The 121,017-nt window shown below is 42.8% G+C and overlaps 4 protein-coding genes across 4 annotated transcripts; all 4 read right to left on the reverse strand.

The window, feature by feature from the left end:
• Window positions 1-28,849: 28,849 nt before the first annotated feature.
• Window positions 28,850-38,997, reverse strand: LOC133141849 (glutamine synthetase-like). Its single transcript, XM_061262638.1, has 7 exons — window positions 38,950-38,997; window positions 33,533-33,703; window positions 33,199-33,357; window positions 32,067-32,213; window positions 31,169-31,296; window positions 30,700-30,899; window positions 28,850-29,150 (listed from the first exon to the last, which is right to left on the reverse strand). Exons 2-7 carry the CDS (start codon window positions 33,699-33,701, stop codon window positions 28,850-28,852), a joined length of 1,104 nt encoding a protein of 367 aa, XP_061118622.1. The 5' UTR covers window positions 33,702-33,703; window positions 38,950-38,997.
• An 18,047-nt stretch (window positions 38,998-57,044) lies between these two features.
• LOC133141692 (glutamine synthetase-like) lies at window positions 57,045-65,575 on the reverse strand. The gene is made up of 7 exons (XM_061262315.1): window positions 64,536-65,575; window positions 63,427-63,597; window positions 63,111-63,272; window positions 62,433-62,579; window positions 61,605-61,732; window positions 60,890-61,089; window positions 57,045-57,339 (listed from the first exon to the last, which is right to left on the reverse strand). The coding sequence occupies exons 1-7, from the start codon at window positions 64,837-64,839 to the stop codon at window positions 57,045-57,047; spliced, it is 1,407 nt and encodes a 468-aa protein (XP_061118299.1). The 5' UTR covers window positions 64,840-65,575.
• Window positions 65,576-69,632: 4,057 nt separating this feature from the next.
• Window positions 69,633-78,296, reverse strand: LOC133141693 (glutamine synthetase-like). The gene is made up of 6 exons (XM_061262316.1): window positions 78,128-78,296; window positions 77,783-77,941; window positions 76,134-76,280; window positions 74,202-74,329; window positions 73,438-73,637; window positions 69,633-69,933 (listed from the first exon to the last, which is right to left on the reverse strand). Exons 1-6 carry the CDS (start codon window positions 78,294-78,296, stop codon window positions 69,633-69,635), a joined length of 1,104 nt encoding a protein of 367 aa, XP_061118300.1.
• A 22,054-nt stretch (window positions 78,297-100,350) lies between these two features.
• On the reverse strand, window positions 100,351-110,757 carry LOC133141557 (glutamine synthetase-like). Its single transcript, XM_061262126.1, has 6 exons — window positions 110,637-110,757; window positions 105,099-105,236; window positions 104,181-104,327; window positions 103,281-103,408; window positions 102,494-102,693; window positions 100,351-100,651 (listed from the first exon to the last, which is right to left on the reverse strand). Exons 1-6 carry the CDS (start codon window positions 110,755-110,757, stop codon window positions 100,351-100,353), a joined length of 1,035 nt encoding a protein of 344 aa, XP_061118110.1.
• Window positions 110,758-121,017: the final 10,260 nt, after the last annotated feature.

The following is a 121,017-nucleotide window of genomic DNA, read 5'->3' on the forward strand; positions in this document are numbered from 1 at the left end:
CAGAGATGTGTAGGAAGTAGGTAGGCCACACAAACAGCATCAAGGCGAGAACAGCAGAGTTTTAACGTGACTGTTGTTACATAGCAGGTTTTTACCGGGTCCATTACCTAGCCGGTCTTTCACAACCTTCACACAGGATTTACAGTCCTTTACACAACAGGATATCAACATGTCCCGTACTCCAACACTGGCCCTAAGCTATGGGAAGATACTGCATGAATCACAAAGGAGAACAAAGCAGTCTTCCAGTTAAGATATTCAGTGGTCATTGTGGCTAAAGTGAAAGACAAAGTGATGACAGAAATAGACAAAAGACATTAAGCCTCTAATTTGGCTGACGAGCAAGGTACACAAACAGTGATCAGGCAATACAGGACATGAAAGAGATACAGGGATTAGGGCTGCAATATTAGGCAATATTAGGCTACTGTGTAACTCTGTAAAACGTTGAACACGGTTTACATTCCATTAATGGCATCAGCGATCGAGAGTTTTTTAAGAAACAAAAGGCAACATCAGCAGCTGTTATAATTATCAATGTAAATATGGATATCCCTTTCCAAAAGCAGTCTTAAAAAATCTAGTTTTTTACTTAGGCTATGTGCCGTCTTTGCAGTGGAAATGGCAGAGGGTCAAAGTCATAACATGTGCAACATGTGTAATCTAACTAGTGCGCAATGAATGGGTCACATTCAAAATATAAATATAACTAATAAATGTTTATTCAACAAATTTGAATCTCAATGTTTCCATGTCCAAGTCCAACGTTTGCCATTACCCTAAAAAACACTGAGCCTAATGAACAAGTTGACAGTCAAACACAAATGCAGCTAATAATCTGTAATCGTAGTGCAGCCCCTCCATCGGATAATCTCGTTTTTTATTTTCAGCATGTAGCTACAGGCATAGATAAATTGTATATAATGAAAAACAATGTCATAGTAACTGGTGGGTTATATTATTTCAAGAAAATAAAGTAGCTATATTGAGTCAGTAAGAGTTAATAATAAAACGTGTCAATACATTTTGAAATGTTAAAATACAAATTGAATCGATAAAATAATCGAGAGATTAATTGATCACAAAATTATCGTTAGTTGCAGCCCTAGCAGGGACTACATGCTAGAGTTAGCTAAGGAGATCAAGAAGAGAGTTCCAGGTAACATGAAAGAACTAGAGTCTGTCAAATTCCTGTCACCCAGCCATGTTATGTGTGCAAATAAACTAGATGATATTCCCTTCTTCCTCCCTTAAAGGGAAATATAGGAATAGCAGAGAGAGAGAGAGAGAGAGAGAGAGAGAGAGAGAGAGAGAGAGAGAGAGAGAGAGAGAGAGAGAGAGAGAGAGAGAGAGAGAGAGAGAGACATTTGCTGTCTTAATCATTAGTTATTTAATGGCTAAAATATCATATTGTGACAATTGCATGTACTGGAAGACTACTCTTTACAATGCTCTATACAGTTGTGCTCAAGAAAACAGCAGTACAACATCAGTAACCTGATGAACCAGTTATTATTAGTAGTGATATTTTTGCATGGCAAATACACTACTACATCTACAAGTAAAGTAATAGAAAAACAACAGACTCAACTGTCATGACATGCACGCTGCTTGCTCATTCATTGAAAGGGGCGTGTTCAAAATAATAGCAGTGTGGAGTTTAACTAGAGAATTCATTAATTCTGTGAAGCCACAGTACACTGTGAAGACAGTTGGGTGTTGGGTTGATATATCAGGGATCATGGATGAGTTTGAATACATCAAATACTTGAAGATATTATGTTGCCGTATGCCGAAGAGGAAACGCCCCTGAAAAGGGAGTTTCAACAAGACAACGACCGCAAACACATGGGTAAGCAAGCAACATCTCGGTTCCAGACAAAAAGGATTGAGGTAATGGGGTGGCCAGCTCAATCCCCCGACCTCAACCCCATTGAAAACTTGTGGGGTGACATTAAAAATGCAGTTTCTGAAGCAAAACGCAAAAATTCGCAGGAACTGTGAACTGTAGTTTGGCAGAAGAAATACCTGTTTCAAGGTGCCAGAAGTTGGTTTACTCGATGCAACACAGATGTCCAGAAGTTATCAAAAACAATGGTTAAATATTAGTTCAGTAATTTAAAGTGAAGTTAAATCTTGAAAAATGTCTTCAGTTTATACAGTTTGAAGAGAGTTTGAAGAGAAAAATGTCGACACTGCCATTTTTGTGAACAGATTAATATTCGTATTCTTTGTATCCTGGAAAAGAATAACGCAGACTTGATACAATTTGCTTTGATTTGGAATTGAATGTTTAATGTTTCCACTACATTGGAAATATTGAACTAAAAGCTATTTAAAAATATTTGCACTTCATTAACTTTTTTTTAACGCACTGCTATTTATTTCAACACAATTGTACATTGCGATAACAGTATATTGTTTAGGAGCCACGTTAAGTTAAATTACATTTATGTTACGTTTTCTAGAAAAACGATCTCGCTTCACTCACCTTTGCTTTCAGATTGTCTGTGTCGTATGCCAAGAGTAACTGTGCACACACAGTTGCCAGGATTAACCAGTTTCTCCCGCAATCTTATTTACATAAAACCTTTTTTTTTTAGAGCACAGCCAATAATTTGCACTCCATCCTCCCTTTACCTGGGAGTTATGGGTGAATCAATAGTACTAATTATGTGGGAGGAAAAAATAAAAAAATAAAAAATAGGGCTGGATTTGGATTACATACAATGTACTGTCACATGACAATAAAGTACAGAACCCTCAAATTAAAGACTGTAATTTGAGGGTACATCCATATCAGGTACACCATGTAGGAATTACAGCACCTTTACGACCATATTAGGAGACCAAAAGTAATTGGACAAATAAACATACTATGAAATAAAGTTGTCAAATTTAGTACTTGGCTGTAAAGCCCTTGCATTCGATGACTGCCTGAAATAGACAAAAGACATTAAGCCTCTAATTCGGCTGACGAGCAAGGTACACAAAGTGATCAGGCAATACAGGACATGAAAGAGATGCAGGGACTAGGGCTGCAACGATAGTCGACCATGTAATTTCGTCGATTCGGATATTCATAACTTTAAAACACTTTAAAAGAAAGGATCCAGGAGCGGTGATGCTAGTTTATCTAGCTTGCTATTGTTATGTATATCGTATTCATGTAAATACAGCCATGATAATTGTTGGAATTGGACTGGACTGTTGGAATTGGCAGACGGTCAAAGTCATAACATGCGCAACATGTGTAATCTAACTAGTGCGCAATGAATGGGTCACATTCAAAATATAAATATAACTAATAAATGTTTATTCAACAAATTTGAGTCATTCATGCTTTACAATGGAAAAATATGGAGGACAGCAAAGTTGAAGACATTTGGATTGAAGTTGCAATGCACACAGATGCAGCAGATGACAGAGAATTTGAAGAACTGGGAAACTTTGCTGTCTTAATCATTAGTTATTTAATGGCTAAAATATCATATTGTAACAATTGCATGTACTGGAAGACTACTCTTTACATTGCTCTATACTGTTGTGCTCAAGAAAATAGCAGTACAACATCAGTAACCTGATGAACCAGTTATTATTAGTAGTGATATTTTTGCATGGCAAATACACTACTACATCTACAAGTAAAGTAGTATTAAAACAACAGACTCAACTGTCATGACATGCATGCTGCTTGTTCGGAGTAATTGACTCATTCAATGAAAGGGGCGTGTTCAAAATAATAGCAGTGTGGAGTTTAACTAGAGAATTCATTAATTCTGTGAAAACACATGGGTAAGTGTCAGGAGCCTGGTGGCTGGGCTGGATTTGCCAGAGTTGGGTGGGGCTTGGTGTGCACTTGGATCCATGCATGTGCTGGCTGTCGGGTTTTGGGGGCGTGATGCAGCTGTTTCCTGTTTGACTAATGAAGTCAGGTTTAAAAGAAGCAGGTAAGGGGCAGACGCGAGAGAGACGCCGGGGTTGAATGTTGGGTTCCGCGAACAGAATTTTAACTGGTCGATTATATTTCAGTTTGTTGTGTTTGGGTTTCTTTTTCTTTTTCTTTTTCTTATCCTTTTCCTGTTTTGGTTTCCTTTTTTTTGTTTAGGCTGTCTCCCGCATTGGAGGTGGTTAGCTGGCTGACAGCCCCGGGAAATTGTGGACGCTACACTGGCGATACTGTTCGCAAGTGGGACCAGCGCTGGGCGATTCCGGTTCACGATTCACTCCGATTCACTCCCCATTGGAGGAACAGCGAGGACGCTGAGGGTGGACAGTGCGGCAGTTCCAGCGTGTAGTGGACAGCAGAGTGGTTCGGGGCGCAGTCCAGCGGCCCAGAGACTTTAATGCGCAGCGGGAGACAACCAGTTGTTTAGGGGTTGGGTTTTCTTTTTTTGTGTTTTTTTGTTTTGGGATGTAGAGGCCCAGCACAGCGGTGGGGGCCAACTACATCCCTTCTTTAAAGATTATTTGTTGTGTTGTTGGTGTGTGTGGAAGTGAAAAGTGTGAGTGCTTGTGTGAGACCCCTCCCGTGTTGGTTGACTTCCCCCTTGAGTGGGGTTTCTTTCTTTTTGGGCTGGGTGGCAGGGGGGCCCTGGGTGGGGGACACTGGAGTGCTGTTTGGTCACTGGGGAGTTTAGCCGTGATTGCCTTTGTGTGTTGTGATCTCTGCCTGTGCCGGGCTCTCGGTACGGGAGGGGGGCTCTGGATGGGCGCGCCCGGCGGGAGGTGCTGCTGGTGCTGGCTGGGCGGCGGAACACGGCAGCCCTGGTGTGGGCCCTGTTGGAGGAGGTCTTCGGTCGCCCTGTCCCCCTAGCCGTGGCCCGCGCCCATTTTTTCCAGTGCCACCAGGGCTCGCAGGAGCTCCAGCGATAGGTGCGGCGCGGTCTGGGGGACCTTCTCAGAGGTGAGCCGGGAGGCCCGGGAACTGGAGCTGGAGCAGCAGGGGGGATGAGGGGGCAGCGTGTTTTGTCTCTTTGTCTTTGGCGCCGGTTGTGGACGTGGAGGTGCGGGCAGAGCTGCGGCAGGAGCTCCAGGACCAGATGGCAACCCTGGGGAAGACCCTGGTTGCAGAGATTCAGCAGCAGCTGTCACAGGCCCCGTTCCCCCAGACGGTGGGTGAGGCGGCGCCGCAGGGGCGGGGTCCTGTTGGGACCGGGCTTGGGCGGAAGGTCGGGCCGGTTCCAATGGGATGCTGATGGCCGACCACTCTGCGCGGAGTGTGGAGGGGCTGGTCATGTGCAGCGTGACTGCCCCCAGCGGGCGCCGTTAAACTCCCGACCCCATCCGCAGTAGGGCATGCGGGCAGGGTAAAACAGCAGGGAGATGGTGTTTGCCCGCTGTCCGCAGCAATGCTGGGAGTTTGCCCTGAGGTGGTGGTAGAAGCTGGAGGGGTGAAAGTGCCGTGCACCCTAGATACGGGCTCGCAGGTCACCCTGTTCAGTGAGGGTTTCTTTAGGCGGTGGTACGGCGATCTTCCAGTGCGGGACACCGCCAGCCTAGAGTGGCTAACCCTTCGGGTGGCCAACGGGCTGGATATCCCTTTCGTGGGCTATGCCCTCATGGATTTTGTGGTTGGGGGCATGAAGATCCCGGTGATCATTGTTCGAGATCCATGCTTGGGGTCGGATAATGCGATCCTAGGCATGAACGTGATTGCCCACTGTTGGGAGGAGGTGGTTAGGGGTGTGCAGCCCGGCTCTCTGACTTTTTCTGCCTCTCACCAGGGTCGGGCACGCCGGGCGTGGGATCGAACCTTCGCTGTCTGTCGCTGGGTGCGGTCCTGGCCGGCGGTCCCACTGGAGGGTGTGGTCCGTCTGACCCGGGGGGCGGATACGGAGGTCCCGGTATGCACCGAGGTGGTGCAGTGGCTACCCGTGGAGGGGTGGGAAAAGGTGGATGGGGAGGTGTGTATGTTGGAGGGGGTGGTGGACGGAGGTGAGTGGCAGGTGGGCCGGGCTGTGGTCTGTGTGCAGCGGGGGAAGGTCCCCTTCCGCGTGGTTAACGTGCACCCCTACCCTCTTTCCCTACCCTGGTGGTGCCCCCTAGCCACGGTGTCCCGCATCGCCCCCTCGCAGGTACAGGGTGAGCGTGACCTGGTGCTGCGGACCCCCCATCCGGGGGAGGTGGAGGTGGACGTGCGGACCGTGCAGGCGTCCCTAGGGGTGGGGAGCCCTCTGCCTTCTCCTGAGTTGGAGGGTCTCACCCCAGAGCAACAACAGCAGGCTCGGGGCCTGCTGGAGCGGTGGGCGGGGGTGTTCGCGGCACATGAGGAGGACTTTGCCCGGACCGAGGTAGTATACCATCAGATACCGACCGGGAATGCTCCCCCTTGTCGTGAGCGATATCGCCCTCTGCCCCCAGGTCTGTACCCGGAGCTGCGGTCCTTGGTGCAGGGGAGCGGGGTGATCGTAGAGAGCTCTAGTCCCTGGGCCGCACCGGTGGTCCTGGTCCGGAAGAAGGATGGGGCCTAGCGGTTCTGCGTGGATTACCGCCGTCTGAATGCGGTTACACACAAAGATGCCTACCCGCTCCCCAGGATCGAGGAATCACTCATGGGTATGAAGCGGGCAGAGTGGTTCTCGACCCTGGATTTGGCGAGCGGGTATTGGCAGGTGGCGGTAGACCCGCGGGACCACGAGAAGGCCGCCTTTGCCACGCCCCTCGGGCTCTTCCAGTTTGAGCGGATGCCGTTCGGCCTGTGCAATGGTCCTGCCACGTTCCAGAGGTTGATGCAGAGGTGTCTGGGGGACCTGGTAAATGATTCCATTCTGATATATCTGGATGATATTGTGGTCTTTTCCCCAGACTTTAAAGATCATCTGCATCACCTGGAGGCAGTGTTCGAGCGGCTGGGCCGGTACGGGCTGAAGCTCCAGCCCCAGAAGTGCCACTTCTTCCGGAGAGAGGTGCGGTACCTGGGGCATGTGGTGAGCTTGAGGGGGGTGGCTACGGACCCGGACAAGATGGTTGCGGTCCGGGACTGGCTGGCTCCCGATGGTGCGGCAGGTAAGGTCGTTTCTCGGCTTTGCCGGCTACTATCAGCGGTTCATCCCCACTTTTTCCAAGATCGCGGCTCCCCTGCACCGGTTGCTGGAGGGGACTGCGGCCCGGGGTAAGAGCATGCGGTGGTTGGAGTGGGGCGGGGAGTGTCAGCGTGCCTTTGAGGAGTTGAAGGCGGCCCTGCTCTCCATGCCCGTGCTCGCATTTGCAGACTTTAGCCTCCCCTTTCGTCTCTTTACAGATGTGAGTGGGGAGGGGCTGGGGGCTGTCCTGTCTCAGGTGCAGGATGGGCGTGAGAGGGTGATCGCGTATGCTAGCCGGAGCCTGCACCTCGCGGAGAGAAATGACCAAAACTACAGTGCCTTCAAGCTGGAGCTGCTGGCCCTGAAGTGGGCCGTGACCGAAAAGTTTTGTTTGGGGTTCTTTTTTTTGTTTAGGCTGTCTCCCGCATTGGAGGTGGTTAGCTGGCTGACAGCCCCGGGAAATTGTGGACGCAACACGGGCGATACTGTTCACAAGTGGGACCAGCGCTGGGCGATTCCGGTGGAGCAGGGCGGTGTGGAGCCGGACTGGTGCCGTGGCAAAGACCGCGCGACTTGGTGGAGGAAAGCTGCAGTGGGACTACACTCACCCTGACGAGGGCGGAGGAAACTGCGAGTCTTCCATGCGACGGAAAAGCAACGGGTGGACCTGGACTGGGGCCAGCACAAGCTCACTCCTCATTGGAGGAACAGCGAGGACACTGAGGGCGGACAGTGCGGCAGTTACAGCGTGTAGTGGACAGCAGAGTGGTTCGGGTCGCAGTCCAGCGCCCCAGAGACTTTAATGCGCAGCGGGAGACAACCGATTGTTTATGGGTTGGGTTTTCTTTTTTTGTGTTTTTTTTGTTTTGGGATGTAGAGACTCAGCACAGCGGTGGGGGCCAACTACATCCCTTCTTTAAAGATTATTTGTTGTGTTGTTGGTGTGTGTGGAAGTGAAAGGTGTGAGTGCGTGTGTGACACCCCACCCGTGTTGGTTGACTTCCCCTTTGAGTGAGGTTTCTTTCCCCCCCTCCTGGGTGTGGGCTGGGTGGCAGGGGGGCCCTGGGTGGGGGACACTGGAGTGCTGTTTGGTCACTGGGGAGTTTAGCTGTGATTGTTAGCTTTTGGATGTGATGCTCTGACTTATGGTAGAACCTATGCACTTGTAAGTCGCTTTGGATTAAAAGCGTCTGCCAAATGACTAAAATGTAAATGTAAATGTAATGATTGCCTTTGTGTGTTGTGTGACGGGTTTACGCTCTACCTGTGCCGGACTCTGGATACGGGGGGGGGGGGGGAAGTGTTGGTGTAGGAGTAGTGGGGAAGTCGAAGGGGGGTGAGGTTGGTGCGAGTTGTGGCGTGCTCTGTGTTTTTTGAATAAATAAAATAAAGCTTTTTGCCCTTTACCTGCTTCGTCCTGAGCTCCTTGTGGTGGGTGGGTTCTGCATAAGAACAATAGGAACCCGTGGAGGGGGTGGGAGTCAGCTGGTGCTTTTCCCGCTCCCGACATAAGCAAGCAACATCTCGGTTCCAGACAAAAAGGATTGAGGTAATGGGGTGGCCAGCTCAATCCCCCAACCTCAACCCAATTGAAAACTTGTGGGGTGACATTAGAAATGCAGTTTCTGAAGCAAAACGCAAAAATTCACAGGAACTGTGGAATGTAGTTGGGCAGAAATACCTGTTGCCAGAACTTGGTTTACTCGATGCAACACAGATGTCCAGAAGTTATCAAAAACAATGGTTAAATATTAGTTCAGTAATTTAAAGTGAAGTTAAATCTTGACAAATGTCTTCAGTTTATACAGTTTGAAGAGAGTTTGAAGAGAAAAATGTCGACTGCCATTTTTGTGAACAATATTCGTATTCTTTGCATCCTGGAAAAGAATAACGCAGACTTGATACAATTTGCTTTGATTTGGAATTGAATGTTTAATGTTTCCACTACATTGGAAATATTGAACTAAAAGCTATTAAAAAATATTTGCACTTCATTAACTTTTTTTTTTGAACACACTGCTATTTATTTAAACACAATTGTACATTGCGATCACAGTATATTGTTAAGGAGCCACGTTAATTTAAATGACATTAATATTACGTTTTCTAGAAAAACGATCTTGCTTCACTCACCTGTGCTTTCAGATTGTCTGTGGCGTATGCCAAGAGTAACTGTGCACACACAGTTGCCAGGATTAACCAGTTTCTCCCGCAATCTTATTTACATAAAACTGTTTTTTTTTAGAGCACAGCCAATAATTGACACTCCATCCTCCCTTTACCTGGGAGTTATGGGTGAACCAATAGTACTAATTATGTGGGAAAAAAAATAGGGCTGGATTTGGATTACATACTGTAATGTACTGTGACATGACAATAAAGTAGAGAACCCTCAAATTAAAGACTGTAATTTGAGGGTACATCCATATCAGGTACACCATGTAGGAATTACAGCACCTTTACTGCCATATTAGGAGACCAAAAGCCCTTGCATTCAACGACTGACTGAAATAGACAAAAGACATTAAGCCTCTAATTTGGCTGATGAGCGAGGTACACAAACAGTGATCAGGCAATACAGGACATGAAAGAGATGCAGGGACTAGGGCTGCAACGATAGTCGACCATGTAATTTTGTCGATTCGGATATTCATAACTTTAAAACACTTTAAAACGCTTTAAAAGAAAGGATCCAGGAGCGGTGATGCTAGTTTATCTAGCTTGCTATTGTTATGTATATCGTATTCATGTAAATACAGCCATGATAATTGTTGGAATTGGACTGGACTGTTGGAATTTTTATAACACCAACGTTACACTACTGTTACAAAGCCCTATTTCTACTGCCGAGTTCTGACAGCTCCAGCCACTTAACGTTATGCACACCGGTAAGCAATATTAGGCTACTGTGTAACTCTGTAAAACTTTGACCACGGTTTACATTCCATTAATGGCATCAGCGATCGAGAGTTTTGTAAGAAACAAAAGGCAACATCAGCAGCTGTTATAATTATCAATGTAAATATGGATATCCCTTTCCAAAAGCAGTCTTAAAAAATCGAGTCAAAATGAACCAGTTGTAAGGTTAGTTTAATAATGTGTCTGATTTTACTTAGGCTATGTGCCGTCTTTGCAGTGGAAATGGCAGACGGTCAAAGTCATAACATGCACAACATGTGTAATCTAACTAGTGCGCAATGAATGGGTCACATTCAAAATATGAATATAACTAATAAATGTTTATTCAACAAATTTGAATCTCAATGTTTCCATATCCAAGTCCAACGTTTGCCATTACCCTTGTTGGAGCCAATTTGAGTATTGCTATATGTTGAGTGTGTTATGTGAATGTTGTCATTACTCCACCTGCACACTAGGGGCATAAGCAGCAGGTAATCATGGTGTGCACTGATAAAAGGGGTTCACAGGTGTAGGTAATCAGGGACTTAGTAATTAGGAAGCACACAGTTTTTTAACCGTGGGTGCAAGAGACTGTCGTGTTGGTAATGTGGTAGTGTTTGATCTATATGTAAATAAATGGCAAAACGTGGACACATGGCAGACCTCATTTTTGTAACACGCGTTGGAAATGCCGACAAGAAAACAAAGTTCCCTCTGGTGGCTATTTTTTGTTGTTAGGTAGCCACCATATTTTGTTGAAAAACTTTGCTTCAGCCAGATGGATCCCTTTGATGTGCAACATGGAAGGACAACACTGTTCCACCCGGAATCCGGTATGGAATGCCTGATGAAAGCAAGCGTCTGAGAATAACTGGTAGGACTATTTTGGAATTGTTACAAGCTGTGTGGAAGAGATTGGCCTTCTAACAAAGAGGATACAGGTGAATCCTACTACAATTCTAAATAAATCCTGTCAGCGCTGCTAATTCATTATCAAAATGAGTAAAGTGGAAACTAATGCAAATGTCAATCAAGGTGAAAAAGAGGACCATGCTAAAAGACAGGTTAAACTCACTTTTAAAGCATTGGAAGCAAAAATATTGTCTCATCAAATGGAAAGGACTTCTAGGATAAAGAAACTATACAAACTAACAAAGGAAGTTGAGGAACTGATGCTTTCAAACCAAAATGTTTCTGAGGTGCAGACAAAATATCAAACGTTTTTGAAACTGTCTGTGGAAGCAACAGAGTTGCATGAATTACTCAAACCATTGATACCTGAGGAAGAAATGTCTACACAAAATGAATGGTTTGAAATCCAAATGCAAAGCAACAAAGAAATAACACAAAAAATGGAAAAGTGGTTACATATCAGAGAGCAATGCAAAAAGAATGATGATGTCAATGACAATGCTGTGACAAATGAAATTGTGGAAAATGATGATATTCAGCCGGGTGACAGTGTTTCTAATATGGGAGGAAAAACATGCACATCAGTTGGCCGTACCAGCCATAGGTCTACAAGATCATCAACTTTCTCTGCATGCCGTTAAGCAGAGACTGAAAGGGCAGCTCTCCTTGTTAAAGAAGCTGCTCTCAAAGAACAACATGAGCTGGAGCTTCAGGAGGAGCAAATCAGACGAAAAAAGGAATTGCTTGCATTGCAAAGTCAAATTGCTGCCCACACAGCAAAGGTCACTGTGTACAGAGGTTCTGATGTGAGTTCCAGAGCTCATTCAGATGGAATGAATTCATATTTTGAATATTCAAAATGGCAACACAAATCCTCTCTCAAACCCTCTGCTCAGGAATTTGTTCCACAAAGATCAACCCATCAACTCAATCATCCACCAATAGGAGGCAGCAAACCTGCTATGCCAATGTGGTCACTGCTCAAGGATTCAAACTATCAATTCAATCCTCCACCAGTAGGGGGCAGCAAACCTACAATGTCAATGGGGGCACGGCCCAAAGGAACTAGTTCACAAGAAGTTGAATCAAAAGCTCATGTTCTGAATCACAAAGCAAGTATGCCTCAAGGATTTCAGCAAACATATCAAACCACACATCTAACACAGGATCCCACTCAGCATGCTGCTTTAGCACAAACCAATAAGGACCAAGACAATCTTCTTACCATCATGGAAAGGCAAAATGACATAACAGCTCTACTAGTGCAACAGCAGTCCTCACTATCACTACCCCCAAGGGATATACCAACTTTTTATGGAGACCCTCTTGAGTACAACACATTCATCAGAGCATTTGAGCATGGAGTGGAGGGAAAAGCTGCTAGCAATGTAGACTGTTTGTACTTTTTGGAGCAGTACACCAAAGGACAACCCAGGGAGTCAACACATACCACCTGATAGAGGATATCAAAGAGCAAGGACACTTCTACAAGAACGCTTTGGAAATGAGCAAAGAATAGCCACTGCATACATGGAGAAAGCTCTAGGATGGGCATCTGTGAAAGCAGAGGATGTCAAGGCCTTACAAGCATTTTCCTTGTTTCTACGCATCTGCTGTAATGCGATGGAGGACATTAGTTATATGTCAGAGATGAACATGTCATCCAACATGCGTGCGATAATACTGAAGTTACCCTACAAAATGAGGGAAAAATGGAGAAACACTGCTTATGAGCTACAGCAGGGGTTTTCAACTGGTTTTGTCCCAGGGACCACCATTATAACCAAGAAGCAACTCGGGGACCACTGCTTTGGCGGATATTTGTTTTATTTTGCACCAAGCTTAAAATTAAGGAGGATAGACCTATACAGGCTTTTTATTTGCATCAGTGTATGTCTATTTATTTGCACCTTGTGCTAAAAAGAAAATCAGTCAAGTAGTAATGAATGGAAATAATATGTGGATAGCCAAGAGGGCTTATAATATTACAAAGTTCACTCTCACTCTGTGGGACAAGGGTTGAGATTATAGTTTTCTCACTCATCAGTGGGATTTCTGGGCATGGTGAGTTGCACACAGTCTGTCTATTCGTGGCGTTATGGTGGATAGGCACAGTCTCATGTCACTTTCAGGCTTCAATCTTGACCTGTACTTGTTCTTCAGGTAGGCCAGTGTGGAAAATCCACTCTCACAAAGATAAGTAGTTGCAAAAGGTAACAGAGAGTTAACTGCTTTTGCTGCAAGTGCTGGATATTCTGCCTGACAACCCACCCAGAACTTCACAAGGGGCTGTGTTTCATACATGTTCCTCTTGACAGAGTCCGTGGATAGTTCGATCAGTTGATCCTCTTCTATGGCAGATAAGCTTGACCCTACTGCTGCATTATCACTGAATGGGAGCAGGATCCATTTGCTATTACAGCGCCACTGATCAGATTCATCAAAGTACTTGTGGAATTGGAGCACAAGCTTCCTCAAGTGGCCACTAATAATGTCCTTAATATCAGTACTGTCAGAATATTCCTCAATTGATGGAAACATAGCCAAGTTACCCTCTTCTACTCTTTCTATCCATCGCTTCACCTTTTTAGTAAATGCCTCCATTTTTTCATACATCTGTAAGACGTTTGCATTTCTGCCTTGCATGGAGCTGTTCAACTTGTTTAGCTCTGCAAAAATATCAGTGAGATATGCCAACTTAGTAAGCCACTCAGTGTCACAAAAGTTATCAGCCAGTTCGTTGTGTTTGTGCTCTCTTAAAAAGTCATGGATTTCACTGCGCAGTTCAAACACGCGCTCCAGCACGGAACTGCGCGACAGCCACCGCACCTCTGAATGATAGAGGAGAGAGTCATGCTCGCTTCCCGAGCCCTCACAAAGTGATGAAAACAGACGTGTATTTAATGCCTTTCGTTTGATTAGGTTTACTGTCTTTACAACTGAATCAAACACATTGCTGAGTTCAATACTTAGTTCTTTGGAGGCCAGGGACTCACGGTGTATCATGCAATGTGTCCAAATTATCCCAGGCGCTGCTTTCCTTATGTGCGCAAGCAATCCAGTCTGGTAGCCACTCATTGCTCGGGCTCCATCACTGCATAATGCCACACACTTCTGCCAGGAGATATCGTTGTCTTTAAAAAAGTTGTCAATGACTGTAAATATTTCTGCGCCTGTTGTTCGCCCTGGCAGTGGTTTACAAAAAAGGAACTCCTCGCACATAGTGCCACTGTCCTCAAACCGCACAAACGCCTGGAGTTGCGCATAATTGGTAATATCGGTAGTCTCATCAATTTGAATTGAGAATCCTTGAGCTGCTTGAAGTTTCTCTATAAGCTGCGTTTTAACGTCACCGGCCATTTCCACAATCCGACGTCCGATAGTGTTATCTGACAAGGGGATGGTTTTTAATTTGTTTGCACAGTCTTCACTTCCCATGGTTGTACACATATCCACAGCTGCTGGCAAAATAAGTTGTTCAGCGATTGTATGGGGTTTTTTACATTGTGCAACTCTAAGTGCCACTTGGTATGAAGCTTTAAGGGCGTTTTCACTGCTTTTTGCACTCTTTTTCATAAGTGTCTGCTGTCCCTTAAAAATACGCAGCATTTCTTGAAAATACTCGATAGGCTTGCCTTTCAGTGAACTATGGTGGGTCTCCAGATGCCACGTTAGTTTTGAGGGCTTCATTGCTTCATTTGACAGGTGTGCCGAGCATATGAAACATACTGGAATCTCATCTCCTGCTTTGTTGGTGGTGAAAGTGAATCCAAGTTTAATATACTTTTCTGCATCATATTTTCTTTTTGCCGGCCTCTCCCTCTTACGTTTCCTTGAGTCTTTCTCTTGGGGGGCTGGTTCCTCAGTCTCCTCTGTGTCAGATGTTCCAGCGGAGGCTGCAGTCTCAGCCTGCTCTGCAGGTTTTTTTCTGACAACGAATCGGTCCATGATAACAGCTGGCTAACTCTGCTATCCATGTTAGCAACAATACGCTTGCTAGCTAGCTATAACCTTAAAACTCACATCAAAGATGGAAACTGAACTGAAATTAAATTAAACTGGCCAAATTGCAAAAAGAAAAATCTAACGTGCAAAGTCACTTGATGCGTTACGTTAGTTAGGCAGGGCTCTGGTGAAGTCATGCAAAGATTTTTCCGTTTGCTTTTTTTTTTTTTTTTTAGCTTCTGGTCTGTGGTCCTGTGCAGCCAAGATCAGTCAGTGGTGTCAGTGGTCATATGAGGAAAATCCTTGGGAATCTCTATCAACTACATTTGACATAATTTGGATGGGTAAATTATTCAGAAAAAAATTAGCTGTCATTGGAAAATACATTTTATTTTTTATTATTTTCCATTCACAATTTCACGGACCACCTGCAATACCACCACAGACCACCAGAGGGCCGCGGACCACCGGTTGACAATCCCTGAGCTACAGGAAAGGCGCAATCATCAAGCAGGTTTCAGTGATATTGTCAATTTCATTGAGAGACAAGTGTTTATTGCTTCTAATCCACTCTTTGGAAATATTCAAGACACATCTACTGCACCACCAAAATACAAGGATGGAAATAAAGTTTCATCACATGTTCGCATTAAAGAAAAAGGAAGCAGTTTTGCTACCTCTGTGGCAGCTGTTAATTCTAGACCCACAGCTCAAATGCAAAATGAGAAGCCAATACCTGATAAACCAACAAAGGTGTCATGTCTGCTGTGTGGAGAGGGTCACAGATTGGAGTTGTGCCCCAAAATGGAGAAGTTGCATCGGGAGAAAATTGACTTTCTAAAGGAGAAAGGCATTTGTTTCGGGTGTTTATCTGTTGGACATATTAGCAAAGACTGTTATAGGCGTCTGTCTTGCAAGTTGCGTAACCTGAAACATCCTACCATCCTCCATATTCATTCAAAGGAGAAAGAAGCCAAAGCAGCAGACACACAGCAAGACGTATCAGAGAATAGTCTAACAGTTTCTCTTAAGACCTGTGGCCATATAGGGGCCGGAGCTCAGGATTGTGTCTTGCCAATTGTGCCTGTACAGATTAAGGCTAAGAAAGGCAGCAAAATGCTACAGACCTATGCATTCTTAGATCCTGGCAGCTCAGCCACTTTTTGCTCCGAGCGACTAATGAGAGAGCTAAAGGTGAAAGGAAGAAGCATCAATATCCTCTTGAGAATAATGAATCAAGAAAAGTTTGTCAATAGTCATGTCATCTCAGGACTGGAGGTAGCTGCATTTGACAGTAACACCTACTTTGAACTGCCTGTTGTGTACACACAGTGTAAGATGCCTGTGACTCATGATAACATTCCACAACAGGAAGAATTAAGTGCTTGGCCACACTTAAATTCTGTGGAAATTCCTGTCATTGACGCTAATGTGGAGCTGTTAATTGGAACTAACGCTTCAAAAGTAATGGCACCATGGGAAGTGGTAAACAGCAATGGTACAGGACCGTATGCTGTCAGAACCCTACTAGGGTGGGTTGTCAGTGGACCACTGAGAGGAGGTAATGAGATTGGGAGTAGCTGCCCCACTATCACAGCCAACCGAATATCCATTGCTAACATAGAGGAATTGCTGGTGAAGCAATACAATCAAGACTTCAGTGAGAAAGCAACAGAGGAGAAAGCAGAAATGTCAAGAGAAGATCTCCAGTTCATGAAAATTGCTAACGGTTCAGCTGAACTCAACAATGGACATTACTGCTTGAGATTACCTTTCAGAGAGGACAATGTTACCATGCCCAATAACCGCCATGTTGCTGAGCAAAGAGTCCTCTGCCTGAAAAGAAAATTGGAGAAAAATGCCACACTTAAAGAGGAATACACCAATTTCCTTGGTGATGTCATCGATAAAGGCTATGCAGAGACGGTGCCATAAAGTCAACTGGAAGGAAAAGAAGGAAAGGTCTGGTACATCCCACATCATGGCGTGCACCATCCTAAAAAAGGAATATTGAGAGTGGTATTTGACTGCGGTGCAAGCTTCAAGGGAATGTCACTCAACAGCTACTCCAAGGACCTGACTTGATGAATTCCTTGCTAGGAGTTCTCACAAGGTTCCGTCAAGAACCCATAGCAGTGATGGCCGACATACAAGCTATGTATCATCAAGTCAAAGTGGCAAAACAGGATGTAGACTTTTTGCGCTTCCTGTGGTGGCCAAACGGTGACCTGACACAACGTCTCACTGAATACAGAATGACTGTTCATCTGTTTGGTGCAATATCATCACCCAGCTGTGCCAGTTTTGCCCTAAGAAAAACGGCTGAGGACAACAGAGAAAAGTTCCCAGCACATGTGACTGACACCATCAAGCACAATTTCTATGTGGACGATTGCTTGAAGTCCTTGCCTTCAGAGGCAGAAGCCATGGCCTTGGTGAAAGACCTGACATCTGTATGCCAGTTGGGAGGATTTCAGTTCATGAAATGGATCAGCAACAGCAGGTCAGTGTTGGCATCTGTTGATATGGAAAAAAGAGCCAAGGAAGTGAAAGAGTTGGATTTCGACAGACACAGTCTTCCAATCGAGCGAATACTGGGACTACAGTGGTGTGCAGAAACCGACACCTTCAAATTCAAGATAGCAGTCCAGGAAAAACCACTGACAAGACGGGGTATTTTGTCTGTGGTAAGCTCTGTGTACGACCCCATTGGATTTTTAGCACCCTTCACCTTACCTGTCAAGTTGATGCTGCAAAAACTCTGTAGGCTGAGCTACGGTTGGGATGAGTACATTCCCCGAAATTACCAGCTGCAGTGGGTGGGGTGGCTAGAAGATCTAAAGAGGCTCAGCACATTCAACGTGCCAAGATGCATCAAGCCCAAAGACTTTGGACAGCTCACAAGTGCCCGACTACACCACTTTTCTGATGCTAGCGAGGCTGGGTACGGCACAGGTTCATACTTGAGGCTGCAGAATGACAAGGAGAAGGTTCATCTTGCTTTCATTCTAGGAAAGGCACGAGTTGCTCCATTAAAGCATGTGACTATTCCAAGGATGGAACTAACAGCTGCTGTGCTTGCAGTGCGAGTTGACAGGATGCTGAAAGCAGAATTGCAACTAGAGCTTTCTGGACTGACAGCACAACCGTGTTAAAGTACATCAGAAACAAAACAAAGCGCTTTCACACCTTTGTAGCCAATAGGATCTCCACTATAAGAGAAGCCACTGCCATCTCCCAATGGAGATACGTTGACACAAAGCAGAACCCTGCTGATGTGGCCTCTCGCGGGGTGAAAGTTGAATCCCTTCTCAATTGCAGCAGATGGATCTATGGCCCAGATTTTCTTTTCAAGAATGAAACAGAATGACCTCTTAACATCTTGTACTCTGCTTCAATCAGCAGTGATGACCCAGAGGTCAAAAGAGAGGCTACAGTGAACACTGTCGTCCTCAAAGATGGACCAGATGCAACAACTGTTGTCATTACCAAGGATGCACTGAATGCAACAAACCAGCTGATAACCCATTTTTCTTCATGGAAAAGGCTAAAGACCTCAGTTGCTTGGTTTCTCCAAGTGAGAAAGACGTTGCAGTGGTTGAGTAAGAAGAGGAAAGAAATACAAGCTTCTGCATCCAGCAGTGGACTTGACTTAACTCAACAAAAGAATAGAGTGGCAAAGGAGATGCAAAGGTTCAGAGCCACACTGGGTGGTCAACCCTTGACTCCTGAAGACATCGATGCTGCCAAAAGTGCCATTATTCAGTACAGTCAAGTGGAAAGGTTCAGTGATGAAATAACTACTTTGAAAAAAGGAACATCTGGAGTAAAGAAAAGCAGTCACATTTATAGACTCGACCCAGTGCTTGAAAATGGGCTTTTGAGAGTGGGAGGAAGGCTTAGCAAAGCAGCAATGCCTGATGTCATGAAATACCCAGTCATTCTTGCTAAAGACCAGCACATCTCCACCCTCATTTTACGCCACATTCATGAGCAAATGGGACATTGTGGAAGAAATCACCTGCTTTCCAGACTTCGTTGACAGTATTGGATCACCAGCGCAAATGCTGCTGCCCGAAAGATCTGCTCTTCCTGTGTTGTTTGCAGACGTTATAGGGGAAAGCTGGGTGAACAAAAGTTGGCAGATTTGCCTAAAGAAAGACTACAACCTGACCTCCCACCATTCACAAATGTGGGCGTCGACTACTTTGGCCCTTTTGAAGTGAAGAGAGGCCGCAGCCTCATCAAACGCTATGGAGTTATCTTCACTTGCATGGCCAGTAGAGCAGTGCATCTGGAAATGGCATACTCACTAGACACCAGCTCCTGCATCAATGCACTGTGCAGATTCATTTCCAGAAGAGGTCAAGTATCACACTTCAGATCAGACAATGGAACCAACTTTGTTGGTGCAGAACGTGTGTTGAGAGAAGCTCTGTCTGATCTGAACCACAGGAAAATTCAAAAATCTTTGCTTCAATCTGGAGTGAAATGGAGCTTCAACACTCCCGCTGCATCACATCATGGCGGAGTTTGGGAAAGAGTAATTTGCATGGTCAGACAGGTGCTGAACTCTGTATTTCATCAGCAAACTGTTGATGATGAAGGATTGCAAACTCTCCTATGCGAGGTGGAGGCCATATTGAATGACCGTCCCATAACAAAGCTCTCAGATGATCCTAATGATCTAGAGCCCCTGACTCCAAATCACATCCTCTTGTTGAAAGGCAAACCTGCTCTGCCACCTGGGATTTTTGAAAAACTGACTTATACACCAAACGTCGATGGAGGCAAGTTCAATTCCTCTCAGATCTCTTTTGGCACAGATGGATGCGAGAGTACTTACCACTGTTACAGGAACGGCAACAGTGGTCAAGGCACAAGAAAAACTTTGTCACAGGAGACGTTGTAGTTGTAGCGGACTCTACTGCCCCTCGTGGATCCTGGTTGTTAGGGATGGTACTGCAGACCTTTCCTGACACACAAGGACATGTGCGGTCTGTTAAAATCCAGACCAAGTGCAACATATTGGAGCGACCAATTACAAAGATCTGTCTTCTGCAAGAAGCTGAATAGACACTGATAGAGACTTACAGGAAGCGTTCCTCTGACCTCAGATGGACTCGTATTGACACATGAATGAACATGGCTGACTTGGGGCATGCACTTGCTCTGTGGGTTTTTCATTGGCTCCATTGTTGTGTATAATTGTTAATTGAATTGATGTAAATCTGCAGTAACAATTAGGGGCCGGTGTGTTGGAGCAGTGTAATAGTAATAGCAATAGTAATAGCAGTGTGGAGTTTAACTAGAGAATTCATTAATTCTGTGAAAAAACAGGTGTCATTAATTGTCCTTTAGGGAAGCAAATGTTTCACACAATGTTATAAAATATATTTCCTTCTGAATTGCGAAGTAAAATGGGCCATTCCAAAGATTGTTCAGAGGTACAATGTCAGTTGAAAACAATGTCAGTTAAAAACTTGATTGGAGAGGGGAAAACATAGGAAGTGTGTTGTGTTCTGAATACTCGCCAGTAGGTGGCGAGAACACAATATGCATAGTAAATATTTAATGTGCAGAAGAAAAGTGAGAGTGGGAGAAGCTAGGCGTTGATGTGGTTGGTCCGTTTGAAACTGCTACTCCGGACTGCCGTTTTGCCCTCACACTGACTGACTACCACACCAAGTGGCCTGAGGTTGCTTTCACGCCTTCTGCTACCTCAGCCAACATCATTACTTTTCTGGTTTCAGTGTTCAGCAGATTAGGTAATCCGAGAACCATTGTATCAGACAATGGGCCTCAATTCCTGTTTTAAGAGTTTGCCGCATTCTTGAAAGAGCGTGACATTAAGCACATACGTACAGCAGTTTACCACCCCGCAGCAAACGGAGCAGTTGAACGCTTTCACCGTGTCCTGAGAGCATCCTTACAGTCCGCTATCCTATAACAGAAGCCCTGGAAAGCTACAGTTACAGACTCCTTACAGGTGTACCGTGCCACTCCACATGCGACCACTGGACTCTCTCCATTTGAGTTACTGCATGGCAGAAAAATGCGCACACGCCTCCATGTCCCAGTAGGTGGCGAGAACGCAATATGCATAGTAAATATGTAATGCGCAGAAGAAGAGTGAGAGTGGGAGAAGAGATTAAATGAAGAATGAATTACCCGTGTCTGTTTATTCATTAGTTAATGTATCTACAGTAGCCTAACTTTAGTTCAGTCTTTACACATGCAAACATAACAAAGTGAAACAAATTCTAGGTTGCTCAGCTAAAATAAAATGCTTTAAAATGGTAACAAAACACCGAAACAAGCAGAAGAAAAAGAGCAACTACTGTTAAAACGGATCGTAGAATAGTCAGAATGGCAAAGATTCAGCCATTCATCAGTTCCAGAAAGATCAAAGATGATGTACAATTACCTCTAAGTGCTGTTACAGTCAGAAGACGTTTGATCAAAGCTAAGCTATCAGCAAGAAGCCCCCGTTAAGCACCATTGTTGAAAAAAGGGCATGTGCAGAAACGGTTAAAAATTTCCCAAGGAAAACATTGATTGGCCCAAAGAGAAATGGCGTAACGTTCTGTGGACTGATGAGAGTAAAATTGTTCTTTTCAGGTCTAGTGGTCGTCGACAGTATGTTAGATGACCGCCAGGTACCGAATTCAAGCCACAGTACACTGTGAAGACAGTTGGGTGTTGGGTTGATATATCAGGGATCATAGATGAGTTTGAATACATCAAAATACTTGAAGATGCCGATTGATTTGGAATTGAATGTTTAATGTTTCCACTACATTGGAAATATTGAACTAAAAGCTATTAAAAAATATTTGCACTTTATTAGACGCACTGCTATTTATTTAAACACAATTGTACATTGCGATAACAGTATATTGTTAAGGAGCCACGTTAATTTAAATTACATTAATTTTACGTTTTCTAGAAAAACAATCTCGCTTCACTCACCTGTGCTTTCAGATTGTCTGTGGCGTATGCCAAGAGTAACACACAGTTGGCAGGCTTAACCAGTTTCTCCCGCAATCTTATTTACATAAAACTGTTTTTTTTGGAATGCAGCCAATAATTTACACTCCACCCTCCCTTTACCTGGGAGTTATGGGTGAATCAATAGTTCTAATTATGTGGGAGAAAAATAAATAAATAAATAAAAAAAATAGGGCTGGATTTGGGTTACATACAATGTACTGTCACATGACAATAAAGTACAGAACCCTCAAATTAAAGACTGTAATTTGAGGGTACATCCATATCAGGTACACCATGTAGAAATTACAGCACCTTTATTGCCAAATTAGGAGACCAAAAGTAATTGGACAAATAAACATAATATGAAATAAAGTTGTAAAATTTAGTACTTGGTTGTAAAGCCCTTGCATTCGATGACTGCCTGGAGTCTACAACCCATAGCCATCACCACACACTGGCTAGTTTCCCCGGTGAATCTCGCTCAGGCCTGTACTGCAGGTCTAACCTGCACATTACTTTCTTGACAGTTGAATGAATTCTTTGTTTATTCATTCCAGTAGTCTTCTGTGGTTGACCAGGTCTATTGCTTTTTCTGAGCTTACCTGGGCATTATTGCATCTTAAAAATGTTGCAAACAGTTTCCTCAGTCAATAACAAAATAGGGGCCGGTTAATCCTGGACTAAATACAGCTTTGAATGGATAATCTCCAATTAAATTTAGTCTAGGACTAGGTTTAATATGCATCTGCGACTAATTATAACTTTATTTTTAAACAAAGTTACAAAGTTGAAATTTTAATCACATTGCAGTTGTAGGATCCACATTTCCCACAATCCCACAGGACAATTCTGCGACGTCCACCCCGCATGACGTCTAGCTCGTTTCAGCCAGTCCCGTAAAGGCGGGAGCAATAAACTTTCCCTGTATAAGAGCAAGGTATGTTCTCAGGAAAGCTCTCCTTCCCATTTCTTCTTCGATGCACGGCCTTTGGTCATTCTCTTCAGCTCATTTGCTCCGATACTCGGACAGAGGCTGAATTCTGCACAGTGTACTGCCAGGCCTACGGACACACCTAGTTACCTTACGGTAACTTAGTGGCCTATAGCGAGTGGAAACTGGTGTACGTGGAACGCTACATTTACTTTAATCCTTATGATCTTGGGACTACATCTACATTATGCAATAGGAGCACCTCAAATCCAAAGGAATGCCACTGCACTATTGCATAGTAAAGTTAGAAATCATTTCAAAATCACATGCAACTACAAGACATGGCAAACTCGGTTTCAACGGTAGCTTTTAATGTTAACGTCTATTAGAAACATACAAAATACAGTTGAAATACAGTGAAAATACAGTTCATATTCGTATGACACTGGAACACCAAACAATGTCCATGCAACTAGTACATAACATTACCTAACCAGACATTCAAAATCACTTGCTGTCCTGCTTGCATGTCAACCTTAAAGATCATCATGAAAGGTTTTTAAAATAGTGCAGCCCTTGATCAGGCTCCACATCAAAATCCTATTTCAGGGCAGTTTTAGTGAAAACGCAGCTGCTTGTGTGAAGTACGTTGGCAATGAAAATGTATGGGGCTGAAGAAGTTTGTTTTATCGTTACTGTACCTTTACACTCGTCGTTCTCGAGCTTGCATAGCTTTTCAAGATCAACTATTTCAAAGGCAAGCCAAAATCGCTACAACTTGGCAGTCAACAAAATAAGAAAATGTGCGCTTCTGTCATGCTGATTAAACGGTGATACGAACATTAGCTATACTGAGTCTGAAAGGCAAGTTATATTAATGCAACAGTGAACAGCGGTGGGATCAGCTCCGGTGCTGGTGAACTGACTTACCTTTCCTTTCAAGTCCGAATCGCTGAGTCCCCATCTCTGTGGCAAACACAAAAAGCAAGCTGATTGCATATCATAGCATTGTATAGGACTATACTGTAAAACTGAAGATTAATTTCCAGACATATGCCATTCAGTGTCACTAGTCTCATATAGTATGTTAGCACATGCTCCAATATAGAGTGACTTACAGTGAGGAGAAACAGAAGTACATACACACGTTTTAAAATGAGCAATAGTGCCAGACCTGTCCAATAACATTCCCAGACTAGCAAGTAACGACGCAACATCACTACTGCACGAGTGCAAGTTAACGGGGTCATCCCTATGTTCCCAGAGCCCTATGTTCCCACATTTCTAAGATTTTTTTTTGGTCTGTGTGCACGTCTTGAGGCGTGTAGCGTGGGAAGGGGAAAGTTGTGTCTGTGTGTGCGTCTGGAAGCAGGATTACGCAAAACTACTGCTCCGATTTGCACCAAATTTGGTGGAGGTGTCAGGCCAAATTTGTACCGGGTGGCTGTTCAGCCCCGCCAATCGCTGTGATTGGCTGAGACGCGCACGTTACATCTGTTGCCAGGCAGATCATTCGCGCTGATGCAGTTACCAGTTGGAACTGGTACATTACAATGTACATTTATTAGCAATGTTAACTTTACACAGCTGTTCAGCATTCAAAACATTGCGATCGTAGAACATAGAGCTGTGGGAACATAGGGCTGTGGGAACATAGAGCTGTGGGAACATAGACACGCTCCCAAGTTAACTATGCTAAGCAGGAATCAAAGAACAAATTCTAATAACATACAGACTACAAACAGAACAAGCCCAAATAAGATGCATATAAAACATAGTGGGAGCAATACTTATTTGATCCCTTGCTGATTTTGTAGGTTTGCCCACTTACAAAGAATGGAACTGTGTAGAATTTTAATCATAGGTACAGTTTAACATTGAGAGACAGAATATCACAAAATAATCCACAATAACAACATCATATAAATTTAATACATTTTATATCATATTTTCACATGAAATAAGTATTTGATCCATAGAACTATAGGACTTAATACTTGGTGGAGAAACCTTTGTTGGTGTAAGAGGTGAGAAATTGCCTGAGTCCGAGGTGGGATTTGAACCCCAGCTTCTCACTTGTCCAAATATTTTGTTGAACGAACGCGTTACCAGTCAGCTAAAGACGAAATCGCCTCTAGCTAAGGGCAACAACGTTCTTTTGAATTTTAAGGGTTACGTCATCGGGGAGTGTTGTCGCGATAACCTGCTACCAGCCTTCGCTTTCACTGCACCATCCGTGCTTACTAGCGAACTAGCCGAGCCATTGGCAAGCACAGAGGTCAAACGTTTGTTGTAGTTTTTCACCAGGTTTGCACAGATCTTGGGAGGGATTTCGGTCCACTCCTCTTTGCAGATCCTCTCCAAATCCTTAAGGTTCCGAGGCTGTAGCTTGGCAACTCGAAGCTTCAGCTCCCTCCACAGATTTTCGATTTGATTTAGGTCTGGAGACTGGCTAGGCCATTCCAGGACCTTAATATGCTTCTTTTTGAGCCACTCCTTTGTTGCCTTGGCCGTATGTTTTGGGTCATTGTCATGTTGGAAGACCTATCCACGACCCATTTTCAGTGCTCTCACTGAGGGAAGGAGGTTGTCGCCTAAAATTTCCTGGCACATGGCCCCACTCATCCTCCCCTCGATACGGTGAAGTTGTCCTGTCCCCTTAGCTGAGAAACACCCCCAAAGCATAAGGTTTCCACCTCCATGCTTCACAGTGGGGATGGTGTTCTTGGGGTTGTACTCAGCATTTCTCTTCCTCCAAACACGGCGAGTCGAGTTGATGCCAAATAGCTCTATTTTGGTCTCATCTGACCACATCACCTTCTCCCAAGCCGCCTCTGGATCATCCAGGTGTTCTTTGGCAAACTTCAAACAGGCTTGTACATGTGCCTTCTTCAGCAGAGGAACCTTGCGCTTGCAGCAGGATTTTAATCCTTCACGGTGTAGTGTGTTACTGATGGTTCTCTTCATGACTGTGGTCCCAACTAGGGATGTGTACTGAGAGCCGGTATTTTTTGGTACCGGTTCCTAATTTGTCGGTACCAGAGTACCGCTAAAGATTCTGGACAAACAATACTGTTTTCGGTATTTTTTAAGAGTCTACCTAACCGTCGCGTAATTATGACACTGCCGCCGTCGACAGGTTATGACGCAGCGCCCCGTTGTTTTTTCTCGTAGTCAATATGTCGGTCGTAAGAGCTAAGCGCTCCAAGGTATGGGCTCACTTCATCAAACTCAATGAATCCTCGGGTCAATGCAATATATGCAAGAAAGTAGTTGCGTCAAAGGGGGGTAACACCAGCAACATCATGAAACACTTGCAGTCTACCCATAGCATAAAGCTGAAGGAGTGTGGCGTGTTAAACAACGCATCTAAAGTTAGCAACCAAGCAGACGCTAACAACACCGTGCCCTCCTCTGTGCAGGCAGACTCCGACAGTGCTTCTTCATCAAGTCACAGTGAGTGTATGAATCATTAAAGGGGAAGTGAAATACTAGATTAAGTTAATAATTTACAAGATTGATTCCTAATATATACATCCTTAAAGGTTTAAGACTGCCAGTAAAGCTGGATTAAAAATAATAAGTAATTAAATTACCCTTTTTTAAAACATGCGCAGCACGATTTTATCCGAGTGTATAGCGTGACGTCACTGTAATTTTAAGTTAAGCTTCTGTTCTGTTGAAGCATTATCACATTGACAGTTACCTTTAAGGCTGTATGGAGCTGCCTGCTCGTTTTTTTGACATACCTTGCACTGCACATGTTGACTTGCTAAGGGCTTAAAAGGCAGGTGCTGTAAGTTGTTTAATGATGTTGCTGGTGTTACCCCCCTTGTGGTAATAAAAAACGATTGAATCTTTTACCATCTTGTAATGTCTTTATTATACACTAAATTACACGCCGTGGTATCGATAAGAGTATCGATAAATACCGGCACCGATAAGGAGTATTGGTATACGGTATTGGTATCGGTATCGATAAAATCCAAACGATACACATCCCTAGTCCCAACTGCCTTCAGGTCATTAACAAGCTCCTCCTGTGTAGTACTGGGCTGATCCCTGACCTTTCTCATGATCATTGATATCCCACGAGGCGAGATCTTGCTTGGAGCCCCAGACCGAGGGAGATTGGCGGTGACTTTGTGTTTCTTCCATTTTCTAATAATTGCTCCAACAGTTGTTAACTTCTCACCAATCGATACCACACGCAAGTGTCAGACAGAAAGACAATTGGCTCAAAGCAACAGTCAATAGAGCATTTTTCTCCATAAAAACAAAAACTTGATCGCTGTCATGTCACATCCCCCTCATCTCACTTCACCGGTGACCTGCTGCAGCGAGCATCCACTTTCAAACCATGGCGCTCGCTTACAGGGCAGTGAATGCAACACCTCCAGCACTCTTTCTATCAATCTTCTTATCTTACACCCCAATCGAATCTTTCAGTTCACAGTCTTGAAGCGACCAGCTGTCTCCATGCATGGTCTCTGTCATAATACCTGTCTGAACATCGTAAAATGTTCAGTGTTAAATCAGCTCTTCCTGGACTCATGTACTCTGTTAGAGTTGAATTAACACTGGACAGTTTACTGTGTAGTGGTTCCACTGGTAGAACAAATTCGAATTTAGCTGATTATATGTTATGGTTTTAGGGGGATGTGTTATTATGTGGGATTGTTACTGTACCTGACAAGTTTGAGTATCTTAGGAACTGCTGATGTTTGTTTTATCGTTTGATGTTTGTGTTATTGTTACTCTACCTTACACTTGTAAGGTACAGTAACAATGGGATTCAGTGTCCAGCCATATGTCATTCAGTGTCACTAGTCTCATACAGTATGTTAGCACATGTTCCTATCTAGAGTGACTTACAGTATAGGAGAAATAGAAGTACATTTACATGTTTAAAATGAGCAAGAGTGCCAGACCTGTCTAATAACATTCTCAGACTAGCAAGTAAAGATATAACATCACTAACAAGTTAACTATGCAAACCTGGAATCAAAGTAACAATTCTAATAACATACAGCCAAAAAACAGAACAAGCCCAATTAAGATAAATATAAATCCATAATCAATATAACCTAATACCATGAAATATAATAACCAAAATTACTAGGTGCTATATGATAGGTGGGTCTTCAGTCTTTGACAGACAATAGTTATGTTGTTTGACCTCTTTGGGAAGATTGTTCTACCAGTGGAACCATGACACAGTAAAATGTCCAGTGTTAATTCAACTCTAAAAGAGTACATGAGTCCAACTGGTCCCATGTGAAATCAGTAAGAGCTGATGTAACACTGAACATTTTACGATGTACAGACAGACAGGTTTTACGACCAAGAGAAGCAACCAGCAAGCCTGTCGCTTAAAGACTGTGAACAGAATGATTTGATTGGGGTGTAAGAAAAGAAGATTGATAGAAAGAGTGCTGGAGGTGTTGCATTCACTGCCCTGTAAGCGAGCGCCATGGTTTGAAAGTGGATGCTCGCTGCAGCAGGTCACTAGTGAAGTGAGATGAGGGGGATGTGACATGACAGCGATCAAGTTTTTGTTTTTATGGAGAAAAATGCAAGGGGAAAAAATACACAGCGTTCTATAAACAGCGGGCGATGACCCAGACATTTACAATAACTTGTTGCTTTGAGCCAATCATTTTTCTGTGTCTGACCCTTGTGTTGTTATTTATCATAATATTTACACAGGCATTGGTAGCATTGCAAGAGAAAGCTTTATTTGAGTGAAAAGTCCAAAACAAGATGTCATGGTCGAGCTAGCATGCTCAACATGGGTACATTAAAACAAAAACCTGTAGGGCAAGAATTTATTTTGATCAGAACATTATTTTGTAGCATATTTCATCACACTAATCCTGCTACTTCATCCGCTTCTGTGAAAAATGTCATAATAGGAAAGCCTGTAGCCTTGTGTCTCAGGAACATAACTTGGATCTGGAAGGTTGGTGGCTAAAGCCCAGATGTAGCCAGAATAACATATATGTCCAGCTAATGGCCACCAGCAATGCAACACCAAAACAAACAGCCTCATAGTGCCTCCTATAACATAATCTGTGAGTCTAAAGTAGCTGTGGCACTGTCACACGGTCACTGGCCACAGTCCCCCCACCCCCACAGAGCCTCAGTCACTGTCAGTCTCCCCCAGCAGACAGGTACGGACGATGGCCTCTGTCATCATGTAGGGGTCGCAGTTGGCAGCTGGGCGGCGGTCCTCAAAATAACCCTGGCCATCCTTGCCCACGCGACGTGGGATACGGATGCAGGCACCCCGGTCGGCGGTGCCTGCGGAGAATTGGTCGATGCTGGGGGTCTCGTGGACGCCTGTCAGCCTGCGCTTGTTGTCCTCGCCACCGTGCATGTCATAGCAGCAGATATGGTGGGCGTGGCGCTTTTTCAGCTTTTCAATGGCGTCTTCTATGTGTCTGATGGAAGGAGGAGGAGCAGAGGGCAATCAAACAATTAATTTGTTATCACACTTCAGTCAACATATGTCAAGTAAAAATACGTTGTCACTGTAAAGAGTTATTTCATTTGCTGTGTGTATATTTATCCATACAATCACTGAGCACTTGGTAGACCTTGGTAGACACCAGCTTGCTAATGTAAATGTAATGTAAATCAGCTAATCATGTGGCAGCAACTAAATGCATATCTCAGAAACTGTTGATCTCCTGGGATTTTCATACACAACAGTCTCTAGAATTTGAGAATGGTGCTAAAAACAAAAAACATCCAGTGTGCAGCAGTCCTGTGGGCAGAAATTGCTTGTTAATAAGAGAGGTCTGAATGGCCAGACTGGTCAAAACTGACAGGAAGGTGGCAGTAACGCAAATAACTACACATTACAGCAGTGGTATGCAGAAGAGCATCTCTGAGCACACAAAGCATCAAACCTCTAAGTGGATAGGCTTGTCGGATAACTAGTCCATATATAGCCTTTGAGAGACTTGATTATTATTAATTTAATGAACTCTCTAAAGGCCTACGTGTTTAAGTGCTCTGTTAAACCATTTTTGTGGAATGTTATCTGGTTGCCCTCTATCCTGCCCCCCTACGCTGACTTTATCACTTGGCTTGGGTTGAAGAACAGCACAGATCATCTGTGTTGTTTTAGTACATTTAAAAATTTTAATCAGCTTGTGAGTTGTACATTTTGATGAAGGTTGATCTGCCTATCAAAGAATTTGGGTGTTAAAATTGCTGGATTTGGAAATTGACCATATTTCACCGTCACTTCCCCGACAGGCTACAGCAGCAGAAGACCAATACCTCTGAAGAATAAGTCTAGTGAATACCCAATAATGTGCTCACTGAGTGTGTATACAATCACTGAGCACTTTAATAGGAACATATTCTTCCCTACATAGTCATGCAATTCTCTAATCAGCCAATTGTCTAGCAGCTGTGCAGTGCATGAAATCATATAGATATGGGTGAGGAGTTCAGTTAATGTTCACATGAACCATCAGAATGCGAATACATGTGATCGAAGTGACTTTGGCTGTGGAATGATTGTTGGTGCCAGACAGGGTGGTTTGAGTATCTCAGAAACTGCTGATATCCTGGGAATTTCATGCAGAACAGTCTCTAGAGTTTGCAAAAATGGTGCGACAAATAAAATAAAAACCAGTTAACAGTAGTTGTGCGGGAAATAAATGACTTGTTAATGAGAGAGGTCTGAGGATAATGGCCAGACTGGTCAAAGCTGACAGGAAGGTGACAGTAAAGCAAATAACCACACACTTCAACAATGGTATGCAGAAGAGCATCTCCGTCAAACCTCTAAGTGGACAGGCTACCACAGCAGAAGACCAATAAGTCAAAAAAATTTAGTGTGTCACCATGTGTATATAAATGTGTGTAGTGCAATGCCTATTCTCCATGCATAATACAGTTCTGTACATTTCTCTATGTGTAGTATAGTTTGTGTGTCTGTACATTTCTCCACATGTAGCAGAGTTGTACACTCACTTCATCCCTCCCTCTTCTCTCATGGCCTCTGTACTGAAGTTGGTATGGCAGCCAGACCCGCTCCAGTCTCCCTGCACGGGTTTGGGGTCCAGGTTTGCGATCACCCCAAAGTCTTCACACACGCGGTGCAGCAGGAAGCGAGCCATCCACAAGTGGTCCGGCATCTCTATACCTTCACACGTGCCCACCTGGAACTCCCACTGCCAGGGACAGGGATAGGAAGAAGACAGGAAATAAAGGAGGGAGCAAAAGAAAAAGTGAGGTATAGAGACTGATACAGGATATTGAGATGGCAGGTATGTCATCGGCCAGATTGTAACAGATTTGCTACCGATAATTCACTTGCATTCTCATAAAAACCTGCGTTTTTAACACTAGTGGCAAACCTCAGATACATCACCAGTTGAAACACTTCGATGGCAGGGTTGGAAAGAGGGTTGGAATCGATCAAGTTGTCTGCTCTGTATACCTGAGAGGGCATGCATTCTGCGTTGGTACCGAAGATCTTCACTCCAGCGTATACGCAGGCCTTGTAGTGACTGTCCACGATGTCTCGGCCAAACGACCTGCCCGCGCCCACTCCGCAGAAGTATGGGCCTAGGAGAGCCAACAAGTGAGTCCCACAACTATAATGCTCCTTAATTCATTTATTCCGTTTAATTTCAGTTCGTTTTGTGAACTCACTGAAACAAAAAAGGAATTTACCCCAAACTGACCATGATTTTATGGTAGCAGTGTAAAAAAACAAAAACAAAGTGAGTCCACAGCAGTCATACTCTTCATATACCTATCTGATTGCCTGTCTGTATCAGGAATCGCTGCAGTCTGGTTCTACTGGTTAAGTATATTGGCACAATTGGTTTGCGTTATCTGATCAGGCCAGGGCTTAAAACTTAGCTTCCTTTCACAGTAGGTGGCTGAGACTCAGAATCTACAACACCCAATGCTCGAAAAATGCATTCTCCTTTCCTCCAACCAAATCAGAGGAGGGAACGAGTGAAGGAAAAGAGGATTTATGATTTAGACACACCTTTTTACCAGATCCCATGAAGGTGAAAGGGAAGGATTTGCATTTATTTGTGTGTCTAATGAGCAAGCTCTCTCTCCCTCTCGGCAAATAAAACACACCTGAAAACAGGACTTACTGCATATCCTTGTGTCTAGCTAGTCTCGTCGGCACATGACACTGTCATTTTATATTCCACCATTAGGTCCTTAGTTGTTCAATATAAAGCTTCTTCATATAATAATAATGATAATAATAATAATTAGTATCGCTATTATTATTATTATTATTATTATTATTATTATTCAAATTCATATAATAATAACATTAAATTAACTGTGATGATTTCAGGACAACTCACCCTGCGGTCCTGGGAACCCCCCCTGGGGCCAGCTGTAGGGGTGCCCATCCATGCTTTGCAGGACGTACTCTTGTTCCATCCCAAACCAAGGCTGAAAATGCTCTGCTGCCTCCATTGCTTTAGTGCAGGTGAATCGTGTGTTTTGCTCTGGACAACACAACACAGGCATAAGGACAGGTAAGGGTTTCAGATGTGCAGCAGATGGGGAGAGGTGGATCCACAAGTCGATCGTTTATATGTCACACTTTCCTAGAAATTACCTCCTTGCTCATGAAATCTTCAGGAGCCTCTTAACTCCTGGCTCCTAGGTCATTCGAGGAACTTTCAACAGATTGGAATGACCTTAATGACTGCATACCTCAATCTATTTCAGGGTCAGATGAGGAACAAGGAGACAAGGCAGGGTAAAATAAGTAATTGGAATGAGGCCAAGGATTCCAAATACTTTGAATTTCATTATAAGTGCAAGTCCAGGGAATGCATACAGGTGGAGGTGGGGTAGTGATGTGGGGTGATGAGGTGTGATGAGGTATAGTCCAAAGGAAGGGGGGAAGCCTAAAGGGGAGGTCAGGTATAAAACCCAATGCAAGAGGAGAGGGGGCCTCCCTCCTGGTTACAACAACAATAAACACCAGATCAGGCAGCAAGTGACTCCGGGCCGGATCTGCCCCTGTTCTGACTTATTTCGGGCCAGTGCTACTTTCAACATTGTGAGGTGACTTAATGCTATATTTGTGTCTGAGTTCTTAGGAACTATAAACACTGGGCATGTGCACATTGTACAGATAGAGGGGTATGTGGCAAATTCTAAATGTGCTATAGGGTGGAATGGAGCGGTGAAGGCTAGAGATTCTGATCACAAGGTGCAGTTGGGCTTCAAAAAAATAATCAGTACACCCAACAGGCACTTTTGTTGTCTCAGAGCAGGGGGCATATACTTCAGCACTACCTGTTGGACAGTGAATGAGTGAGCGTTTCTGGGCAGAGCGTGTGTTTGTGTCCGCTTTCTTTTACTGATGAGAGGGGGACACTGTAGTACTGAGCTGAAACACAAACAAACTGGAGATTCCGAATCAGGAGGAAAAAAGACTAGATGTAAAAACAGCGACTGCAGATGTGGGGAGGACTGTACCTGCAGGTTCGTGGTAGCAGTTGAGCACCTCACAGAGGACCAGCTTGTTGGGGTCACGGGTGAAGGGGTCCCGGAACATCCGCACGGGGATCAGGTACATGTCACCTTTGTAGCCCTCTGGTTGGTATGTGGGGGAGCCGAAATTCCACTCTGGGATATCTGCCAAAGAGAGGACAAAGTAAATATTCTCATAATTATTCATCATTATTACTATGGCTGATAAAAATACAAGGATAAAAGGATGGTAAAATAACAATTAAAAAATACAATTAAAGGGGGCGACGTGCATGCATATGTGTATACACATGATCACGTGTGCATAAGAACCCATTACCCTCAATGCTGCTGGGCTCACGATCCAGTGTTCGATTCTTGCAGCACAGACGCTCTCCGGTGTGATCAATCCAGACGTAGGTCACCAGACACAGGCCACCCTGGGGCAGGGCAAGGTAGCGCTGCAGCTGAACCTTGTCCAGCTGAGAGCTGAGTGACACTGAGGACATGACTGAGGGAGAGGAGACCAGTCAGAATGTATCTGTCCAAACTGTATCAGTGGGACACAGCAGAACATGGACTACACTACTATACTGGAATCTTGCAATCTGATTGGTTCATAGGGATACATTTTCTATATACCACTGCTTTGCGTTCTAATGCTTGTTTACAGTTCCAGTTCAAGCATCACTGATGATAAAAAACCATTAGATTCTACACGATGCATGTCAATCACCTTGCAGAAATGTTGCCCAGAATTTGCAAATAAGCATGGAAGCAGAGCTACACACTGCCTCCGCTTTCAAATGATTCTGAGACTATCCGATGCGGGTCTTGATTTGTGAGAGAGATTTGTGTCCGTAAGCAGTGGACCGGAGAAAGAAGAGCAAATAATATCCAAATAATAAAACAAATAGACGAAGGGACGATCCCTCTAATTTTGGACATTTTTTCGGACTACTGATTCCAATTGTGTGCCATGTGTGGTCTGATTACCGATGAAGGTCAGCTGCATGTCTGGTGAAGATGACTCACATGTTATTTGTCCAATTCCCATTGGACGTTTTGTTTTTGTTTCTCATTTGTGCAGTATGTTGTGGTGGAGTTCATGGGAGCTGAACACGCAGCAACTTCGGGTAGTGAGGACAGTCTGTCACACATTCACTTTCATTTTTTTTTTGTGCACAAATGTTAGACACACAACAGTTGGAAGACGGGATTCCTCTGGGAATTGAGACCTTTTAGCAGCTTCCTTCTGTCTAGGCCAAGTGCTTGAGTTTTGAGTTTATTGCATCCCTTTTCTGCATGCTTGCTCTCATTGGCTGTTCATCCACATAGGTTATGTCCACCTTGTTTAAAAGCTACCTTTTGGAAGGAAGGAGCTTTAGGCTGGGTTAAAGTGGACCCAGGAGTACTGAGGCTCTGGTAATTAAGGCTGGCTCAGACCTCCTACAGTTTTGATCAATCGTAAGGGATAAGTCAATATTCCCCCTATCCATCTGTGGAAACTATTCTTGTTGTGGCTGTGTCTCTGTTTCCTGTAGTGTGCTGTTTCCCAGTTTGACAGCCATCTTACGTTTACTTTAGTATAGCGAGGTGTTTCTTTTTGCCACTTTCAAAAGTAATTGTTTTTGTTATTACCATCGTTTATGTCTGTTATTGTGCATTTAGCACTAAGTCTCAATTGGACGCTGTCGGAGGTAACATCCTTACTAGAGACTGTTGTGTTTGTTCAAGCCTGAGTAACCTCGGTTAGTTATTGTTCTTGTCACGTTTCATGCTTGTCACGTCATGTTTCATGTTTAGTTATTGTCTTAGTTATATTATTGTCATGTCACGTATTATGTCTGTCTAGTCTCACCGCGTTTTTATGTTGTATTTCTTGTTACGTTTCATTTTCATGTCATGTTATGTTTCATGTTTCGTTCTCGTTATGATTTATTTCTTAGTCTTGCCATGTCACATTATATAATTTATTCATGTCACAGTTCGCAAACTTATGTTTCGTGTTATGTTGTTCTGTTCATTGTTTAGCATACACTTTTTCGTGTCTTTCTGCAAACCTTGCATTCATGCTTTCTCTCTCTCCCTTTCTGTCACTCACACTTCCCTAATTGTTTCTTACTAATCTACTAACACTGGATCAGGATAGGGTAATACTAACATTCTAACCTATGTTACCTTATGTTTCTTGTGCATGTCATTTACTAATTTACTAACGCTAGGGCAGGATAGGTTTATTACTTACAACTTCTAATTATCTCGTTAACTTGTCAATCCTCCACACCTGATTTCCATTCTCATGCTGCTCTCAAGCTAATTGTCTGCACCTGTCTACACCTGCATATAAGCTCAGTTCCATGTCATGTCTTTGCAAAATTGTTGCCTCCTGTTCGTCAGTGCATGTTTAAGTGGTTTGTCAAGCTATTGTCTGCTCGTTAAGATCCAAGCCTGTTTATTGACCATTGTTATTGACTTCTGTTTTGTTGACCATTGCCTGCCTGTACCACAAACTTTGCCTGCTGTCTTTGTGCTTCTGCCCCGCAGAGCAGACTTCGGTCTTGGCTCTTGCGCCATCATCGACCCTGAGCCTGCCTATCGTCCGTCTGCACTACTGCCCCACTAACAGCCTTCCTGGTTACTGGATTTTTGCGTGGTATACTGATTTTAAGATTGCCTTCTCCCTCGGTACAGCACTTTGGTTTTGGCTGGATTTCACGTGTATGAATTTCTTGTTTTTCGACTACACTCACTGGACATTCCCTGAATAAAGCCGAACCCCCCATGCAGCCTTCTTAGTTCTGTTAGAAGGATATACCTATTTGTTTGTGCTTTATGCGTTACTGTATTTTAAGTTGCATTTATTTTGTAACTGAGAGGCCAACATACATGGACTGAAGTTTAAGGGGAAGAGCGAACGAAACGAGAGTAGACACGGCTGTTTTTTTTTGCCTAAGTAATTCTCAGTTTCCTCATTCTTTAACATAACAGAGACACCCTTGCGCACCTCCGATAGTCCAGGGATTCCCGTGGCGGATTGTGTATTTAGATTACTTCCGCATAAGCCTCCTACCCAAGATGCTTATGCTCTTCGTTGCCTTCTTAATGCATGTTTGTTTTTATGTATTACACTAAGGTTAAATACATGAGTTTGGAGCTATCGCTCCTCCCAGTAAGAGCTGTACGAACCTCCGATAGCCCGGAGTGTCAGTATTAATGTATATTTGCCCTTAGTGTGTGGAGTTCACAGAGATGAAATGCATGGTCCTGGGAGACTGCCCCTCTCATGGGAGAGCCTCGCAGGACTCGCCGTCCGCCCAGGGTGCTGAGTTTGATAAGCCTTGGAGCAGTAGGTGCATTCAGTTGGCGTATTTGTAAATCTCCTGCACAGTCAGTTGAGCCTAGGTGAGCGCCTGTTGAATATCTGTGGTTGCTGACTTTCCTAAAAGTCAAGTTGTGTCCATCATCATTGGAGTGTCGCCTCTCTCAGAGGAGAACCTTGCGAACTCCGTCACTGCTTGTGCACACTTCCTACCCCGTTATTAGGATTCCTGCTTCGCCAATGGAACTAGGGGTTTAATGTGTTTCATGTTTTGTCTCTTTTTAAAAGCAATGAATTAGATTGTTAATGTTTTCCGTGTATGCTAGTGTTAGGGTCATTATTCCTGCTTTGTCAGTGGAATTAGAGACTGGATGTCTCGTGTGTCTTTTGTTTTCACTTTGCTGTTTCCGGTCCTAGGTAGGCTAGACCGCAGTTTTCTCCCTGCTGATCTTTGCATACCTATCTCATACTCGTCTCATCTTACGACCACCATAATCAGTAGGACGTGAGGTTGAGTTTCCCTGCCATTTGTTATTTCCTTGCTCGAGTCAGATTAGACTTCTCCCTTACGTAATATCTATATTATTATGTTTTGTAACCGTTTTATAAAAGCAATAACTCACTCCAGGCTGTGGCATATTGACATTAGTTTTAAATTTTTAATTACATTTTTTCTTGCTTTGGCTCTGTATTCCACAATTTTAGATTTTTAATCAAACAATTCACTTGTGGTTAAATGACAAATTTCCAACTGTTAAAAAAGAGTATTATAATGCTTTCACTGTGTGGAAATTACAGTGCTTTTTATAGATTGTCTCCCGATTTCAGAGCACCATAATATTTGAGACAACTGGCTTCACAGGGGTTTCTAATTGGTCAAGTCAGGTGTGTTCAATCACTTCCTAAGCACAGGTATAAGAGAGCTTTCAGTATCTAGTCTTGCTTTTCACTGCCTTTGGAGTCAACAAGAGGACCAGAGTTTTGCCAATGAAAGTTAAGGAAGCCATTATGAGGCAAAAAAAATCCAAATAAATTTGTCAGAGACACCAATCAAGGCCTACCAAAATAAAAAGTCATGTCAGTTGATTTTCTTCTAAATTCCAGCATCAATGCTTCTTAAAATACAGTAGCTTGGTTTGATTTGCTGGATTAGCCATTTTTTTTGTTTTGATTCCTCTTCTGGGATATTATTTTTGTTTTGTTTAATCTTTGCATAATAAATATTAAATAAAAAATTTAATATACCAACAATATATTCAAATATTATCCCCATGGACAGTAAGAAAGATGGTGAGGGAGGCCATACTGTAAGTAACCCAAGGATTGAAGTTTAAGACTTGCAGATATTGGTTGTGTATTGGTTTTTTGCTGCCAATCCCATGAAATACCTGTAGTCTGAACTGAAGAGGTATCCCATGGATATCAATGATTCTGAAAAGATCTGCATGGAGGAATGGTAAAAAATCTCTCCAAATGTGTTCCCTAACCTTTTCACAAATTAGAAGTAATCTTCACCAGGAGTTTTTGCACAAACCATTCAAAAAATGAATAATGGAATGGAACCTGTTTTCTGGGGAAATACATTTTTATTGGAAGATTCTTGGTTGATTCCATTGAATCATTAATAAGGGAGGTAATTACCCATTGTGACCACCAGAGGGCTGGGGCTCATTGTTTTCACCTGGTCTTCATTAGCGCCAGGGGAATTCTCCCACGGAAGAGTATTTAAGGCAAGTGCTGACAGTCCTTCAACGCTTTTGTGTCCAACTGTTCGCTCTTGCGCAAAGCCGGTAAAAGCACAAGGTGGACTCTGTCAGTTACGAGTCAGGTACTTTGCTGGTGTGTGTGACTTTACAAAGCAAAACAGGTAAGGAAGGCGTTCAGTATTAAGGGTTGTTACACTGACGCCTTCCTAAAGGGTCTTTGTGTTTTTATTTTTATTTTGGGCTCGTGTGAGCCGGTGGTAGAGGGATGTTGTCCCCGGTAATGTATTTTGGTTTGTATTTCTTCCTGAGCTGCGCCTCAAGGCCTAGTTTTTTTCGCTAGGTTGTATTTCATTTTGAATCTTGGTCTGTGACCGTCAGTGCTCACCTTTTAAGCACTAAGTTTGGTTTCTCCCCCTGTTCTGGGAGCAGATCTTATTTTCCGTTTCTGTGTATCCCTGTCCTTTACTTCCCGGAATTTTGTGGCAAACACGTTCGCGTGTTAGAAGGGTTTTACTCTTAGTCGCTTCTGGCTCTCCGCCCAGCCCCGACCTCACAATTGTATTCTAGCACATCAATTCAATTTCTGTAAATGATGCTGCAATTGTTTACCGGGGCAAGCTCCCCCATGTATAACCACACATAAAATAATTGTAAAAACAATATAAAAACCCACTTAGATAAAATATACTATACTATGTAATACTGTGATAAAAATGGAAGCCAACTTACTTGGGTGCAGCAGAACAGTCAATGAGAGAAGCTGTGCTGTGTAGATATTCTCTCCCTGTAATTTGATTTTAGTTTTTAAAGGGTGCTTTATGGGAGCTCTTAGTGACGTTGTGACATGTGACATGTGCATACATTGTATGCACTGAGCATACATGTGACCTCTCAACCATTTCAAACAATACACAGTGAAATTAACGTCGCACCTCCTGTTTCCTGAGCATTTGACCTACAGTACATGACATGACAACAGTGTGCATGATTATTTGTGCAATATAGTGGCATAACTACTTAAACATCATGCTGAATGAATTTGGCATGAATTTGATGAATCCTCGAGGAGGAGACTCAAAAACTACTATATAACACTCACTGCTGCCAACTGGTTGCACTATGACAGAAAGCCTCTCTTGCTATGTGCATGTGATTACACTCCAACAACAAAAATATGAATAATATGTGTTTCTAACACATGAAACAATGTACAGTAGAATGCTGTCCGCTTCCTTTTTGTGCAAGGTGTCATAAATTCAAGGCTGTGGCATAAATACACCATTCAAGATAGATAAAAACTTCCTTGCAACTTACCATCATGAATATTTGACATCATGCTGTCCAAATTTGGTATGAATTTCATGCACCCTCTTGGAGGAGAACGGATACTCTATATAAGACTACTATATAAGCTGGTGGCACTATGACAGTGAGCCAACATCTGTCAGGTTCTGTGTTTTCTGTTACCTGTTTTGTCTAAGTCTTTAGAGTTTTTGTTTATTTTTACTCTCTGTGCACACCATAGTCTGTCTGTCAATTAATTCATTCCGTTATTCGTTTCACCTGTCTCTCACTTCCTGATTGTTTCCCATAACTGATTGTCCCTCTCATTATCTGTGTATAAAAACCCCTGTTTGTGTAGTTTGTTGTCAGATTGTCATATGCGTTTGCCATACTATCCTGCATGTATTTCTATCTGATCTCCTGTGTCGAGGACCCGGCCCTAGGCCCCCCTGATGAGAGATTGACGTGGGATGGGTTAAGAAGGAATGCATTATTAACTCCTCGCACACACCATCGAGGTGGTAGTAAGAACGCCCGTAAGAAGAAAAATATGTCGTACAAAATAAATGTACAACCGTATATGGATACTGAGGAGTCTGAAGTCAGAGGACTTAGATTTAGGGTTTTAAAGAGCAAGGTTAACGTTCTGACTGAGAATACCCCAACCCTACAGGGGAGGGGCACAATGCCTGGCTAAAGAAAAAAATAAGGAAAACGGAAGGGATGTCAATACCGAAAGAATATTAAGAGGCTTCAAGAGCCTTCCTGATTATAGCACAAATAATTTATCGGATAGATTCAAAGGACTGACTATAGAAGAAGTTGGGGGATGATTTACACTCAGCTATTGGCTGGATGTCCTTTGTAGATCCCTTAAGGCGCCGCGGAGAGGGGCACCTGAAGAGTGTGTTGAGATGTTGGAGGGCACTAACTTCTGGCTTGTATGAAGTCAAAGTTTGGAGAGAGTCCAAGGAGAGATTATGACAGGGAGACAAATACCAGTGATGAATAGGTTCATTAAAAAAATGACATAAGAGCTAGTGTTTTTCCACTCGTATATTAAGATGGTGGAAATTCCCAAACTGGAGGGGCACATGAAATAAAATATTGGGGAAATTTCTTTTGAGGTATGAGAAAATGACAATTGGAAAAACAGAAATAATGAATATGGTCATTAAAAAACAAGTTACATAAGAGATAAATGTCTTCCCGCTTGAAATATTGGGGACATCTCTTATCAAAAAGGTAAACTTTTGTATGCAAAAAAGATATATAAGGAATAAGCTTTTAGACCTTAGGATAGGATCTTAGAATTTTGCCTCACAAGATATCTACGAGCTGTTGAAGAGAGAGCAACACAAGACAGCTGTAGTCACGCTCCCTCTGCGCGCCACTCCAGGATATGGATATGGAGAGAGGAGTGACGTACGCGGTGCGGACTCAGCTGAAGAAAGAGCCACGCAGAACAACTATAACCAAGCTGGAGTGGTAATTATAATCTATATTACTTGTAGAAGTAGGAAAGGTAACACATTATAAGTTTCCTTTTATTTTAATATCTTTTGTTTCTTATTAAGGTACTATATAAGGTAGAAAAATGTAGAGAAGTTATCATAGTTAGATAAATATAATATTCTAGGAATAATTTCTTTTTAAACGTCCAGAAGGGGGAGCTATAGGATAAGGCCAAGGCCAAAGAGGATGGGTATTTGAGGGGTGTACCTTGATTTTTAAACATCATAGGTGGAAAGGTAAATTAGAAAGAGCTAGAGGGGTATATGTAACTTGCATGTGATTAGCAAACTGCAAAAGATGATATGTACACTGTAATCTGTATAACTCTATTCTTTTGATTGATTATAATAAAGTATATCTTACTATAATCATATGTGATAAAGATTCTTTAGAGGAATACATTGAATACAGGACATCAAATACCAGATTTGCATCACACCCTTCACTTCGAGACTGGGCTGGAAGTTCAGTAGAACTTACCAGGGCTCCAGGATGTTCAGAGTACTTGAGTTCGTCCCCGAGACACCTCATGGTGAGGTACTGCTCGTGGGAACGTGAGGTCTGAGCTCGGCAAGGGGTCCGTGGCTCACGACACCTGTGTGACCAGTCTTTTTTTTTTTTACTACTGCTTTTTGTATTCCCCATCTGTTCTGTTTTGACCCGTAGCTTTTGGATTCCCTTTGGTTTTTCGGATTTCGATTTTGGATTTTGTTTCTGTTTGGACTGCCTTTGTGTTTTCGACTCTTCACCTGTGATCACGACCACTCTCTGGATTATCTGTTTCCCGACCATTGCCTGAAATTTTGTTTACGAACTGCCTGATCTGCATTATATCTATATATATATGCTGGTTCTCGACCCCTGCCTGTCTGTTCTTCTCTGAAGTTAATAAAGACTTTGACATTAACTTCTGTGGTCACACTCTTGGGTTCAGTGTTCTGGTGCCTGACAACATCAAACATATCTGTAATTTTCAACCACATTGTGGTCACGATGTAGAATTAAATTTTGTATCAGGACTATCTTGAGATCTTTCTCACCACATGATGAACCCTCTTGGAGGAGTATTTAAAAGTCTAAAATGGCTGACTTCCTGTTTGTCTGTCTTGAGTAGATGCCCACCAAATTTGGTGCATGTGTAGGTGAAAATGTATGCCCACAATATAAGATAAACGCTTATTTCATGTATATTTCAATAAACATGAAATAACATAAAATAGATTTGTCTGTAATTTACTTTAGGCCACTGTTCAATAGGTAATGACAGGTGTGCGGGCATAGTGTATGTCCTGATTGTCACATCCATAGCTGCCAACTCTCACGCTTTCGGCGTGAGACACACGCATTTGCATGTGCGTGTGAAAACAGGCAAATGCGTGTGTCTCACGCCAAAAGCGTGAGAGTTGGCAGCTATGCACATCTGCTTTACAAGAACTAGTATCAATAGCGTACAGAAATGTGATATTAAAGTAGAGTAAAATAAGTAAGGAATAATCCATGATGAGGTGGTCATTACGTAAGGGATAATACCTTATGAACGAGTCAGTTATGTAAGGAATAATCCATGACTAGGTGGTCATTACACGGTTTTAATGCACGATGTGGAGGCAAATAACTGTATAATCACCACCTTGGAGTGGATTATTCTGCTTATAACATGATCTTTTATTGAAGATAAAAATATAAGCAGGTGTCATCAATATTTTTGCCGAATTCATCCAGAAAGACAACACTGATGCATGTGGGCCTTTAATGGGCTTCTGACATCTTAGTGATAGATAGAATCTAAATTTCCCACAAAATGTTTGTAAATAGCAGTGACGTAGGTTTTGTGAAAAGTACCCAACCCCTCCTCCTCCACGTCACTGTGTTCACATTGACAGTGACAAAAGTGCAGCTTCAGTGGAGAGAACACAATAGTGAAGCATTTGTGAGAGGGATCAAGGAGCAAAATAACCAGTAAATGACTAACAACTGACTAACAAATTTAGAAGATCAACAGGGCTCACAAAACAAGTCGAAAGGCTTTTGGCTCGTCCCAAAGATATTAGGCAGGCTCAGAGATTTTTTATTTAGCAAAAAATAAAAATAGAATAGAAAAAACAGAAAAATAGCAGTTAAACACTAAAATATGCATAATGATAAAAATACGTGAATCAGTATGGAACACAAATCAAAGGCTCAACGATGATATGAAAAACATGAAAAATATGCATAATCATCAAGTGTAACGTTAACTTAACAAACATTTGTATTTTAAACTAAACAAAGTACTGCAAGACAGATAACTGATCATTACACAGCTATAACTACAACATTATCCAAAAGGAAATCCAAAGTATGAAAGAGAGAAAGACAGGTTATTGAAAGAGGGTCAGGGGAGCCAAGGTGCTGTCTGAAGAGGTGAGTCTTCAGTCTGTGCCAGAAGATTTCCAGGGTTTCTACTGACTGCAGTGGGAAGCTCATTCCGCCACCAGGTCCAGTGGGGCCAGAACAAACAAGAGGCCTGGCCTGTAAGTGCAGATACGCAGTGGTGAAGCCAGCCAACCAAAAATAGCTGGATGGAGGGGTCTGGTACAGTAGGTGTGTTGGGTGATAACGATGATCCAACGGAGTTGTCCCTTTGTCAAACAGGCTAGCAGCAAGGGTTTGAATTTGAAGAGAGCCGATACAGGTGAAACAGGTGGCCAGTGGAGGGAGATGGAAAGGATGGTGCTGAGTCTGAGGACGTTGTAGATCAGGAGAGCAGCAGCATTCTGAGCTGCAGAGGTCTGATGGCAGTGGTAGGGAGGCCTGCAAGGAGGGAGTTGCAGTAGTCCAGACAGGAGATGATTGGTGCCTGGACTAAGAGCTGGGTTGTGCAGGCAATGAGGAAGGGATTTCTGAATATTGTACAGTAAGAATCTGCACGTCCAGTCACTTCATTGTAAAGCGGCGCATTTTTTGAACCAAAATGTGAGAAATCTGTTTTCAATAAGCTTTGCCTTTGTCTGCCGGCATTCTGCTTCCTCCGCAGGTAAAAAGGCCAGCCAGAGTGACCACGAGCAGCAGCATCACAATGACTGACGCTGCGATCCCGCCGTTGTCATCAGAAGGGGGTGGGGCTAACAGAGGAAACGGGAGGAGCATCTATGCACACAACTGCATGGCAAGATATTAGATTGACACTGATAAACTCTCTGACTCATAAAAAGTCCAGAGAAATTACATTCAAAACTATTTACTGTGTGAAAGTGCACGGATGGCATCCCCAGGATGCCCAGGGGTCATGCAAGTGAATTAACAAGTGAATTGACCATGTTTGCTTTATAAACCTGCAGGAAACATCACTATTTTATTTTAAATTGCTGTTATTTATGAAGGAGCACGAGACAGTGTGTCCTACAGTCTGTGTCCAATGCATTTAATGTCCTGTGGTACTCTGATGAGACATTTCCTTAAATGCTAATAAAGTCAGTATGAGAGTTGAATTTGGAGAGAGGTGCTGTCTCACGTTTTGTGTCTGTGTTTTCCCCCGCACAGTTGACTCCTGGTGTGTACTGAATATCATCCAGAGCCAATAGACTGTTCCTCCCTTTCACCCCCTGAAACACATTTATGTGACTGTTTGTGTGTATATTTGTGAGTAAATGAGTCTAAGTGTTTGTGTGATTACATGCATGTTTGTGTGTGTGTGTGTGTGTGTGTGTGTGTGTGTGTGTGTGTGTGTGTGTGTGTGTGCATGCGTGTGTGCATGCGTGTGTACTCAAACGTTAGCCTGCGTATGCACGTTTGCACGGCTGGGAAGCGACAGCGGCAATGCAGTACCTGGTATTCCTCCTGAGAGATTATGTCGATGTCAAAGCGTCTCCACACTTCGATAACCTGGCCCACACTCAGCAGCTGCACCTGGTCCTCTCCAAACAGCCTCACCACCAACAGATCACCTGTCTCTGACTGCAGGGTATGGTCGAGGGGCGGAGTGGAGTAGTGTTTCTCTTGTGCTGGGCTGGACCAGCCACATAGACCTTTCTCCAGAGTGCACTTTGCGTCTGAAACACACACCCACAGACAAACAGACACAAAGACACACAGACACACACCATTAGCGTAATAGTCTTTCCCTGACATCACCATTGGGATGTAATTGTTCCACGGACAAACAGTGCAAGATTACCACTTGTACGGGTACAATCAGAATCATTAGACTCTCCTTTCAAAGACTTTATTTCAGATATGCATATTACACTACATTACATTAGATTACAGGTGCGTTGAGGATCCTAGAGGAAAGTACAGTTCCAAGTGCTAGCATGATCACATAGATACAACTTGAACTAGTTCTCTGACTCTCAATTTCCGTTTTAATTTCATAAAGGTTTTGCTTTGTTCAGTCCTTTTGTCCGTTTTCTTTGTCTTGTTCTTTTTTCTTGTTCATTTTTGTTTGGCATTTTCTGTCAAAAAAGGTTTGTTAAAACTCAGTTCTCTTACTCTCATACACACTCACTCCCTCTCCCACGCATCCGAAGTGTGGGAATTCTTTAAGCAAAACCCCAGTAATATGATACTTTGCACACTGTGCAAAGACTTAACGGCAAATCAGAGCAGCACGACGGCCATACACGAACACTTTAAAAGAAAGGATCCAGGAGCTGTGATGCTAGTTTATCTAGTTTGTTATTGTTATGTATATCGTATTCATGTAAATACAGCGATGATAATAGTTGGAATTGGACTGGACTGTTGGAATTTTTATAACACCAAAGTTACACTAATGTTACAAAGCCCTATTTCTACTGCCGAGTTCTGACAGCTCCAGCCACTTAACGTTATGCACACCGGTAAGCAATATTAGGCTACTGTGTAACTTTGTAAAACTTTGACCACGGTTTTACATTCCATTAATGGCATCAGCGATCGAGCGTTTTGTAAGAAACAAAAGGCAACATCAGCAGCTGTTATAATTATCAATGTAAATACGGATATCCCGTTCCAAAAGTAGTCATAAAAAAATCTAGTCTAAATGAACCAGTTGTAAGGTTCGTTTAATAATGCGTCTAATTTTACGTAGGCTATGTGCCGTCTTTGCAGTGGAAATGGCAGACGGTCAAAGTCATAACATGCGCAACATGTGTAATCTAAATAAATAACTAAATTAATGTTTATTCAACAAATTTGAATCTCAATGTTTCCAAGTCCAACGTTTGCCATTACCCTAATAAACACTTAGCCTAATGAACAAGTAGCCATGTGCACACTGCGTAGTGCACAGGCGAACACAAATACAAGCATCAGCAAGTAATCTGTGATCGTAGTGCAACCCCTCCATCGGATAATCTCGTTTTTATTTTCACCATGCAGTAGCTACAGGCATAGATAAATTGTATATAATGAAAAACAATGTCATTGTAACTGGTGGGTTATATTATTTCAAGAGAATAAAGTAGCTATAATGAGTCAGTTAGACTCGAGAGATTAATGGATAATAAAATTATCGTTAGTTGCAGCCCGAGCAGGGAGTACATGCTATAGTTAGCCAAGGAGATCAAGAAGAAGCTTCCAGGTAACATGAAACAACTAGGCTCTGTCAAATTCTTGTCACCCAGCCATGTTATGTGTGCTAATATACCAAAGCTAGATTATATTCCCTTCTTCCTCTCTCTCTTAAAATGATAAATAGTTCTTGATCAAAACAAAAGGATCTGCACAGTAAGATAATAGTTTGGAAAGGAAAGGTTCTGAAAAGTAATGACATAAAAGAGGACAGAACTGAAACATGCAAGCAGTTAAGCATGTAACAGGTGTGTGATATGGCAACAGAGAGCAAATAGGAAGCCAAGCTCGTGAAAAGTTTCATAAGTAAGCTGAAAATCTAAATAGATCTTGGGATAAGAAAATGAAGGAGAAATTGTTAGAAGACATGAAGGCGAGAAGACCACAAGAGGACAAAGTGAACAGTCAAGTGCATCTTGTAAGCATATTGTTTTAATATTATAATTAAGGCAATTACTGTGATCTGTATTCCAGTGTAGGCCTATTGTATGAATGCTGGTGCTTGTGTATGTAGACAGAAAACAACAATGAAAACGGAGAGGAGTGGAAAGGAGAGAACAGAAAAGTACAAGTCAATTAATTGATGGATAACATTTAATAGTCTTTACTGGCATCTGAACATTAGAACCTGATCTGATTAATTTCTTTATTGTGTGGGTTTAAAGATTTAAAGAAATGCAATGTCTTATGTAATGTTTGTGGTGATAACAGGTATGTGTGTTGTGATGTGTGTGTGATCATAGCAAAGTAGGCTATACCAATAATGCTTCGCAATGTAGTTTTGGCAAACAACGTTTCAGGACACTTTACATTTTGGGATAGTTCAAGCTTCCGTTGGGCTGATTTTAAGCAGACCTTTGGCTATTGAACTGTTCAATGCTTTGGGCTGGATATTTTTCCTGGACCTGGCAACCCTGATTCGGACAGTGATAAAAGAGCAGCTTACCCATTGAACATGCGTTAGTGGGCCAACGTTGGCTAATAGTCGTTATGGTTAGCAGCCGTTACTGTCTCCTGCCAACGTTGGCACATTATTGTTGGAATGAGTCTGTCAGGGTTGGAAGGCAGTACCGACTGTGGCCACCAGAGGGGGTGCTTTATTACCTTCACCTGGTAGTCATTAGTGCCAGCCAGGTACCTACCTCTGGAGAGTATTTAAAGCTCTCATTTTCCATCGGTCTTTGCTTCGGTGTACACTTAGGCTCTGTCACCCAAGCTGGTATAGCACACGGTAGACTCTGGTAGTTGAGTCGGGTATTGTGCTGGGTATCAGTTCTTTCTGAGCCTTTTTCGAATCACAAAACTATCAATATAGGTAAGGGGTTCTGCTCGCTGGCAGTGTGCCTTATGCGAACACCTTCCTTGGGGTTGAGTTTCCTTGTTTACTTTTATTTTTCGGCTCGTGTGAGTCTGTGGGTAAGGGACTGTGTCCCGGGTATGTACTTTTATTTCTAAGTTTTCCGGAGCTGCGCCTCCTGGTGTTTTATTTTCGGTGCCTAGTATTTTACACTAGGTTGTACGTTTATTTTGGGTTTCCCCCCGGTTTGGGGTTTGAGTGCTCACGTTTATGCACTCTGTTTTTTGTTGTTGTTTCTTCGCCCTGGTTTTGATAGGTAGCTTTATTTTTTGAGCTGTTATTTGGGGCTCTTATTTGTTCGGAGCCGTCTCCTATTGTACCACGGTCTCTGCTATTCCCCCGGGGTCTTGGTGGCGGACACTTCTGTGTGTTCGCTTACTTAGGATCACCCTTAGTCGTGCTTGGCTCTCCGCACCTCCTCCTCGTCAGAGTCTTTATCCCAAAGGTTGCATATTCATCGTAAGCCAACGTTGGCACGGGTGGCATTGTGAATTTTACACAACGGCCGCATTTCCTCGATATAACGCTGATAAGATACAACAGCCACTGGATGATCGCGAGAACATTTTTGAAATTCAACTCCAAATATTCAAGACACTCGGATCCTCTTATTTTCTAAAGAGAAAACTATACGGTTCATTTACAAATAGTGCATGTGCTTGTGTGAAGTCTTCCCTAGTTTTCAAACCGTTTATTTTCGGGTATGTTGTTAATTACTGTAACTTGCCAGTACGGAACGACAAGAGTGAGAGTGGCTGCTGTTTGTGTCTAACGTTAACCATCAGCATAGGAACGTTTTTAAGGACTAGTCCCGGTATCCAGATACTTGCTAATGTAACTTAAAAGAAAGATTAATGTTGACTAAATTAATTATAATCAATTAATTAAATATAGTGACCGTTTGATGTACTGGAAGACAGCTCTTTATATTTCTATATGCATAGCGATAACAATGCATTGTTGGTTAATTAGTCACATTAGCTCAGTGAAATGACATCACGCTTTCTAGAAAAGATCTCGTTTCACTCACCTCTGCTTGCAGCTGGTTTTCAAATGCCACAGCGCCTTCAAAAATATGCAGAATTGTACAAGACCATAAATGTAGGTGAAGCCCCCTTGAAGATACTGCAACTATTTGACACTAGGTGGCCTGCCGTCAGTGAGTGCGTGAACCCTATCATTTCACAGTACGAGGATCTGAAATTGCATTGACAAAAGACAGTGAGGGAACCTATGCTGCAGACCTGCTTTATTAAATGTACAATGACAATATTAATCAGCTCTACTTCAAATTCCTCCAACCAGTTGGGTCAGAGATAAACAGTATTAATAAAATCTTGCATCTGGACACACCCAATCCTGCAAAACCTCTAGCAGAGCTTGTATCATTCTACCAGTCTCTACTTGAGCGTATAGCGTTGCCACAGACATTCCAGAGCTGGCTTGACATCATGATGTATACCCTGTCTGATAAGCATCTTCAGGGTAATATAGGGGTAACCAGGCAATATAGGACATGTAAAAGAGATGCAGGGACTACATGCTACTTGAGCGAATAGCACTGCGACAGACATTCCAGGGCTGGCATGACATCGTGATGCTCTGCCTGTCTGATGAGCATCTTCTCCCCTTTGATGCTGTAGACTTAGAGGTGCAGTTCTGTCTTAATAAATCAAGAGGAATAAGTGATCAGGCAATATAAGATATGTAAAAGAGATGCAGGGACTACATGCTAGAGTTAGCCAAGGAGATAATTTGTATTTTCAGCATGTAGCTACAGGCATAGATAAATTGTATATAATGAAAAACAATGTCATTGTAACTGGTGGGTTGTATTATTTCAAGAGAATAAAGTAGCTATAATGAGTCAGTAAGACTTCATAATAAAACGTGTCAATACATTTTTAAATGTTCAAATGCAAATTGAATTGATAAAATAATCGAGAGATTAATCGATAACAAAATTATCATTAGTTGCAGCCCTAGCAGGGAGTACATGCTATAGTTAGCCAAGGAGATCAAGAAGAGGCTTCCAGGTAACATGAAACAACTAGACTCTGTCAAATTCCTGTCACCCAGCCATGTTATGTGTGCAACTAAGCCAAAGCTAGATGATATTCCCTTCTTCCTCTCTCCTAAAAGGAGATAAAGGAAAAGCAGAGGACAGCAAAGTTGAAGACTTTTGGATTGAAGTTGCAGTGCACATAGATGCAGCAGATGAGAGATTTTTAATGACTGGGTAACTTTGCCCTGTCTCTTCTAGCTTTTCTGCTGTTGAACGGGCTTTTTGCCAAATGACTCGCTTAAAGAACAAGCTGTGAAACATAATGTTAAATATAATGAGGATTCAAGCTTATATGCAGAGAAACAAAATGTGCTGCCACAAATTCAACAATGCGCTCTCTTCACTGCAGATATCCAGTTCTTGCTTCCGCTTCCCTGTGCTTTGTCCCAGTTCATTCTGACTGGTTTGCTCTGTTTTTTGGCTTTTCCAGGTTTTTGATTCTCTGCCTGGTTTTTGGACTTTGTGTTTTGGTTTTTGTACTTGTACCTTCGCTTGTTTGGACTCCCTGGTTACTGAACTCTCCCCGTTTCCCGATTACGCTGTCTACCCCATATGTCCGTTTTTGGATTGCGTTATCAGATCTTCCCTTTGGTAATAAAGCCTGCCTTTTACTATATCCCTGAGTCTGCTATTGGTTCCCTGTCCCGCACACCTGACAATTTGAAATGAAACAAGAAATATAAGGGTAAATTGCAGACTGTCAATTTTCATTTCAGGGCATTTACACCCAACATGGATCCAATGATCCATGTTAGGGGACCAAAAGTAATTGGACAAATTAATCTTAAATAAAGTAATCTTATTGAATATGTTGCATTCAATGTCTGGTGATCCATAAACATCTCCAGACACTGGATCTTCCTTGGTGATGCTCTCCAAACCTGTACCCAACTTCCTGATTGTTTTGTGGTCTTTTTTCTCTTCACTCTTATCTTCAGCAAGTGAAACACATGTTCAATTAGATTCAGGTTGTGTGATTGACTTGGCCAGTCAAAAACATTGTACTTTTTTGCCAAGAAAAACTTGTTGCTTATGTCCGTTACCTGCCTCCATGAAGAATTTCAGTGAAAATTATATCACACTACAATCACAATACTCACCTCTCCCCCGGACTGTTCTCACTACATTGCCTCTGTCTGAGCAAAAAGATTGTGGAGCTGGAGGGCCAGGTATCTACCCTGCACCAAATCCAAGAGGATGAGCGGCTTCTGGACTCTGCTGCTGCTGCTAGTACTGGTCTTGCCACCGGTATCCTGGACGGCTCAGCGCCTGGTCCCCCAACAGGCTTGTTGCCGGTGTAGCTGTCCATCCAATCGATCCCCGAGGAGGACCCCGGGCTATGGCTTGGAGCTAAATTGAACCAGGCCTCCCGCTGCCTCGGAAATATCGTCCAGGGTGCCAAGAAGCCAGGTAGGAATGCCTACCGCATTTATCATCCTCCTACTCAGCTGGGAAATAGCTTTGAGCTGCTGGGGAACACCAGTCCACACCCAAGGCAAAGAGGTCCAGGAATATGGGTTGTTCCATTCTCCCGTCATCTGCCAAGCCTGAAGAGTCTGGACCCTCGCCCTCACATAGTGAGGCTACTTCAAACTCTAACCTGGCCTAACGCAGTTCACCCCCTGTCCCTCTCGGTCTCCTCCTTGAGGCATGATTCAGCCCCCTATCCAGTCTGATCAGCCCGGAGCTCCGCAGGACTGTCGTGGGAGCCATTACCAAGCCTCAACTCTGCCCTGCTACAACACCCGCCTGCCCGGACGGATTTATCTTCCGTATCCCTTCCGTGTCCCCTTTTCTCCCCGACCACTTTAATAATAGGGGATTCTATAACCAGGGACCTCCGTTTTTGCAACGTAGCCACACACGGTTTCCCCGCTGCCACAGTCCCTATAATTTTGGGTAAGCTCCCGTCCTCTATCACTCAGGTGATAGTTCATGTGGGAACTAATGATACAGCTCGCCAGCAGTCTGAGCTGATAAAAAATGATTTTAACAACCTTTTAAACTTTTTCAATAGCTTTGGAAAGTCTGTTTTTATTTCCGGTCCCATACCCACGCTGGGGAGAGTGGCGCGCTTTAGCCGGATCCTCAGTTTAAATACCTGGCTTCAGTCGGCTTGTAGAGTCAACAACCAATGTTTTATCGATAATTTTACTTTGTTCTGGAACCGCTCCTCCTTTTTTAGACCTGATGGAGTCTACCCCAACAGACTGGGTAGCCATATGCTAGCCGCTCATTTACAGCATGCCGTTCACTCTGCTCCACAGGACTGACTGTTGTTTACATCTTACACCCCCTTACCGGAAGCTGCCCCTGTTCCGGTTGTGGTGCATCAGTCTGCTGTCCCTCCTGCCAGTGATGGTTTTAGATCCGACAGTTCCGGCTCCCCTTTTACCCTTTTTACCCCTTTTAGCCCATTTAACATTTTAAGTATTGGCTCTTTTTGGTCCACCAAGCCCCGCTCCCCTCGTGCTGTCGCCCATTCTGTCAATTACAGTGTACTATCCTCCCAGCCTAAGGCAGCCTCATATGCGGCACTTGTTCATTTAAAATGGTCCAGGTCCTGCTGGTCTCTGAGCTTATCCTTGACAGAAACCTTGACTTTTCATGCCTCACTTAGACCTGGCAACAGCCGAATGACTTCTCCCAGCTTAATGAAGCTGCTCCACCGGGTTTTTCCTATATACATAAACACCGTGCTGTCGGCAGGGGGGGGTGGTCTCGCTGCGCTCCATCATGAGAACATTAAAGTCACTACTGTCACTATTCCCCATCACTCCTCCTTTGAATGTTTAGTGGTAAAACTCACTGGTCCTAAACCAATCATTATTGTCACTATCTACAGACCCCCTACGCCCTCTGCTGTTTTCCTCACTGAATTCTCATCATTTTTAACATCCGTTTGTGTAATGACCCCGACTGTTATCCTTATGGGTGACTTTAACATTCACATGAATGACCCATCCAGTGTTTTTACCAATGATTTAACTTCACTCCTTGACTGTCTTGGTATCACACAATATGTTAACTTCCTAACCCATAACGAAGGTCATACACTCAATTTAATCTGCTGCACTGGTATCACTCCCTGCAACATCGCTGATGCAGAGTTCCCCATCTCCGACCATGAAGTCATGCTCTTTGAGGTTCACGCCCCTCAAATTCAAAAGAGCAACGGTCCATCACCTTCAGAAACATTAAACACATTGACTCCACAGATCTCTAATCTCTCATCAACTCCTACCCTAGCCCTCCCCTTCCCTGCTGACTTAGTAAGCCACTACAACGGCTGCCTCTCCTCTTCCCTTGACGACCTTGCTCCCCTGAAAACCCGCAGTCTCCTTTTCCCACACTGCTCCTTGGTTTACCACTGACTCCTGCCAGGTAAAAACCACTGGTCGCCGACTTGAGCGGTTGTGCACTAAATTTTAGAAGCAGCTCACTAGTGAGTTGTGCTATTTTTAGAACAGGCCTGCGGGCAACTCATGTGGTCCTTGGGGGCGACCTGGTGCCCGCGGGCACCGTGTTGGTGACCCCTGATCTAAAGGCTCCTGGACAACAACCAGTTTATTATTATTTGGTTTAAAAATCAACAATGATAAAGTCAGGCCTTCTCAGTGTAAAAAACACATTGCATCTTTAATTTACCGTGGCCTACTTCCTATCAGATCAATTAACACATTTTATTGTGTTTGTCTGATGGGAGTGTATGGCAGGACAAATGCAGGGAGACTTGTTATATGGCAAACCAGAGATGTTCACAACTCAAATGCAAGTGCAAGTCAAGTCTCAAGTCTCCAGAATGGTTCAGCCTAAACAGTATGGCAATAGAAATTCCTAGCCTAATTGAAGATATAGAAACTACCACGTTCGTGAATGTTTTGGCAAAGCCTTCCTCTGGATAGCTGGAGAAAGGCTTGCCAAAACCTCAGGTCTGGTGTGGTAGGTAATTGATATATCAATAAATAATACCAAATAAATAACCATTCTATTGAAGAGCTCTGTGTGACTAATGTCACTCATTGTAAGCATTACCATGGGCTGTAATATAAGATGGTCAATAAATAAATAAAAAATAGCGGCCAGTTAATCTTGGACTAAAAATAGAGTTCATATTTGTATGACACTGGAACACCAAACAATGTCCACGCAACTAGTACCGAACGTCACCCAACAAGACATCCAAAATCACGCTGTCTTGCTTGCATATCAATCTTAAAGATCATACTGAAAGGTTTTTAAAATAGTGCAAAGCTTGATCATTACATGGTAGTTTTACTGAAAACGCAGCTGCTTGTATGGGGCTTCTCAAGCCAACATCGCTTAACTTGGCAGTCAACAAAATAAGAATATGCGCTTCCGTTATGCTATGGAGTCTGAAATGCAAGATATGTGAACAGCAGTGGGATCAGCTCCGGTGCTGGTAAACTGACTTACCTTTCAAGTCCTGACTCGCTGACTCGAGTCCCCATCTCTGTGGCAAACACAAAGCAAGCTGATTGCATAGCATAGCATTGTATAGGACTATACTGTTAAACTGAAGATTAATTTTCAGACATGTCATTCAGTGTCCCTAGTCACATATAGTATGTTAGCACATGCTCCCATCTAGAGTGACTTACAGTGAGGAGAAACGGAAGTCCATTCACATGTTTTAAAATGAGCAATAGTGCCAGACCTGTCCAATAACATTCCCAGACTAGCAAGTAAAGACAAGCAATGCAACATCAATAATGCACGAGGGCAAGTTAACTATGCTAAGCAGGAATCAAAGTACAAATTCTCATAACATACAGACTACAAAAAGAACAAGCCAAAATAAGATGCACATAAAACCTAACATAACAACCAAAAACCCTAATATATAATCAGCTAAATTAGATTTTGTTCTACCAGTGGAACCACTACACAGTAAAACAGGGGTGTCAAACTGAATCCCTAAGGGGCCGCAGTATCTGCTGGTTTTGGAGGTTTCCTTTCAATCAGCTGTCAATTAAGGCCTCCAGAACAAGGAGTGTCGATTCTTTAGCCAATCAATGACTTGAATGCACCACAGGTTCTGAGAACAACCCGAAAACCAGCAGACACTGTGGCCCTCCAGGACTGGAGTTTGACACCCGTGCAGTAAAATGTCCAGTGTTAATTCAACTCTCACAGAGTACATGAGTCCAGGAAGAGCCGATTTAACACTGAACATTTTACGATGTTCAGACAGATATGACAGAGACCATGCATGGAGACAGCTGGTTGCTTCAAGACTGAACAGAAAGATTTGATTGGGGTGTAAGATTTGAAGATTGATAGAAAGAGTGCTGGAGGTGTTGCATTCACTGCCCTGTAAGCGAGCGCCATGGTTTGAAAGTGGATGCTCGCTGCAGCAGGTCACCGGTGAAGTGAGATGAGGGGAATGTGACATGACAGTGATTGTTTTTGTTTTTATGGAGAAAAATGCTCTATTGACTGTTGCTTTGAGCCAATTGTCTTTCTGTGTCTGACAATTGCATGTGCCCTTGAGCAAGGCCCTTAACCCCACATTGCTCCAGGGGTAATGCCAGGCTGCTGGCTGTTTTCTCTCTGAAAAAAGCTTGTAACCTGTAGATTTCAAAGGAACTAATGCAGTGGGGACCTGAGGATCCCCAGCCAATTTAAGATTAGGGGTAGCCGAAGAAATAATTAGTATTGTAAACAAGAAAATAGTGACATCGCTAATATATTTTTATTCATGCTGTACCTCCACCATTACCATATCAAAAAAAGAAATCCCAGAAACTTTGGTTTCAAAAGAAGGGAGACAACATTCTGAATGTGCTTGGCTGAGCATCTGGTATGAATCTCAAAGACATGTATATCAGGTTAAGTATACTACTGCCATTGCCTTTGACCAGGGCACCAGAAGATGGTTTATTTCCACCAAGGAGTAGGCTTCAAGCGTAGGCGGTTTAAACAACACTGTCGTAAACATTATTAGAAAAAGGAAGATCAATGGAACAGTTGAAGACAAGGCAAGGTCGGGAAGACAAAGAACATATTCAGAGACTGGCCCGAGACCAAGTGAGAAATGCTTAGAAAAACCCACACACATCACTGAAGAGCGGCAAAAATAAATAAATAATAATAGCAGGCACAGGTCTAGCTGTTCATAGGACAATACAACATACTTTAAACAAGACCTACATGGCATAGTCACCAGAAAGAAGTCTTTCTGACCACCTGAACACAAAATTAAGCACCTGAAGTATACAAAAGAGAACACTGAGAAGCCTGAAGCTTTTTAGAACAATCTGCTTTTGACTGACAAAACCAAAGTGGAACTTTTTGGCCACAACCAAAGACGGTATCTTTTGGAGAAAAAGGGTGAAGCCTTTGTAGAGAACACCAGCTTGCCAATTGTTAAGCATGGAGGTGGGTCCATTATGCTTTTGGGTTGTGTGGCAGATGGGGGCACAGGAAGTATTGTGTGAATGGAAGGAAGAATGGATTCCACCAAATATTAAAGGTACAATAGGTAATTTAACGGTCAAGGGGAATTGCAGCAACAAAACACCCTCAAACCACAACACTGACTTCCCAGTCTATAAATACAACACGTTTTATTATACAGTTCAGTATTCTCACGCACTGTTTTGGTAAGCTGACAGTGACAAACGTGACAGAGCCTGCTGTCTATTCGTAGTGTTTTCGTAGTGTTTTGGTAAGTAAATGTTCGCCGAACAGGTGACTTTATGAAATGTTGACTTCAGTGTGCTACACAACACTATTTATATTTTATATAGTTTTCACTTTAGCTAACCAACCATATTATGAGCAAGAAATGGATTGGGCTATGAAAATGTGTGATGTTTAACTTTGTACCATTTAGAGGTCAAGTTTGCTTCTATTCACCAAGATATTAAAAGAGGAAACAACCTTTTGACTAGGGGTGCCCAAATTTTTGCATGTCTGTATACTATAGCCTTTTACTTTTAAAAGGCAATTTGTACTTTTACAGTGATGTTGTCAGTAACTGTTCACCTAGAGAAATATAGTATGGCTATCCTGTCTCCTTCCCCCCCCCCCCACTCCCACAGAGCCTCAGTCAATCTCACCCAGCAGACAGGTACGGATGATGGCCTCTGTCACTACGTAGGGGTCGCAGTTGGCAGCAGGGCGGCGGTCCTCAAAATAACTCCGGCCGTCCTTGTCCATGCAACGTGGGATACGGATGCTGGCAACTCTATTTGCGGTGCCCGCGGAGAATTGGTCGATACTGGCAGTCTCGTGGGCGCCCGTCAACCTGCGCTTGTTGTCCTCACCACCGTGCATGTCATAGCAGCGGATGTGGTGGGCATGGCGCTTTTCCAGCTTCTCAATGGCGTCTTCTATGTGTCTGATGGAAGGAGGAGCAGAGGGCCAAATCAAGCAATTAATTTATTATTAAGCTTAAGTCAACATATGTCAAGTAAAAATGCACTGTCACTATAAAGAGTTATTTAATGTGGTGTCTGTACATGAGTGCATGCATGTGTGGTGTATGTACATGCACTACCGGTCAAAAGTTTTAGAACACCCCAATTTTTCCAGTTTTTTATTGAAAATTATGCAGTTTAAATGTCTCATTGTACTCTGAAATGAAAGCATAGAACAAATAAACAATTGAGGTTAAAAAATAAATCATGGAATCAATTTATAAACCAAAATGTATTCTAAACTTTTGACTCAAAGTAGCCACCTTTGGCAGATATAACAGATGAACACACTCGTGGCATTCTTTCTACAATGGAAATCAAATATTCTGCAGAAAGTTCTTCCCAACTCTATTGCAGAAGTTCCCATAAATGTGTGGCACTTGTAAGGTTGCTTTGCTTTCACTCTTCTGTCCAGTTCATCCCAAACCAGCTCGATGGGGTTTAAGTCTGGAGACTGTGCTGGCCACTCCATGTTTTCAAGCTTACCATCTTGTTCTTTTTTCCTGAGGTAGTTCTGGCATAGCTTGGACGTATGTTTTGGGTCATTATCTTGCTGTAGGATGAACCCGACCAACTAGGCGCATACCAGAGGGTACTGCATGGCGCTGCAGAATGCTGTGGTAGCCATTTTGGTTCATGGTGCCTCTCACTCTGTACAAGTCACCGACCCTGGATCCAGAAAAACAGCCCCAGACCATCACGCTTCCTCCTCCATGTTTGGCAGTTGATGTCACACACTGAGGAACCATCCTTTCGCCTAATCGACGGCGTACAAAAATCCTGCGTGATGAACCGAAGATTTCAAACTTTGATTCATCAGTCCATAACACCTTCTTCCAGTCTTCAGTAGTCCATTGGCGGTGTTTCATGGCCCAGGCAAGCCTCTTCTTATTCTGACATCTTAGCAATGGCTTTCTTGCTGCAACTCGACCGTTCAAACCTGCAAGTCGAAGTCTTCTCTACACAGTTGAAACTGAGGCTTGCTTACTACGGCCACTATTAAGCTGTTGTCCTGTGAGCCGCCTATCACGCAAGCTGTTGACTCTCAGAAACTTGTCTTATGATTCTGTTGTGGCTTTGGGTCTGCCAGACCTCTTCCTGTCAGAGAGTGCCTTTTGATGGTGAAGGAAACTATACTCACTGACACCTTGACTTTCTTCGCAATTTCTCTGTAGGAAAGCCCTACATTTTTAAGTGTCATGATGGTCTGTCTCTCTTCCATTGTTAATTGCCTTTTTCTCGCCATTTTTATAGTAACACACTACTTTCTGCAGTACAATACTGTGTCGAGGACCCGGCCCTAGGCCCCCCTGATGAGAGATTGACGGGGGATGGGTTAGAAAGGAATGCATTGTTAACCCCTCGCACACGCCATCGAGGTGGTAGTAAGAAAGCCCGTAAGAAGAAAAATATGTGGTTCAGAGAATGAGCAGCCATACTTGTCAGTAGAGGAGTCTGAAGTCGGGGGACTTAGATTTAGGGTTTTAAGGAGCAAGGTTAAAGTTCTGACTGAGAATACCCCAACCCTACAGGGGAGGGGCACAATGCCTGGCTAAAGAAAAACAAAAATAAGGAAAACGGAAGGGATGTCAATACCGAAAGAAAATTTATAATTAATGGCGGATGATTTACACTCAGCTATTAGCTGGATGTCCTTTGTAGATCCCTTAAGGCGCTGCGGAGAGGGGCACCTGAAGAGTGTGTTGGGATGGTGGCAGGCTTTAACGTCTGGCTTGCATGAGATCAGTTTGGAGGAAGTCAAGGAGAGATTATGAAACTGACACAGACACCAGTGATGAATAGGTTCATTAAAAACAACATAAGGGCTAGTGTTTTTCCACTCATATATTAAGATGGGGGAAATTCCCAAACCAGAGGGGCCCATGAAATAAAATATTGGGGACAGTTCTTTGGAGGTATGAGAGAATGACAATTGGAAAAACAGAAATAATTAATATGGTCATTAAAAAACAGGTTATATAAAAGATAAATGTCTTCCCGCTTGACATAATGGGGGCATTTCTTATCAAAAAAGGTACACTTTTGTATGCAAAAAAGATATATAAGGGATAAGTTTTTAGACCTTAGAGCAGGATCCCAGAATTTGGCTTCAGAAGATATCTACGAGCTGGTGAAGAGAGAGCAACACAAGACAGCTGTAGTCAAGCTGGAGTGGCGCGCTCCCTCTGCACGCCACTCCAGGATATGGATATGGAGAGAGGAGTGACGTACGCGGTGCGGACTCATCTGAAGAAAGAGCCACGCAGAACAATTATAACCAAGCTGGAGTGGTAATTATAATCTATATTACTTGTAGAAGTAGGAAAAGTAACATATTATAAAAGTTTACTTTTATATATCTTTTATTTCTCATTAGAGTACTATATAAAGTAGAAAAATGTAGAGAAATTATCATATTTAGATAAATATAATATTCTAGGAATAGTTTCTTTTTAAACGTCAAGAAGGGGGAGCTATAGGATAAGGCTAAGGCCAAAGAGGATGGATATAGGAAGGGTGTACCTTGATTTTTAAACATCGTGGTGGAAAGGTAATTTAGAAAGAGCTAAGAGGGGTATATGTAACTTGCATGTGATTAGCAAACTGCAAAAGATGATATGTACACTGTAATCTGTACAACTCTATTCTTTTGATTGATTATAATAAAGTATATCTTACTATAATCATATGTGATAAAGAGTCTTTAGAGGAATACATTGAATACAGGACATCGATTACCAGATTTGCATCACACCCTTCACTTCGAGACTGGGCTGGAAGTTCAGTAGAACTTACCAGGGCTCCAGGACGTTCGGAGTACTTGAGTTCGTCCCCGAGACACCTCATTGTGAGGTACTGCTCGTGGGAACGTGAGGTCTGAGCTCGGCAAGGGGTCCGTGGCTCACGACAACTGTTCAAATGATGCTCACAAGGGTATGGTACCATAGTGTGTTCCAACACTACTTATGCAGACAGAGGGGGTTGTAAGTAATCAAGAAAAGTTGGAACACCTGTAGGAATTGGCAGCACCAACTTTCAAGGCTTGATCAACCTCCATTGCTGTAGAACAGCTTTAAGTTGTTAACCCATTTCTTGTTCCCTGAAAAAGGCCTTTTTGTATAATTCTGAAATGTATATTATTTTTCAGTTTTGGGTAACCTTACCTTTTTTTTTTTAAACCTCTAGCAGTTCACTACTTACCTTTGTACCATTTCAAGCTATTCATTGGACTTGAACGGCTTGAATTTCAATTAAAAATTGGGGTGTTCTAAAACTTTTGACCGGTAGTGTATATACACAAACACTCACACATAAAACTGTGTGCAAGAAGTAAGTCACCATGTGTATGTGTGTGTAGTGCAATGCATATTCTCCATGCATAACAGAGTTCTGTGCATGTCTGTATTTCTCTGTGTGGTATAGTTTGTGTGTGTGTACATTTCTCCACACTTAGCAGAGTTGTACACTTACTTCATCCCTCCCTCTTCTCTCATGGCCTCTGTACTGAAGTTGGTATGGCAACCAGACCCACTCCAGTCTCCCTGCATGGGTTTGGGGTCCAGGTTTGCGATCACCCCAAAATCTTCACACACACGGTGCAGCAGGAAGCGAGCCATCCACAAGTGGTCCGGCATCTCTATACCTTCACACGTGCCCACCTGGAACTCCCACTGCCAGGGACAAGGATTGGAAGAAGACGAGAAATAAAGGAGGGAGCAAAAGAAAGTGAGTGGAAGGTATAGAGACTGCTATCAATACAAGATATTGAGATGGCAGGTATGTCATCTGCCAGATTGTAACAGATTTGCTACCAATAATGCCACATACCAGTGGCACTTGACTGTGAGACTGATGACTGTAACTAAGCTGCACTGAATGTGTGTCAATATGTCACTAAGGCGTACTTGTACTGTACATAGAGTTGTGGTTTGTTTGTAGAGTGATTAAAATGAATTGTGATATGGCAAATTGCGCAATGTAATCACACAATTTAAGGATTAGTGACAGTTCACCATTTTACAATTTTATAGCTTAACCGTTTTATTTGCCAGCAGTGCCAAATTTTGGGAAAACCTCTGGAAACAAAACTATTTGTGAGCTACTAGTGGTTAACGTGAGGGGCAAACAGTCTGATGCCAGGGTTGGAAAGAGGGTTAGAATCCATCGAGTTGTCCGCACTATATACCTGGGAGGGCATGCATTCACCGTTGGTACCGTAGATCTTCACTCCAGCGTACATGCAGGCTTTGTAGTGACTCATCGCGATGTCTCGGCCAAACGCCCAGTCCGCGCCCACTCCGCAGAAGTATGGGCCTACGAGAGCCAACCAGTGAGTCATACAACTATAATGCTGCTTAATTAATGTATCAAAATTCAATTCATTTTATGAACTCACTGAAACAAAAAAGGAATTGAGCCCAAACTGACCCTGATTTTATGGTAGCAGTGTAAAAAGCAACATCAGAGTCTACAGCAGTCATACACAGGATTTGCTGCAGTCTGGGGCCACATCTACTGGTCAAGCAGGTCGGCACAATTGGTTTGCGTTATCTGATCAGCCCAGGGCTTAATAGTTAGCTTCCTTTCACAGTAGGTCTCTGAGACTGAGAATCCGCAACACCCAATGCTCGAAAAATGCCACCATTCTTCCACTTGTCTCTTCTTCTCTCCATACTGGGGCACACCCCCAAGACAGGCAAAAGTGCAAGAAACCTGGCTCAAAAGCTGTTGGGGGCTTTTGATTTGTTGTCTTTGTCTTTTTTGTTTGCTATTTTTACCAGATCCAATGAGGGTGAAAGGGAAGGATTTGTATTTATTTCTTTGTTTGTTTAATGAACAAGCTCGCTTTTCCTATTGGTGAATAAAACGCCTTGTGTCAAACTAGTCTACTTGGTATGTGACACTATTTTATGTTCCTAAGGTCCTTTAAGCTGTTAAACATATAAAGCTTCACATAAAAATAATTCATAAAATAACAACATTAAATGAACTGTGATATTTCAGGGCTACTCACCCTGGGGTCTTGGGAACCCCCCCAGGGGCCAGGTGAAGGGGCGTCCGTCCATGCCTTGCAGGATGTACTCTTGTTCCATCCCAAACCAAGGCTGAAAATGCTGTGCTGCCTCCATCGCTTTATTGCAGGTGAATCGTGTGTTTTGCTCTGGTCAACACAACACAGGCATAAAGAGGGATAAGGGTTTCCCCAACTGTACCTGCACCTTTGGATCCCTGGGTTCTGGGTCTCTCAAAAGGTACGATTGTCACCCAATGAAAGGGGAGGGGGGGGGGCTCCCTCCTGGTTACAACACCAATAAAGAGCAGATCCAGCCCAGGCAGCAAGTGACTCCACCGGTTCTCTTACTTTGGGACAGATTTAGCATAGATCTGGCCCAGACTTGCTTGGGGGGAAGTTTCCAAAAATGTGTCACCTACGAGTGTCACTTCATTCTAAATGTGTTGGAGGGTGGAAAGGAGCGATGAGGGCTAGAGATTCCGCCAACAGCCAAAGGGCACTTTATTTCTCAGAGCAGGGGGAATATACTTCAGCACTACCTGCTGGACAGCAAGTGGCGTTTCTGGGCAGAGCGTGTTTGTGTGAGCTCTCTTCGACTGATGATGCTGGGGATGCTGCAGTACTGAGCTCAAACACAAACAGTATGAACAGCGACTGCAGACGTGGGAAGGACTATACCTGCGGGCTTGCGGTTGTACTTCAGCACCTCACAGAGGACCAGCTTGTTGGGGTCACGGGTGAAGGGGTCCCGGAACATACGCACAGGGATCAGGTACATGTCACTGTTAGAGTCCTTTGATTGGTATGTGGCGGTGCCAGCAAAATCCCACTCTGGGATATCTGCCAAAGAGGACAAAGTAAATAATAATAATAATAATAATAATAATAATAATTACCTTAAAAAAAAACACTAAAAAAAACCCCCAATAATACTACTAAAGGGAGCGACGAACACATGTATACACTTGACCATGTGTGCATGAGAACCCATTACCCTCAATGCTGCTGGGCTCACTATCCAGTGTTCGAGTCTTGCAGCGCAGACCTTCTCTGTTGCCATCAACCCAGACGTAGGTCACCTGACACAGGCCACGCTGGGGCAGGGAGAGGTAGTGCTGCAGCTGAACCTTGTTCAACTGAGAGGTGGGTGACACTGAGAACATGACTGAGGGAGGAGACCAGTCAGAATGCATCTGTCCAAACTGTATCAGTGGGACAAAGTGGTACATATACCAAACTGCATCTACACTGCATCTGCAGTGCATGACTGATGGGGGACCGAGTATTCACTGACTGATAACTGTATAAAGTTCTGATTCTAAAATCAACAGTGATTGAGTGTTTAAACCAAAAATATACATATTGAGTGATATACACTCAGTGAACACTGTTAGGTAGACCACCTTTTAATGCAAACATTTTATCCATAAAAGAACACAGCTTTCAGGTTAGCTATGTGCTCTTGAGTGGTGCAGCCAGTTATGAGAATGTCATCTAAATAACAGAACTCCATCTAGCCCTTGCAATACCTGGTCCATTATTTTCTGAAATAGTGGGTACAGAGGCTACTCCAGAAGGCAATCTATGATAGACAAATAGACCTTTGTGCGCAATTATAGTAAGGTATGGTTTTGAGCTTTCGTGTGGCTCCACTTGTTGATAAACTTGCGATAAATCTAGCTTTGAATTTAAGACCACCTGATAGCTTCGTGAACAGATACAGATAGTGTCCTAGGTATTGGATATTGGTTACCTCTAACCATGGACTAATGGTGACTTTGTAGTCTCTGCAGATCCTTACATTACAATCTGACTTGGGTACACATTATAGGTGCTGCCCATTCACTATATGGTACTGGAGAGATAATGCAAGCTTTCTGCAACCTCTCCAATTGCAAGTGTGCAAAATGTTGCATTTATCTTGGTCACCTCAAAAGCCAATCCTATTTCAAATGCAAGCACCAGGGTTAATTCCTCTGAGTGAGCTGCATTTAACAGTCAGTCTCTTAACGCCACATACGAAGCGGTCCCTTAAGGCCTCCAATAACTATCCAAATTTGCCATTTCGTTTTTTAAATGGGACATGTATTCACTGATACTCACCTTCCATTTGGTTTCGAGTATGACATTTCCACCGTTCGGCAATAAAATTTGTTTTGGGAACATAAAACCGCCTTAGCGCGTCCATTACTTCTTTACACGTCTTCCCGCTTGGCTTATCAGGTGCACACAAGTCCATGAGAACTCCGCGGGGTTTCCGTCCCACAAAAGTCAGAAAAACAGACTTCTTTTTGACGTCTTCCATCAGACCATTTTCCTGAAAAAAACGGTTCCAGCCTGCCATCATAAGCTTCAAAGGTTTCTTCACTTTCCCCAAAGTGAAAATCGTCTGTCCGAAAGACGCCATTTTGTTTTTTAATCACTCAGCTAGCAAAGTATCTTGTTCTCGCATTAATTAGGAATTCACATCCTGGTCGTCAATTCTGTTTACCCAACAGAGAAAGTAAACAGAGAACGGGGACTTCGCTCAGAAGTTCAAAAACGTATGGGCATTTTATTAGTCACCAGATTTAACATGAAATACAAGTTCAATAGGCACTTCTCTGGATTCCCAGTTATTCGATATGCATGCCCTCTTTATAATCACTTATCTGGTATTTGATCAGGGAACATAAAGGTCACGGAGGAAACCAATGACATTGTAAGATAAGGGTTAAAACCGAATGTTCAATTTAATATAGCACATAGCCTACCACGATAAGGCACGCAGAACGGGGGACCCGAATGCGAGACCAAGACGGAGGATTCTTTATAATACGAGTCTTTATCATAAAGTTGCAGGTCAGACATGCGAGGGTCAGAAGTCAGCAAACAGACAAGCATCAGGCAGTTCGTAATAGATAGTCCAGGCAATAGGTCAGAATTCCAGCAAACCGGTGTATCAGGAGCAATCCAAAGAGTAGTCGTAGTCGCAGGCGAAGGGTCGAAAACAAACGGGCTAAGAAACAAAATCCAGAAACAGAAATCGAGGTGCAGAAGTGGGTCGAAAAGCTACGGTTCAGAATCAGACCGGCGGAATAAACCAAACACGGAAGTTGGGGGCGAAACCAGTCGTAACAGGTACCAATCCGAAACCGCTGGAAGGTATGTAGAAACACAATCTAGTGACGAGACATGAGGGTTTTAAATAAGACAGGTAACGAATGGCAATCAGGTGTGGGAAACAATCAGAACGTGAAACAGGTTAAACGAATGAATGACAGTGAAATACATTTCATTAATGGCATTTGGCTCTTATCCAGAGCGACGTACAACAAAGTACATACCCACAACCATAAGTGCGCTGAAAGACCCTAGAGGGAAGTACAATTTCAACTGCTACCAGTACAACAAAGATAAGGACCAGGGCCAATTTGAATTTCTTTTCTTTCTTTCTTTTTTTTAACAGAAAAACAAACAAACAAAACGCAAAAGTATGACCAAACCCCTTAACTAGCCAAACACTGCTTACCTAGCCAAACTAAAAATACTGATACACAAAAAAAGTAAATCACAGAAAGACAACAATTAAGGTTTACAGGGAGGTGGGGAGGGACGGGGAGAGGTGCAGCTTGAAGAGTTGCGTCTTCAGTTTGCGCTTGAAGGTGGGAAGAGATTCTACAGTTCTGACCTCAACGGGGAGTTCGTTCACCACCGTGGAGCCAGAACAGACAGTAGTCGTGAGCGTGAGGTGGAAGTTCGGAGAGGGGGAGGTGCCAAGCGGCCTGTGGAGGCTGAACGAAGAGGTCTGGCAGGGGTGTAGGGTCTGATGATTTTCTGTAGGTAAGCTGGGGAAGACCACTTAACTGCTTGACTACGGTGTGCACAGAGGTAACAAAAACACGGAAACGATAAAAACAGAACACAATACATAAAAACACGAATCCTAAAAACCACGTAGTCGACACCCGGGTAGACTGCAGTTAATTTGTTTTTGAAAAACATAAAAATATGGCGCTAATAAATTTCTCTTAGTCCTCAAAAACAATCCACTAAAATACATTAATGAAAATATTTGAGGTGAGAAATAAGTATAATGCGGTCCTATTTGATGCAACGCCAAGTTTGAAAGATTTCGGAGCCAGGTGAGATGCGCTCGAAAGGATTTAATTTGCATACATGACATACCACAATACAATGCGCCAAGTACGGGCAATTTAAGAAAACATTTTTAGAGTACAGACTATAATTTATACTCACCGGGCATTTTATTTTACTTTATTACACCTACTCATTCATATGATTATCTAATCAGCCAATTGTGTGGCAGCAGTGCAATGCATACAATGTAGATATGGGTCAAGAGCTTCACATCAACAATCAGAATGGGGAAAATATATAATCAAAGTGACTTTGACCATGGAATGATTGTTGGTGGCATACAGGGTGGTTTGAGTATCTCAGGAACTGCTGATGTTTGTTTTATCATTTGATGTTTGTGTTATCGTTACTCTACCTTACGCTTGTAAGGTACAGTAACAATTGGATTCAGTGTCCAGACATATGTCATTCAGTGTCACTAGTCTCATACAGTATGTTAGCACATGTTCCTATCTAGAGTGAATTACAGTATAGGAGAAACAGAAGTACATTTACATATGTTTAAAATGAGCAATAGTGCCAGACCTGTCTAATAACATTCCCAGACTAGCAAGTAAAGATACAACATCACTAACAGGTTAACTATCCTAACCAGGAATCAAAGTAACAATTCTAATAACATACAGCCAAAAAACAGAACAAGCCCAATTAAGATAAATATAAATCCATAATCAATATAACCTAAAACCATAAAATATAAAAACCAAAATTACTAGGTGCTATATGATAGGTGGGTCTTCAGTCCTTGACAGACAATAGTTATGTTGTTTGACCACTTTGGGAAGTTTGTTCCACCAGTGGAACCACGACACAGTTAAATGTCCAGTGTTAATTCAACTCTAAAAGAGTACATGTGTCCAACTGGTCCCATGTGAAATCAGTAAGAGCTGATTTAACACTGAACATTTTACGATGTTCAGACAGATGTTATGACCGAGACCATGCATGGAGACAGCTGGTCGCTTCAAGACTGTGAACTGAAAGATTTGATTGGGGTGTAAGATAAGAAGATTGATAGAAAGAGTGCTGGAGCTGTTGCATTCACTGCCCTGTAAGCGAGCGCCATGGTTTGAAAGTGGATGCTCGCTGCAGCAGGTCACCAGTGAAGTGAGATGAGGGGGATGTGACATGACAGTGATTTTTGACTGTTACTTTGAGCCAATTGTCTTTCTGTGTCTGACCCTTGTGTTGTTATTTATCATAATATTTACACAGGCATTGGTAGCATTGGAAGAGAAAGCTTCATTTGAGTGAAAAGTCCAAAACAAGATGTCATGGTCGAGCTAGCTTGCTCAACATGAGTACATTAAAACAAAAACCTGTATGGCAAGAATTTATTTTGATCAGAACATTATTTTGTAGCATATTTCATCATGCTAATCCTGCTACTTGATCCGCTTCTGTGAAAAATGTCATAATAGTCTGGAGTCTTGTGTCTCAGGAACATAACTTGGATCTGGAAGGTTGGTGGCTAAAGACCAGGGGCCTCATTTATAAACGTTGCGTAGGCACAAAAGAATGCATACGCCACTTTCTAAGCAAACTTTGGCATTTATAAAAAACGAACTTGACCGGAAAATGTGCGGTCCTCCACGGAAACTCTGACCCATGCGTACGCACATTAACTGGGGAAATGAGAAACTGTGGCTTTAATGCTCGTGACGTAAGACCAGGAAAACGGGAAGTGAAACAGGATTTAAAAAGGTATAAAGATTTGCCGGGAGTTGTGGCTGGGTATGGCTGCTGTAAGGACGTGCTTCGTCCCTGTTATACTTATTAAAGTGTTGTATTGTTGAATCTCGCTATACGGGGTTTCTCCCTTCCTAAGTGCAACACAACATTTGGCGACGAGAGAAGTCGAAAATGATATACAACAGATACCACTGTGTAAAATAAATCGAAATTGATTGTTGTTGATTGTACTCTTAAAGGGTTCTGATTTTCTGCATGTTTACACTAGGACTCGGAACTATACTGTCCTCTCAGGTCCTCTTTGCACTTGTTCTTGTGTTTAATTTGCACTTTGTTGTACGTCGCTCTGGATAAGAGCGTCTGCTAAATGCCATGCAATGTAATGTAATGTAATTTAATGAAATATTACCTCTCACGTATCGTATATGAAGAGTTAATTTGCAGAAACGGATAAAAGCCTCTCTTACAACGAATAAACAAACAGCTGTTTGATTGATGCTCCCTGGAGTGCCCAAAAATATGATTTAGGATGATAAATATAAACGGAGATGTTGTTGTAAAATAATCCCTCAAATATGTAGACGAATTGTTAAACAATACTTCATGTTATTAAATGTATTCTCATAAATAATATGGTGAACAGTCGGACAAATGACACTGCACTGATGCCGTTTACAATGCGTCAGTCGGGCAGATACGAGTGCATGGTTTCATATATTGTTATCATATTCATATATTATGTTTTATAATGTGTTTATTGTTAAGGATTTTTGTTAGTTTTATCTCTTAATTTTGTAACTGTGTTTTCAATGGTGCTAGACAAATAACGTATTATTATTATTATTATTATTATTATTATTATTATTCGTCATTTACAGTCAATCAGGATAATTCCCACACCTGTAGCTTTTCAGAGGCAATCAAATGGCTGAAATCCCTTTTCTTGGCCTTCTTTTCAGCGTTTGCCATTGTCGTCTTCGTGAAATGCATATTCATTAGGGGTGTTTCACTGCCTATTTATAGGCAACTGTGGGCGGGACATGAAGCTGGCAAAGGTGCGCCACATTTAGAGTTGATTGTGATTTATGAAGGAAAACTGGCATGGGACGTGCGTATGCACTGTTTCATAAATTATGCGTACGCACGTCCTGGGTTTCATGCTTACGCAACCTTTTGACGTGAATCCTATGCACAGTTTTATAAATGAGGCCCCAGATGTAGCCAGAATAACATATATGCCCAGCTAATGGCCACCAGCAACGCAACACCAAAACAAACAGCCTTATAGTGCCTCCTATAATATAATCGGTGAGTCTAAAGAATCTGTGGCACTGTCAGTGGCCACAGTCCCCCCACCCCCACAGAGCCTCAGTCACTGTCAGTCTCCCCCAGCAGACAGGTACGGACGATGGCCTCTGTCACCATGTAGGGGTCGCAGTTGGCAGCTGGGCGGCGGTCCTCAAAATAACCCCGGCCATCTTTGCCCACGCGACGTGGGATACGGATGCTGGTCGCTCGATTTGCGGTGCCCACGGAGAATTGGTCGATGCTGGTGGTACTGAAGACGCCTGTCAGCCTGCGCTTGTTGTCCTCACCACCGTGCATGTCATAGCAGCGGATGTGGTGGGCGTGGCGCTTTCTCAGCTTCTCAATGGCGTCTTCTATGTGTCTGATGGAAGGAGGAGGAGTGGAGGGCCGGATCAAGCCTTAATTATTAGGTTTAAGTCAACATATGTCAAGTAAAAATATGCTGTCACTGTAAAGAATCATTTCATTTGCTGTGTGTATATTTATCCATACAAGCACTTGGTAGACATGTACACCAGCTTGATAATGCAAATATCTAACCAGCAAATCATGTGGCAGCAACTAAATGCATAAAAGCATGCAGATATTGAGAAAAGGGTTCAGTTGTTTTCTGACCAAATATCAGAATGTTTAAGAAATGTAAAAGTGACTTTGACCATGGAATGATTGTTGGTGTCAAACTGGGTGGCTTGCATATCTCAGTCACACACAGCAGTCTCTAGAATTTGAGAATGGTGTTTAAAACAAAAAACATCCAGTGAGCAGCAGTCCTGTGGCCAGACTGGTCAAAGCTGACAGAAAGATGACAGTGACACAAATAACTACACATTACAATAGTGGTATGCAGAAGAGCATCTCTGAACACACTATGCGTCAAACCTCAAAGTGGATAGGCTAGTCGGATACCTAGTCTATATATTGCCTTTGAAAGTCAAAGATGTCAAAGTTGATACGCACATAATGGTTGTTGAATCCTGACAGTAGAAATCTGCATTTTTAGAAGCAATTCCAACGCTGTGCAATTTAGTTTTGTAACATGGAACACATGTTTCTTGAAGGTGCAAGTTGCAACTGACTGTATTTCGCATTTATTTGTCTACAAGTATCACCCGTGTTGTTAGAAGCAGAAGGAAGCTCATACAGAAGGTATTCAATAACTGAGCTTGAGTACAGAATGTTCATGTTCATGTCTACTTTGAAAGAGACTAAAATCATTCATCTTTTGATGGCAATATCATACTGCTCAGTCCTGCTTCTAGCATCATAACGGTAGTAAGTAGATTGCCAGTTCTGCTAAGTCAGTTCTGCTTCTCCTAGTTTCCAGCTTCCAGCTGTGCCGCTATGAGGGCAAGGTTCGCCCCCCATTAAGCACATAAAATGCAGGCCTTCTATGTCCTAGATGGCTAATTCACACCGACACTTACAGGGAGTCAAGATAGTGCAATTTGGGGAGTTGGTGCTGCTGATTCTTGGATTCTGCCTTATAGCTGCTCTGGCAATTTTCTAATTGTTCCATCAATGATTTCAGGAAGATTCATCTGCCTTCTGGTCTTTGGAACTTTAATTTCAGTTTCATGGAACTGTTTTGGGAGATGCTAGAGATGCTTTGGCACTTTCTTTCATTGTTTTCTTTTTTGACTGGTATTTGTCTTTGACTGTTACTTCTTGTTTAAGGTAGTTGAACCCGTCTATAGATTTGACATGGATCTGTGTTGTTTTGATAAAGTTTGATCCAACAGGTTGCTCTGCCGATCAAAGAATTTGGTGAATTAATTCATAATTGATATCTTTGACAATAGCCTAATTAATACAGTACTGTGCAAAAGTTTTAGGCAGGTGTGAAAAATGCTGTAAAATAAGACTGCTTTCAAAAATAGAAATGTTAATAATTTATTTTGATCAATTAACAAAATGCATGAACAGAAGAAGTGAATGAACAGAAGAAAAACCTAAATCACATCAATATTTGGTGTGACCACCCTTTGCCTTCAAAACAGCATCAATTCTTCTACGTATACTTGCACACAGTTTTTCTTTACACAGAAGATAGGGGTGACATGGCTCAGGCAGTAAGAGCAGTCGTCTGGCAGTTGGAGGGTTGCCGGTTTGATCCCCCGCCCGGGCGGTGTCGAAGTGTCCCTGAGCAAGACACCTAACCCCCAAATGCTCCTGATTAGCTGGTCGGGGCCTTGCATGGCAGCCAATCGCTGTCGGTGTGTATGAATGGGTGAACGGAGAAGCATCAATTGTACAGTGCTTTGGATAAAGGCACTGTATAAAATGCCTGCCATTTTAATGATATTGGCTGTATGTTTGGGGTTTTGTCTTGCTGCAGAATAAATTTGGGGCCAATCAGATGCCTCCCTGATGGTATTGCATGATGGATACTTATCTGCCTGTACTTCTCAGCATTGAGGAGACCATTAATTCTGACCAAATCCCCAACTTCATTTGCTTGATGGCACAAGCTGGGAGACCGGCTAGGAGTGAGTTGCAGTAATCCAGGCAGGAAATGACGAGCGCCTGGACTAGGAGCTGGGTGGAATTACTTGACAGCATTTTTTCACACCTGCCTAAGCTTTTGCACAGTACTGTACATTTAATTGAATTTATTTGGCATGTTGGTTAACTGCAGGGTTTTAATAGTTGATGCGCTTGTGTTGGTATTCAGAGTGCCAAACGTTAAACAAGGGTGTTGGGTGTTAAAATTGCTGGATTTGGAAACCTTACACTTCACTTCACCTCCCTTACAGGCTACAGCAGCAGAAGACAAATACCTCTAAAAAATAAGTCTAGTGAATACCTAATAATGTGCTCACTGAGTGAATATACAATATACACTTCCCTACATTGTCATATGATTATCTAATCAGCCAATTGTGTAGCAGCTATGCAGTACATAAAATCATGCAGATACAGGTGAGGAGTTCAGTTAATGTTCACATGAACCATCAGAATGGGGAATAAATGTGATCGAAGTGACTGACTGTGGAATGATTGTTGGTGCCAGACAGGGTGGTTTGAGTATCTCAAAAACTGCTGATCTCTGGGGATTTTCATGCGCAACAGTCTCTAGAGTTTGCAAATGAAAAATTTAATGAAAAAAACATCCCATGAACAGTCGTTCTGCAGGAAAAAAATGCCATGTTAATGATTGAGGTCTGAGGATAATGGCCACAGGAAAGCTCACAGGAAGGTGACAGTAAAGCAAATAACCACACACTTCAACAATGGTATGCAGAAGAGCATCTCCGAACATACAACACGTCAAACCTCAAAGTGGACAGGCTACCACAGCAGAAGACCATCCATCCATCCATCCATTATCTTAACCCGCTTATCCTGAACAGGGTCGCAGGGGTGCTGGAGCCTATCCCAGCATGCATTGGGCGAAAGGCAGGAATAAACCCTGGACAGGTCGCCAGTCCATCGCAGGGTACACACACCATTCACTCATACACTCATACACTCATACACTCATACCTATGGGCAATTTAGACTCTCCAATCAGCCTAACCTGCATGTCTTTGGACTGTGGGAGGAAACCGGAGTATCCGGAGGAAACCCACGCAGACACGGGGAGAACATGCAAACTCCACACAGAGAGGCCCCGGCCGACGGGGATTCGAACCCAGGACCTCCTTGTTGTGAGGAGACACTGCTACCCACTGCACCATCCGTGCCGCCCAGCAGAAGACCAATAAGTCTAAAAAATTAAGTGTGTCACCATCTGTATATAAATGTGTGTAGTGCATTACATATTCTCCATGTGTAATACAGTTTTGTGCATGTCTGTATTTCTCTATGTGTGGTGTAGTTTGTGTGTGTGTACATTTCTCCACAAGTAGCAGAGTTGTACACTCACTTCATCCCTCCCTCTTCTCTCATGGCCTCTGTACTGAAGTTGATATGGCAACCAGACCCGCTCCAGTCTCCCTGCACGGGTTTGGGGTCCAGGTTTGCGATCACCCCAAAGTCTTCACACACGCGGTGCAGCAGGAAGCGAGCCATCCACAAGTGGTCCGGCATCTCTATACCTTCACACGTGCCCACCTGGAACTCCCACTGCCAGGAACAAGGATTGGAAGAAGACAAGCAATAAAGGAGGGAGCAAAAGAAAAAGCGAGTGGGAGGTATAGAGACTGATATCAATACAGGATATTGAGATGGCAGGTATGTCATCTGCCAGATTTGCTACCAATAATGCCACATACCAGTGGCATTTGACTGTGAGACTGATGACTGTAACTGTAAGCTGCACTGAATGAGTGTCAATATGTAACTGTAAGGCATACTTGTACAATACGATTTGATCAAAGTGAATCATGCAGCAAATTGGCAATTATGCAATATGATCACAGTAGTCTCCACCATTCACCAGATCAGTTCTCCATTTTACAGTTTCATTGCTTAATTATTATATTTGCCAGGAGTGCCAACATTTGGGAAGACCTCTGGACCTCTTGATCTACGAGTGGTGAATGCTACACACACTTATTCACTTGCATTCTCATAAAAACGTGAGTTTTTAACACTTGTGACAAGCCTCAGATACATCACCAGTTGAAACACTTTGATGCCAAGGTTGGAAAGAGGGTTAGAATCGTTCGAGTTTTCCACATTGTATACCTGAGAGGGCATGGATTCTCCGTTGGTTCCGTAGATCTTCACTCCAGCGTACATGCAGGCCTTGTAGTGACTCATCGCGATGTCTCGGCCGAACGCCCTGTCCGCGCCCACTCCGCAGAAGTATGGGCCTATGAGAGCCAACTAGTGAGTCATATGACTATAATGCTGCTTAATTAATGTATCGAATTTCAATTCATTTTATGCACTCACTGAAACAAAAAAGGAATTGACCCCAAACTGACCCTGATTTAATGGCAGCAGTCATACACTTCTTACACCTATCTGATTGCCTGTCTGTGGCAGGAATCGCTGCAGTCTAGGGCCGCTTCTACTGCTTAAATATGTTGGCACAATTGGTTTGCATTATCTAATCTAATTGAAAAATGCATCCTCCTTTCTTCCACTCATCTCCTCCCCCTATACTTACAAATCAGAGGAGGTGAGTGAAGGAAAAGAGGATAGTATTAAGACACACCCCAAGACAGGCAAAAGTGCAAGAAACCTGGCTGAAAAGCTATTTATTTGTTTATTTTACCAGTGTCACGTTTCAGGTCTGTCTCGCCATGTTTTATGTTTATTCATTTTGTCTTAGTCTTGTATTGTCATGTATTATGTTAGTCTAGGTTCGTCATGTTGTTTAGTTTATTTCTTGTTACGATTTATTTTCTCGTCATGTCTAGTTATGTTTTGTTACGATTATATTACCTTGTTATGTTGAGTGGTTATCGTCTTAGTTTCGTTTTGTGTTATGTTTTGATTTATGTTTATTGTTACGGAGACTGGTTACTGTTTTCAACATACACTTTTACATGTCTTTCCGCAAACCTTGCGTTCCGCCTTTTCTCTCTCTCTTTCTGTCATTCACTCCCTAATTGTTTCCATTTGTCTATTTACTAAAACTACTAACGCTAGATCAGGATTGGGTAGAAACTAACAAACGAATCATGTGTTCATGTTACCTTACGTTTCTCGTGCATGTCATTTACTAATTTACTAATGCTAGGGCAGGATAGGTTTATTACTAACGATTACTAATTACCTTGTTAAACTTGTCATCCATCGCACCTGTTTTCCATTTCCCTGCTACGCTCTAACTAATTGTCTACACCTGTCTACACCTGCATTTATATCCCAGTCGCGCTACTGTTCAATGCAAAATTGTCTGCCTCTAGTTTACTACGCAACTCTTGAGCATTATTACTGGTTGATTCACGTTAAGATCCAAGCCTGTTTTACCGACCATCGTTTCTTGATTTCTGTTTCGTTGACCATCGTTTGTTTTTTGACCACGTCTTCGCCTACCGTTTTTGTACCTTTGCCTCGCTGATTGTTTCATGGTTTCGACTTCCGCAGCGCCCTCGACTACGACCCTGCCTGCCGTCCGCCTGTACTTCTGCCCCGCTGACAGCTCTCCTGCTACCGGACCTTCCTGCACGTCTACCGACTACGAGTTTGCCTCTTCCCTCGGCACCGTGCTTTTTGTTTGTTTTGTGTTTGTTTGGCTGGATCTACGTGTATTGACATTGCTTGTTTTGACTACACCCCTGGGATTCGTCCCGAATAAAGCCCTGACGGGACTTTATCTAACCATTGTTTCTGAGTCGTGCATTTTGGGTCCAACTCCCACGCACCCGTCTCAACCAGATCCCATGTAGGTGAAAGGGAAGGATTTGCATTTATTTGTTTGTTTAATAAGCAAGCTCTCTCTCCCTCTTGGCAAATAAAACACACCTGAAAACAGGACTAACTGCATATCCTTGTGTCTAGCTAGTCTAGTCAGCATGTGCCACTGTCATTTTATGTTCCATTAAGTTCTTAGGGGTTAAACATAAAGCTTCTTCATATAATAATAATTATTTATTATCGTTATTATTATTATTCAAATTCATATAATAACATGAAATGAACTGTGAGGATTTCAGGACTACTCACCCTGTGGTCCTGGGAACCCCCCCTGGGGCCAGCTGTAGGGGTGTCCATCCATGCCTTGCAGGACGTACTCTTGCTCCATCCCAAACCAATGCTGAAAATGCTGTGCTGCCTCCATCACTTTATTGCAGGTGAATCGTGTGTTTTGCTCTGGACAACACAACACAGGCATAAGGTCAGGTAAGGGTTTCTGGATAATTTAACTGCTTCCCCAGCCCTGCTCCCTTGGATCCCTGGGTTCAGGGTCTCACGACAGGCATGATTGCCACGGGGTGTCAGCAAGAGCACAGCTCTTTCCAATCGCTTGGAGCAAGGAAAGGATGCAAGGAAGGAGGTAAAAAATAAGCGATTGGAAAGAGTTGTGTTCTTGCTGACACCCAGTGGCGATCGTGCCTTTCGTGAGACCCAGAACCCAGGGATCCAAGGGAGCAGGAACTGTTGAGGAAGCAGTTAAATTATCCAGAAACCCTTACCTGACCTTATGCCTGTGTTGTGTTGTCCAGAGCCTAAAGGGTAGGTCAGGTGTAAAACCCAATGCAAGAGGAGAGGGGGCCTCCCTCCTGGTTACAACAGCAATAAACAGCAGATCAGGTAGCAAGTGACTCTGGGCCAGATCTGCACCTGTTCTGGCTTACTTCGGGCCAGTGCTACTTTGAATATTGTGAGGTGACCTAATGCTATATTTGTGTTTGTGTTAGGAACTATAAACACATTGTACAGATAGAGGGGTATGTGGCAAATTCTAAATGTGCTGTAGGGTGGAATGGAGCGGTGAAGGCTAGAGATTCTGATCACAAGGTGATCTAATCAGTACACCCAACGGGCACTTTTGTTGTCTCAGAGCAGGGGGCATATACTTCAGCACTACCTGTTGGACAGTGAGTGAGTGAGCGTTTCTGGGCAGAGCGTGTGTTTGTGTACGCTCTCTTTTACTGATGAGAGGGGGTTGCTGCAGTACTGAGCTCAATCGCAAACAGAATGAACAGCGACTGTAAGCGGGAGCCCAAAGACTAAGATGCAACGGACTTGCGGTTGCAGTTTGTTGCAGTTGCACGAGGACCAGGGTTCGATTCCTGGTCCTGCCAAAAGCCAAGTTTGGCCAGCTCTCGTGGAGCATCATAATTGGCTCGCTGCCCCAGAGGGAGGGACTTGGTAGGGTTAACAGATCGCCATGCACCCCGGGCGCCTCAGAATCACAGTCACGAGCATGAGACATTACATTTACATTATTGGCATTTGGCAGACGCTCTTATCCAGAGCAACGTACAGTTGATTAGACTAGGCAGGAGACAATCCTCTCCTGGAGCAATGCAGGGTTAAGGGCCTTGCTCAAGGGCCCAGCGGCTGTGCAGATCTTATTGTGGCTACACCGGGAATCGAACCGCTGACCTTGCGGGTCCCAGTCATGTACCTTAACTATGCTACAGGCCGCCCTTTTAAGACAAGACGAGATGGCTTGAAGAAGGCGTGTTGTTCTCGGATCCCTTCGGGCAGCCGAGGGACAGGGTGTGGGCGGTGTATCCCCCAGCTAACACTAATTGGATTAGATAGGGTACAATTGGCTACCAAATTGGGAGAAAAATGGAAAAATCTGAAATAAATGTATATTAAAAAAAAAAGAACAGCGACTGCAGACATGGGGAGGACTGTACCTGCAGGCTCACGGTAGCAGTTGAGCACCTCACAGAGGACCAGCTTGTTGGGGTCATGGGTGAAGGGGTCCCGGAACATCCGCACAGGGATCAGGTACATGTCACCTAGATAGCCCTCTGGTTGGTATGTGGGGGAGCCAACATTCCACTCTGGGATATCTGCCAAAGAGAGGGCAAAGTAAATATTATTGTAATTATTCATCATTATTATTATGGCTTTTAATGAGTAAAAATTCAATTGAGGGTAAAAGGATGGTAAAATAACAATTAAAAAGTACAAATAATGGGAGCGACGTGTCTGCGTACGTGTATACACATGATCACGTGCGCATGAGAACCCATTACCCTCAATGCTGCTGGGCTCACAATCCAGTGTTCGATTCTTGCAGCGCAGACGTTCTTTGGTGTAATCAATCCAGACGTAGGTCACCTGACACAGGCCACCCTGGGGCAGGGCGAGGTAGTGCTGCAGCTGAACCTTGTTCAGCTGAGAGCTGAGTGACACTGAGGACATGACTGAGGGAGAGGAGACCAGTCAGAATGTATCTGTCCAAATTGTATCAGTGGGACACAGCAGTACATGGACGACACTGCATCTACACTGCATAAATCATGCAGTATTCAACAAATAGTAGAGTATTCATTGAAGTCTGATTCTAAAATCAACAGTGATTGAGCATGTTTAAATATATATATATATACAAATATATACAGTGGTGTATTTTTTTGCATGTTTGTCACACTTAAATGTTTCAGATCATCAAACAAATTTAAATATTAGTCAAAGTGTCACAGTGTTGTACTTTGTGTTGCTAGCCACTAGGTGTCACTAAATTGTGTTTTGTCTCACTGCTTAATTGTCTTGTTGTATGCACCTGTTGTTAGTCTTGTGATTAGTGTTGCCCATTGTCTCCTGTATATAGCCCGGTCCTTTTCACGTAGTCTTTGTTGAGTCTTTACCTTAACCCTCTGTGAGTAACCCTGTCTGATTCTGTCTACCTATACCTTGTTTGGATATTCTGTGTTTGACCCTGGAGTGTTTATACACTACGAGACTGGATTGCCCTTTGTGTTTTTGGCTTCCTTTTGGAGTTTTTTAGTTCACCCTTTTTGGAAGTTCTTTGTTGTTTTTTGACCTTATGGAATTTTGGAAAATCCTCTGTTTTGTTTTTGTTTCCTAAATCTTCTGTGCTTTTGGAACTTTAAATAAATATTTGGACTATACCTGCAGTACTCCGCAATTGGGTCATCTTCAGTGCTTGGTGGTCTAGGGGATTGGCATCTGACTAGCACGTCAGAGACCGGGGTTCTATACCCGGCCGTGACACAAAGACAACACAAGTAAACACAAAATGAAGGTTTTTATTATTAAGGGAGAAAAAAATTCAAACCTACATGGCCCTGTGTGAAAAAGTGATTGCCCCCCTGTTAAAACATAACTTAACTGTGGTTTATCAAACCTGAGTTCAATTTCTCTAGCCACACCCAGGCCTGATTACTGCCATACCTGTTCTCAATCAAGAAATCACTTAAATAGGACCTGTCTGACAAAGTGAAGTAGACCAAATGATCCTCAAAAGCTAGACATCATGCCGAGATCTAAAGAAATTCAGGAACAAATGAGAAAGAAACTAATTGAGATCTATCAGTCTGGAAAAGGTTATAAATCCATTTCTAAAGCTTTGGGACTCCAGAGAACCACAGTGAGAGCCATTATCCACAAATGGCGAAAACATGGAACAGTGGTGAACCTTCCCAAGAGTGGCCGGCCGACCAAAATTACCCCAAGAGCGCAGCGACGACTCATCCAAGAGGTCACAAAAGACCCCACAACAACATCCAAAGAACTGCAGGCTTCACTTGCCTCAGTTAAGGTCAGTGTTCATGACTCCACCATAAGAAAGAGGCTGGGCAAAAATCGCCTGCATGGCAGAGTTCCAAGACGAAAACCACTGCTGAGCAAAAAGAACATTAAGGCTCGTCTCAATTTTGCCAGAAAACATCGTGATGATCCCCAAGACTTTTGGGAAAATACTCTGTGGTCTGACGAGACAAAAGTTGAACTTTTTGGAAGGTGTGTGTCCCATTACATCTGGCGTAAAATAACACCGCATTTCAGAAAAAGAACATCATTCCAACAGTAAAATATTGTGGTGGTATGGTCTGGGGCTGTTTTGCTGCTTCAGGACCTGGAAGACTTGCTGTGATAAATGGAACCATGAATTCTGCTGTCTACCAAAAAATCCCGAAGGAGAATGTCCGGCCATCTGTTCGTGACAAAATGAAGACTTTGGATTGTCCTAGTCAAAGTCCTGACCTGAATCCTATTGAGATGCTGTGGCATGACCTTAAAAAGGCGGTTCTTGCTCGAAAACCCTCCAATGTGGCTGAATTACAACAATTCTGCAAAGATGAGTGGGCCAAAATTCCTCCACAGCACTGTAAGAGACTCATTGCAAGTTATCGCAAACGCTTGATTGCAGTTGTTGCTGCTAAGGGTGGCCCAACCAGTTATTAGGTTTAGGGGCAATCACTTTTTCACACAGGGCCATGTAGGTTTGGATTTTTTTTTCTCCCTTAATAATAAAAACCTACACTGTACATATTGAGTTATATACACTCAGTGAACACTGTTAGGTAGACCAGCTTGTTAATGCAAACCTTTAATCAGCCAATGATGTGGCAGCAACTAAATCCATAAAAGCATCCATTTGTGATCAAGAGGTTCAGCTATTTCAGACCAAATGTCAGAATGGGGAAGAAATGTGATCTAAGGGACTTTGGAATGATTGCTGGTGCCAGACAGGGTGGTTTAAATATCTCAGAAACTGCTGATCTCCTGGGATTGTCACGCACAACAGTCTCTAGAGTTTGCAAAGAATGGTGCGTAAACCAAAATACATCCAGTGAGAAGCGGTTCTGTGGGCAGAAATGCCTTGTTAATGAGAGAGGTCAGAGGAGATGGGCCAGACTGGTCAACGCTGACAGGAATAACATAACAATAACACAAATATCCACACATTACAACAGTGGTATACACACTGAACACACAACATGTCAAACCTCTTAAGTGGATAGGCTACAGCAACAGAAGACCAAGTCTAAAAAAACGAGTCCAATAAATGCCTAATAAAGTGCTCACTAAGTGTACATATACACATTACTGTAAGTGGGCTCTCCAAGGAATCGCCACCTTAACGTGGTGGAGGGGTTTGTGTGTCCCAGTGATCCTGGGAGCTATGTTGTCGGGGGCACTAGCTAGCCCCCAGTAGGGTCTCCCAAGGCAAATTGGTCCCGGGGGAGGGGCCAGACTAAGAGCGATTCAAAGACTCCATGATACGGCCACACGAGAACCCAGTTACCTCGCCCGGAAAAGGGAAACCGGGGCCCCCTTCTGGAGCCAGACCCGGGAGGGGAGCTCGTAGGCGAGCGTCTGGTGGCCGGGCCTTATCCCATGGGGCCCGGCAGGGCACAGCCCGAATTGGTCACGTGGGGCCGCCGCCCTGTGGGCTCACCACCTGCAGGGGTCGGCATCGGAGTCAGGTGCTTTGCCCAACGGGCAGCAGGCAAAGGCAGGGATCCGGGCGTGCTGATCCTCAGCGTCACAGACTAGTTGTGGGGACGTGGAACGTAACCTCTTTGGTGGGGAAAGAACCGGAGCTAGTGCGTGAGGCGGAGCGGTACCAACTAGATATAGTTGGGCTCACCTCCACACACAGCATTGGTTCCGGAACCAAACTCCTGGAGAGGGGCTGGACTCTGTTCTTTTCTGGAGTTGCTCAGGGTGAGAGGTGCTGGGTGGGTGTGGGGATACTCACAAGCCACCGGCTGAGCGCCACTGTGTTGGAGTTCCACCCAGGGAACGAGAAGGTCGCCTCTCTGCAACTACGTGTTGCTGGGGGGAAAGCTCTGACTGTTGTTTGTGCTTATGCACCAAACAGCAGTTCAGAGTATCCGGCATTCTTGGAGTCACTGGGCGGCATCCTGGAAAGGGTGCCACCTGGAGACTCCATAGTTCTGCTGGGCGACTTCAACGCTCACGTGGGCAATGACGAAGAAACCTGGAAGGGGGTGATTGGGAGGAATGGCCTGCCCGATCTTAACCCGAGTGGTGTTTTGTTATTGGACTTCTGTGCTGGTCATGGATTGTCAATAACAAACACCATGTTCGAGCATAGGGTAGCTCATAAGTGTACATGGTACCAGAGCACCTTAGGCCAAAGATCGATGATCGACTTTGTGGTCGTATCATCAGATCTGCGGCCGTATGTCTTGGACACTCGGGTGAAGAGAGGAGCAGAGCTGTCAACTGATCACCACCTGGTGGTGAGTTGGATCAAGTGGCTGGGGAGGCTGCCGGACAGACCCGGTAAACCCAAATGTGTAGCGAGGGTGAACTGGGAATGTCTGGCGGAGGCCCCCGTCCGTGAGGTCTTCAACTCCCACCTCCGGAGGAACTTCTCACACATCCCGGGAGAGGCTGGGGACATGGAGTCAGAGTGGGCCATGTTCAAAGCCTCCATTGCAGAGGCGGCAAGCAGGAGCTGTGGCCAGAAGGTCATCGGTGCCTGTCGGGGCGGCAACCCAAGAACCCGCTGGTGGACACCAGTGGTGAGGGACGCTGTCAAACTGAAGAAGGAGGCCTTTCGGGCTTGGCTGGCCTGGGGGTCCCCTGAAGCAGCAGACAGGTACCAGGTGGCCAGAAGGGCCAGGGCCGCGGCTTCGGCAGTCGCTGAAGCAAAAACCTGGGTATGGGAGGAGTTCGGGGAGGCTATGGAGCAGGACTTTCGGTTGGCCTCGAGCAAGTTCTGGCAAACCATCCGACGACCCAGAAAGGGAAAGCAGGGCTTGTCTCAGGCTGTTTTCAGCAGGGAAGGAGAACTGCTGACCCGGACTGGGGATGTTGTCAGGCGGTGGAAAGAGCACTTTGAGGAGCTCCTGAACCCGAACAACACGTCCTCTGTGGAAGAGGCAGAGCCTGAAGACTCGGGGTAGTCTGCACCTATATCCCTGGCGGAAGTTGCTGATGTAGTCAAAAAGCTCCTCAGCGGCGAGTCGCCGGGTGTGGATGAGATTCACCCTGAGATGCTGAAGGCTCTGGACATTGTTGGGCTGTCTTGGCTGACACGCCTCTTCAGTGTCGCGTGGAGGTCAGGGACAGTACCTGCAGAGTGGCAGACCCGGGTGGTGGTCCCCATTTTCAAGAAGGGGGACCGGAGGGTGTGCTCCAATTATTGGGGTATCAGACTCCTCAGCCTCCCCGGGAAAGCTTACTCTAGGGTGCTGGAAAGGAGGCTCCGACCGATGGTCGAACCTCGGATTCAGGAGGAGCAATGTGGCACAGTGGACCAGCTCTTTACCTTGGCGGGGTTGCTCACGGGGTCATGGGAGTTTGCCCATCCAGTCTACATGTGCTTTGTGGACTTGGAGAAGGCTTTCGACTGTGTCTCCTGGGGAACCCTGTGGGGGGTACTGCGGGAGTATGGGGTACCGGGGCCGTTGTTACGAGCCATCTGGTCCCTGTATAACCAAAGTGAGAGCTGTGTCCGCATCTTCGGCACAAAGTCAAGCACGTTTCCAGTGGGTGTTGGACTTCGCCAAGGTTTCCCCTTGTCACCAGTCCTGTTTGTGATATTCATGGACAGGATCTCAAGGCGCAGCCCAGGTGAGGAGAGTGTCCAGTTTGGTGACCTCAGAATTGCGTCTCTGCTTTTTGCGGATGACGTGGTTCTGCTGGCTTCATTAGACCGTGACCGTTCATGAGAACGCCTCGGGATCCCCCAGGAGGAGCTGGAATACGTTGCTGGGGACGCCTGGAATACCCAGCTTAGCTTACTGCCACCGTGACCCGACTCCGGATAAGCAACTGATAATGGATGGATGGATGGATGGATGTAAGTGGTTTCTGTCAAGATAGATCACCAATGGGATTAACAAGAACAAGGGACGTAGCCTACCACGTCGTCGAAACCTGGGTAACATTTACTCGTTTTGGGTATTTGTAATTTAATCACATAACTAACAGACTAACTTTACCTCTACTTCAATACTGCTCGATAACTCCGCCTCCCTGTTCTATCCCTAAATTGCTTGCTTTGATTCAGTGAAATGTTTGCACCTGCTCTCTCCTATCACTACGTTCCTTAACTCTGTGCAATTGTCTGCTCCCTAGTCCGGAGCCGTTTGTATTAAATGTGTGTCTTTGTGAATCCAACTGCGTTTTTGTTTCCCCCTCATTATTGTATTGTTGCCCTTTCATGTTTCTCACCTGATGTTTATTTGTTAGACCCCCCTCACTCCCATGCCCTGCCTAGTTTGTCTCATTTCCCTGTGTATTTATACCTGTCCTTTTCAGTTGCACCTTTCTAGTTCGTCTTATCCTGCTTTTCGAGTCCCAAGCCCTTACATTCCTTTACCCCAGTTCTAGCCTCCTTGTTCCCGAGCCCTTGCCCTAGTAGCATTCTGTCCTGTAAGTTTTTGTTTTCTGGATTCTCATTTATGACCCCTGCCTGCTTCTCTGGACTCTTCTCTTGTTTTGAGGATATCTGTACCTCTGCCTTGTTTGGATTGACCTCCCAGTTTTTTAACTCTGCCTGTTTTTGATTGCGCTCAGTCTGCCCCTTATCCTCCTGCTATTAAACCTGCCATTTTTCAACATCCCAGTGTCTGCAATTGGTTCCCCTGTCCCCCCTGGCATGACACACAGATGCAGCAGATGACAGAGAATTTGAAGAACTGGGAAACTTTGCTCTTTGCTCTTAATTATGATTAATTATGATTAATTAATTAATTAATTAATTATTAGTTACTAAATGAAATGGCTAAAATATCCAATTGTGACAATTGCATGTACTGGAAGACTACTTGTTACATTGCTCTATGTATAGCGATAACAGTGTATTGTTGTTTAAGTAGCCACGTTAAGTTAAATGACATTAACCTTACATTTTCTAGAAAAATGATCTTGTTTCACACACCTCTGTTTGCAGATGGTCGGTGGCATATGCCAAGAGTAACATAAAAGTAATGTAGACAGTTGCCAGGCCTAACCAGTTTCTCCCTCAATCTTATTTACAAAAAACATTTTTTTTTTTGAGCACAGGCTATAATATAGACTCCCCAAGCACTTTATTTTACTTTATTACACCTACATATTAATGCGATTATGTAATCAAACAATTGTGTGGCAGCAGTGTAGTGCATAAAATCATGTAGATATGGGTCAGGAGCTTCAGTTAATGTTCACATCAACCATCAGAATGACTATGGAATGATTGTTGATGGCATACAGGGTGGTTTGAGTATCTCAGGAACTGCTAATCTCCTAGGATTTTCACACACACTAGTCTCTAGAGTTTGCAAAGAATGGTGCAGAACCCGCAGAAACAAATCCATTGAGCAACAGTTCTGCAGACAGAAATGCCTTGCTAATGAGAGACGTCAGAGGGGAATGGCCAGACTAGAAGGAATGGTCAAAGCTGACAGTAATGCAAGTAACCACACATTACAATAGTAGTAACAGTAGAAGTCTAAAAAATAAGTTTAGTAAATACCTAATAAACTGCTCACTGACTATATATATTCCAATTGTATTATGCCTTGTGATTTGGGACAGGATATTCTCATGATGATGTTTCTTCGAACCTTTGTTGGCACTAAAGCAAGTAGAAGGGACATATATGATAACTTATACATCTCAATGGGCTACTTACATGAGTTTCACTGATACATTAAATCAATGCGCTATATAATGTTTACATGCCCAATTTAATGTAGGAGGTACTTCAATGTGTATGGCAGCAGATGATCAGATGATGTGTACCAGTGGGCAGAAATTTTACTAAATTCTTCCAAATTCTGTTGGAGGAGAGGGTTTATGGCTCCCTGATTTCTATATATCCCACCTATTTCTTCTTATGTTGTACCAGGAGTTTCATGTGCCAGAAAAAGGATATATGGCCGTGCCATAATATGTTAATAACCCAGACACTAATTCACATTCCATGTGACAATTCTTCATGAGAATGTACATTAGAAAAAACAAGTGTTCAATCAATTAAAATGAAGTGAGCAAAATGGTTAAGGCCAGCTTTTGTGTCCTATAGTTCAGTTAAAAAATAATTGTAATGCATCATATTGGGGATATTACCTTGGCCTTGACCTTTGAAATTCATCAATTAATCCAATACAAATCATTAAATATGATGCACTGCATATAATTCAGCATTATACGGCAAACTAGTATCTTATGCATTGAGTTGGAGTCAGTTTCGTATCTCAGAAAAAGAGCAAGATGACATGTTTGTACTACTGCTGAAAAACCTTTTCAATTGCACCTTGCTAGTTCGTCTTATCCTGCTTTTCGAGTCCCAAGCCCTTACATTCCTTTACCCCAGTTCTAACCTCCTTGTTCCCGAGCCCTTGCCCTAGTAGCATTCTGTCCTGTAAGTTTTTGTTTTCTGGATTCTCATTTATGACCCCTGCCTGCTTCTCTGGACTCTTCTCTTGTTTTGAGGATATCTGTACCTCTACCTTGTTTGGATTGACCTCCCAGTTTTTTAACTCTGCCTGTTTTTGATTGCGCTCAGTCTGCCCCTTATCCTCCTGCTATTAAACCTGCCATTTTTCAACATCCTAGTGTCTGCAATTGGTTCCCCTGTCCCCCCCAGCGTGACACACAGATGCAGCAGATGACAGAGAATTTGAAGAACTGGGAAACTTTGCTCTGTCTTAATTATTAGTTACTAAATGAAATGGCTAAAATATCCAATTGTGACAATTGCATGTACTGGAAGACTACTCTTTACATTGCTCTATGCATAGCGATAACAGTGTATTATTGTTTAAGTAGCCACGTTAAGTTAAATGACATTAACCTTACCATTCCTAGAAAAATTATCTTATTTCACTCACCTGTTTGCAGATGGTCTGTGGCATATGCCAAGAGTAACTTAAAAGTAATGTAGACAGCCAGGCTGTCTAACCAGTTTCTCCCTCAATCTTATTTACATAAAATGTTTTTTTTTTTGAGCACAGGCTATAATGTAGACTCCCCAAGCACTTTATTTTACTTTATTACACCTACATATTAATGCGATTATGTAATCAAACAATTGTGTGGCAGCAGTGTAGTGCATAAAATCATGTAGATATGGGTCAGGAGCTTCAGTTAATGTTCACATCAACCATCAGAATGACTATGGAATGATTGTTGATGGCATACAGGGTGGTTTGAGTATCTCAGGAACTGCTAATCTCCTAGGATTTTCACACACACTAGTCTCTAGAGTTTGCAAAGAATGGTGCAGAACCCGCAGAAACAAATCCATTGAGCAACAGTTCTGCAGACAGAAATGCCTTGCTAATGAGAGACGTCAGAGGGGAATGGCCAGACTAGAAGGAATGGTCAAAGCTGACAGTAATGCAAGTAACCACACATTACAATAGTAGTAACAGTAGAAGTCTAAAAAATACGTTTAGTAAATACCTAATAAACTGCTCACTGACTATATATATTCCAATTGTATTATGCCTTGTGATTTGGGACAGGATATTCTCATGATGATGTTTCTTCGAACCTTTGTTGGCACTAAAGCAAGTAGAAGGGACATATATGATAACTTATACATCTCAATGGGCTACTTACATGAGTTTCACTGATACATTAAATCAATGCGCTATATAATGTTTACATGCCCAATTTAATGTAGGAGGTACTTCAATGTGTATGGCAGCAGATGATCAGATGATGTGTACCAGTGGGCAGAAATTTTACTAAATTCTTCCAAATTCTGTTGGAGGAGAGGGTTTATGGCTCCCTGATTTCTATATATCCCACCTATTTCTTCTTATGTTGTACCAGGAGTTTCATGTGCCAGAAAAAGGATATATGGCCGTGCCATAATATGTTAATAACCCAGACACTAATTCACATTCCATGTGACAATTCTTCATGAGAATGTACATTAGAAAAAACAAGTGTTCAATCAATTAAAATGAAGTGAGCAAAATGGTTAAGGCCAGCTTTTGTGTCCTATAGTTCAGTTAAAAAATAATTGTAATGCATCATATTGGGGATATTACCTTGGCCTTGACCTTTGAAATTCATCAATTAATCCAATACAAATCATTAAATATGATGCACTGCATATAATTCAGCATTATACGGCAAACTAGTATCATATGCATTGAGTTGGAGTCAGTTTCGTATCTCAGAAAAAGAGCAAGATGACATGTTTGTACTACTGCTGAAAAACCTTTTCAATTGCACCTTGCTAGTTCGTCTTATCCTGCTTTTCGAGTCCCAAGCCCTTACATTCCTTTACCCCAGTTCTAACCTCCTTGTTCCCGAGCCCTTGCCCTAGTAGCATTCTGTCCTGTAAGTTTTTGTTTTCTGGATTCTCATTTATGACCCCTGCCTGCTTCTCTGGACTCTTCTCTTGTTTTGAGGATATCTGTACCTCTACCTTGTTTGGATTGACCTCCCAGTTTTTTAACTCTGCCTGTTTTTGATTGCGCTCAGTCTGCCCCTTATCCTCCTGCTATTAAACCTGCCATTTTTCAACATCCTAGTGTCTGCAATTGGTTCCCCTGTCCCCCCCAGCGTGACACACAGATGCAGCAGATGACAGAGAATTTGAAGAACTGGGAAACTTTGCTCTGTCTTAATTATTAGTTACTAAATGAAATGGCTAAAATATCCAATTGTGACAATTGCATGTACTGGAAGACTACTCTTTACATTGCTCTATGCATAGCGATAACAGTGTATTATTGTTTAAGTAGCCACGTTAAGTTAAATGACATTAACCTTACCATTCCTAGAAAAATTTTCTTATTTCACTCACCTGTTTGCAGATGGTCTGTGGCATATGCCAAGAGTAACTTAAAAGTAATGTAGACAGCCAGGCTGTCTAACCAGTTTCTCCCTCAATCTTATTTACATAAAATGTTTTTTTTTTTGGGCACAGGCTATAATGTAGACTCCCCAAGCACTTTATTTTACTTTATTACACCTACATATTAATGCGATTATCTAATCAAACAATTGTGTGGCAGCAGTGTAGTGCATACAATCATGTAGATATGGGTCAGGAGCTTCAGTTAATGTTCACATCAACCATCAGAATGACTATGGAATGATTGTTGATGGCATACAGGGTGGTTTGAGTATCTCAGGAACTGCTAATCTCCTAGGATTTTCACACACACTAGTCTCTAGAGTTTGCAAAGAATGGTGCAGAACCCGCAGAAACAAATCCATTGAGCAACAGTTCTGCAGACAGAAATGCCTTGCTAATGAGAGACGTCAGAGGGGAATGGCCAGACTAGAAGGAATGGTCAAAGCTGACAGTAATGCAAGTAACCACACATTACAATAGTAGTAACAGTAGAAGTCTAAAAAATAAGTTTAGTAAATACCTAATAAACTGCTCACTGACTATATATATTCCAATTGTATTATGCCTTGTGATTTGGGACAGGATATTCTCATGATGATGTTTCTTCGAACCTTTGTTGGCACTAAAGCAAGTAGAAGGGACATATATGATAACTTATACATCTCAATGGGCTACTTACATGAGTTTCACTGATACATTAAATCAATGCGCTATATAATGTTTACATGCCCAATTTAATGTAGGAGGTACTTCAATGTGTATGGCAGCAGATGATCAGATGATGTGTACCAGTGGGCAGAAATTTTACTAAATTCTTCCAAATTCTGTTGGAGGAGAGGGTTTATGGCTCCCTGATTTCTATATATCCCACCTATTTCTTCTTATGTTGTACCAGGAGTTTCATGTGCCAGAAAAAGGATATATGGCCGTGCCATAATATGTTAATAACACAGACACTAATTCACATTCCATGTGACAATTCTTCATGAGAATGTACATTAGAAAAAACAAGTGTTCAATCAATTAAAATGAAGTGAGCAAAATGGTTAAGGCCAGCTTTTGTGTCCTATAGTTCAGTTAAAAAATAATTGTAATGCATCATATTGGGGATATTACCTTGGCCTTGACCTTTGAAATTCATCAATTAATCCAATACAAATCATTAAATATGATGCACTGCATATAATTCAGCATTATACGGCAAACTAGTATCTTATGCATTGAGTTGGAGTCAGTTTCGTATCTCAGAAAAAGAGCAAGATGACATGTTTGTACTACTGCTGAAAAACCTTTTCAATTGCACCTTGCTAGTTCGTCTTATCCTGCTTTTCGAGTCCCAAGCCCTTACATTCCTTTACCCCAGTTCTAACCTCCTTGTTCCCGAGCCCTTGCCCTAGTAGCATTCTGTCCTGTAAGTTTTTGTTTTCTGGATTCTCATTTATGACCCCTGCCTGCTTCTCTGGACTCTTCTCTTGTTTTGAGGATATCTGTACCTCTACCTTGTTTGGATTGACCTCCCAGTTTTTTAACTCTGCCTGTTTTTGATTGCGCTCAGTCTGCCCCTTATCCTCCTGCTATTAAACCTGCCATTTTTCAACATCCTAGTGTCTGCAATTGGTTCCCCTGTCCCCCCCAGCGTGACACACAGATGCAGCAGATGACAGAGAATTTGAAGAACTGGGAAACTTTGCTCTGTCTTAATTATTAGTTACTAAATGAAATGGCTAAAATATCCAATTGTGACAATTGCATGTACTGGAAGACTACTCTTTACATTGCTCTATGCATAGCGATAACAGTGTATTATTGTTTAAGTAGCCACGTTAAGTTAAATGACATTAACCTTACCATTCCTAGAAAAATTATCTTATTTCACTCACCTGTTTGCAGATGGTCTGTGGCATATGCCAAGAGTAACTTAAAAGTAATGTAGACAGCCAGGCTGTCTAACCAGTTTCTCCCTCAATCTTATTTACATAAAATGTTTTTTTTTTTGAGCACAGGCTATAATGTAGACTCCCCAAGCACTTTATTTTACTTTATTACACCTACATATTAATGCGATTATGTAATCAAACAATTGTGTGGCAGCAGTGTAGTGCATAAAATCATGTAGATATGGGTCAGGAGCTTCAGTTAATGTTCACATCAACCATCAGAATGACTATGGAATGATTGTTGATGGCATACAGGGTGGTTTGAGTATCTCAGGAACTGCTAATCTCCTAGGATTTTCACACACACTAGTCTCTAGAGTTTGCAAAGAATGGTGCAGAACCCGCAGAAACAAATCCATTGAGCAACAGTTCTGCAGACAGAAATGCCTTGCTAATGAGAGACGTCAGAGGGGAATGGCCAGACTAGAAGGAATGGTCAAAGCTGACAGTAATGCAAGTAACCACACATTACAATAGTAGTAACAGTAGAAGTCTAAAAAATAAGTTTAGTAAATACCTAATAAACTGCTCACTGACTATATATATTCCAATTGTATTATGCCTTGTGATTTGGGACAGGATATTCTCATGATGATGTTTCTTCGAACCTTTGTTGGCACTAAAGCAAGTAGAAGGGACATATATGATAACTTATACATCTCAATGGGCTACTTACATGAGTTTCACTGATACATTAAATCAATGCGCTATATAATGTTTACATGCCCAATTTAATGTAGGAGGTACTTCAATGTGTATGGCAGCAGATGATCAGATGATGTGTACCAGTGGGCAGAAATTTTACTAAATTCTTCCAAATTCTGTTGGAGGAGAGGGTTTATGGCTCCCTGATTTCTATATATCCCACCTATTTCTTCTTATGTTGTACCAGGAGTTTCATGTGCCAGAAAAAGGATATATGGCCGTGCCATAATATGTTAATAACCCAGACACTAATTCACATTCCATGTGACAATTCTTCATGAGAATGTACATTAGAAAAAACAAGTGTTCAATCAATTAAAATGAAGTGAGCAAAATGGTTAAGGCCAGCTTTTGTGTCCTATAGTTCAGTTAAAAAATAATTGTAATGCATCATATTGGGGATATTACCTTGGCCTTGACCTTTGAAATTCATCAATTAATCCAATACAAATCATTAAATATGATGCACTGCATATAATTCAGCATTATACGGCAAACTAGTATCATATGCATTGAGTTGGAGTCAGTTTCGTATCTCAGAAAAAGAGCAAGATGACATGTTTGTACTACTGCTGAAAAACCTTTTCAATTGCACCTTGCTAGTTCGTCTTATCCTGCTTTTCGAGTCCCAAGCCCTTACATTCCTTTACCCCAGTTCTAACCTCCTTGTTCCCGAGCCCTTGCCCTAGTAGCATTCTGTCCTGTAAGTTTTTGTTTTCTGGATTCTCATTTATGACCCCTGCCTGCTTCTCTGGACTCTTCTCTTGTTTTGAGGATATCTGTACCTCTACCTTGTTTGGATTGACCTCCCAGTTTTTTAACTCTGCCTGTTTTTGATTGCGCTCAGTCTGCCCCTTATCCTCCTGCTATTAAACCTGCCATTTTTCAACATCCTAGTGTCTGCAATTGGTTCCCCTGTCCCCCCCAGCGTGACACACAGATGCAGCAGATGACAGAGAATTTGAAGAACTGGGAAACTTTGCTCTGTCTTAATTATTAGTTACTAAATGAAATGGCTAAAATATCCAATTGTGACAATTGCATGTACTGGAAGACTACTCTTTACATTGCTCTATGCATAGCGATAACAGTGTATTATTGTTTAAGTAGCCACGTTAAGTTAAATGACATTAACCTTACCATTCCTAGAAAAATTATCTTATTTCACTCACCTGTTTGCAGATGGTCTGTGGCATATGCCAAGAGTAACTTAAAAGTAATGTAGACAGCCAGGCTGTCTAACCAGTTTCTCCCTCAATCTTATTTACATAAAATGTTTTTTTTTTTGAGCACAGGCTATAATGTAGACTCCCCAAGCACTTTATTTTACTTTATTACACCTACATATTAATGCGATTATCTAATCAAACAATTGTGTGGCAGCAGTGTAGTGCATACAATCATGTAGATATGGGTCAGGAGCTTCAGTTAATGTTCACATCAACCATCAGAATGACTATGGAATGATTGTTGATGGCATACAGGGTGGTTTGAGTATCTCAGGAACTGCTAATCTCCTAGGATTTTCACACACACTAGTCTCTAGAGTTTGCAAAGAATGGTGCAGAACCCGCAGAAACAAATCCATTGAGCAACAGTTCTGCAGACAGAAATGCCTTGCTAATGAGAGACGTCAGAGGGGAATGGCCAGACTAGAAGGAATGGTCAAAGCTGACAGTAATGCAAGTAACCACACATTACAATAGTAGTAACAGTAGAAGTCTAAAAAATAAGTTTAGTAAATACCTAATAAACTGCTCACTGACTATATATATTCCAATTGTATTATGCCTTGTGATTTGGGACAGGATATTCTCATGATGATGTTTCTTCGAACCTTTGTTGGCACTAAAGCAAGTAGAAGGGACATATATGATAACTTATACATCTCAATGGGCTACTTACATGAGTTTCACTGATACATTAAATCAATGCGCTATATAATGTTTACATGCCCAATTTAATGTAGGAGGTACTTCAATGTGTATGGCAGCAGATGATCAGATGATGTGTACCAGTGGGCAGAAATTTTACTAAATTCTTCCAAATTCTGTTGGAGGAGAGGGTTTATGGCTCCCTGATTTCTATATATCCCACCTATTTCTTCTTATGTTGTACCAGGAGTTTCATGTGCCAGAAAAAGGATATATGGCCGTGCCATAATATGTTAATAACCCAGACACTAATTCACATTCCATGTGACAATTCTTCATGAGAATGTACATTAGAAAAAACAAGTGTTCAATCAATTAAAATGAAGTGAGCAAAATGGTTAAGGCCAGCTTTTGTGTCCTATAGTTCAGTTAAAAAATAATTGTAATGCATCATATTGGGGATATTACCTTGGCCTTGACCTTTGAAATTCATCAATTAATCCAATACAAATCATTAAATATGATGCACTGCATATAATTCAGCATTATACGGCAAACTAGTATCATATGCATTGAGTTGGAGTCAGTTTCGTATCTCAGAAAAAGAGCAAGATGACATGTTTGTACTACTGCTGAAAAACCTTTTCAATTGCACCTTGCTAGTTCGTCTTATCCTGCTTTTCGAGTCCCAAGCCCTTACATTCCTTTACCCCAGTTCTAACCTCCTTGTTCCCGAGCCCTTGCCCTAGTAGCATTCTGTCCTGTAAGTTTTTGTTTTCTGGATTCTCATTTATGACCCCTGCCTGCTTCTCTGGACTCTTCTCTTGTTTTGAGGATATCTGTACCTCTACCTTGTTTGGATTGACCTCCCAGTTTTTTAACTCTGCCTGTTTTTGATTGCGCTCAGTCTGCCCCTTATCCTCCTGCTATTAAACCTGCCATTTTTCAACATCCTAGTGTCTGCAATTGGTTCCCCTGTCCCCCCCAGCGTGACACACAGATGCAGCAGATGACAGAGAATTTGAAGAACTGGGAAACTTTGCTCTGTCTTAATTATTAGTTACTAAATGAAATGGCTAAAATATCCAATTGTGACAATTGCATGTACTGGAAGACTACTCTTTACATTGCTCTATGCATAGCGATAACAGTGTATTATTGTTTAAGTAGCCACGTTAAGTTAAATGACATTAACCTTACCATTCCTAGAAAAATTATCTTATTTCACTCACCTGTTTGCAGATGGTCTGTGGCATATGCCAAGAGTAACTTAAAAGTAATGTAGACAGCCAGGCTGTCTAACCAGTTTCTCCCTCAATCTTATTTACATAAAATGTTTTTTTTTTTGAGCACAGGCTATAATGTAGACTCCCCAAGCACTTTATTTTACTTTATTACACCTACATATTAATGCGATTATCTAATCAAACAATTGTGTGGCAGCAGTGTAGTGCATACAATCATGTAGATATGGGTCAGGAGCTTCAGTTAATGTTCACATCAACCATCAGAATGACTCATTACAACAGTAGTAACAGTAGAAGTCTAAAAAATAAGTTTAGTAAATACAGTGGGAGCAATAATTATTTGATCCCTTGCTGATTTTGTAGGTTTGCCCACTTACAAAGAATAGAACTGTGTTGAATTTTAATCATAGGTACATTTTAACATTGAGAGACAAAATAATCCACAATAACAACATCATATACATTTTATACATTTATTATCGTATTTTTGCATATATATTTTCCTACGAAGGGGCATACAGAGCGTAATCACTGCTACGCCTTTCCCCCTCCTTCTGTTGTTACTTCTCTACTGCTTGTATTCTCCTCCCCTTTCAGGACGTGGCAGCCGTGTGGAGGTCGTTAGCAAGAGGAGGCTCACCTGGGTGGTGGGATTGAAGCTCCTATTTCACAAGCTGGCTCAGTCTCTTTCTCTCAAAACAGAACAAAACTGAATATAAACAGGCATACAACAGGCTAGAACGGAACAGTGCACAACTTAACACAAGGGAAACAGAACTGACAAACTAGCAGCCAAAGTACATTGACAATGAAAATGTATGGGGCTGTTCAAGCCAACCTGAAGAAGTTTGTTTTATCGTGACTGTACCTTACCCTCGTGGCTCTCTAGCTTGCATAACTTTTCAAGATCAACCATTTGAAATGTAAGCCAACATCGCTACAACTTTGCAGTCGACAAAATAAGAAAATATGTGCTTTTGTTATACTGATTAAACAGACATTAGCTATACTGAAACACGAGTCACGTTTCATGTTTGTCATGTCATGTTTTATGTTTAGTTATTGTCTTGGTTATGTTATTGTCATGTCACGTATTATGTTAGTCTAGTATCGCCACGTTTTTATGTTTCATGTCATGTTATGTTTCATGTTAGTTGTTGTTACAGTTTAATTGTTAGTCTCGCCATGTCATGTTATTTAGTTAATTGTCATATTTCGTAAACTTGTTATGTCACAATTTATGTTTCATTTTACGTTGTACTGGTCATTGATTAGCATACACTTTCATGTCTTTCTGCAAATCTTGCATTCCTGCTTTCTCTCTCTCCTTTTCTGTCACTTCAATTTCCCTTGTCTACTTACTAATCTACAAATGCTAGATCAGGATTGGGTAATACTAACATTCTAATCATGTGTTCATGTTACCTTACGTTTCTTGTGCATGTCATTTACTAATTTACTAATGCTAGGGCAGGATAGGTTTATTACTCACGAATACTAATTACATTACATTACATTACATTATTGGCATTTGGCAGACGCTCTTATCCAGAGCGATGTACAACAAAGTGCATACCCATAACCAGGGATAAGTGCGCTGAAAGACCCTAGAGGGAAGTAGCGTAGTGGTTAAGGTAAAGGACCCTAGAGGGCGGCCTGTAGCGTAGTGGTTAAGGTAAAGGACTGGGACACAAGGTTGGTGGTTCTAATAGCCACAATATGATCCGCACAGCCGTTGAGCCCTTGAGCAAGGTCCTTAACCCTGCATTGCTCCAGGGGAGGATTGTCTCCTGCTTAGTCTAATCAACTGTACGTCGCTCTGGATAAGAGCGTCTGCCAAATGCCAATAATGTAATGTAAGTACTATTTCAACTGCTACCTGTACAACAAAGATAAGGACGAGGGCCAATTTTTATTTTTTTTTTTTTTTTTTTGGAACAAAGAAACAAACAAACAGAGCAAAAGTGACCTAAGTTAATTAGGAGAGATTCTACAGTTCTGACCTTAATGGGGAGTTCGTTCCACCACCGTGGAGCCAGAACAGACAGTAGTCGTGAGCGTGAGGTGGAGGTTCGGAGAGGGGGAGGTGCCAAGCGGCCTGTGGACGCTGAACGAAGAGGTCTGGCAGGGGTGTAGGGTCTGATGATTTTTTGTAGATAAGCTGGGGAAGACCCCTTAACTGCTTGGAAGGCTAGCACCAATGTTTTGAATTTGATGCGAGCCATGACAGGCAGCCAGTGGAGGGAAGTAAGCAGGGGGTTGATGTGTGAGTTTTTGGGAAGGTTAAAGACCAGACGAGCTGCTGCATTCTGGATGAGTTGGAGGGGTCTGATGGCGGACGCTGGGAGGCCAGCCAAGAGGGAATTGCAGTAGTCCAGACGGGAAAGAACCATTGCTTGGACCAGGAGCTGGGTCGAGTAGGGGGTGAGAAAGGGGCGGATTCTCCGTATGTTGTATAGGAAGAACCTGCAAGACCGGGTCACCGCCGGAATGTTCTCGGAAAGGGACAGTCTGCTGTCCATCACCACGCCGAGGTTCCGTGCACTGGGTGACGGCGTGAGTGTGGTATCCCAGAGGGAAATGGCGAGATCCAGATGGGGAGAGGTATTAGCAGGGATGAATATCATTTCAGTCTTGCCTGGGTTGAGCTTTAGATGGTGGTTGTCCATCCAGCTCTGGATGTCCCTCAGGCAAGCAGAGATACGGGCTGAAACCTGCGTATCAGACGGCGGGAACGAGACGAAGAGTTGGATATCGTCCGCGTAGCAGTGGTAGGATAGCCCATGTGCAGTGATCACAGGGCCAAGGGAGCGAGTGTAAAGAGAAAAAAGAAGCGGGCCAAGGACTGAGCCCTGGGGAACTCCTGTGGCGAGGGGCCGAGGTGTCGATACCGAAAACAGCCCAGGCAACCTGGAAGGAGCGACCAGAGAGGTAGGACTCAATCCAGTCCAGGGCTGTGCCACAGATGCCCGTTGCTGACAGGGCAGACAGGAGGATGGAGTGATCCACAGTGTCGAAGGCAGCAGAGAGATCTAGAAGAATGAGGACAGAGGAGAGGGAGGCTGCTAGTGCGGCATGGAGCGACTCACTGACGGAGAGGAGCGCAGTCTCTGTCGTGTGGCCCGATCTGAAGCCAGACTGATAGGGGTCTAGCAGGTTGTTGTTACAAAAGAAAGAAGAAAGTTTTTGCCTCCTATTTGTCAGTGCGTCTTTTGTCAAGCCATTGTCTACCCGTTACGATCCAAGCCTGGTTACCGACCAAAGATTATTGATTTCTGTTTTGTTGACCATTGCCTGCCTGTACCATGTCTTTGCCTGCTGTCTTTGCACTTTTGCCCCGCGGAGCAGGCTTCGGCCTTGACTCTTGCGCCGTCATCGACCCTGAGCCTGCCTACCGTCCGCCTGTACTTCTGCCCGCTGACAGCTTTCCTGGCTACCGGACTTCTTGCATGTGTACCGATTGTATTCTCCCTCGGTACTGCGCTTTGGTTTTTTGCCTGGATATTACGTGTACGAACATTGCTTGTTTTTTGACTACGCTCTCTGGATTTCCCCGAATAAAGCCCTGACGGGACTTAACTACATCATTGTTTCTGAGTCGTGCATTTTGGGTCCAAACCCCCCATGCACCCGTCTCATTATGTTAACGTAACAGTGAACAGGGGTGGGATCAGCTCCGATGCTGGTAAACTGACTTTCCTTTCAAGTCTGAGTCGCTGACTTGAGTCCCCACCTCTGTGGCAAACACACAAAGCAAACTGATTGCATAGCATAGCATTGTATAGGACTATACTGTTAAATTGAAGATTCATTTCCAGATGTCATTCAGTGTCACTAGTCTCATATAGTATGTTAGCACATGCTCTTATCTAAAGTGACTTACAGTATAGGACAAACAGAAGTACATTTACATGTTTAAAATGAGAGAGTGCCAGACCTGTCTAATAACATTCCCAGACTAGCAAGTAAAGATGCAACATCACTAACAAGTTAACTATGCTAAACAGGAATCAAAGTACAAAACATACAGACAAAAAACAGAACAAGCCCAAATAAGATAAATATAAATCCATAATCAATATAACCTAAAACCATGAAATATAACCAAAATTACTAGGTGCTATATGAGAGGTGGGTGTCTTGGTGAGGTAATATCTATGGTGTCCACCAGAGGGCTGGTGCTCATTGGCTTCACCTGGCTGTCATTATTGGCAGAGGATTTTACCCCCTCCGAAAGAGTATTTAAGGCCAGTGCCGGCAGTCTACCAATGCTTTTGTGTTCACTGTGCGCTCTGACACAAAGCCGGTAAATGCACTTGGTAGACTCTGTGAGACTTAAGAGTCCGGTACTGTGCTGGTGTGTGTTTCACTGTTAAGAAACTAAAAGATTAAAAGGTAAGGAAGGCGTTCAGCTGTGTTGTGTTCGCTGGCGCCTTCCTCTAAGGTTTTGGTTTTCTTTTTGACTTGTGTGAGTCGGAGGTTGGGGGACGTTGTCCCCTGGTATGTATTTTTGGTTTGCGTTTTGGTCCCGAGCTGCGTCTCGAGGTTTTTATTTTCGTGCCTAGCCTTTTTCCCCGGCTAGGTTGTATTTTATTTTGTTCCACAGTCATTGGAAGCACCTAAGCCAGTGGTGCGGTTCGCCCTGTTTTTTAAGGGTTGATTTGTTTTCTTATAGCCGTTTTTTGGGGCTTTTCTCTTTTCCTTATTTGGTTCAGTTCTGTGTTTATATCCCATTCCCGCTGTTCCCTGGGATCTAGTGACGAACCCGTTCGCGTGTTCGTTTTAGAGGGTTTTCCTCGGTCGCATCTGGCTCTCCGCCCAGCCTCACCCTTACAGTGGGTCTTCAGTCCTTGACAGACAATAGTTATGCTGTTTGACCTCTTTGGGAAGTTTGTTCTACCAGTGGAACCATGACACAGAAAAATGTCCAGTGTTATTTCAACTCTAAAAGAGTACATGAGTCCAACTGGGGCCATGAGAAATCAGTAAATTCTGATTTAACACTTACCTGTCTGTACATAGTAAAATGTTATTATGACAGAGAGCATGCATGGAGACAGCTGGTCGCTTCAAGACTGAACAGAAAGATTTGATTGGGGTGTAAGATTTGAAGATTGACAGAGTGCTGGAGCTGTTGCATTCACTGCCCTGTAAGCGAGCGCCATGGTTTGAAAGTGGATGCTCGCTGCAGCAGGTCACCAGTGGAGTTTTGTTTTTATGGAGAAAAATGCTCTATTGACTGTTGCTTTGAGCCAATTGTCTTTCTGCGTCTGACCCTGGTGTTGTTATTTATCCTAATATTTACAGGGGGGATGTGACATGACAGCGATCAAGTTTTTGTTTTTATGGAGAAAAATGCAGGGGGAAAAAATACACAGCGTTCTATGAACAGCAGGCGATGACCCAGACATTAACAATAACTCTATTAACTGTTGCTTTGAGCCAATCGTGTCTGACACTTGTGTTGTTATTTATCATAATATTTACACAGGCATTGGTAGCATTGCAAGAGAAAGCTTTATTTGAATGAAAGGTCCAAAACAAGCTGTCATGGTCTAGCTAGCTTGCTCAACAAGAGTACATTAAAACAAAAACATGTAGGAAAGAATTATTTTGTAGCTTATTTTGTCACACTAATCCTGCTACTTCATCCACTTCTGTGAAAAATGTCATAATAGGGCAGCCTGTAGGCTTGTGTCTCCGGAATATAACTTGGATCTGGAAGGTTGGTGGTTAAAGCCCAGGTGTAGCCAGAATAATATATATGTCCAGCTAATGGCCACCAGCAATGCAACACCAAAACAAACAGCCTTATAGTGCCTCCTAAACATAATCGGTGAGTCTAAAGAATCTGTGGCACTGTCACACGGTCACTGGCCACAGTCCCCCCACCCCCACAGAGCCTCAGTCACTGTCAGTCTCCCCCAGCAGACAGGTACGGGCAATGGCCTCTGTCACCATGTAGGGGTCGCAGTTGGCAGCTGGGCAGCGGTCCTCAAAATAACCCTGGCCATCCTTGCCCACGCGACGTGGGATACGGATGCAGGCAGCCCGGTCGGCGGTGCCTGCGGAGAATTGGTCGATGCTGGGGGTCTCGTGGACGCCTGTCAGCCTGCGCTTGTTGTCCTCGCCACCGTGCATGTCATAGCAGCAGATATGGTGGGCGTGGCGCTTTTTCAGCTTCTCAATGGCGTCTTCTATGTGTCTGATGGAAGGAGGAGGAGCAGAGGGCAATCAAGCAATGAATTTATTGTCACACTTAAGTTAACATATGTCAAGTAAAAATACATCACTGTAAAGAGTTATTTCATTTGCTGTGTGTATATTTATCGTGTAACCCCACACCCCCACACCCCACACCCCACACCCAACATTCCACATGCTGAAAGGAACAAATACCTTTTGATTTGAAGTGAGGATCTAACTGACGTCATTGATTGAAAATGTCAAAGTTGATCTGCAGATAATGGTTGTTGAATCCTGACAGTTGAAATCTGCATTTTTAGAAGTTAGCTTAGAGCGGAAACCAACACGGTACAATTTGGCTTTGTTACATGGAACACATGTTTCTTTAAGGTACAAGTTGCAACTGACAGTATTTAGCAATTATTTGTCTGCAAGTATCACCTGTGATTTTAGAAGCAGAAGGAAACTCCTACAGAAGGTATACAATAACTGAGCTTGAGTACCTCTTAGAATGTTCATGTTCATGTCTACTTTGAAAGAGACTAAAATAACGAATGGATCATAATGGAACTTTAATAAGTAGATTGCCAGTTCAGCTAAGTCAGTTCTGCTTCTCCCAGTTTCCAGCTTCCAGCTGTGCCGCAATGAGGGCACGGTTCGCCCCCCATTAAGCACATAAAATGCGGACCTTCCATGACCTAGATGGCTAATTCACACCGACACTTACAGGGAGTCAAGATAGAGGAGTTTGGGGGGTTGGTGCTGCTGATTCTTGGATTCTGCCTTACAGCTGCTCTGGCAATTTTCACATTTTTCCATCAATGATTTCAGGAAGATGCATCTGCCTTCTGGTCTTTGGAACTTTCATTTCAGTTTCTTGGGATTGTTTTGGGAGACACGCTGGGGTTTGGCACTTTCTTTCATTGTTTTCATTTGTCTTTGTCTGTTACTTCTTTGTTTAAGGTAGTTGAACCCGTCTATAGATTTGACATGGATCTGTGTTGTTTGAGTACATTTAAAATGTTTAATCAGCTTGTGAGTTGTACATTTTGATGAAGGTTGATCTGCCTATCAAAGAAAAAATTTGGGTGGTAAAATAGCTGGATTTGGAAATTGAACATATTTCACCTTAAACTTCACTTCCCCGACAGGCTACAGCAGCAGAAGACCAATACCTCTGAAGAATAAGTCTAGTGAATACCCAATAATGTGCTCACTGAGTGTATATACAATCACTGAGCACTTTATTATATACTTCCCTACATAGTCATGCAATTATCTAATCAGCCAATTGTCTAGCAGCTGTGCAGTGCATAAAATCATTTAGATATGGGTGAGGAGTTCAGTTAATGTTCACATGAACTATCAGAATGGGGAATACATGTGATCGAAGTGACTTTGACTGTGGAATGATTGTTGGTGCCAGACAGGGTGGTTTGAGTATCTCAGAAACTGCTGATCTCCTGGTAATTTCATGCAGAACAGTCTCTAGATTTTGCAAAAATGGTGCGGGAAAGTAATTACTTGTTAATGAGGTCTGAGGATAATGGCCAGACTGCTCAAAGCTGACAGGAAGGTGACAGTGAAGCAAATAACCACACACTTCAACAATGGTATGCAGAAGAGCATCTCCGAATATACAACGCGTCAAACCTCTAAGTGGACAGGCTACCACAGCAGAAGACCAATAAGTCTAAAAAATTAAGTGTGTCACCATGTGTATATAAATGTGTGTAGTGCCTATTGTAATGCCTATTCTCCATTCGTAATACAGTTCTGTGCGTGTTTGTGTATTTCTCTATGTGTGGTATAGTTTGTGTGTGTGTACATTTCTCCACACGTAGCAGAGTTGGACACTCACTTCATCCCTCCCTCTTCTCTCATGGCCTCTGTACTGAAGTTGGTAAGGCAACCAGACCCACTCCAGTCTCCCTGCACGGGTTTGGGGTCCAGATTTGCGATCACCCCAAAGTCTTCACACACGCGGTGCAGCAGGAAGCGAGCCATCCACAAGTGGTCCGGCATCTCTATACCTTCACACGTGCCCACCTGGAACTCCCACTGCCAGTGACAGGGAGAGGAAGAAGACAGGAAATAAAAGAGGGAGCAAAAGAAAAAGTGAGTGGGAGGTATAGAGATTGATATCAATACAGGATATTGAGATGTCATCTGCCAGATTGTAACAGATTTGCTACCAATAATGCCACATAACAGTGGCACTTGACTATGAGACTGATGACTGTAACTAAGCTGCACTGAATGAGTGTCAATATGTAACTAAGGCGTACTTGTACAATACAATTTGATCAAAGTGAATCATGTGATGGCAAATTGGCAATTATACAATATGATCGCAGGATTTAAGACGTATTAGTCTCCACCATTCACCAGAACAGTTCCCCATTTTACAGTTTTATAGCTTAACTAATATCTTTGCCAGGAGTGCCAACATTTGGGAAGACCTCTTAAAACAAAACAATTTGTGATCTACTTGTCGTTAATGCTATACACACTAATTCACTTGCATTCTCGTAAAAACCTGCGTTTTTAACACTAGTGGCAAACCTCAGATACATCAGCAGTTGAAACACTTCGATGGCAGGGTTGGAAAGAGGGTTGGAATCGATCGAGTTGTCTGCTCTGCATACCTGAGAGGGCATAGATTCTGCTTTGGTACCGAAGATCTTCACTCCAGCGTCTACGCAGGCCTTGTAGTGACTGTCCACGATGTCTCGGCCAAACGACCTGCCCGCGCCCACTCCGCAGAAGTATGGGACTAGGAGAGCCAACAAGTGAGTCCTACAACTATAATGCTCCTTAATTCATTTATTCTGTTTAGTTTCAGTTCATTTTGTGAACTCACTGAAACAAAAAAGGAATTTACCCCAAACTGACCATGATTTTATGGTAGCAGTGTAAAAAAACAAAACAAAGTGAGTCTACAGCTGTCATACTCTTCATATACCTATCTGATTGCCTGTCTGTATTAGGAATCGCTGCAGTCTGGTTCTACTGGTTAAGTATATTGGCACAATTGGCTTGCGTTATCTGATCAGCCCAGGGCTTAAAACTTAGCTTCCTTTTGCAGTAGGTGGCTGAGACTCAACACCCAATGCTCGAAAAATGCATTCTCCTTTCCTCCACTTGTCTCCTAATCAACCAAATCAGAGGAGGAAACGAGTGAAGGAAAAGAGGATTCATAATTTTGACACACCTTTTTACCAGATCCCATGAAGGTGAAAGGGAAGGATTTGCATTTATTTTTTTGTTTAATGAGCAAGCTCTCTCCCTCTCGGCAAATAAAACACACCTGAAAACAGGACTTACTGCATATCCTTGTGTCTAGCTAGTCTCGTCGGCACATGACACTGTCATTTTATGTTCCACCATTAGGTCATTAGTGGTTAAACATAAAGCTTCTTCATATAATAATAATGATAATAATAATAATAATTAGTATCGCTATTATTATTATTATATTATTATTATTATTCAAATTCATATAATAATAACATTAAATGAACTGTGATGATTTCAGGACTACTCACCCTGGAATCCTGGGAACCCCCCCTGGGGCCAGTTGTAGGGGTGCCCATCCATGCTTTGCAGGACGTACTCTTGTTCCATCCCAAACCAAGGCCGAAAATGCTGTGCTGCCTCCATCGCTTTATTGCAGGTGAATTGTGTGTTTTGCTCTGGACAACACAACACAGGCATAAGGACAGGTAAGGGTTTCTGGATAATTTAACTGCTTCCTCAACAGTTCCTGCTCCCTTGGATCCCTGGGTTCTGGGTCTAACGAAAGGCACGATCGCCACTGGATGTCAGCAAGAACACAACTCTTTCCAATCGCTTATTTTTTACCTCCTTCCTTGCATCCTTTCCTTGCTCCACCCATTGGGGGGGCAAGGAAATGAAGTGAGAAAAGGACACAAAGACAGGGACAGAAGCAAATGGAATGTTCCTCAGTTACAGATGTGGCAGATGTGCAGCAGATGGGGAGAGGTGGATCCACAAGTCTCAAACCAGTTTGAGACGACTTTTGTTTTGTGACATGGTCCACCAGTGGGTTCTAGGGTTGCTGCCATGACAGGCACCAATGACCTTCTGGCCACAGCTCCTGCCCTCCGCCTCTGCAATGGAGGTTTTGAACATAGACCAACCTCTCGTTCCCCGGGTGAAACTCCAACACAGTGGCGCTCAGCTGGTGGCTTGTGAGTATCCCCACACCCACCCGGCGCCTCTCACCCTGGGCAACTCCGGAAAAGAATAGAGATACTAATGAATTATTATTATTATTTTTATTATTATTATGACTTATAATAAAAAAGTGATTTAAATGAGTAAAAACACAATGGATGGTAAAATGATGGTAAAATAACAACTACAACTAAAGCGGGCGATGTGCATATACACATGATCACGTGAGCATAAGAACCCATTATCCTCAATGCTGCTGGACTCACTATCCAGTGTTCGAGTCTTGCAGCGCAGACCTTCTCCGGTGCCATCAATCCAGACATAGGTCACCAGACACAGGCCACACTGGGGCAGGGAGAGGTAGTGCTGCAGCTGAACCTTGTTCAGCTGAGAGCTGGGTGACACTGAGGACAATAATATGATAGACTGCTCAAAGCTGTGCAAAGACTTAACAGAAAATCAGAGCAGCACGACGGCCATACACGAACACTTTAAAAGAAAGGATCCAGGAGCTGTGTTGCTAGTTTATCTAGCTTGCTATTGTTATGTATCTCGTATTCATGTAAATACAGCCATGATAATTGTTGGAATTGGACTGGACTGTTGGAATTTCACTATAGGAAATTATGTTATTTAAAGCTCTAAGATTACTTATACATTTTCGAAATGTAATAGATAGTTTATTAGTTTTAAGTAAAAGCTGTTACAGACTTTCAAACCTTTTACCACCAAACACCAAAGTTACAAAGCCCTCTTTCCACTGCCGAGTTCTGACAGCTCCAGCCACTACGTTATGTACACCGGTAAGCAATATTAGGTGACTGTAACTTTGTAAAACTTTGACCACGGTTTTTACATTCCATTAATGCCATCAGCGATCGAGCGTTTTGTAAAAAACAAAAGGCAACATCAGCAGCTGTTATAATTATCGATGTAAATATGGATATCCCGTTCCAAAAGTAGTCTTAAAAAATCTAGTCTAAATGAACCAGTTGTAAGGTTAGTTTAATAATGTGTCTAATTTTACGTAGGCTATGTGCCGTCTTTGCAGTGGAAATGGCAGACGGTCAAAGTCATAACATGCGCAACATGTGTAATCTAACTAGAGCGCAATTAATGGGTCACATTCGAAATATAAGTAACTAAATAAATGTTTATTCAACAAATTTGAATCTCAATGTTTCCAAGTCCAACGTTTGCCATTACCCTAATAAACACTTAGCCTAATGAACAAGTAGCCCTGTGCACACTGCGTAGTGCACAGGCGAACACAAATACAAGCATCAGCAAGTAATCTGTGATTGGAGTGAGCCCCTCCATCGGATAATCTCGTTTTTATTTTCAGCATGCTACAGGCATAGATAAATTGTATATAATGAAAAACAATGTCATTGTAACTGGTGGGTTATATTATTTCAAGAGAATAAAGTAGCTATAATGAGTCAGTAAGACTTCATAATAAAACGTGTCAATACATTTTGAAATGTTCAATTGCAGATTGAATTGATAAAAGAATCGAGAGATTAATCGATAACAAAATTATCGTTAGTTGCAGCCCTAGCAGGGAGTACATGCTATAGTTAGCCAAGGAGATCAAGAAGAGGCTTCCAGGTAACATGAAACAACTAGACTCTGTCAAATTCCTGTCACCCAGCCATGTTATGTGTGCAAATAAACCAAAGCTAGATTATATTCCCTTCTTCCTCTCTCTCTTAAAATGAGAAATAGTTCTTGATCAAAACTGAAATCAAAAGGATCTGCACAGTAAGATAATAGTTTGGAAAGGAAAGGTTCTAAAAAGTAATGGCATAAAAGAGGACAGAACTGAAACATGCAAGCAGTTAAGCATGTAACAGGTGTGTGATATGGCAACAGAGAGCAAATAGGAAGCCAAGCTCGTGAAAAGTTTCATAAGTAAGCTGAAAATCTAAATAGATCTTGGGATAAGAAAATGAAGGAGAAATTGTTAGAAGACATGAAGGCGAGAAGACCACAAGAGGACAAAGTGAACAGTCAAGTGCATCTTGTAAGCATATTGTTTTAAGATTATAATTCAGGCAATTACTGTGATCTGTATTCCAGTGTAGGCCTATTGTATGAATGCTGGTGCTTGTGTATGTAGACAGAAAACAACAATGAAAACAGAGAGGAGTGGAAAGGAGAGAACAGAAAAGTACAAGTCAATGCATTCATGGATAACATTTAATAGTCTTTACTGGCATCTGAACATTAGAACCTGATCTGATTAATTTCTTTATTGTGTGGGTTTAAAGATTTAAAGAAATGCAATGTCTTATGTAATGTTTGTGGTGATAACAGGTGTGTGTTGTGATGTGTGTGTGATCATAGCAAAGTAGGCTATACCAATAATGCTTCGCAATGTAGTTTTGGCAAACAACGTTTCAGGACACTTTACATTTTGGGATAGTTCAAGCTTCCATTGGGCGGATTTTAAGCGGACCTTTGGCTATTGAACTGTTCAATGCTTTGGGCTGGATATTTTTCCTGGACCTGGCAACCCTGATACGGACAGTGACAAAAGAGCAGCTTACCCATTGAACATGCGTTAGTGGGCCAACGTTGGCTAATAGTCGTTATGGTTAGCAGCCGTTACTGTCTCCTGCCAACGTTGGCACATTATTGTTGGAATAAGTCTGTCAGGGTTGGAAGGCAGTACCGGCTGTGCTTTATTACCTTCACCTAGTAGTCATTAGTGCCAGCCAGGTACCTACCTCTGGAGAGTATTTAAAGCTCTCATTTTCCATCGGTCTTTGCTTCGGTGTACACTTACGCTCTGTCACCCAAGCTGGTATAGCACACGGTAGACTCTGGTAGTTGAGTCGGGTATTGTGCTGGGTATCGGTTCTTTCTGAGCCTTTTTCGAATCACAAAACTATCAATATAGGTAAGGAAGGGGTTCTGCTCGCTGGCAGTGTGCCTTATGCGAACACCTTCCTTGGGGTTGAGTTTCCTTGTTTACTTTTATTTTTCGGCTCGTGTGAGTCCGTGGGTAAGGGACTGTGTCCCGGGTATGTACTTTTATTTCTAAGTTTTCCGGAGCTGCGACTCCTGGTGTTTTATTTTCGGTGCCTAGTATTTTACACTAGGTTGTACGTTTATTTTGGGTTTCCCCCCGGTTTGGGGTTTGAGTGCTCACGTTTATGCACTCTGTTTTTTGTTGTTGTTTCTTCGCCCTGGTTTTGATAGGTAGCTTTATTTTTTGAGCTGTTATTTGGGGCTCTTATTTGTTCGGAGCCGTCTCCTATTGTACCACGGTCTCTGCTATTCCCCCGGGGTCTTGGTGGCGGACACTTCTGTGTGTTCGCTTACTTAGGATCACCCTTAGTTGCGCTTGGCTCTCCGCACCTCCTCCTCGTCACAGAGTCTTTATCCCAAAGGTTGCATATTCATCGTAAGCCAATGTTGGCACGGGTGGCATTGTGAATTTTACACAACGGCCGCATTTCCTCGATATAACACTGATAAGATACAGCAGCCACTGAAGATGATCGCAAGAACATTTTTGAAATTCAACTGAAAATATTCAAGACACTCGGATCCCTTTATTCTCTAAAGAGAAAACTATACGGTTCATTTACAAATAGTGTATGTGCTTGTGTGATGTCTTCCCTAGTTTTCAAACCGTTTATTTTCGGGTATGTTGTTAATGACTGTAACTTGCCAGTACGGAACGACAAGAGTGAGAGTGGCTGCTGTTTGTGTCTAACGTTAACTATCAGCATTGGAACGTTACTTTTAAGGACTAGTCCCGGTATCCAGATACTTGCTAATGTAACTTAAGAGAAAGATTAATGTTGACTAACTTAAGTAATTAAATATAGTTACCGTTGCATGTACTGGAAGACAACTGCTGCTGCAGACATTCCAGGGCTGGCATGACATCTTGATGCTTTGCCTGTCTGATGAGCATCTTCTCCCCTTAGATGCTATAGACTTAGAGGTGCAGTTCTGTCTTCAAGAGGAATCAATTGGAATAAGTGATCAGGCAATATAAGATATGTAAAAGAGATGCAGGGACTACATTCTAGAGTTAGCCAAGGATATGAGGTACTGGTTTTGCCACCGGTATCCTGGACGGCTCAGCGCCTGGTCCCCCAACAGGCTTGTTGCCGGTGTAGCTGTCCATCCAACCGATCCCTGAGGAGGACCCCCAGCCCTGGCTTGGAGCTAAACTGAACCAGGCCTGTTCCACTCCCGCTGCCTCGGAAATATCGTCCAGGGTGCCAAGAAGAAGCCAGGTAGGAACGCCTCCCGCATTTATCATCCTCTTACTCAGCTGGGAAATAGCTTTGAGCTGCTGGGGAACATCAGTCCACACCCAAGGCAAAGAGGTCCAGGAATATGGGTTGTTCCATTCTCCCGTCATCTGCCAAGTCTGAAGAGTCTGGACCCTCGCCCTCACATAGTGAGGCTACTTCAAACTGTAACCGAGCGTCCCCATCTTTGCGACCTGGCCTAATGCAGTTCACCCCCCATCTCCTCCTCGAGGCATGATTCAGCCCCCTATCCAGCCCGGAGCTCCGCAGGACTGTCATGGGAGCCATTACCAAGGCTCAACTCTGCCCTGCTACAACACCCGCCTGCCCGGATGGATTTATGGCCTTCCGTGTCCCCTTTTCTCCCCGACCACTTTAATAATAGGGGATTCTATAACCAGGGACCTCAGTTTTTGCAACATAGCCACACACAGTTTCTCCGGTGCCACAGTCCCTATAATTTTGGGTAAGCTATCGGACTTGATGGCATTACTCCCGTCCTCTATCACTCAGGTGATAGTTCATGTGGGAACTAATGATACAGCTCACCAGCAGTCTGAGCTGATAAAAAAAGATTTTAACGACCTTTTAAACTTTTTCAATAGCTTTGGAAAGTCTGTTTTTATTTCTGGTCCCATACCCATGCTGGGGAGAGTGGCGCGCTTTAGCCGGATCCTCAGTTTAAATACCTGGCTTCAGTCGGCTTGTAGAGTCAACAACCAATGTTTTATCGATAATTTTACTTTGTTCTGGAACGGCTCCTCCTTTTTTAGACCTGATGGAGTCCACCCCAACAGACTGGGTAGCCATATGCTAGCCGTTAATTTACAGCATGCCGTTCACTCTGCTCCACAGGACTGACTGTTGTTTACATCTTACACCCCCTTACCAGAAGCTGCCCCTGTTCCGGTTGTGGTGCATCAGTCTGCTGTCCCTCCTGCCAGTGATGGTTCCGGCTCCCCTTTGACTCTTTTTACCCCTTTTAGCCCATTTAACATTTTAAGTATTGGCTCTTTTTGGTCCACCAAGCCCCGCTCCCCTCGTGCTGTCACCCGTTCTGTTAATGACAGTGTACTATCCTCCCATAGTAACATTAAACACATTGACTCCACAGATCTCTAATCTCTCATCAACTCCTACCCTAGCCCTCCCCTTCCCTGCTGACTTAGTAAGCCACTACAACGGCTGCCTCTCCTCTTCCCTTGACGACCTTGCTCCCCTGAAAACCCGCAGTCTCCTTTTCCCACACCGCTCCTTGGTTTACCACTGACTCCTGCCAGCTAAAAACCACTGGTCACCGACTTGAGCGGTTGTGCAAAAAGACCGGACTTTCAGTGCACACCCAAATTTACGCTGAACATCTGCGCCATTAAAAGGCTGCCCTCTCAACTGCCAAATCCGCCTATTATTCCAAGCTCATCACTGCTGGTCAAGGCAACACAAGAGCTCTTTTTTCAACAGTCAGTCACCTACTTCAGCCTCCCAGAACCCTCCAAAACCACACCGAAATCATCACCATCCACCTACACTTGGCCGCGTCACACACCTCCCCAGGGGACCCACCCTGGATGAACACCATGGGCCAACCACTCATCAGCTCCCTCTCCAACTTCACCCCAGCAACGGACTCCACCATCTCTGAGCTCATTCGCGAAGCCAAATCTACTGCCTGCCAGCTTGATCCCCTCTCCACTACCCTGGTCAAAGCCTGTCTTCCATCCATTTCCTCCACGATCACTAAAATAATTAACTCTTCCCTCACCTCTGGAACTGTACCCCTTACCCTCAAATTGGCTGCAATTACACTCATACTCAAAAAACTAGGTGTCGACCCAGCTGACCTGAACCACTACACTACTCAACAGGCTCCAAATTATTCAGAACTGGGCTGCCCGGATCATTACACGCACTAAATCATCTGAACAAATCACCCCTATTCTCATCCAACTACACTGGATCCCACTTACCACTCTGACCTCCTTCACAAGTACACCCCCTCTCGCTCCCTGCGCTCATCGTCTGCTGGTTTCCTGTCAATCCCCACTTTATGCCTGAGCACCATGGGTGCGAGGGCTTTCAGTTGCACCAATGCTAGGCTCTGGAACTCCTTGCCCCCACACCTTCACCAGTTTGACTCAATGGACTCAATCACTACATTCAAAACACACCTGTTCAAACTGGCCTACTATCTGTCACTCTCACTGCATTGTGTGTACCCCCTTTTTACTCTTAGGGTCACTGTTCTACTTCCCCTTGCACACCTTCTTGTCGTCTTGTTTATATCGTGTACACATTACACTGTTAGTAAATTGTGTCTTTGTTTGGTTGTTTTTATTGTATTCTTTTATCCATTGTAAGGCAACCTTGGGTGTCTTGAAAGGTATCTCATATAAAATGTATTATTATTATAACCTCCACCAGGTTTCAAAGAAAAGGTGATATTCTTTATATATTCATGAGCAGTTCCTTGCTTTCTCCATGACTTTAGTACAGGCTTATTGATTTTGCTCTGTACTCCACAATTTTAGATTTTCAAATTAACAATTAATGTGTAGTATAGTGCATATTATCAGCTTTCATTAAAGAATATTTGACACATTTGGTTGCACCATGTAGAAGCGACAGTACTTTTTATACATGGATACATAGAATAAGTTGGACAAATGGCTTTACAGGTGTTCCTTTAGAGTACGTGTTGATTTTATTGTACTGTGTTCATTCACATGAGGACCAGAGTTATACTAAGGCAAGTCAAGGAAGCCATTACTGAGGCTGAAATAAAATAGATTGAGACAACTGAGGCTAAGCTTACCAAAATCAACTGTCCAGAACATCTTTAAGATACAGGACACGTGAGTTCAGTAATCGTGAAGACCTCTACCATTGATATCCAAGGAATTCTCACCATACTGAAGAAAGATACCACTGATACCAAGGCTAACATACCATAACTTTAGTACAGGTTAAAATGTGTTTCATCTATCCATAAGGGTTTATCCAGAAAATTATTATTCTTATTATGTTCCTATAAATAGGCCATTTTGTTCTTGAGACATACCAATGGTTTGCATCTTGCAGTGAACAGAACAAGGTTATGCTGGTGTAGTCTTCTCTTTGTGGTAGATGATGAGACATATCTGCTTACATCCTGGAGAGTGTTCCTGATCTGTTTAGCAGTTGAAAAGGGCTTTTTCTACACAATTGAAAGTATCCTTTGGTTTGGTTATTTGCTAATGCTGAGCCCACCAAAGGGTTCTTGCCACTGATTATCACTTTATTCTGATTTTTGGCATTGACACTTCTTTGGCCAGTCCAGATAGCAAAATACAAGTCACAAAATATGAATCATTTGCCCACTATTTTTCAGTGTACTATAGGGAAAAAAGGACACGTGTGTGCAGTAATTAAAATTAGGGTATTCACAACTATAAGGTATAAGGTATCAGCTCACCAACACATAGCTAAATTGGTAGTTGCTAGTTCTGTGAACATGAGATAGTGGATATTGAATAATTCACAATTGTTTAAAAGCACCTACGATGATATGGCTTTGGTGTACAATTAAATAAACATAGCCAATTAAACTGTCATGCAGGTTAGCTACCTATGGCACAGCAACATATAATTGACACAGGGGCTACCAAAGTCACCAAAACTCCTCATAGTGGCTTTTAGTGCATCTGTCATATTTGAGGGGATGTATGATGAATTCTTAGCTACTGTGAACACCAGAGTCACCTACCCACAAAAAATGTGAACTTGCTCAAAACAAGAATTCAGATGTAAGAGCAGCTGTCACGGCTGGTCTCCGTTATTGCCCAGTCTGGAAGCTTCCCAGAGGCACAGAGCAAAGCCAAGTATACCGACTGGCCAGGCCAGCTATTCCAACTGGCCACGATCGTGCACGCAGGCATAGGTAGCCAACTAGTTTGTGAATTTATTTGGAAATGTGTATTTCATTAGCCTGTTATCCAAGGTAATATTAAGCTCACTCCAACCTGAAGATGAGCATTAATGTGCAGTATAGTGGCTTGTAGCGTAGTGGTTAAGGTGCATGACTGGGAGCCACAACGTCAGTGGTTTGAATCCCGGTCGCGCCACAATAAATGATCAGCACAGCCGTTGGGCCCTTGAGCAAGGCCCTTAACCCCAGATTGCTCCCCGGGTGCTGCACTGTGGCTGCCCTCTGCTCCTAAATAACTAGGGTGGGTCAAATGCAGAGGACAAATTAACCCACAGGGTTCAATAAAGTATATCTTATCTTATCTTATTAGAACTTATGGACCAATAATAAAAAAAAAGAAGAGTCTGCACACTGTATATGCTCCTGTGTAGTATGAGTATTTTAACATAGAAAGTAATGCAATAACATCTGATGAAGACCCATTAGGCTGGATATTGTTGCTTCCTGGTGTTAATTCACCAAATGCAGGAGAATATAGGCTTTAGTGTGTGGACTCCGAGATACTGAAACCACTCCAGCACCAACAATCATTCCATGGTCAATGTCACCTAGATCACATTTCCTCCCCCTTCTGACATTTGGCCTGAAAAACAGCTGAACCTCTTGACCATTCAGTTGCTGATTCATGATTAGCTGATTCAATATTTCCTTTAACAAGCTGGTGAACAGGTGTACCTAATAAAGTAATGGGGCGGCCTGTAGTGTAGTGGTTAAGGTAAATGACTGGGACATGCAAGGTCGATGGTTCTAATCCCGGGGTAGCCACAATAAGATCCGCACAGCCGTTGGGCCCTTGAGCAAGGCCCTTAACCCTGCATTGCTCCAGGGGAGGATTGTCTCCTGCTTAGTCTAATCAACTGTACGTCGCTCTGGATAAGAGCGTCTGCCAAATGCCAATAATGTAATGTAATGTAATCAGATAATCCCTCATAACTGCCTTTCATTTTGGGCTAAAGATAATATACTATATTTGTAAACAAACCTTTCTTGCTTCTTAAAAATGTAGAAACAGTTTCTTTTAACTCACCCAATGTTTTTGCTTCGTCTCTGATGAATTTATTCTGATTTGCTAGCCTCATGATGGCCTGCTTTATTGGTATTGCAAATTAAACTCCCCACCTGGAATCGAATCAAGACCTTTTGTCAGCTTTCTGGAGCATGAAGTAATGATGCAAAACACAGCTGGCCAAGAAACAGCTGAGCAGCCAATTTCTGGTTACTTCTGCTCAGTTTAGAGGAGTCTTCTCTTTAAGCTCACATTCATAGTTTGAAATCTAATCCAATTTGCTTCAATAACTAAACCTGTACTTTGTATTCCTCAGATATCTAAATGCAATTAATTTACAAGTAACAGAAAAAAACTATAATTTTCATGGGCTCAACTGCCATCTGTAGGACAGATTGTCCCTTCATCTTAATGGCAATAGGCAGCTTGCTTTATCAGTTATTTTGTTATATTGCATTGTACCATCCATTTGATTTTGTAAGTTTTTACAGTGACTGTTAAATCTGTTCACCTAGAGAAATAGATTTTTATATAGTTGTATCAAACCAACATCATTCATGAGCTTTCTTGGGACTGAAAAGCTCTCACATTTTAATAAATATTCAGTATATGCAAATTGTCATGTTTGATGTGACCAAAACCGCATTGGCCATCAGCAATGTAACACCGAAACAAACAGCTATATAGTGTCTCCTAGTGGTTTCTTTTGTGTGCATTTTGTTCACGCCTGTCGAAAGTATTTACCAGTAGTCAGATTGGGGCTTGGCCTTTCGACATTCTCTTTTAAGCCCTACAACGTACAACCATTGCAATAAAATATACGTATCCGGAGGTCATTGATACAGCCTTTTGTTTTCGTGCACCAAAACGGATTATACAGTTCAAACAATATGACCATCTAAAGGCTCCTGGACAATAACCAGTTTATTATTATTTGGTTTAAAATCAACAATGATAAAGTCAGGCCTTCTCAGTGTAAAAAACACATTGCATCTTTAATTTACCGTGGCCTACTTTCTATCAGATCAATTAACACATTTTATTGTGTTTGTCTGATGGGAGTGTATGGCAGGAAAAATGCAGGGAGACTTGTTATATGGCAAACCAGAGATGTTCACAACTCAAATGCAAGTGCAAGTCAAGTCTCAAGTCTCCAGAATGGTGCAGCCTAAACAGTATGGCTATAGAAATTCATTACGATTCCTAGCCTAATTGAAGATATAGAAACCAGAAGTGTAGAAGACATATTTTGTATATGACACCAAGTGGGTGACACCTGAAGAAGCAGTATTATCAGGGGCACACTAAAAGATAGTGGTCATTTCATATATTTATTCATATATCAACAAACTACCACGTTCGTGAACGTTTTGGCAAAGCCTTCCTCTGGATGGCTGGAGAAAGGCTTGCCAAAACCTCAGGTCTGGTGTGGTAGGTAATTGATATATCAATAAATAATACCAAATAACCATTCTATTGAAGAGCTCTGTCTAATGTGACTCATTGTAAGCATTACCATGGGCTGTAATATAAGATGATGGTCAATAAATAAATAAAAAATAGTGGCTAGTTAATCTTGGACTAAAAATAGAGTTCATATTTGTATGACACTGGAACACCAAACAATGTCCACGCAACTAGTACCTAATGTCACCCAACAAGACACCCAAAATCACTCGCTGTCCTGCTTGCATATCGATCTTAAGTGAAGATCATACTGAAAGGTTTTTAAAATAGTGCAAAGCTTGATCAGGCTCCAGATCAAAATCCCATTACATGGCAGTTTTAGTGAAAACGCAGCTGCTTGCTGTATGGGGCTTTTCAAGCCAACATCGCTTGTTAACTTGGCAGTCAACAAAAAAAGAATATGCGCTTCTGTTATGCTATGGAGTCTGAAATGCAAGATATGTGAACAGCAGTGGGATCAGCTCCGGTGCTGGTAAACTGACTTACCTTTCCTTTCAAGTCCGAGTCGCTGACTCGAGTCCCCATCTCTGTGGCAAACACAAAGCAAGCTGATTGCATAGCATAGCATTGTATAGGACTATACGGTTAAACTGAAAATTAATTTCCAGACATGTCATTCAGTGTCCCTAGTCACATATAGTATGTTAGCACATGCTCCTATCTAGAGTGACTTACAATGAGGAGAAACAGAAGTCCATTCACATGTTTTAAAATGAGCAATAGTGCCAGACCTGTCCAATAACATTCCCAGACTAGCAAGTAAAGACTAGCAATGCAACATCACTAATGCATGAGGGCAAGTTAACTATGCTAAGCAGGAATCAAAGTACAAATTCTAATAACATACAGACTGAACAGAACAAGCCCAAATAAGATGCACATGAAACCTAACATGACAACCAAACACCCTAACATATAATAAGCTAAATTAGATTGTTCTACCAGTGGAACCACTACACAGTAAAATCCATCCATCCATCCATTATCTTAACCTGCTTATCCTGAACAGGGTTGCAGGGGGGCTGGAGCCTATCCCAGCATACATTGGGCGAAAGGCAGGAATACACCCTGGACAGGTCGCCAGTCCATCGCAGGGCACACACACCATTCACTCACACACTCAAACCTATAGGCAATTTAGACTCTCCAATCAGCCTAACCTGCATGTCTTTGGACTGTGGGAGGAAGCCGGAGAACATAAAACCGCCTTAGCGCGTCCATACACGTCTTCCCGCTTGGCTTATCAAGTGCACACAAGTCCATGAGAACTCCGCGGGTTTTCCGTCCACAAATGTCAGAAAAACCGACTTCTCTTTGACGTCTTCCATCAGACCATTTGCCTGAAAAAAACTGTTCCAGCCTGCCATCATAAGCTTCAAATGTTTCTTCACCTTCCTCAAAGTGAAAATCGTCTGTCCGAAAGATGCCATTTTTTTTAAAATCACTCAGCTAGCCAGGTATCTTGTTCTCGCATTAATTAGGAATTCACATCCTGGTCGTCAATTCTGTTTACCCAACAGAGAAAGTAAACAACGGAGAACGGGGACTTCGCTCAAGTTCAAAAACTCAGATTTAACATGAAATACAAGTTAAATAGGCACTTCTCTGGATTCCCAGTTATTCGATATGCATGCCCTCTTTATAATCACTCACCTGATATTTGATCAGGGAACATAAAGGTCATGGAGGAAACCGATGACATTGTAAGATAAGGGTTAAAACCGAATGTTTAATTTAATATAGCACATAGCCTACCACGACAAGGCACGCAGAACGGGGGACCCGAATGCGAGACCAAGACGGAGGATTCTTTATAATAAGAGTCTTTATCATAAAGTCGAAGGGTCGAAAACAAACGCTCTAAGAAATAAAATCCAGAAACAAAATTCGAGGTGCAGAAGTGGGTCTAAAAGCTACGGTTCAGAATCAGACCGGCGGAATAAACAAAACACAGAAGTTGGGGGCGAAACCGGTCGTAACAGGTACCAATCCGAAACCGCTGGAAGGTATGGTAGAAACACATTACAATCTAGCGACGAGACATGGGGGGTTTAAATAAGAGAGGTAACGAGAGGGAATGGCAATCAGGTGTGGGAAACAATCAGAACGTAAAACAGGTTAAACGAATGAGTGACTACGGTGTGCACAGAGGTAATAAAAACACGGAAACACTAAAAACAGAATACAATACCTAAAAACACGAATCCTAACAACCACGTAGTCGACACCCGGGTAGACTGTAGTTAATTTGTTTTTGAAAAACATAAAAATATGGCGCTGATAAATTTGTCTTAGTCCTCAAAAACAATCCACTAAAATACATTTCTGAAAACATTTGAGGTGAGAGATAAGTATAATGCAGTCCTATTTGATGCAACGCCAAGTTTGAAAGATTTCGGAGCCAGGTGAGATGCGCTCGAAAGCATTTCATTTGCATACATGACATACCACAATACAATGCGCCAAGTACGAGCAATTTAAGAAAACAGGTTTTCGTATGGAAGGCTTTTGCATGAGGCCCAATATCTTTACACATGCACTCACTGAGCACTTCATTAATACTGCGCAGGGCCTCCCCTTGCCCTCAAAAAACCTCAATTCTTTGTGCCATGGATTCCACAAGATTTTGAAAACATTCCTTTGAGATTCTGTTCCATGTTCACATGATTGCATCCCGCAATTTCTGCAGATTTGTAAGCTGCACAATCATGCTGCGAATCTCCCGTTCTACCACATCCAAAAGATTGTATAGATATTGTTACGTATTGTTGTTTTTTATTGGCTGATGTATTGTTGTATTCTAGCTGCCAACTGTGGTATGCTAGTTTTAAAGTTGATTGTACTCTTCAAGGGTTCTGATTATCTGTATGGTTACACTAGGATTCGGAACTGCACTGTCCTCTCAGGTCCTCTTTGCACTTGTTCTTGTGTTTGATTTGCACTTTGTTGCTCTGGATAAGAGCGTCTGCTAAATGCCATGTAATGTAATGTAATGAAAGGTGTTCAATTGGACTGAGATCCCGGTGACTGGAAAGGCCACTGAAAAACATTGAACTCATTGTCATTTTCATGAAACAGGTTTGAGACAAATTTTGTTTTGAGACATGGTGCATTATTATGCTGGAAGTAGCCAGCAAAATTACTAGGTGCTATATGATAGGTGGGTCTTCAGTCCTTGACAGACAATAGTTATGTTGTTTGACCACTTTGGGAAGTTTGTTCTACCAGTGGAACCACAACACAGTAAAATGTCCAGTGTTAATTCAACTCTAAAAGAGTACCAACTGTGTCCAACTGGTCCCATGTGAAATCAATAAGAGCTGATGTAACACTGAACATTTTACGATGTACAGACAGACAGGTTTTACGACCAAGAGAAGCAACCAGCAAGACTGTCGCTTAAAGACTGTGAACAGAACGATTTGATTGGGGTGTAAGATAAGAAAATTGATAGAAAGAGTGCTGGAGGTGTTGCATTCACTGCCCTGTAAGCGAGCGCCATGGTTTGAAAGTGGATGCTCACTGCAGCAGGTCACCAGTGAAGTGAGATGAGGGGGATGTGACATGACAGTGATCAAGTTTTTGTTTTTATGGAGAAAAATGCAGAGGGAAAAAAATACACAGCGTTCTATAAACAGCGGCCGATGACCCAGACATTAACAATAACTTGTTGCTTTCAGCCAATCATTTTTCTGTGTCTGACCCTTGTGTTGTTATTTATCATAATATTTACACAGGCATTGGTAGCATTGCAAGAGAAAGCTTTATTTGAGTGAAAAGTCCAAAACAAAATGTCATGGTCGAGCTAGCTTGCTCAACCTGGGTACATTAAAACAAAAACCTGGAGGGCAAGAATTTATTTTGATCAGAACATTATTTTGTAGCATATTTCATCACAATAATCCTGCTACTTCATCCGCTTCTGTGAAAAATGTCATAATAGGGCAGCCTGTTGCCTTGTGTCTCAGGAACATAACTTCGATCTGGAAGGTTGGTAGCTAAAGACTAGATGTAGCCAGAATAACATATATGCCCAGCTAATGGCCACCAGCAATGCAACACCAAAACAAACAGCCTCATAGTGCCTCCTATGACATAATCTGTGAGTCTAAAGAATCTGTGTAAATCTGTAAATCAGTCAATCATGTGGCAGCAACTAAATCTATAAAAGCATGCAGATTTTGTCAAAAGGTTCAGCTTTTGTCAAATTTTAGAATGTGTAAGAAATGTAAAAGTAACTTTGACCATGGAATTGTTCAGGTCAGACTGGGTGGTTTGAATATCTCAGAAACTGTTGATCTCCTGGGATTTTCATACACAACAGTCTCTAGAATTTGAGAATGGTGCTAAAAACAAAAAACATCCAGTGTGCAGGAGTCCTGTGGGCAGAAACGGCTTGTTAATAAGAGAGGTCTGAATGGCCAGACTGGTCAAAACTGACAGGAAGGTGACAGTAACGCAAATAACTACACATTACAACAGTGGTATGCAGAAGAGCATCTCTGAACACACAAAGCATCAAACCTCTAAGTGGATAGGCTTGTCGGATAACTAGTCCATATATAGCCTTTGAGAGACTTGATTATTATTAATTTAGTGAACTCTCTAAAGGCCTATGTGTTTAAGTACCCTGCTCTGTTAAACCATATTTGTGGAATGTTATCTGGTTACCCTCTATCCTGCCCCCCTACGCTGACTTTATTACTTTGTGGCTTGGGTTGAAGAACAGCACATATCATCGTGTACCCCCCCCCCCCCCCCCCCCCAACCCCACGCTCAACATTCCACATGCTGAAAGAAACAAAGACCTTTTGATTTTAAGTGAGGATCTAACTGAAGTCATTGATTGAAAATGTCAAAGTTGATCCGCAGATAATGGTTGTTGAATCCTGACGGTTGAAATCTGCATTTTTAGAAGTTAGCTTCGAGCGGAAACCAACACAGTGCACATGTTTCTTGAAGGTTGCAAGAAGTTGCAACTGACAGTATTTGTCTACAAGTATCACCTGTGATGTTAGAAGCAGAAGGACACTCCTACAGAAGGTATACAATAACTAAGCTTGAGTACCTCTTAGAATGTTCATGTTCATGTCTACTTTGAAAGAGACTAAAATAACGAATGGATCATAATGGATCTAACTGAAGTCATTGATTGAAAAGGTCAAAGTTGATCCGCAGATAATGGTTGTTGAATCCTGACAGTTGAAATCTGCATTTTTAGAAGTTAGCTTAGAGCGGAAACCAACACGGTGCAATTTGGTTTTGTTACATGGAACACATGTTTCTTGAAGGTACAAGTTGCAACTGACAGTATTGAGCAATTATTTGTCTACAAGTATCACCTGTGATGTTAGAAGCAGAAGGACACTCCTACAGTAGGTATACAATAACTGAGCTTGAGTACCTCTTAGAATGTTCATGTTCATGTCTACTTTGAAAGAGACTAAAATAACGAATGGATCATAATGGAA

This window comes from Conger conger, chromosome 12, assembly GCF_963514075.1.
Source record: "Conger conger chromosome 12, fConCon1.1, whole genome shotgun sequence".
Taxonomy (NCBI): Eukaryota; Metazoa; Chordata; class Actinopteri; order Anguilliformes; family Congridae; genus Conger; species Conger conger.

Bases quoted from the DNA above. Each gene is read 5' to 3' on its own strand.
- LOC133141849 (XM_061262638.1), bottom strand. From the start codon at position 33,701: ATGTCCTCAGTGTCACTCAGCTCTCAGCTGGACAAGGTTCAGCTGCAG. The intron at 32,214-33,198 runs GTACAGTCCTCC...TGTGTTGTCCAG, and splicing joins CTGCTACCACGAACCTGCAG to AGCAAAACACACGATTCACC. The intron at 31,297-32,066 runs GTGAGTTGTCCT...TGGCTCTCCTAG, and splicing joins GGGGTTCCCAGGACCGCAGG to GCCCATACTTCTGCGGAGTG.
- LOC133141692 (XM_061262315.1), bottom strand. From the start codon at position 64,839: ATGGCGTCTTTCGGACAGACGATTTTCACTTTGGGGAAAGTGAAGAAA. The intron at 62,580-63,110 runs GTATAGTCCTTC...TGTGTTGACCAG, and splicing joins GTACAACCGCAAGCCCGCAG to AGCAAAACACACGATTCACC. The intron at 61,733-62,432 runs GTGAGTAGCCCT...TGGCTCTCGTAG, and splicing joins GGGGTTCCCAAGACCCCAGG to GCCCATACTTCTGCGGAGTG.
- LOC133141693 (XM_061262316.1), bottom strand. From the start codon at position 78,296: ATGTCCTCAGTGTCACTCAGCTCTCAGCTGAACAAGGTTCAGCTGCAG. The intron at 77,942-78,127 runs GTAATGGGTTCT...TCTCTTTGGCAG, and splicing joins TGAGCCCAGCAGCATTGAGG to ATATCCCAGAGTGGAATGTT. The intron at 73,638-74,201 runs GTATACAATGTG...TGTTCCTGGCAG, and splicing joins GAGAATCCATGCCCTCTCAG to TGGGAGTTCCAGGTGGGCAC.
- LOC133141557 (XM_061262126.1), bottom strand. From the start codon at position 110,757: ATGAGCTCAGAGATGGTGGAGTCCGTTGCTGGGGTGAAGTTGGAGAGG. The intron at 104,328-105,098 runs GTGAGTCCAGCA...TGTGTTGTCCAG, and splicing joins CAAGACTCGAACACTGGATA to AGCAAAACACACAATTCACC. The intron at 102,694-103,280 runs GTATGCAGAGCA...TGTCACTGGCAG, and splicing joins CAGAATCTATGCCCTCTCAG to TGGGAGTTCCAGGTGGGCAC.